The 144,179-nt window shown below is 45.1% G+C and overlaps 2 protein-coding genes across 3 annotated transcripts; one reads left to right on the forward strand and one right to left on the reverse strand.

Moving 5' to 3' along the window:
* Window positions 1-26,411: 26,411 nt before the first annotated feature.
* PDHX (pyruvate dehydrogenase complex component X) lies at window positions 26,412-102,341 on the reverse strand. Of its 2 annotated transcripts, none has more exons than XM_069965161.1 (11): window positions 102,180-102,341; window positions 90,759-90,842; window positions 87,464-87,564; window positions 67,800-67,999; window positions 63,252-63,350; window positions 51,275-51,455; window positions 50,869-51,016; window positions 44,819-44,877; window positions 38,203-38,361; window positions 27,476-27,540; window positions 26,412-26,807 (listed from the first exon to the last, which is right to left on the reverse strand). In XM_069965161.1, the coding sequence occupies exons 1-11, from the start codon at window positions 102,295-102,297 to the stop codon at window positions 26,543-26,545; spliced, it is 1,479 nt and encodes a 492-aa protein (XP_069821262.1). In that variant the 5' UTR covers window positions 102,298-102,341; the 3' UTR covers window positions 26,412-26,542. The 2 variants fall into 2 exon arrangements, with proteins under 2 accessions (XP_069821262.1, XP_069821263.1); XM_069965162.1 differs by lacking the exon at window positions 102,180-102,341 and adding an exon at window positions 101,814-101,861.
* Window positions 102,124-117,124, forward strand: APIP (APAF1 interacting protein). The gene is made up of 7 exons (XM_069965163.1): window positions 102,124-102,986; window positions 104,273-104,373; window positions 104,610-104,658; window positions 108,638-108,755; window positions 115,165-115,300; window positions 115,375-115,542; window positions 116,785-117,124. Exons 1-7 carry the CDS (start codon window positions 102,939-102,941, stop codon window positions 116,882-116,884), a joined length of 720 nt encoding a protein of 239 aa, XP_069821264.1. The 5' UTR covers window positions 102,124-102,938; the 3' UTR covers window positions 116,885-117,124.
* Window positions 117,125-144,179: the final 27,055 nt, after the last annotated feature.

A 144,179-nucleotide genomic window follows, 5' to 3' on the forward strand; every position in this document is an offset into this window, starting at 1 on the left:
TGTTGCAGGTTGGTTCTGTAGTAGATGTAATGTTGCAGGCTGGTTCTGTATTAGATGTAATGTTGCAGGCTGGTTCTGTATTAGATACAATGTTGCAGGCTGGTTCTGTAGTAGATGCAATATTGCAGGCTGGTTCTGTTGTAGATGCAATGTTGTATGCTGGTTCTGTAGTAGATGTAATGTTGCAGGCTGGTTCTGTAGTAGATGCAATGTTGCAGGCTGGTTCTGTAGTAGATGTAATGTTGCAGGCTGGTTCTGTATAAGATGCAATGTTGCAGGCTGGTTCTGTAGTAGATGTAATGTTGCAGGCTGGTTCTGTAGTAGATGTAATGTTGCAGGCTGGTTTTGTATTAGATGCAATGATGCAGGCTGGTTCTGTAGTAAATCTAATGTTGCAGGCTGGTTCTGTAGTAAATCTAATGTTACAGGCCGGTTCTGTAGTGGATGCAATGTTGCAGGTTGGTTCTGTACTAGATGCTATGTTGCAGGCCGGTTCTGTTGTAGATGCAATATTGCAGGCTGGTTCTCTTGTAGATGCTATGTTGCAGGTTGGTTCTGTAGTAGATGCAATATTGCAGTGCGGTTCTGTAGTAGATGCAATATTGCAGGCCGGTTCTGTAGTAGATGCAATATTACATAGATTCAGGGCAACTATGCTTTCGCAGTGAACGCTTCAATGTGAGCCCTTGTACTAATGTTAAGTCTTAGACCCAGGACCCTCCTTCTCCTCCCAGGACCCTCCTTCTCCTCCCAGGACCCTTCTTCTCCCTCCAAAGTCCCTCCTCTCTCCAGGACCCTTCTGCTCCCCAGGACCCTTCTGCTCCCCCCAAGGACCCTCCTTCTCCTCCCAGGACCCTTCTTCTCCCTCCAAGGTCCCTCCTCTCTCAAGGACCCTCTGCTTCCCCAGGACCCTTCTTCTCCCTCCAAGGTCCCTCCTCTCTCAAGGACCCTTCTGCTTCCCCAGGACCCTTCTTCTCCCTCCAAGGTCTCTCCTCTCTCAAGGACCCTTCTGCTTCCCCAGGACCCTCCTGTTCCCCCAGGACCCTTCTTCTCCCTAAAGGACCCTCCTGTTCCCCCAGGACCCTTCTTCTCCCTCCAAGGTCCCTCCTCTCTCCAGGACCCTTCTGCTCCCCCAGGACCCTCCTGTTCCCCCAGGACCCTTCTGCTCCCCCCAAGGCCCTCCCCCCAAGGACCCTCCTCTCTCCAGGACCCTTCTGCTACCCTCAGGACCCTCTTTTTCCCCCCAGAATCCTTCTGTTCTCCCCTCCCAGGACCCTGCTCCTCCCCAGCACCCTCTTGCTCCCCCCAGGACCCTCCTTTTCCCCCATTCAGTGATTGCCATGGATTTTATTGGATGATAAATTCCTTTATATATCTGCACTGACGTTTGTGAAATCCCTTTAAGATGATGCAATATACGGACCAGGCGAGAGCTCCTCGCAGAGAACAGACTGGATACAGCGCGCTCCTTCTGTCGTTATTTGTTCCGTCGCCCGTTCGGTGATGTTGGGTTTTATTTCCTATCTGATGTGATGTCTGCGGAGAATCTATAATTATGTAGTATGTAATAATATCGGTGGAGATGTGGACGGCGCTCGCTGTACGGTGGGAGGGTCCGCTCCATCACGGGGATGGCTGCGTAATTACATGTGCTGCAGGAACGCGGCATTGTAATTGCTGGGTAAGAGCAGAGGGCTCACCAACTCTTCAGAGAGCTACAAGCGATTGCCTTCTCAGGTGCTATACCATGTGGTCGCCATTCAGCCCTTAAAGGGATTCTCCAGAGAAAAGTTTTTAAATAAATAGGGTCAGAAAGTTATACAGATTTGTAAATGACTTCTGTTTAAAAATCTCCAGTCTTCCAGTACTTATCATCTGCTGTATGTCCTGCAGGAAGTGGTGTATTTCCAGTACTCTCTGCTGCCACCTCTGTCCAGAGCAGGAGGGGATTTGCTGCTCCTCTGGACAGTTCCTGACATGGACAGAGGTGGCAGCAGAGAGCACTGTGTCAGACTGGAAAGAATATACCTGTAGGACATACAGCAGCTGATAAGTACTGGAAGATACTTGTGTATTTTTATATGGAAGTAAATGACAAATAATGTGTAATGTTATGTGTAGTGTACCAGCTCTAGTGATATGTAACTGGGTCGGGACCAGGGCTTGAGCAGCCCTGCAGTTCCCCACACAGCCATTGGTGGCAGTAGAGAGGCCATGTTACCCCTTACTGTAAAAATAGAAACAAAAACTTTCACTTTAATGTTATATTACATAGTTATTGTAATCCCCCCCACCCCACCAACCCATTGGAATACCCCTTTAAGGCTATGAATATTTGATATGAACTCTTGGAACCCCTTTACTATATACACAGCAACAGTGACATATAGGCAGTTGTGGCCATGTCTGGTATTGCGGCTTAGTCCCATATAAGTGTATAGGTGTTATTGTTACACATCATAGAGGGACCCTGGAGTCGGACCCCCATCAATCACCTATCGGCCTCTCCTCAGCACATTATGAACTGTCTTTTTGCATTTGCAGGTCCAAGTAGGTGTTAAAACATCATAAACTATTCTTAGTGTTTCCTCTGTATGTTTGGTGGTTTCCATGGTGTGTCAACATGTTTTCTGATAACTGAGGACGCAAAACTTACACAATCTACTGTGAGGTACGACAATGGAGTCCCCTAACAGCTGTCCTGTACGTTGGCGACACTTTTGACACCTTTAAGTCCTGCAACCTTAAAGGAGTTCCACTCAAACATAACTCTTCAAATGTTGCTGCCTATGGCGAGACTAACAATTCCTTCCATACTTGTTATTATCTATTCAGTCTCCTTCCCCCAGTTCTCAGCTGCTGCTTTCTGCAGCGTGTGAGAGCTTCTCTCTCTGTCTACTTCTCCTCCCCCCTCCCTTCTGAGATGGCTGATGTAAACTGTCCCTGGCAGGCTTTATCTGCAACATTGTAGCTACTTTGCAATGCTGAAACGATTAATCACATTAAGTTCATTAGCAATTTGACTTCAGAATAACACTTTCAGCATTACAAAGAAGCAACAATGTTGCAGATAAAGCCTGTCAGGGACTTGTTTACATCAGCCGTCTCAGAAGGGAGGGGGAAGACAAAGAGAACAGCTCACACACAGATTTTTATGTCTTCAGCAGAAAGCAGCAGCTCAGAACTGGGGGAAGGAGACTGAATAGATAATAACAAGTATGAAATGAATTGTTAGTCTCACCATGAGCAGCTACATATCGAAAGTTATTTTTGAGTGGAATACCCCTTTAACATATACATTTAGAAAATAGACCACACATTGTTATTAGTTGACTACGTTTGGTCCATTACCCTCAGTGGGTCTACTGTCAGTACGCCACAGTATAGGTCGGCATCCTTTCATCCCAACATATCCATTGGAAAACATTATACGGATCTACAGACTTTGTACTGGGGCCCAATAGATTCGATGTACACCCCTGATGGTGGACGGCCGTGTAACTCTGCAGATCATTCTATCTCATTGAACCTCGGCCCCCACCGCGATGCTCTGCATATACACATGAGATCAGTATTTGTTCTCTGTTCCCCGCTGAACGTCTCCGCAGATCTGTGGTTTCACACATCCTCCTCTCTACATCATTTCTCTACAGTTTCTTAAAAACACTTTGTATCAGACGGGAAAATAACACGTCGGAATTAACACCGCAAAAACATCTGTCCCCGTGTTGTGCTGCATCGGAATCAGCTCGCCGTTCCTCTGTTATACTTCCTGGAAATATACGAAACGGTTGGAATTACCATTGTACTGGTCACCTGTCCGATCGGTGGTGTAGAATGGGAACGGATAGTTGTTATTTTATTGGTACATTTCCAGGAGGAATAATGGAGGGACAGCACAACGCTAACAAACCAATGGTATCCAGTGCACCCCATTGATGTTAATGGGGTCTGTGATGGAGTTATCAAGGGTCTTCAGTACAAAAATCTTCTTTTCAGTCTTTCTTTCTATCTTCCTATATGTTCCCATCCCCCCCCACACACACACACACACCAATAACAGGTCAAGCGTATTCCTATGTGTTTCCTTTATACGGTATATAGACGATGTATTCTGAAGCTGAGAGATGGTGTTACTGTATTAGGCCTGTATGGATGAATCTTTAATGTGTGACCTAAATCTGGAGTGTATGGCTGGTGATAGGTGGAATCATTAGAGGAAAGAATCCAGAATATTGTAAAATATACATTAGTCCAGTGATTTCAGGTCTGCGGTGAACCTCAGTCTGACCGTACATAGATGCATGAGTAAACCAGGCACGGAAGAGGGGAACCTATAAGGTTAAAAAATTCCTGTGCCTTGGGAATTGCGAGGACAGGAGTACTGACCTCTGCATTCTGTAAACATTCTGTAAACTTTCTGTAAACATTCTATAAACAATCTTTAAACGTTCTGTAAACTTTCTATAAACATTCTGTAAACTTTCTGTAAACAGCAAACACAGCAAGAGCAAACCCAATAGGTTTAATCAACTCAGCCCCTATTCTCATCATTAGTGAGGGTCCCAGTGGTTGGATTTATATTGTCATGCTTGGTGATGACCCTGTCGGTTAGACCAAATTCTTATGATTGATGACATCCCCAGTGGTTGGACTCCCATTATCATCATCATTGAGGAGTTTGACCCAGTTCCTATTGATGTGGGTCTTATTGGTTTAACTTTGAGTTGTATTAGTGGTGGTTATATCTCCATTTTTGTGATCTGAGGAGGTCCCAGTAGTTGGACTCTAATTCTTGTTCTCCTTAAAGGTACTGGTGACCCACATTCCATGACTATTGAGAATCCCAGTAGAAGGACCCCCATTCTCATGTTCAGTGAGGACACAAATGATTTGACCCCATTCTCATTATTGGTGGCGGTTCTTTTGGTTAAACTTTAATTACTATGATCCTTGATAACAAGTAATAACTTACCTCTTCCTGTGCCCACGGTAAGCGGCAGGACCAGCCTCAGGACCCCCACGTAAGGCATTTTCCGCCAAGTTGTGATAACGTCATGACTCGGGGGGAAAGGCCTGTCCCGGCTGATAGACAGGCTACTCGGCCAATCAATGAATGGAGAGGCATTTTGCCCCAGTCACTGACTGGCTGAGCATCCAGTCCAACAGATGGGTCGTGATGTGTCAGCTGTGGAGCCCAGCGGGGGTCCCGAGGCTGCTCCTGCCGCTCATCGCGGGCACAGGGGGAGGTTACTTATTCTCATTATTGGTGGGGGTCCCAATGTTTAAAGTTGTAGATCTCTTCACTGGTAGAAGTCTTATTTTTGTGATTGGTGGGGGGTGCAAATGGTTAAACTCCAATTCTATGCTCTCAATAGAGGTACCAGTGATTGAACCCCCATTCTCATGATCGTTGTGAATCACAGTGGTTGGTTCCACATTGTCCTCTTTGGTTGAACCCTAAGGGGCGTATTCCATGAAGCGATTCGTCCGATTATCGCTCCGTGGAATAGAGAGAATGATCAGCCGATGTCATGGGCTGATCGTTCATTTAGGTTCAGACCTAAAATCATCGGTCGGCACACCAGCGCATCGCTACGTGGAATAGCAAGCGCGGCGGGTGACCGACGATTTCAGCAGCACCATACATTACCTGTCCAGGCTGCAGGTCTTCTCCTTCTTCCTCCCGATCCCGCGCCGCAGCAGCTTCCGAGCGGCCTGTCTGAACTGACAGACTGCTCAGCCAATCACTGGCCAAAACCGCCGCGGCCAGTGATTGGCTGAGCGGTCTGTCAGTTCAAACAGGCCGCTCGGAAGCTGCTGCGGCGCGAGACCGGGAGGAAGAAGGAGAAGACCTGCAGCCTGGACAGGTAATGTATGAAACAAGAACTGCAAGGACATCAGTAACGCTGTCCTTGCCGCCCTCGCTAAACGATTGTCGGGCCGTGGAATAGGCCAAGTAAACGAGCACCGATCTAGCAGATCGGCGCTTGTTTACATCGTTGATCGGGCCCTCCTCAACCCGTGGAATAGGACCCTAATTCTTGTGATGGATAATGTCTTTAGAAGTTGGATACAAGGAAAACAATGATCCAGCACTTACGAAGAACGTTGCCTTTATTTTTCATTGCAAATCAAGCATGTGATACACCATAGTGCAGGGACCCCACAGGATTCAGACGCGTTTCGAGCGCATGCGCACTCTTGTTCACTGATAATCCCACCCCACTACATTCCTTCCTTAAATCCCTTACAACCAGGTGAATTGAATAACAGTGGGAGTGAATAAATGAACATAGGGTGTGCTGTTGGTGTAGCCACCACACTCAGCACTTCCATTTACAAAATATATATGCACAAAAGTAAACAGTAAAAACACTTTCGGATAAACAGACAGACGAGTAAAAGATGGACATAATAGTAATGAATAATAGATCCACATATTCTTAGGATACCAATAGATATATACATGGGAACATGGATGTGAAAACATCCATACAGCTTAAGTTGCAATAATATTTATTTATATTTATATAAGTGTATATGCAAACTGTATATCCCTGTATAAATCCTAGACAATTCCAAAACATACCTGTTATGTACTAGTAAGTGAATGTTACAATAGGTATGTGTGGGCAGTGGAAAATACATGCCAACTGACTATAAAGTCACCATATAGAAAAAACGCTCTTCATTGCATGAGTGTGAACAAGGGGCATGTTCATAAACATAAACACAAACATAACATGAGTGGGATTACACAAGGAGACACATAACTAATAAAAATGATATATGTATATGTGTATGTGTGAGGGAAACTAAAAGGCAGCAACTAATAATATAGATAAAAATAAAAATAAAATTAATAATGGAATAATAATTCCCGGCGTATGTTCATGCCCTCAGGGGCACGTGTGCCCAACATAAATTGCCAAAAAGCTTCCCGATCTCGCAATCGTTTATGTATATCACCCCCTCTTGCCAAAGGCATAATTTTTTCAATGCCATAAATTACAAAAGATTTATAGTTAGAATGGTGACAGTTGATAAAATGTAATGATGCACCCGATTTATTTCTTATTGGATTCCCAGTAATGTCATTGAGATGTTCTAGAGCACGAACCTTTAATTTTCTGCTGGTACAACCAACATATTTGATTTTGCACAATGTACACTCAATGACATATACCACATGTGTGGAATTACAATCCATATGTTGTTTGATGGGGAAATGTCTGGTGTTGGAACTGTTGCAGAATGTACTGCAAACTTTAGCAAACGTACAAGTGCGGCACGGATAAGTGCCACACTTAAAAAAGCCAAGTCGTTGCAACCATGTCGGAGACCTCTTATCGGATAGAACCAAACTAGGAGACAGTATGTCCCTTGGGGACACACTGTCTCCTAGTTTGGTTCTATCCGATAAGAGGTCTCCGACATGGTTGCAACGACTTGGCTTTTTTAAGTGTGGCACTTATCCGTGCCGCACTTGTACGTTTGCTAAAGTTTGCAGTACATTCTGCAACAGTTCCAACACCAGACATTTCCCCATCAAACAACATATGGATTGTAATTCCACACATGTGGTATATGTCATTGAGTGTACATTGTGCAAAATCAAATATGTTGGTTGTACCAGCAGAAAATTAAAGGTTCGTGCTCTAGAACATCTCAATGACATTACTGGGAATCCAATAAGAAATAAATCGGGTGCATCATTACATTTTATCAACTGTCACCATTCTAACTATAAATCTTTTGTAATTTATGGCATTGAAAAAATTATGCCTTTGGCAAGAGGGGGTGATATACATAAACGATTGCGAGATCGGGAAGCTTTTTGGCAATTTATGTTGGGCACACGTGCCCCTGAGGGCATGAACATACGCCGGGAATTATTATTCCATTATTAATTTTATTTTTATTTTTATCTATATTATTAGTTGCTGCCTTTTAGTTTCCCTCACACATACACATATACATATATCATTTTTATTAGTTATGTGTCTCCTTGTGTAATCCCACTCATGTTATGTTTGTGTTTATGTTTATGAACATGCCCCTTGTTCACACTCATGCAATGAAGAGCGTTTTTTCTATATGGTGACTTTATAGTCAGTTGGCATGTATTTTCCACTGCCCACACATACCTATTGTAACATTCACTTACTAGTACATAACAGGTATGTTTTGGAATTGTCTAGGATTTATACAGGGATATACAGTTTGCATATACACTTATATAAATATAAATAAATATTATTGCAACTTAAGCTGTATGGATGTTTTCACATCCATGTTCCCATGTATATATCTATTGGTATCCTAAGAATATGTGGATCTATTATTCATTACTATTATGTCCATCTTTTACTCGTCTGTCTGTTTATCCGAAAGTGTTTTTACTGTTTACTTTTGTGCATATATATTTTGTAAATGGAAGTGCTGAGTGTGGTGGCTACACCAACAGCACACCCTATGTTCATTTATTCACTCCCACTGTTATTTAATTCACCTGGTTGTAAGGGATTTAAGGAAGGAATGTAGTGGGGTGGGATTATCAGTGAACAAGAGTGCGCATGCGCTCGAAACGCGTCTGAATCCTGTGGGGTCCCTGCACTATGGTGTATCACATGCTTGATTTGCAATGAAAAATAAAGGCAACGTTCTTCGTAAGTGCTGGATCATTGTTTTCCTTGTATACATTGGCACACACCAGCCAGGTGTGGATCCGGAGCACTGAAGAGTGCCAACAATCGGTGAGCTGATTATCTTTCTTTCACTTTAGAAGTTGGACCCTTACTGATTAACTAATAAAGGTGTGGTCCAGGTTGTATGATCCCTTATCTTTTATTGTATAGATGGTGGAACGCCACCAGTTTAGCCGGAGTGAAGAGGGGGCGACAAAGGATCTACGTCATCCTTGTATTATATGGACACACTATTGATTTCAATAGATGCCATGTAATGCGGTCTCAGAATTCCTATTACTCTATCATAGAAACAGAGTCAATAGTCTCCAGCGGAGAACGAATAAAATGTGACTAATTAATCACGCCGTGCGGGCGCCGTATTTACTAATAACGGATCGTTCTCATATCTGTCCTGATTAGTTTTTACCTTGGCGACCTTACCGGGGTGATCAATGACTCCGGTCGATGGCGGGAAATGTCAGACGGATAATTAAGGTAAACGTGTAGGGATACGCTCTGTAACTCCAAATGAGGGGCTTGTAAGACGCACAATGAACGGCCTCTCTTCCTATTAGAACAAGAGCTGTCGTCTCTCCTGACGTCTGTATTAGATGCTGTATAGTGCAATTCCTGCTCATATTAATGCTCCTCCGGGAAAATTTCTGAATACATGAATACCAGTTTGGGGGGTATCCCAAGAAACTGACGCTGTCCTATCGGTGCTGCTAGTGTTGACTATTTAGGAAATATTCATATGTGATCCCTAACATATTGGTTGATCACTTCATGTACAAAAAAAAAATCCTTACCAAAGAAAATAAAGGTCTTGGCCACTAGGTGTCTCAATTTCCTGCAAACTGCTGTTCACTGCCCGTTGGTAGGGGAATTCTGTCTCTAGCAGCAGAGCGATCAAGACAGAATAAAGTGGGGCAGGGCTTAGATGGTGTTATGCACTGGGAAAAGCTTCAACTGTGTGCATGTATTCTGTTTGCCTCCTCCAGAGAGTCCATGCTGTGCCTGAAATGTAAAGTCAAGCCTTCCCTTTTATCTATTCCACCTATATGGTTCTAGGAATCTGTCCCAACTTTAAACATTTGTGTTTTTACTATGCACACAGCACTAACTCCTGAATGTAATCCCCCCCCCCCCCTTCAATTATTATCATTATCCGTCTATTCACTGCTTAGACCAGGGCCGCTTTTGTTATGTCATCCCTTCTTGCTGTTGCCCACTCTGCGGCTGTTTAATGAGGAGTCCTCCAAGGAGGCGCTCATTGCTCTGGATAACTGATAGCAGTGAGAGACTTCAGTCTATTAACTCACAATTCGCTAATAAGGTACATGACAATGGATATTCTAAACCAAAGAGCCCCTTTAAACTAGAATATTAAGAAATTGCATTCTAGGCCTAGTCCTTATATGTTTTTATTAGAATTAGTGATGAGCAAATAGTGAAATATTCGAAAATTTGATATTCGTATGAATATCTCCTGAATATTCGATCGAATATTCGATCCCATTAAAGTCTATGGGAACAAGATAGATAGATAGATAGATCGAATACCTTACTATTCGATCGAATATCTAATCGATCGAACAGTATTCGCTCATAACTAATTAGAATCCCTTCCATTACAAGCGGGTAATTCTGTAAAGCAGAAGGTAAATCACATTTCCCATCACTATTCAGTCTTAATAGTGATTAGCAGAATAGTGAATGCAGCTCTGGAGTATAATGCCCTGATTTACCCTGTGTAACCTGAACACTGATCTCCCTTTAGGAGGGAAACTTCAGTCTGGGTGTAATTGACTTTTTATTCTGGGAGACGTGATCACTTATTACAGTCATTCATTATGACTTATGTTATTAATTACAGGACAAAACTAATTGGTCTAATTAGGAAGCATGAGAATGCCTGGATGGCGTCCACCTTACAAATACTGTAAAAATGATATATTATATGTGTATCTCAGAGTATTCCTTTACTATACAAAAGTCTTGATGGGAGGATGCACTGTGTGGCTGGCATTCTGTGTGGCTGGTATTGTTATGGGGGCACTGTCTGGCTGGCATTGTTATGGGGGCACTGTGTGGTTGGCATTGTTATGGGGGCACTGTGTGGCTGGAATTGTTATGGGGGCACTGTGTGGCTGGTATTGTTATGGGGTACTGTGTGGCTGGCATTGTTATGGTGGCACTGTGTGGATGGCATTGTTATGGTGGCACTGTGTGGTTGGCATTGTTATGGGGGCACTGTGTGGCTGGAATTGTTATGGGGGCACTGTGTGGCTGGTATTGTTATGGGGTACTGTGTGGCTGGCATTGTTATGGTGGCACTGTGTGGATGGCATTGTTATGGTGGCACTGTGTGGATGGCATTGTTATGGTGGCACTGTGTGGCTGGCATTGTTATGGTGGCACTGTGTGGATGGCATTGTTATGGTGGCACTGTGTGGCTGGCATTAGGTAAGTATTGTATTATTAGATGAAGTGGTTGGATAAGCAGCATATAATAGAGCTGGGCTGTGTGTCAGGGCTGTGGACGCCTGCAGACTATCACCCCGGGATGGCTGCCATATTATAATGCTGATGGAATGCAGAGATGGCTTAGTAACAGAAGGATGACGGGTCCGGATTGTCCCTCCCAGAGGCTCTTACTGTATACAGTGCATCCTGCAGCTCTATGATGTAAAACCGCACAACAAAGCAATGTTTCTAAACTGAAGAACCGTATCTAAGGAAGAGGAACTCCGCAGCCATAAGATGAGTCGTCTCTGAGCTGGAATATGTGCAAGAGGAGGCTCAGGGGGGGTTTCCTCCTCTGACCACAGATGTCTGCTCCACACTGCCAGATACAGGATTACTATAGAATAAAGGGGAAGGAGAGTGGCTGGTTATGGGGTGTTGCTTAAAGGGGCACTCTAGACTAATGTATAAGGCAGAGGATTTGGAACACAAAATGTAAAAGAAAATTATCTATCTATAATCTATCATCTATCCATCTATCTATCTCCTATCCATCTTGTATCTCCTATCTATCTATCTATCTATCTATCTATCTATCTATCTATCTATCTATCTATCTATCTCCTATCTATCTATCTATCTATCTATCTATCTATCTATCTCCTATCTATCTATCTATCTATCTATCTCCTATTCATCTTGTATCTATCTATCTATCTATCTATCTATCTATCTATCTATCTATCTATCTCCTATCTATCTATCTCCTATCTATCTATCTATCTATCTATCTATCTATCTATCTATCTATCTATCTATCTATCTCCTATCTATCTATCTATCTATCTATCTATCTATCTATCTATCTCCTATCTATCTATCTCCTATCTATCTATCTATCTATCTATCTATCTATCTATCTATCTATCTCCTATCTATCTATCTATCTATCTATCTATCTATCTATCTCCTATCTATCTATCTATCTATCTATCTATCTATCTATCTATCTATTTATCTATCTATCTCCTATCTATCTATCTATCTATCTCCTATCTATCTATCTATCTATCTCCTATCTATCTATCTATCTATCTATCTATCTATCTTCTATCTATCTATCTATCTATCTATCTCCTATCTATCTATCTATCTATCTATCTATCTATCTATCTATCTTCTATCTATCTATCTATCTATCTATCTATCTCCTATCTATCTATCTATCTATCTCCTATCTATCTATCTATCTATCTATCTATCTATCTATCTATCTATCTCCTATCTATCTATCTATCTATCTATCTATCTATCTATCTATCTCCTATCTATCTATCTATCTATCTATCTATCTATCTATCTCCTATCTATCTATCTATCTATCTCCTATCTATCTATCTATCTATCTATCTATCTATCTATCTATCTATCTATCTATCTCCTATCTATCTATCTATCTATCTTCTATCTATCTATCTATCTATCTATCTATCTATCTATCTCCTATCTATCTATCTCCTATCTATCTATCTATCTCCTATCTATCTATCTATCTATCTATCTATCTATCTCCTATCTATCTATCTATCTATCTATCTATCTATCTATCTATCTCCTATTCATCTTGTATCTATCTATCTATCTATCTATCTATCTATCTCCTATCTATCTATCTATCTATCTATCTATCTATCTATCTATCTATCTCCTATCTATCTATCTATCTATCTATCTATCTATCTATCTATCTATCTATCTCCTATCTATCTATCTATCTATCTCCTGTCTATCTATCTCCTATCTATCTATCTATCTATCTATCTATCTATCTATCTATCTATCTATCTCCTATCTATCTATCTCCTATCTATCTATCTATCTATCTATCTATCTATCTATCTATCTATCGTTTTTTTTTGTATCTTTCTTATGCTGCGTTTACACGGATCGATAATTGGCCCTATCGTAGGATTAACGATTTCGAAATAACGATTTTTATTTTTTTTTTTGCAACAATCAGCGTTTAGACGGAACGATATATCGTACGGAAAAATCGTTTTGCGATCGATTTGCGGCCGTTTTGCAATCGCTTGAGCCTATCTCGCACATAGGTTAAATCGGTGAACGACTGTTTACGCGGAACGATCTGCGAATTTTTTGCGAACGACAAACGACGATTTAAGAACATGCCGTAAGATCAAAATGAACGATTTCTCGCTCGCCGTTTGATCGTTCGCTGCGTTTACACGTTCGATTATTCGCAAGATAATCGTTCCATGTAAACGCAGCATTAGAATATCCTTTATATTACAAATTGGTTATAATAATATTCTTAGTATGAACTAATGTGCATACAAGTGTCCATCAGACGTTCCTCCGCTCCTGTAACTATCTTAGGTATTGTTTAGTGGTAGGAGGAATGCTCCATATATCCCTGATTATTGCCTGCATACAGGGGCGTAGCTAATGTCTCCTGGGCCCTGGTGCGAGAGGCCAACTTGGGCCCCCCCCCTCCTTTCACGACCAAGTGATGCTATTGTTGTGTGTGTTTGTGTATATATATATATATATATATATATATATATATATATATATATATACACACACACAGTGGTGCCTTGGATTATGAGCATAATTCGTTCCAGGACCGTGCTTGTAATCCAAATCCACTCTTAAACCAAAGCAAATTTTCCTATAAGAAATCATGTAAATGCAGACAATTGGTTCCGCACCCCAAATATATTTATTATTCTGTACTGTACAGTAATGGAGAGGATGGGAAACACAAGGGCGGACAGAGACTGCAGGGAGCATGACGGAATGAGCAGGGCAGATGTGGGCACATACATGCAGCACTCTCTGTCCGGGGAGAGAGGGGTTACAGCTATGGAGAGATCTGCTATGATTTGGAAGGTGTTTAGAGTACAGTGCTGTAGACCCCGCTATGCAGGCCATGCCCCTTCTCCACTCGCGCTCCCACCCGATACAGGAAGTTCTTAAACCAAAGCAATGTTCTTAAACCAAGTCACAATTTTGAAAAACTGTGAGCTCTTAAACCAAAACGCTCTTAAACGAAGTTACTCTTAAACCAAGGTACCACTGTATGTATATATATATATATATATATATATATATATATATATACACACACACACACCAAGACAGATATTACCTATTACCTCCATACTGTTACCGACCAAATCCTGTATACTGAGACCAATATTACCAGTAATACCAGTATATAGGGAGGAAACATTACCGCCACACCACAACCACTACCATCACCACCATATTGTTACTGACCAAATCCAGTATACTAAATCACCTCATCCAGTCATATACAGGTGGCCCCAGCTCTACACAGGCTCTATACACCATATACATTACTGTGCAGTTATATCAGGTGACTCACAGGAGATGTCTTTTCTGATCGGAGTTCTTTCCTTTTCATCATCTTCTCCATCCGTCCTAGGCCGTTATGAGAACTTCTCCGAGCCACGAATCCACAGAATCTGCCAGACAGACATATTAGGCTCCACACTCTGACACCATCTCCATCTCTCTACACACTGCACATCTGTACTGTCCCCTTTACACCCTCATTTAGTGGGTAGCCCTGACTCTATGTGACCTCCTAATAATATATGCCCCCCTCTGTGTATTCCCTCTCCCCCTATGTTGCCCCCCTCCCTTATAGATGGCCCCCTCTACCCCCTCCCTTATAGATGGCCCCCTCTACCCCCTGCCTTATAGATGGCCCCCTATACCCCCTCCCTTATAGATGGCCCCCTCTCTCCTCACCCTCCCTTATGGATGGTCCCCTCTCCCCCCACCCTCCCTTATAGATGGCCCCCTCTCCCCCCACCCTCCCTTATAGATGGTCCCCTTCCCCCCCCCCCTCCCTTATAGATGGTCCCCTTCCCCCCCCCCCCTCCCTTATAGATGGTCCCCTTCCCCCCCCCCCCCTCCCTTATAGATGGTCCCCTTCCCCCCCCTCCCTTATAGATGGTCCCCTTCCCCCCCCCTCCCTTATAGATGGTCCCCTTCCCCCCCCTCCCTTATAGATGGTCCCCTTCCCCCCCTCCCTTATAGATGGTCCCCTTCCCCCCCTCCCTTATAGATGGTCCCCTTTCCCCCCCTTTATAGATGGTCCCCTTCCTCCCTCCCTTATAGATGGTCCCCTTCCCCCCCCACCCTCATAGATGCCCCCCTCTTTCCCCCCACCCTCATAGATGGCCCCTCTTTCCCCCCACCCTCATAGATGGCCCCTCCTTCCCCCCACCCTCATAGATGGCCCCCTCCTTCCCCCCACCCTCATAGATGGCCCCCTCCTTCCCCCCACCCTCATAGATGGCCCCCTCCTTCCCCCCACCCTCATAGATGGCCCCCCTCTTTCCCCCCACCCTCATAAATTGCCCCCTCTTCCCCCCACCCTCATAGATGCCCCCCTCCTTCTCCCCCACCCTCATAGATGCCCCCCTCCTTCCCCCCCACCCTCATAGATGCCCCCCTCCTTCCCCCCCACCCTCATAGATGGCCCCCTCTTTCCCCCCACCCTCATAGATGGCCCCCTCTTTCCCCCCACCCTCATAGATGGCCCCCTCTTTCTCCCCACCCTCATAGATGGCCCCCTCCTTTCCCCCCACCCTCATAGATGGCCCCCTCCTTTCCCCCCACCCTCATAGATGGCCCCCTCCTTTCCCCCCACCCTCATAGATGGCCCCCTCCTTTCCCCCCACCCTCATAGATGTCCCCCTCTTTCCCCCCACCCGTACAGGCTGATAAAAAAAAAAAAACTTAACTCACCTGACATCGCGCTCCCACGTTGATTCTCACTCCTCCTGGTCTGTCCCCGACTGCTGCGCGGCTGCCGGGGGTGTCGCGTCTTATCCCCGGCAGCGCGCGCATCCCAGAACTCCCTGCGCGCCGGAACCGGAAGTCAGGGCCCAAGGCGCGCAGGGAGTTCTGGGATGCGCGCGCTGCCGGGGGTAAGACGCGACACCCCCGGCAGCCGCGCAGCAGCCGGGGGAAGACGGAGCCCGACTCTTGTGACCGCAAGCAAAACAATGCTTGCGGTCACAAGAGTGATTGATCGGGGGGCCCCGCGGGCCCCCCTTGTGGCGGGCCCGGTCGCGGCGGCGACCCTTGCGACCACGGTGGCTACGCCACTGCCTGCATACACACGGAAAGATTATCGCTTAAATTCAACGATATTACGATTTTCCGCACAATAATTTTTCCGTACAATGGGGTCCTAGATGTCCCATCACACGGAGTGATTATAGTTTTAAAATTAGCTACAAGACCGAAAATTTGTGATTATCTGCACCCAACAATCAAATGGCGAACGAAAAGTCGAGAAATCATCGTTTGCTTATCTGTTCTTCGTTCGCAGATAAAACATTCTGGGTGGGTTGTCTTGAGGAACAATTAGTGACCATATAATGATCAAAATGATTGTTCGGTGAATGCACTAGTGATTGATGGTCATAGCGAACCTTTATACGATAATCGTGACATGTAATAGGGCCTAAAGGCCAGCCTTCATGGTCAAGAGAATGTCCTGGTACTTAAAGGGGTACTCGGCAAAAATCTTTTTCTTTCAAATCAACTGGTTTCGGAAAGTTATATTGGTTTGTAAATTACTTTTATTTAAAAATCTCAAGTCTTCCAGTACTTATCAGTCGCTGTATGTTCTGCAGGAAGTGGTGTATTTTTTCCAGTCTGACACAGCGCTCTCTGCTGCCACCTGTGTCCATGTCAGGAACTGTCCAGAGCAGGAGAAGTTTTCTATGGGGATTTGCTGCTGATCTGGACAGTTCCTGACATGGACAGAGGTGGCAGCAGAGAGCACTGTGTCAGACTGAAAAGAATACACCACTTCCTGCAGAACATACAACAGCTGATTAGTATGGGAAGACTTGTGAGCATGTAGCTAGCATGCAGACGACGCCGACCCCGTGTTTCCGTAGTAGGTCAAGATAGGGCATGACTGCAAAAAACAATTGGTGTGTACCTTGCCAGCCCTCCCGGCCAGTCCAGTGTTTGATGGACTTGCACAGACTCAAGGCATGGGCTACTCAATGATCGAGGGGGCTTTGGATCATGAATTCTTCTGATCATAGAATTTGGGAAGTCATGTAGTAGGTCCACAAACCGTGGTTATGTGGCTTTTGCCCTGTATTGTCCACTAGAGATGAGTGCTCGAGTCCGATCAATCGGGATTGGATTACCGGTAGCTGAAGAAGATGGATGCAAGGAGTCGTGGAAAACATGGATACAGCCTACGGTGACTCCCTAGAGCTGCATCTAACTTCTTCAGCCGCCGGTATTCAAATAATAGTACGAGAGCATGCTCAAAGTTGCGCTCATCTCTAGTGACCACCACTTCTTGGGTATATTGTGGCAGTCATGGCTGCATTGATGTGAACCTTGTGGCAGTCATGGCTGCATTGATGTGAACCTTGTGGCAGTCATGGCTGCATTGATGTGAACCTTGTGGCAAGCATGGCTGCATTGATGTGAACCTTGTGGCAGTCATGGCTGCATTGATGTGAACCAACGTAGTCCTCTCCAGCCTCGATAAAGGTGGCACCTACGTACCCAGCACAAACCTCACCCTGAGTCGTCAGGTTACTCCAGTTTATCTCATTTACCATCCATTTCTTTCTTTATAAAGTCCTCTCCATTGATCTTATCAGGAGACATGACACAACCTGCGAATTACTTAGGCGCAATTAGCGGGGAGGATACGAGTCGGGTGGTAGAACCGGTTCATTGGCTTTTTGTGTTGATGAGTATTATCCAGCTATTGTCTATTAATTACCGCGACACAATGTAAATACCATAAAAGGGCTGAAAACAGTGTAACCCACCAGGCAGAAAAGGCCCGGGATACGCAAAGTGTGGAGGCGGCCATATTGTGAGCCTATGCATAGGAATTGGCTCGCTAATGGGCAAGAAATCTTCCTGCTTGTCTGTATAGATTATACTTTGCTGTCATGCATTGTGGAAAATGTAGTGTTCACACAGGTCCTGTTCAATGCATTATATACAGTAAGCTAAACTGTTCTCTTCATTGATTGGTTTCTAGAGAAGAGCGAACCTTAAGCACATTCGAGTTTATCGGAACCTTTGTGTTTAGCCAGTGCCTGAAGAAGTTGGATGTAGCCCTAGGGAGTCCGGGAATACATGGGTACAGCCTACAGCCTATGGGCGTATCCATGTTTTCCAGACTCCCTAGGGCTGCATCCAACTTCTTCAGCCACCGCTATTCAAATGCCGAACACTCAAGTTTAGATAGTCCCGAGAAGCTCGAGGTTCACTCATCTCTACAAATTCCAAGTAGCAGCCATTAGTATTTCTAGGGCCTGATCATTTTAGTAAACGTTTAGTGGAGCTTTTGGGCAGTAAGGGCTGCATGGACATCATTAGCGATGTCCATGCAGCCCTTGCCCAAACACCTGAAACCTTACCTCTCCCAGCTCTCTTCTCGCCTGTGCTCCGCAGCATCCTGGCTGCTGCCGCCGTGACCGGGGAGCTGCCGAGCACCGGAGAGAAGACCTGGAGCTGGGAGAGGTAAGGTTTCAGGTGTTTGGGGAACTGTCAGCCATGTATCGCTATTACACGTAGCGATGCGTGGTCGGCGCCCGAAGATTTTAGGTCTAAACCTAAACAAACAATCAGCCGATGATCTTTGTCTCTATTACATGGAGCAATAATCATCCCGATTTGGTCGATTATCGATCTGTGTCATAGGGCCCTATGATAAAAGGTAATGGCACTCATTTGGTTAATGCAGTGAAATTCCTTCAATCCCCCATCAGGTAATCGGGAATATTTCTCCGGTGCCATATCCAGCAGTCTTACTCACGTGTGGGCAGCGGAGCTGAATCATCGGCTTTACTAAGAGCAATTGTCAGAGGATATAATTGTGGTCGATGGAAAAATGTCTCCGTCCCGCACTGGAAAAGATAAACAGGCAGAGAGAAGGAGGACGGAATTTCCATTAGGCTCTGAATGAGATTCCGAAAATCCCTTGAATGACTCCACATTGTTTATCTCTGTTATAATGTATCTAGGTCGTAATGCTGCGTTTCGGAGGAAACTAACATGGGCGGGGCTTAAGGTGAACGATTATAGGATCCGAATACTGACTCACTGTAAGGCTATGTTCACAAACAACGACCGTTACACTGTAAACGGCCGTTATTTAACACTACCTCTGGCTGGAATTCATGATCATGAAATAGCGACCAATCAGAGTTCAGCTTCTTAATCTGCTCCGGAATAATGAAAGTTGCAATGTGATTGGTTGCTAGGGGCAACACTGTCTCATAAAGCGCTAAGAGGGAAGCTGCTCTTGTGGCTCATAGCAACCAATCAGAGCTCAGCTTTCTTTTCTTAGGGCCGTATTCCACCGGACGATTATCGTTTGCATAATCGTTAACGATTAACGTAGTCAAACGACCGCTATTGCAAAAGACCTGAAAACGTTCACTCATTTCCATGGAACGATAATCGTTACTTATGATCGTAATTGCGATAGTTTTTCTTCGCTATTTATTCGCTATTGCGTTCGTATCTATTGCGAACGACCGAACGATGTCTTATTCAATGCGAACGATTTGCGAACGTTTTGCTAACGAACAACAATAAAAATAGGTCCAGGTCTTATAAAGCGATCAACGATTTCTCGTTCGGTCGTTAATCGTTAACTGCATTTCAACCAAACAATTATCGTTTAGATTCGAACGATTTAACGATAATCTGAACGATAATCGTCCGGTGGAATAGGGCCCTTATGCCCCTATTACACGGGTCGTCTAGAGGAGCAAACGAGCGCTCTCAGCGCTCGTTTGCTCCTCGTTCCCCGCTCGCTGCCGCCGCTATTCAACGCGGCGGCAGTGAGCGGGTGAGTGCGGGAGGGGGCAGCTGGGAGCTGCGGGGGGGCTGCCCGGGGGATCGCTAATCGTCCGGGCAGCCCATAGGATATTGCAGCGTCTGCTGCCGATGCTCCTATTCAACGGAGCGACGGCAGCAGATCGCTGCTATATCAGTCGCTTGTTTTTCAACATATTGAAAAACAAGCGACTGCAATGATCAGCCGACATGAACGATGTCGGCTGATCGTTGCACTTTATTTCACCGGACGATTATCGTCCGTAGCGGCCGAATACGAACGATAATCGTTCCGTGGAATAGGGCCTTAAATTAGCTCTAGGAATATGAAAGCTGAGTTGTCATTGGTTACTGAGGAAGCAGAAAAATTGAAGCTGCACTGTGATTGGTTGCTATGGGCAACACTAATGGTACTTTTACACCGTGCGATAATTCGCCCGATCGCACGATTTTGAATGAACGATGGTTTTTTTTATAACGATCAGCGTTTAGACAGAACGATACATCGTACGGAAAATTCGCTATGGGATCGTTTAAGCCTATCCCACACATAGGGGAAATCGTTGAAAGACTGTTTACACTGAACAATCTGCGAATTTTTTGCGAACGATCAACGATGATTTGTGAACATGTTGAAAGATCAAAATGAACGATTTTTTGCTCGTCGTTTGATCGTTCGCTGCGTTTACACGTACGATTATCGTTCGAATTTGACCGTTATCGTGCAAAAACGAACGATCAATCGTCCCGGGTAAAAGGACCATAACAGTAAAACTAGCCTTTAGTCTCATAGCAACCAATCAGAGCTCAGCCTTTATTTCTTAATTAGTTTTGGGAAAATGAAAGCTGCCCTGTGATTGGTTGCTATGGGCAACAAGAGTAGTGTTGGGTAATAAAGCCAATAGGGAACATTAATACAGAAAATTGCACCATGATTTTGCTGTGTCACCACATGCAACATTTTTGGAGCATATTTAAAGGGGACCTCTATAGCTAAGAACTCCTGTCCATTCTTCAGATCAACTTGTAGAGACATTGGTCCATATTGGTTGCTTGGGTTGCCTAGGAAACCATACAATACCCAGCGGGTTCTGTGTCTTGAAGTGCACGGTACACACTGAGCGTCCCATGGTCTGTAACGCGACCACCCGTCTCTGTCACTATGATCGGTCCATTGAAGGGGTTATCCAAGTTTAGAACAGCATAGGTGCTTTCCTTAAGAAACAGCACCACTCTTGTCCTAAGGTTGTCTGGTGTATTGCAGCTCAGTAACATTGAAGTGAACGTATGTGGTGCTGTTTTTGGTTTGTGTAGTTTTAAATAATCCCTTTAAATTTGGTCAGTACTGTTACTGCACTGGGGCACTTGGATCAAATCGGACCACCGTCCCCCCCATAACATACTAATAGACTTCCCATAAGACTATCCACAGTGGTGCAACAGGGACCAGTGAAAATAGCGATGATCTTTGTACTGCGCCGCACAATATAGCGGTGTCATACATGGAAATTAGTTATTTTTTTACGCCTTTTCTTTTATGTAGATGTGATTATAACATCTCCTATCAAATCACAAGACATGAAAGGAGCTCATTGTCCAGGCGGGCTGGCAGCACGACAATGGCGCCTGAGGTGGATTCGAAGCTTTTAATGCTAATGGATTCAGCTGACAAAAATTAGTGACTTCTAAGATGCAGAGATCTACACAATGAATTATAAAAAGCGCCATGTATTATATTCCAGCCTAGAGGGGAAATAGTCAGTAACTCCAGTACTCTTATAAAAGCCTTATAAATAGTAGGCCGCGGCTAATTCTAGACTGGTGTTGTGGCTACAGGGTATATAGATGGTGGTGGGGGGCACAATCACCATTCACGTGATCTGTTACCCATAAAGGGTGCCCAGTAGAGATTAGGGCATTTAAATACCAGTGGCTGAAGAAGATGGATGCAGCCTTAAGGAGTCCAGGAAAACATGGATACCGCCATAGGCTTGAGTTGTGCTCATCTCTAGTGCTTTGAGTTTGGGGGCCTATTCCACGGAGCGATAACACTGGTCAACGGCCAAAAAGGTTCCGTCATGAAAACAGTTGATCTCAACTAATTTTGGGGTGCTGAAATCGAAAATGATGTTCAAATTTTGAAATTGGCTCTAATTTTCAAGATATGGACATACTTTCTATATTTCTCACAGCCTGTGATACAATACTGGGAAAAGTTTGCATCATCAGTATTGCATCATCAACTGGTATATTGCATCATCTTAGAATGACCAATATGGAAAAAAGGTATCAGGGTAAGGCTACGTTCACACTGCGTTTTTGAAATCCGTTTTTTTCCCCCAAAAAAACGGATGAAAAAAAACGTATGCATTTGTGTGCATCCGTTCTTCCATTGACTTCCATTATAAAAAAAAAAAACGGATCACAACGGATCAGTTTTTTTGACGGACACAAAAGTAGCGTCCGGTACGTTTTTGTGTCCGTTAAAAAAAATGGATGCTTTTTTTTCTTTTACAATGGAAGTCAATGGAAAAATGGATCAAAACAGATGCACACAAATGCATCCATTTTTTCATCAGTTTTTTTTTTTTGCAAAAAACGAATGAAAAAAATGGATTGCAAAAACACAGTGTGGACCTAGCCTCAATGGAACCCATGAATGCTTGCAGATTACTGTTGGACAGTTATCAGAGACAATCCCATGTATGAATACTAAAGACATGTGTAAATGCACTAAGAAGCCATTGAATAAGGACCTAGGTTCCAGAGTTCAAAAAACATCATTGATTTGTAAAAATTATTACATCTGCCTGTAAATTGTAGGTGATTTCAGATAGAACTACGTTTCCTATGAATATATTTCAAAAGTTTATGAACAGTAAACTCGCTTCCTTATGATTGCAGAAGTAATAAATCTGTCGGCTATTATACTGTATCCTATACAATCCACAAAACAGTAACATGAGAACTCTTCCATATCATAGAAACTAGAGACAATTCACATTTTCCTTATGATATTTGAATTCAGCACATAAAAGCCATTAAGAAATGGCTAATTTTATTTCGGAACCAAACAACTTTTGAAAATTTGTTGGCCAGTGTAATCGGCCCGATTCGGCCGATTATCGCTCTGTGGAATAGAGACAACGATCAGCCGATCATAGTGTCACCGGCTGATCGTTTATTTAGGTTGAAACCTAAAATCATCGGGCATCGACCCTACAGCCCTCGCTAAACGATTATCGGGCCGTGTAATAGGCCCAGTAAAGGAGCGCTGATCTAGCAGATGGGCACTTGTTTACATTATTGATCGGGGCCCCATCGGCCCCTGGAATAGGACCCTTAGAGTGGGCACGACCTATCCTGTGTCTGGGTAACCCATCGATCATGAAATCAAGGATGCTCCCACTTGAAACAATAATCACTGGGCACTGTCTGGGCACTAAGACCCCCACCAGTCACTAAAATGAGTAGGGAGAAGAGCTCAGATAAGAACTTCAATCCTGGTCTTGTTTCAGGAGCCTATGTTTTAGTCTCGTGCAGTGAGTAGCAAGACGGTAGTGTTGTCCAATAAAAAGGAAGTCCTCTATACCAAGAACATGCCAAGGCATTACCATGTCCACCGGGCAATGCCATGATTTACTGCTAGGGTCATGTGACATCATTACTAGAGATGAGCGAACCTCAACCACAATCTGGTTAGTCCAAACCCAAGGGAGCAGCATTTGATTACCGATGGCTGAAGTTGGATGCAGCTCTAGGGAGTCCTGGAAAACATGGATGGCCTAGGGCTGCATCCAACTTCTTCAGCCATCGGTAATCAAATTCTGCTTGCTTGGGTTTGGACTAACCAGATTGTGCTTGAGGTTCCCTCATCTCTAACCATTACCTACCGGATCGGCAGTGGATGCCTAAAATAAAGACCCACTTTGAGCAACTGTGCCGGTAAGCTTCTTATATTAATGTGAACTACATCAAAGAGGTTGTCCCTTATTAGAACAAGGGTCTAAATTTTGTTCCCCCCCAAAAACAGCACCACATCTGGGCACAGGATGTTTCAGGTATTGCAGCTTAGTCAAGTTTATGGACAGGTATGCTGGAACAATCTCTGTAATGTATAACCAGATCCATCCTACCGATAGAGGCTCCGATGACCCCACGCATCGGCAGAAGGAGCAAAAGTCATCTAAGTGGAGAAGGGAACAACACTTAGTGAAATCACTGAATGGATATAGCAAACAATGACTTAAAGTGAAGGCACCGATCCAAAGAGCTAATTTATTCTGAACAGGATGTCATCCGATGATAAAAATAGCAGATGAGGAGAGTACAGCATCTGTATTAAGTCAAACAGTAAAAATGCATTCCACATGGATGGAGCCATTCACTGACGGCTCAGGGTGTGTTCTCGGCAGCTCGCACCCCCATGAGATAGAGGACAGCTCATGCCATTCAATATGAAACTAGCACCCCCCCCCCAATCTATATATATCTTACCAGACAACGAAGCTATCACCAAGCGTGGCCGTTATACGTGAAACATTTACATCATAAGATATTGGGTTCCATGCACCAACAGGATTTCCTCTTTCCTGGTCCCCAAACTAGCAAGAGGACCAAAGTCCATACCCACCATAGACGCATGCCGTGGGACTCTGTTCACAATAATGGGGAGGTGTGCGGATTCTTGGTGATATCTTAGTAGTCGGTGACCATCAACTCAAGCAGGTACGTTAATACGGAAGAGGACATCCGCTGCAGTATTAGTTGTGTGACTGATATCTAGCAGCACAGAGTATTTCAGTAGAGATACAGCACACTAGAAACCAAAAAATTCTCGAAAAGTCAAGTTACACGTTCCAAGTGCTCCGGACTCCTTGGAAAAGTCTTGCGGGACTTCAAGGGAATCTGAGCATTTGGAAAGAGGATCAACTTTACCTAGAATCCACCGCGCCAGCTTTCGATTAGTCAATTTGTACAGTAAATGTGCTGGCAGCAATGAGTTACATGGGATGGACATAGTCATGATGTGAAGAAGACGATGAAGATGCTTAGAAAGTGGGAGACAAGGGGCTAAATCACAGCCGCCATTTATAGCAACTATAAAGCTGACGTGTAGTCATCCAAGCTTTATAGGAATTCATAGCTCCCGCTCTTTCCACTATCTCTCTATGGATCCTTCTCTTTAGATCTATGGCAGCCCAAAGGTTAAAATTTTTTTTTAAATAAAAAAAATAAATAAATAAATTGTAAAATCATAAAAGCTAAATATTTTAACTAAACATTAACTGGCACTGTGTCCACAGGAAGTGGTCTGACATACAGGGGGGGATATAGTAGAGTGTAATCTGGTTATTACGGGTTTCTCTGTACACTATTTGTATACCGTAAATGTCCCCTGACATACTAAACATAACCAATTATCTTATGCATTAGTCTACACGCTCGCATTATTCATGCTTAATTTCTTGCATCCTTTCCGCACTGTAACCAACACTGTATGACTCTGTAAACACTTATGCAATAGCCCTAATGAGAAGCGACCCATGGCAGCCAATCGGAGAGGAGCTTGATTGGATGTGTTGAGATTAAACTAATTAACGGAAACCTGAAGTGGGATACAAAGTATCATTAAACCTTAAAAATCGACCACGGACATTTGACATTTTCCTTAAATATTATTATAAAAATGGACACTATTGCAACTCATTTCTGGTATTGATTTGATGCTTTGCTAGATGTCTTGACTTCTGTTTTCTGTATACAGCTCCTATGCAGACCTATATGTTTCCAAACTCTGTGTAGTCTCACTCTGCAGTGATGTTCTACTTCTTCTATCTATAGATCAGCACATAGAAGAGTAGGGGAAGTGACTACAGAATCAGACTACAGATTGGGTTTGGTTGTAGTCTGTTACCATAGTAACACAAGTCTAAATAGGAGATGTATATTTCTTATTCCACATGGCTGATGATAGCAGGAGTTTTTAGAGGCTGCACTACTAAGAGATGCAATTGGGATCTGTCACTTTGATTTTTCACGTTCTATATTGTAACAGACATTGTGAGGATCTACAACTCTCTAGCTTTGGCTGTCCAGGCATAATGGGAGTTGTAGTATAAGTTGCAACAGCTGGAGAGCCAAGGTTCCCTACCCCTGATGTAAACCATCAAATATGTGGATGTATAGGTAGTCGAAAAAGAATGAAATATAATAATTACTCTGTGACAACACTGTATTAGAATCTCAGTAGTGCAGCCTCAGGATTTGGGCCTGTAAGTTATTACATCACTTTAGACATGTCTTCCGGTAAGTCGTAGAGAAATGTATAATATAGAGCCACGCACTGGGTTTTAATAAGTTAATCTGCTTTATTAGTCCAATCTATACAAGTTTTGTTCGCGCTTGGGGGAGGGGTCACCAGAATATATGGCGGTTCTGGAACCCCCTGCCATCAGAAACAACATGTAAAGTGCATTGCCTCACAGTAGGGCACAGTTAATCGGGTTTTCCAGGTTGGCTCGGAAACGTTCAAGGAACATGGAAGCCAGTTCATCGTTGACCAGGCGTCCGTCGCTGGATAATGTAACATTCAGCAGCTCCTTCTTGGAGATCTCTGGGTTTCCTTCTTCATCTTCTGTTATAGCCAGCTCAGTCCTGGAGCGTCCCACCGCCAGAATACAGGACTGCGGGGGATTTATTACAGCACTGAAGCCGGTGATGCCGAACATGCCAAGGTTAGAGATGCTGCCCAGTATTAGGTGTTAAAAGGAAAAAAGAAAATATATTAACACAAGAGACGCAAAATCTGTAAAATATGACGTGAGAGATCATCACTTAAAGGTGATGTCCATTTTATGTTCTACTCTAGTGTCTAAAATAAAATTAGCAAATAGGTTACATACAAAAAAAATATATATATATATTCCACTATTCTGTGTAAACAACTGCTATACTGTTGCCGTAGTTACAGACTACAAACAAACCTTGTGTGTAGTCTGACTCTGAGTTCATGTGTTACTTTATTACCCTTCATCCTATATTTTCCCATAACCAGTGCCAAATCTGTCCATTGGCTGTAGCTTGTATTGTAGCTCAACCCCAAGTGCATAATAACCCAAACTGTAATGACAGCATTGTAATAAAACCACTAGAGATGAGCGCAATTCCGATTGTTCGGCATTTGATTACTGGTGGCTGTAGACGTAGGATACAGCTCTAGGGAGTCCAGAACACATATATACAGGTCAGTGCTCAACATCGATATAGCCCTATTGCAGCATCCATGTTTTTCCAGACTCTCTAGGGCTGCATCCAACTTCTTCAGCCAAAGGTATTCAAATGCCGAACGATAGGTCTTGAGCATGCTCCAGGTTCTCTCATCTCTAAAAACCACTTTAGTCCTATGAATATACCTGAAAGATCCTCCCTGATATTCCTCTGGTAACAATTTTCCACTTCTTGCCTTCTGGGCCAAAGCCTATAGAAAGACGTATAAAAATAGCATTAGAAAGACGTAAAAAAGACACATTAAAATAGCAAAAAAAAAATATTGAATTGTGCAACCGCTCAGCAAACCAATCTTCCCAGTTATAGATAGGATTACTTTCAAAGCAAACCTCAATGTTGAGCATAGGTGCGAATATACTCCACTTAATCTGAATCATAGCACAACACCTACTCCTTGCTGCTATGTCATAGCAAAGTGCTTACAAATGTGCACTGGACTGAAGAGGCTGGCACTGTGCTGGGAATGACTGGCAGTACACCAATATAGATGGCATGTGGAGGGAGAAGAGGGAGCAATGTGATATGTGAGAAGAAATGACACAAAACGGAGGAAGGGGTTACACTAAGTACTGAGCTGTTGCTGTTCACGATGACTAAAGGGAGAGGGAGATTCTATTCAGGAGGCAGCACTATGTACATATAGTGGTAAGAACACAAGGGACAATTGCCCAGAACATTATGAGAGGGAAGCCTTGATTTACCTTTCAGGTACAGTGTGGATCCTCTGGAGGAGGCTTTGCTTGTATTCACACAGATGAGACTTTCTCTCCTGCACATACCACTAGCTAAGCCCCACCTACCCCACTTTCTGTGTTCACTTTTAGACTCTCTTGTTACTAGAGACAGACTAAGCCTAACAACCGACAGTGGACAGCAGACTGCAGAGAAGAGAGACATCTAATGGCAGTATTTTTTGGGCAAAGCAAGTTGTTGTGATGACAGTAACCATTCATAACATTCACTTTATTGTATATAGAATCAGGCACAGCAAATCCAAGTGACCAGATTTCATCTGTCCCATCTCTAACCACATATATATATATATATATATATATATATATATATATATATATATATATATATAGAGCGAGAGAGAGAGAGCTGTCTGTGATAACAATAGATTATACGCTGTAATGGACAATTATACAATACACACACACTATAATGCACAAAAATCTGCTCAAAAAGCGATAAACGAGGACGTAATTGTCTGTAGCCAGGACCACGCTATAAGTGCCTGGATTTACACATCTGTCACAATGACGCACCAGTAATCAGCTAGGTGACATCTGTGTCACTATTTATAGTCCAAAATGTCTCGACTCTGCAAATGTCTCATACTGACAATATATAAAACGGGGAAGGTTTGGCAGCTGCTGGCGCTTGTCGCAGACTAAGCTCTGTTGCTCTGGGACTCATTCAAGCTGCTACATCTGTTAAACATGGTGCCTCGGCTGCCGCTAACATGGGAGCGTGAAGTGTGGAGCGCTAACAGCTCCCCTGCTGCCGAGGTCCACACCTCCGTGCAGCGACCCCGATCAGAAGGGGAGGACATGGGAAGTGAGATGCCAGATGACATAGTCCATTGAAGAGAACAATCGTATCATTCTTCTAGTCCCAATACCAATCTGTTATACCTCTGCAGCATTTCTCCTTTAAGGGATCTTCCATTGTCGTGTCCGCCACCACAAAGCCTCCTCACCCATTCTTTGCCCTTAAATCACTGCCAATGCTGCCTAAGCTAGGAGTGGGTGGTTGCTACCTTAAAACCCCATTGAAGTGTGTCAAGCAACAAGTCTGTCCTAAAGGAGTAAAATGTTCGACACTCAGGCTCCAATAGAGGGTAAAACTGTTTAGCACTCACTCTTTTTCATCATCATAAAACTGCTTAGTACTCACTCTTCTTCATTGGAAAAACTGCTTAGCACTCACTCTTCATCATAAAACTGCTTAGCACTCACTCTTCTTCAGCATAAAACTGCTTAGCACTCACTCTTCTTCAGCATAAAACTGCTTAGTACTCACTCTTCTTCATCTTAAAACTGCTTAGCACTCACTCTTCTTCATCATAAAACTGCTTAGTACTCACTCTTCTTCATTGGGAAAAACTGCCTAGTACTCACTCTTCATCATAAAACTGCTTAGCACTCACTCTTCTTCATCATAAAACTGCTTAGTACTCACTCTTCTTCATTGGGAAAAACTGCCTAGTACTCACTCTTCATCATAAAACTGCTTAGCACTCACTCTTCTTCAGCATAAAACTGCTTAGCACTCACTCTTCTTCAGCATAAAACTGCTTAGTACTCACTCTTCTTCAGCATAAAACTGCTTAGTACTCACTCTTCTTCAGCATAAAACTGCTTAGTACTCACTCTTCTTCAGCATAAAACTGCTTAGTACTCACTCTTCTTCATCTTAAAACTGCTTAGCACTCACTCTTCATCATCTTCAAACTGCTTAGCACTCTTCTTCATCATAAAACTGCTTAGTACTCACTCTTTCATGATAAAACTGCTTAGTACTCACTCTTCTTTATCATAAAACTGCTTAGTACTCAATCTTCTTCCTTTACTCCTGTTATTTTTGTAGCAATAGACTAAGATGGAGGCCTCTTTTAAGTGAGAGATCACCCTGACTCAGCTGATCGCTGCTGCTTTAAAAGATTCATCCAAACACACAGCAGCCCCTACAGAGGAAATAAAGTATTACATGTGATCCAGTCCAATTAATAGCCAGGCATGTAATACATGGCCAAGCAGAGTCCTACAGAGTAGGAGCGGCTCTTCCTTGGTGGTTCTCCGCTAGAAGAGATGGGAATCCTGAGCAGTGGACCCGATCTTTGCTGTCTATGTGTCTTAAGTTATAGAGGCAAGGTTAGTCTATGTTACAACAGGCATCATGTATATGAATGAAAATTGGTGTCATGGTGCCCATTTCATGTCCGACTATTGACAGTCAGCCTTTGTTTGCAATGATATTGTGAATCAGAAACCTGGATGATTTTTAGTGATGAATCCAGGTTCTGAATGAAGTTGTTCTGATATGCTGGCAACTTCCATCCTGCCTTTGCTGTGGAGGGACACACTGCCCCCTGCTGGTATAATGATGTGGGGAAGACACACTGCCCCCTGCTGGTGTGATGATGTGGTAAGGAAAAACTGCCCCTGCTGGAGTGATGTGAGGGCACCGCTGCCCTCTGCTGTTGTGATGAAGTGGGAAGGACAAACTGCCCCCTGGTGGTGTGTTGATGTGGAAGAGGACAAACTGCCCTCTACTGGTGTGATGATGTGGGGAGGACACGCTGCTCCCTGCTGGTGTGATGATGTGAAACAGGACAAACTGCCCTCTACTGGTGTGATGATGTGAGGAGGACGCACTATTCCCTGCTGGTGTGATGATGTGGGAAGGAAAAATGGCCCCCCTGCTGGTGTGATGATGTGGGAAGGAGTAACTGCCCCTAGCAATTGTGGGGATGCGGATGATACACTGCCCCCTGCTGGTATGATGATGTGGAGGACACCACTGCCCCCTACTGGTGTGATGTGGGGGACACAATTCCTTGCCCCCGTTCACCAGCTTTATCAACAGTCAGCAGTTATGACCCGGTGTGCAGGATCTACAGGCCGAACCGTAAAATCTGAGGGCAAATGTGCTGCAGGACACCATACAGAACCTGTATCCTCCAAGTACCACCATCTTGTATTCTCCATATCCAATCGTATCTCATTTCGTATCCTACATGTCCAACCTGTTTTCATTTTGTATCCAGCCAAGAGGCACCCACCAGGGTAGAGCCTCCACTCCTTCTGCTCTAATATTGTAATCCCTTCCATAGATGATCATTCCATCACACACAGATCATCACTACATTTCCCATAGAAAGTTCCTTCTTGGTGCATTATTTTTATTTTTTTTCTCAATGAGCGTATGATCCCAAAGGTCCTTACCCCATAGGCCAGGGAGCCGCTCCTTAGGCCCCATCTGATAATTTTATGTGAGGACCACATTCCTGAGAAGGACAGAGGTCTCCATTGATCTGGTTTTACAGGGAATTCCTTGCATCTCTCCCACAGTAGTAACACACGGTATCAGTAGATCAGGATTCTCCACAGTCGGACACAGAAGATTCCTCTGCTCCTTCTAATACAGAGGTGTATTCATTTCTTTCTCTTGGCTGAAGAGCAAAGTGGACGCTTATTGAATTTATCACCCAAGACGTTCTGTGGCCGTACAATGGAGCGGTTATTTTACTTGGGTCTTGGAGCGGAAACATGAGGAATCACGAGACGTTTCCATAAGGATTGCAATGGTTTTTATTTTCTTATAACTTCTGCAAAGTTCTACCGGGAGACTTAACCGTCCCTAATGTCTGCACAGTAAACATGAAACTGCGTGTATCGTATGGAATGATCGTGACCCATGACGAAAGTCTTTAGGGTCTCACCATTACTGAGTGGGTAAACACAGTTCTCTGCAGTCTCATGAAAGGAGCGTTAGAGTACGGCCACTTCCCAAAATGCACTGCTTCTTATATGATGGTGGGGGTCCATGAACTTTCACCATTTCACAGCTATTGGTCACCCATACCCACTAGAGTAACTCAAACACTTCTCGAACCCCTTAAGTTGGGACCAGTTGCAAAAACTCGAAAGGAAGGAGACCATGGTGCCTGGTAAATGTTTAGGCCCTGTGCTATTATATAAATCTATAACAATGGGGGCCACACGTTGGGGCCATGGCTTTTAGCCAATCGGAGTTGGCGTGCAACAGTAGTTGAGACTAGTGTTGAGTGGACCTGTCAAACTTTTGGGGTCCGGCAACGTTCTCTGAACCCAAACACTCGGCATTTGATTCTCCGCAGCTGGAGAAGTTGGATGCCGCCCTAGAACTGCCAGGAAAACCTGGATACATCTTATGGCCGTATCCATATTTTCCAGGACTCCCTAGGGAGGCATCCAACTTTTCCAGCCAGGGGGAATCAAATGCAGAGTGTTTGGGTTCGGAGAACGTTGCCGGACCCCAACAGTTTGACAGGTCCGCTCAACACTAGTTAAGACCCATTGGTTACCAATGCCTCATGTCTTATCTCAGGTTGGGGTCCATGAGTATGAACCCTGGTATGTCAGAACAATAGATGGAATTCTTCACCAGTATTGGACATAATTGAGATATAGATCTTGGCATGTCAGATACTAACAATAGTTGAGGCCTCGGATATGGAATCCTTCACTACTGCTTGGAATGAAGAGGCCAAAAAGACAGGTCTCTACTTCAGTCTACAACAATGGTGACCACCAATGTGTTGGGACTCTTGTCGATACTTGAAAGATAGGCAAGGTTTGGTAGATGTCTAGTGTGGGATTGAGTAATATGGGACTATTCACCGATGTTTGCAATGAAGAGGCCATGGGGTTTGTTCAGTAGCCAGGCCACTAGTACTTCATCCATACCACTGGCTAACACCCTTGGGCTGTGACCCCTTTTCAATGCTTAGAAGAGGAGCGTGGCATTTGGCAAATATCTAGACTTTCGGGGTTTGCCCCTTGCTTTAGTTGTATGTACAAATTTATCTCTGATGGAACACTGTTCACACTGCCTTATTTTAAGGGAACTTGTCCTGGTGCCGCATTCCCTTCGCTTTAGTTGTGTCCTTCACTGTGGGTGGTCAATAAGGTCAGTAATGGTCAAGCTATGAGGCCAACTCCAAAAGGTCACTGCACCATGTAAAGAATGACTGGAATTTGCATTGAACTTTATTCTGCATTGCATATGCCGAAGGGGTCAGGATTAGCAGCATATCCCATGATGCACTGCATCTCTATACATGCCCTTGACTAGTGTTTCTCCATCTGATGCCCTGACCGCCTTCTGCATTGTGGGGAGGTCTGGCTGCATATCCTGTATATACATATCCCCAACCTGTAGCATTCCAGCTGTTGCAAAACTACAACTCTCAGCATGCCCTGACAGCCTTCTGCACTGTATGTGTCTTAAAGGGGAGGTCTAGCCATGATGCACATCATCCCTATACATGTCCTTCAGCTGTTGACAAACTCCCAGCATGCATTGCAACCCAGCTCTCTAGTCCTCCAGAATGTCAGGTCTCCTTAATGCTGTAATATATATCCCTCATCCTAGATGCCTAGCTGAAACCATCTGCTGAGCTGGGTGACATCATCTGTTTCCTGGGTGGTATAGTTATTGGCAGCCATTGTTCCCAGTAACAATGTGAAGAAGAGGACGTCGTCTTAGGAGGAGCAGTCACGGCTTAAAAGAAAATCACAAAATCTAAACTAAACTGACTGTGAATAGAGGAGCTGAGTGTGCGGGGGGGGGGGAGAGGCACACCACGCTGCGCACGCCGTCTGAACATGTCCCAGCATGGCAGATATTGAGGCATCGGGGCGGACGCCCTTTTCGGAGAGGCAGCGATTGCATCCTTTGAAAATGGTCGTAAGGCCTAGACGCACCCAGCTCCGGGTAAAGGTGCGGCTCTGCGCTTACACAAGCGTCTCCACTGGACTGTAAGCTCACAGGGTTTTTTTTTATGATCCTTATTATGTACATCACATGGTACCATTATTAGCATAACCAGCAATTCCCTAATATACACTGATGACTGGTTATAAGAGCTCTGCTTGCTGTCAGTGAATAGGAACATTTCTGTTTCTATCCAGAGGCTGAAAACCTACACAGACCTAACGGGCCCTATTACACGGAGTGATAATCGGTCGAATCGGCCGATTATCGCTTCGTGTAATAGAGATGATGATCAGCCGATGAAACGGTTTGGATCTAATATCGTCACGCGCCGACCGTGTATTACTATGTGTAATTGCAATGCGTGGCTGAGGGCTGACAATTGCCCAAACACCTTTATACCTTACCTCTCTCCGTTCCCAGTCTTCTCTCCTGTGTTGCTCAGCTTCCCGGTCCCGGCGGCAGCAGCGTCCGAGTGGCTTGTCAGCTGGCAGGCCGCTCAGACGATGCTGCCTCCAGGACGGGGAAGCTGTGGAGCACAGGAGAGAAGACCGGGAACGGAGAGAGGTAAGGTATAAAGGTGTTTGGGCAAGAGCTGTATGGACATCATTAACGATGTCCATGCAGTCTTTGCTGCCCGATCAGGTCATCTAATAGGTCCAGTAAACAAGCGCCGATCTACACACTATAAGCACCAGACACAGTCCTAAACCTATAGATAATCATATTGAACTATTCCAGGGAATCGTGGCACTGTGAATGCAGAACTACACTGGGGAGTGGTATTATTATGACCAGAGCATGGCATGTGCAGCTAGACAGTCCTTGTAGGCATCTCAGATATCTGGAGCCATGCTGTCCGCCATCCCACAGCTGCTGGCGGCACTGGTGTAGTTATAGTGGTCGCAGCTGTGACTGAACTAATAAATCAGAGCCCCCCCAGCACGTTAAACCTACCAACTCTGGTTGGAGGGTGCATGGGGAGGATCGGAGTGGTCCCACAGATGCTTTGGGTTCAAGTGTGGGGAATAAGGGGGTGAGGCGAGTACTTGGAAGTCCTGGTCATGCTCTTCCAACCAATGTCAGACTTTTCTAGCCATGTGTCGGAATGTTTTGCTGGAAGATCCCATCCACCCTATCAAGGACAATCAGTATGTATGGATGGATGTGATCTGTAAGGATGGATTTATACCCAGATCGGTTGAGAGCTCCTCCACATGGAAGAGTGGCCCAGAGAACACCCCCCAACCATAACACTGCCACCACCAGCTCGTGTTCTTCTTGCAATGGTTGCAAGGCATATGTTCTCTGTTTCTTCCTTGACACAGCAGTGTCCAGCTTTACCAACCATGGGAGAAGACAACCCTTTACCAACCATGGGAGAAGACAACCCTTTACTAACCATCAGAGAAGACAACCTTTTAGAAACCGTCGGAGAATACAATCCTTTACAAAAGAGCAGAGAAGACAACCCTTTACCTACCATCGGAGAAGACAACCCTTTACCAACCAGCAGAGAAGACAACTCTTTATTAACAAGCAGAGAAGACAACTCTTTACCAAGCATTGCAGAAGACAACCCTTTACCAGGCATCGGAGAAGACAACCTTTTAGAAAGCATCGGAGGAGACAATTCTTTACCAACCATCGGAAAGACAACCCTTTTACCAACCATCGGAGAAGACAACCCTTTACCAACCATCGGAGAAGACAACCCTTTACCAACCATCGGAGAAGACAATCCTTTACCAACCAGCAGAGAAGACAACTCTTTATTAACAAGCAGAGAAGACAACTCTTTACCAAGCATTGCAGAAGACAACCCTTTACCAGGCATCGGAGAAGACAACCTTTTAGAAAGCATCGGAGGAGACAATTCTTTACCAACCATCGGAAAGACAACCCTTTTACCAACCATCGGAGAAGACAACCCTTTACCAACCATCGGAGAAGACAATCCTTTACCAACCATCAGAGAAGACAACCCTTTACCAACCATCAAAGAAGACAACCCTTTACCAACCATCAGAGAAGACAACCCTTTACCAACCATCGGAGAAGACAACCCTTTACCAACCATCAGAGAAGACAACCCTTTACTGATCAGCTGAGGTCCAATTCCGATACTGCTGTGGAAATTGAAGCCTTTTCATTATCTGAAGTGTTCGTGTTATCTAAGCTGTTGTGTAAGACACATCCGGCAGCCACCTGGTTTTTACTGGTGATGAGCTCCTCCACTGTGTCACTGTGTCAGCTTACCCTCTTGCACCTTTGCCGACGTTCATCTCTCACATTGTGGTGCACCAGATTTCCCACATTGCTTATTAGCAATGGTGATAAGGTGGGGGGTCACAGAGGTCACAACCAATCAGGTATTGCATGTCTCTGCTTAGGCCATAAACAAGTCAGATGGGAGAACCCCGCTAGTTTAGCATTAACAGGATCAGATGTTGACTGAGCCATCAATCAGTCTGGATTACCAGACAGTAAAAGTCCCCATACACCTTCTACTTTTGTTGGCCATACCCGCGTTCAGCCATCGGTATAAGGTGTATAGGGCTCTCCCAATTATCCATGGACAGATGATGTGTAGCTAGGGTCAGGCGTGATTAAAATCACTACCGACCCCTTTGTTCTGGGAGCGATAAGCTGCAGTGTGGGCTCTGTGTAACATTCCTGTATACAGGGAGGACAGAAGGCTGGACGGGAGAGATAAATGACAAAAGGATGCTCCTTCAGCCGTCAGTTATTGAAGGTGTACGGCCACCTTACGTGTATGTAAGATTTATGGACAGGGGGTAGTAACGTTCAAGGAAACTTGGGCTTCTGGTTTAGGATGTCGAAAAATGTAATGGAAACACATGCTGGATTATCTGATTACAAAATGCACAGTGTGAATCAGAGCCGTCACAGCGTCATTTTACAGGGGCCATATTACAACATCTATCAGAATCAGATCTCCTGTGACCATAGCGGAGGACAGGGAATGCTGGGAAATGCTGGAGGTGCTGCCCAGAGCTACGTCTTACCTTTACCATCTGCATCTATGTAGGCTGGACCACTTACAGGGCGAGGAGGGGAGAGGTGACAGTGATGACATCTATAGGTCCCCGCAGTAAAATATTAATATATTTATGGGTGCGGTGAGCAGCCTGGGCAGGGGTACATGCGGTGACATCATGGAGGGGCTTATAATGTATGGTGTAAGGAGGAGGGGGCGGCATACTTTACAGCTAATGCAGATGTTGGCAAATCCTATAGAATTCAGAGGATCAGATCTCCTCACATTACAGGGGATATTTATTACCTCTAATGGACGTCACCCCAGTGCCCTACATATCACCCGGGAACGAATGGCTGACCTTACTGTACATGATCTAGTCAGGGTGAAAAGCTCTGGAGTATAATACAGGATATAACTCAGAATCAGTACAGGATCAGTAATGTAATGTATGTACACAGTGACCTCACCAGCAGAATAGTGAGTGCAGCTCTGGAGTATAATACAGGATGTAACTCAGGATCAGTACAGGATCAGTAATGTAATGTATGTACACAGTGACCCCACCAGCAGAATAGTGAGTGCAGCTCTGGGGTATAATACAGGATGTAGTAATAAAATGTATGTATAAAGTATGTATTTTACTAACTGCTGTCAAGTGGAAATAGGAGATGAAAAACAACAAAGGAGAACAATGATAAGCAGACATGGTTGGGCTTGGTTATAGTGTCCTGTATGTAGGTTAATGTTACATCATGATAACCGCTAATGTGACAAGACGCGGCATGTGACTTCCCATTGGTAAAACGTTTCCATTGATTTGTTGATCTAATCTGGTTCTGAGCCACAATTGTGCACAGCCAGGTACAATGAGCCTCCCTGCTACCTGTACAGAGTCATACCTGCCCAGCAGACCATAGAGTAAAGGATTAAATAACCAGGGCCTTGCCTGCTGGGAGTTGCAGTCCCACAGTGTAAAAACCTTCATCTCTTCCTGACATTTAGTTTTTGGATCAATCCTGGATAGCATCATTGTGGTCTCCTAAAAATAATCCGGGAGGTGATGACATCACAGGGTGTGCATCAATGAGTGCGGCTGCTCCCAGGATGATACATAGGCTTAATATTGGGCTGCAAGTCCCTGCAAAATCCGTTCGGCTCTCCTGGTTTGAGGACGGTTATGCAGCAGATAACATATAAACAGTGTGATGGAAGCGTGCACAGCAGGGAGAAGTACCAAAGACCAGTGCTTCCTAACCAGCTGCTGCAAAACTACAACTCCCATCATGCCCTGCCTATAGAGTCACAGGTTGGGGAACACTGACGCTTGTGTATGTTGTATCCTCTATGCGCAGACGCTTAGCTTACCTTTGCAGTGTCTGCGATTTCTTGAATTCCCTTGGTGCCTGCTTGCTTTATGATAGGAGTGATCAGGCCTCGGTCGGTTGCCACGGCGACAGAAATGTCAATGGACTCCAACTGGCTCGGCCCCTCGCCGTTCCAAGTGACGTTGACCTCAGGCATTTGCTGGGGATGGAGGGAAAAGCATACGTTACGCGGAGGCCATGAAGGCTATATCGGTGACGACTACTGGAGACAGACATACTGCTTAAAGGTTAGGTACACGTATACATCACTAGGGAACCCCTCTATCTGAAATTAAAAAAAAACAAAAAACAACAACTTTGTAAATAGGCTTGATTAATATCCTATAGGTTGTATATACAGATCATATGCAGTGATAGGTGTCTCCATGGTAACAGACTACAAACAAACCCTATGTAGTCTGATAATGCAGGAGTATAAAAGAAAAAGTGATGGCATGTCGCTATGATTGGTGTGATCTGATCTCAGAGACCCCCACCATCCTGAGAATAAAGAGGCCACAGCACTGATTTGACGGCTATTATGCAGTTCCCTGCACGGTCAGGTGGCTGAGTACAGCAATACATGAAAGACTTTTAGGAACTGCAGTGTCGATTCAGTCTTGCGGTCCATTTATTCTGTGGTTGGACCGCACCGCCAATAATAAATAAGAGCATAATAGCCTGAAATGTGTCGTCCATAAAACGCATCACGTCCACTGTATTTTTATGTGTAATCTGATTTTATTGAGTCCATTGTATTTTTAAAGAGGTAGTGCACCAATTTTTTTTTCTTTCAAATCAACTTGTCCCAGGAAGTGCCAGAGATTAGTAATTTACCATTTTCTTTCCAGTCTGACTCTCTGCCGCCACCTCTGTCCATGTCAGGAATTGTCCAGAGCAGCAGCAAATCCCCATAGAAAACCTCTACTGCTCTGGACAGTTCCAGACATGGACAGAGGTGGCAGCAGAGAGCACTGTGTCAGACTGAAGAGAGTACACCACTTCCTGCAGGGCATACAGCAGCTGATAAGTACAGGACAACTTGAGATTTGTAACAAGAAGTGAATCACAAATCTATATAATTTTATGAAATCAATCTATTTGAAAGAAAAAGATTGTCGCCGGAGTACCCCTTTAAGTATTGGAATCGTTTCTGAGAACTTTGCGCCTATAAAATCCATAATAATTGTGTTTTGTAGCCGCGATTCATATAATACAAAAAAAGCAGCATATGGGCAAATCCCCTGTCCGCCGCAGCGTCTGTGATACAGGAACAGCAGAGGGATACGGGGCGGCTCGCGCTGAGCAAGCGAGACGAACAAAGGAGCAAGCCAACTGGAACTCCCCGAAGATTACGGTTTAGAAATTAAAATAATGGCAGAAGGAATACATTTGTTTTCTCTAGCCCCGTGTCGGGAAAATACATTTTCCTAGTCAGTACACACGGTCGTGGAGCCCCGCCGTACTGGCGGACAATGAGGGGTAAGGGGGCCGAGAGCTACTACAAGGAAACGCTCAATATCCGGGACTATCCCGAGGGAGCTGCCACCTGTGCTCATACTACAACTCCCATAATCCACCCTCCGCACCAGAGGTCATAAAGAAGGCAAATGGAGTCCAACGTGCAAGGTGGGGGAGCTAAATATAACAGTATCTATATATATCCGCATATAATAGAGTATATAAAGTAATAGTAATTACATATACACATAAAGGAACAGTATATTTATCCAGTGGAAGCACATAGTTTATTAAGCTCACACACACCCAGCCAACGTCTTCATGCCAGAACTATGCACGGACGGAAAATACCAAGTCACACGAGAAGCGATCTGTAGGCACGGTGCCATCTGTATCAGTAGTCAGGAATATGGGGAAACTGAGAACGATGCAAACATCATCCTAAATGTTAAGAACTTGCCTTGTTAGATTAACCCTTTATAGCGGAGACAAGGTGATGTTAGTCTGGGCCCCTGAGAGTCCCCTTCACTGCTCCTTCTCACTGTCTACATTTCAGACAGGACCAGAGTTGGGCTGTTTCTCAGCAGTAAACACACAGGACTTCCTTACCCTTACTTGTCTGGTTAAAGGGAAACTATCAGCAGGTTAGAGCAGGGGTAGGGAACCTTGGCTCTCCAGCTGTGTCCAGCAGTACACACACAGGACTTTCTTTCCCTAACTTCTCTAGTTAAACGGAAACTGTTAGCAGGTTAGAACAGGGGTAGAGAACCTTGGCTGTCCATCTGTGTTCCAGCAGTACACACACAGGACTTCCTTACCCTTACTTGTCTGGTTAAAGAGAAACTATCAGCAGGTTAGAGCAAGGGTAGGGAACCTTGGCTCCCCAGCTGTTGGAAAACTACAACTCCCATCATGCCTGGACAGCCAAAGCTAAAGCTTTGGCTGTCCAGGCATGATGGGAGTTGTAGTTTTGCAACAGCTGGAGAGCCAAGGTTCCTACCTCCAGCTTAGAAAAACCTCCCAATTACGCAAGGGTGCTGAGGGTGAATACGTTTCTTACCTTCATCCCCGGCGCCGTTTCTGTACACCAATCCTTCCTTGGCCCGCCTGCTCTGCTGATAACCATTAGAAGTGGCGGGCTGGCCAGGGGCAGATCATTAGCCCCATCCTCAGTGCAACAAAACACCTAATTAGCATATGACACTGGAAACTTACCTTCACCCTCAGCACCCTGTGCGCTTTAGGGAGGTATCAGCAGATTAGCTGCTTCTAACTTGCTGATAGTTTCCCTTTAATCAAAGCGTGTCACCTACTCCTCTCTGCTATTCCACAACACAGTGTAGATAAAAGTGTACTGGAAAGAATGGGCAACAGTTTGTTAGGAGAGGAGTTACAGTACTCTACTATAGATGGTATGTGGTGGTAGAAGGGGTTACTGATGCATCAGGTGCTTTAAGCAGGAAAGAATTTGCATTAATAGGGTTACACTATGCACTGAACTGAGATGAGTGGAGGTGACCTTCAAGATACAGCACTGTGTAGGGAAAACGTTACAGAGAACAAAAAAAGAAAAAGAAAGAGAAGCCTTGATTTACCTTTCAGGCAAAGTGTGGTTCCTCTGAAGGAAGGAGAGTGGCTCACAGATCACATGGTACATGGTACCATGATCACATGGTATGTGGCTCACAGATCACATGGTACATGGCTCTATGCAGAAACTCAGCTACATTTCTGCTAATAGTGACCCAGCCCTTCCTCTTTGTCATGAACAGAGGAGGCAGGTGTTATCTGCGCCACTGCATCAATACTCTAATAAAATCACAAAGCTGTGACTGTACCGAGTAGTTTTGAAACCTAAACCCAGGTATCTGAAATATGTAAGCGTAATGCATGCTGGAAGTCATTGCCAGATTATCAGTCTGGACCATCAGATTCCAGATTAAAGGAATTGCAATGGTTCATTTATTTGGCCGGCTTTCTCAGGTGACAGCTCCTGGTTGCATAAGGACACGGTATAGATGGTGACAGGTGCGCGGTATATCTACCAGATGTCCACGTGATAATTAGGGAGTGAAACCTTCTGCAAGGAGCCTGATGTAATACGCTGCAACATGACACAACACATTACTCCAGCTCCATCTCTGCCCTGTTCACACAGTGCAGATGTGGCCCGGCTGCCCGCCCTGCCCATGCACCGCAGATGCTGCAATCCCCTCCGGCATAGGGCGCTCCTCCCTGTTATATGTGCGACACACCGCACTTCCCACAGGAAGGCAATGAGAAAGAGGACAAGTTTTATAAGTTTGGGCTCATGTGGCCAATGACATTGTGAATTAGCAGATTTTCCATATTATCGGATGTTATACATGGAATCTTTAAAAGGGTACTCCAGCAAAAAAAAAATGTTTTGGTGTCAGAAAGTTATGCAGATTTGTAAATTACTTTTATTTAAAAAAAATATATCTCAAGATTTCCAGTACTTATCAGCTGCTGTATGTGCTAAAGTAGTATAATAATTCCAGTCTTACACAGTGCTCTCTGCTGCCACCTCTGTACAAGTCAGTAACTGTCCAGGTTTTCTACGGGGATTTGTTACTGCTCTGGACAGTTCCTGACATGGACAGAGGTGGCAGGAGAGAGCAGTGTCAGACTGCACCACTTCCTGCAGGACATACAGCAGCTGATAAGTACTGGGAGACTTAAGATTTTAAAATAGAAGTAAAATAACTTTCTATAAATATCGGAGTACACCTTTAAATCAGACCAATAATTCATAAAATCGACTCTATAAAGTAAAGCTTTGGTTTAAAGTCACTTCATCATTCAGGATCTCCATCAAAAACCAGGAGCCAAAAACATATACAAAGAGCGTTTTCTCTCTCTGGAGGACTCAATGTGTCCATGCACTAAAGGGGTATTCCACTCAAACATAACTTTTGATATGTTGCTGCCCATGGTGAGACTAACAATTCCTTTCATACTTGTTATTATCTTTTCAGTTTCCTTCCCCCAGTTCTCAGCGGCGGCTTTCTGCTAAAAACACAAAAATCTGTGTGTGAGCTTTTTTCTCCGTCTCCCCCTCCCTTCTGAGACAGATGATGTAAACAAGTCCCTGGCAGGCTTTATCTGTAACTTTGTAGATTCTTTGTAATGCTGGCAGAGTTAATCCGAGGTCAAGTTGTTGTGATTATCTCTCCCGGCATTACAAAGAAGCTACAATGTTGCAGATAAAGCCAGTCAGGGACTTGTTTACATCAGCTGTCTTAAAAGGGAGGGGGGAGGAGGGAGAGACAGAGAGAAAAGCTTACACACAGATTTTTGCGTCTTCAGCAGAAAGCAGCAGCTGAGGACTGGGGAAAGGAGACTGAATAGCTAATAAGTATGGAAGGAATTGTTAGTCTTACTAAGGGCAGCAACATATCAAAAGTTATGTATGAGTGGAATACCCCCTTAAACAGGTACCACATTGGTCTTTATATGCAAAATATAATCACCACTATTCCTGCAGTTTCATCTGTTTCATCCCAGCTCAGTTACATGCATAGATTTCACCAGTGTAACAAGGTCAAATGACTTCAGATCAGCCACCATCCTGACACTTTGATTTCAAAATGCATTCCCTCCCTTTTAAGTCTGCTACCAATCCCATGATGCATCAGCACGGCATCACATGGGCAGCTAAAGCCAGTGCCATTTCTGCCTGCTAGGAGGACAGTGTAATAATCCTCACCTCTATAAACCTAAAATAAGTTAGAAGTCTGTGGGGAAGATTTATCAAACATGGTGTAAAGTGAAACTGGCTCAGTTGCCCCTAGCAACCAATCAGATTCCACTTTTCATTCCTCACAGACTCTTTGGAAAATGAAAGATGGAATCTGATTGGTTGCTAGGGGCCACTGAGCCAGTTTCACTTTACACCATGGTTGATAAATCTCCCCCTATAAGTATACAGACAGGGAGTCTGACCTGTCACACATCAGCAACTGGAGAGCTTAGATGGAACGGTCCAATGAGTTTCATCATACAGGAGGTGCTGCTGGCACAAAAACACATGTCATTTCCAGGGGGGTCACTGTGAGATCACATGACCCTAACTCAGATTTGCTAGTGGTGGGACAGGAGACTCTTCTAATAATAAGTCAGTCCCACAACTGTTTATAGGTAGTTGCTAAAAATGGGCACAATCTCGATGTAAGGTCAGAATCTGCTGTAGCTGAAGTCCTATATACAGTGAATGGATTGTATTCAGAGGCTGTCAGGATGTGTTGACAGGCAATGGTGTGTGGTCTAGGCTGCTGTTAACTGTGACAGTAGTGTGCGCCCCTAGTGTCTGTAGGCCAGTGGTGCACTCTTACTATCCTGACGACTTTATTGGAATCACTACTTTAAAGGGGTTATCCAGCGCTACAGGAACATGGCCACTTTCTTCCAGAGACAGCACCACTCTTGTCTCCAGGCTGGGTGCAGGTTTTGCAATTTAGTTCTATTAAAGTGAATGGAACTTAATTGCAAACCGCACCTGAACTGGAGACAATAGTGGTGCTGGAAGAAAGTGGCCATGCTTTTGTAGCGCTGGATAACCCCTTTAAAGAGACTCTGTCAGAAGGTTTATGGTGTAGCATAAACTAGTGACAGAGAAGCTGAACAGAATGATGTATCACTTACATTGTTCTGTGCAGCTGATCCAGAGATATCCTCCTGAATAACATGGACAATAAGTAGTCCTCTCCATTATGTGCATGAGCTCAGTAGCCCTGGATATTCATGAGAAGCAGAAAACTCCGCCCACTAGCTGCTGATTGGCAGTTATCTATCCATACTGTGTATAGGCAGTCAACTGTCAATCAGCAGCTGGAGGGCGGTGACAGGGGTGCGGCAAGAATCCTATTCTCCTGCATATTAGGAGAACGTCTGAACAGAATGATGTCAGTAATATGCCGATTTGTTCAGCATTTCTGTCACTAGTTTATGCTGCCCTCATTTAAGGCGGATCAAACCTAGTGATGGATTTCCTTTAAGGTTCAGATAATTATTACAGTAGGGAAATTTAGATTGACACTTACATACACACACACACACACATATATTGCCCTATGCATAGGACTACAACTCCCAGCATGTCCTGCCAATCACAGATCTAGGATACATGGACTTACTTTGAGAGTGATGGCCGTGGCTTTGATGATGAAATCATTCACAGAGACCTTGATATTATCTGAATTATTAAAGAAGATAGAAACGTGTTAGTGACATCATCGGGCGCTGCCCGACCCCTGTGATATAACAGCTGGCCCATAGCGGGCACGCCTCCGCCCGTAACATAAGCAGCTGTCAATCACTGGCCATGCGTTTATTAGGTATTAATCGTGCTGAGGCTTTTATTATCCCCATGTTTAAAGCGTCATCGTCTACGTGTGGTGCAGGCGGCCATTATGGAAGCTGAACTCCAGGCATGATGGGAATTGTAGTTTTACAACAGCTGGAGAGCTGCAGATTCCCCACCCACAGCAGAGGGGCCTCAGTAACTATATATCAAGCTGAACATCCCCTTTAAGTCTGATTCACCATTGATCCAATAAAATCCCTTTAAGGATGATGAAGAATCCCCTTGCGTTATTGCTTTGGAAACGTTACAGGCCGTGATGTAAGAAGCTGGGGATGGAGGCAGAAGGGTTAACTCTGTAATCTCTAATCTCGGCAGAAAAGAACATTGGTTTGCTGGGTCCAGTTACACAATCCGGATTTAATAATCTGCCGTCCCCTCGCTCTCTCTCTCAACCCGTTCGGCTCTGCTGTGCACATCCTGCCGGCTGCCATCCTTACCCAGGAAACGCGGCTGCCAGTCCCCGCTGTGTGGGAAACCCCGTTTATGTAGTGACTGTCACCCTGAGCCAGTGACCTGTTCATGAACACTGATAGATGACTGCAGGGGCCGGGGGACTGTGTGCAGGCGCTGCCAGACGCTCTATTCAATCACCGTCTAAGGAGCAGGTACTAAATGGGAGGCTTTGTTCTATTCAGCTGGGTGACACCCAATAGGGAAACAATACTGGTAGACACCCAGCTTTCCCAACACCCTGAATGGTAAAGCCGCTTATTTTATATGGTGTCAACATATACTTCAGTGATGTACATGTATGACAATGTACTAACACCACAAAGAAATTTTATTAATACCAGTTCTCTGGAAAAAAAATTATATATAATTTCTTAAAATTTTAAAATAAAAAGTGGGAGGGGCTTATCAGAAAAGGCTCAACCCTCTTGATCCATCTTTGCGCATGGAATGCTGGTCTTAAAGGGGTCACCTAGGATTAGAAAAAACAGCTACTTGAAATTGAATTCCTTAAAAGTGGAGTTGTAATACCTCACACAACCTGAGGACAAGGGGTGGGGCTGTTTTGAAAGAAAGCTGCTGTGTTTTGTTAATCCTAGATAATCCCTTTAATATATCCTCAATGTTGATCAATGTATTACTGTATATCTATCAAATCCTAAAGAATCTGGGAAAGCTGGGTGGAGGGCTGTACGGAAATGGTGGCCATACTGATTGTCAGACTTCAGAAAGTGAATTTGGTTTTATGCATAACTAGGCAGAACTCACATCCAGGACTTTAGGAAATGATGGGAAACAAGCAAAATAGGTGCTTAAAGGGGTTATCCAGGATTAGAGAAAGCAAAACTACTTTCTTTAACAAACAGCGCCACCCCTGTCCTCAGGTTGTGTGTGGTATTACAACTAAGCTCCCTTTACTTCAAGGGGACTGAGCTGCAAAACCACATTGAAACAGATGACAGGAGTGGTGCTGTTTCTGGAAGAAAGCAGCCATGTTTTTCCAAGCCTGGACAACCCCTTTGATGGAGTTATCCGGGTTTAGTAGAAAAACATGTCTGCTTTCTTCTAAAAAAAAAACACAAAAAAACAACAAACAGCGTCACTTTAGTCCTCAGGTTGTGTGTGGTGTAACAACTCGGCTCCATTCCTTTCAATGGGTTCAAAAACTCACAACAAACTGATGCGAAAACTGATGCTACAGGAATCCGGGAAAGCTCATCGCTTTGGACAGCAAAGAGTTACAATAAGATTCTGATTTGGCTGCAGAAAGATTCCGAGCTAAACAGATACATTGTGTTCTGCCAAAAAGGGGGTGGAGCATTAAGATTTAAATATTACCATATATAGAAGTCACGCTCCGCCCCCAGTACAAATTTTCTAGAGTAGTCTTTAAAAGGGTACTCTTTTTCTTTGAAATTAACTGTTACATAGATTTGTAATTTACATTAAAAATCTCCAGTCTTCCAGTACTTATCGGCTGCTGTATGTCCTGTAGGAAATGGTGTATTCTTTCCAGTCTGACACAGTGCTCTCTGCTGCCTCCTCTGTCCATGTCAGGAACTGTCCAGAGCAGGAGAGGTTTTCTTTGGGGATTCGCTACTGCTCTGGACAGTTCCTGACATGGACAGAGGTGGCAGCAGAGAGCACTGTGTCAGGGTATGTGCACACTGAGCAATTCTCCAGGAATTGAAGCAGAAAGTTTTCTGCTCGAAATTCCTCGCCTTTTCAGCTCTGCCAAATTTGAGTGGAATACAAGCAGAATTTAAGCCCCCATTGACTTCTATAGGATTCCTCTAGCAGAATCCACCCAAAGAATTGACGTGACAATTCTTTGGCCCAGTTCACACTGAGCAAAACAGGCAGAATTAAAGAAGAAATTTTACTGACTGAAATTCTGGTGTACTAATTTCGCGCGTAATTCTGCTCAATTACGCGCAAATTACGTATGTCAGAATTTCAGTCAGTAAACTTTCCTCTTCAATTCTGCCTGTTTTGCTCAGCGTGAAATCCTTTTTAAATTCAGCGCTAAATTCTATTTCCGCTTCATTTCCGCGTGGAAATGGCGCTGAATATTTATAAAAGCGTAAAATTAAATCTTAATTGATTTTCAATCGGATCCGCCTAGCGGGATCAGCCCAAAGAATTGACATGTTAATTCTTTTGGACGGAAAGCGCATCCGCGGCGGAATTTTCCGTGCAATTCTGCAGTGTGAACAGTACAGCGGAAATCCCATTGAAATCAATGGAAAATCAATCTGCAGCTACTTTTTAGGCGGAATTTTGAGCGGAATGGGCTGAAGATTGACGCGGATTACGCTCGAAATTCTGCCTGTTTTGCTCAGTGTGAACTGGGCCTTTGGGCGAGAAGCGGATCTGCAGCAGAAAATTCTGCAGTGTGAACAACAGAGCGGAAATCCCATTGAACACAATAGGAGATTGCCCTGTACACATTTTACGGGAGGAATTTCAAGCTGAATTAAGAGCGGATTCCTCTTCAATTCCTCGCCTATTCCTCAGTGTGCTCATACCCTCAGACTGGAAAGAATACACCACTTCCTGCAGGACATACAGCAGCTGATAAGTACTGGAAGAGTTGCTATTTTTAAAAAGAAGTAAATTAAAAATCTATATAATGTTCTGAAACCAGTTAATGTCAAAAGAAAAAGATTTTCGCTGGAGTACCCCTTTTACTCAGGGATGGAAACCTTTGGCCCTCTAGCTTGGACAGCTGAAGGTTCCCCACCCCTTTAAAGTTTCTGTATTCTCAACCTCTGCTTTCTTATTGGACGCTGCACCTTTAAGGAACGTGTTTTGCCCACCATCCCCAGGAATGATGATTGTTATACGGCACAGGATTCCATCCCTCATTACCGGCGGCTCTAGGAACCTTGGCTCCGGCCCATTCTCGCTGACCATAAATGTCACTATTGCGTCTCTAGGAAAAAAGCCGAAGCCAGGTCGGCTAAAGCTTCCATTAGCGGCGGGGGCGCCCCCGGATTACACCACAACATTACACTGACCGATTATTATTAATCTGATGGGATTTTTTTTTCCTCTTTTGCAGAATAATCTACACTGTATATACAGGAAAAGCTGCATTAGCTTTAACCCCTTCCACAGTCTCGTCCTATTAAAGGGGAAGAAGGTTTTATTATAATTATTATGGTGACATCATTCAAGGTCTTCATTGCTTGATTTGATTAGGCCCTTGTAATCTTAAAGGGGAAGTTCAGCCATAAATGACATCACAATCTAGAGTAGGGTCTACGGGGGAGACTTATCAAACATGGTGTAAAGTGAAACTGGCTCAGTTGCCCCTAGCAACCAATCAGATTCCACCTTTCATTTTCCAAAGAGTCTGTGAGGAATGAAAGGTGGAATCTGATTGGTTGCTAGGGGCAACTGAGCCAGTTTCACTTTACACCATGTTTGATAAATCTCCCCCTATGAATGTAAACCTTAAAGGGGTATTCCAACTTTAATCACTTATCCCCCCTACTGTAGGGAGTCCAACTGCTAAAAACACCCCCTAGTCACCACCTTGCTCTATTCAAGATGATGGGGGTTTAATCACTGACACTCATCAGTGACTCAGTATGGAACACCCCTTTAAAATCTGACATTCTCTGACTATATGCCCAGTCCTCTAATTTCAACAGGGATCTAATGCACAGGGGTGCAACCAGTAGTTGCAACACTACAATTCCCATCATGCCTGGATTCCAAGCTAAACTGATACATTGTGTTCCACCTCAATGGGATGGAACATTAAAGGGGTACTCCGGCGAAAATGATTTTCTTTCAAATCAACTGGTTTCAGAAAGTTATATAAATTTGTAATTTACTTCTATTTAAAAATCTTCAGTCTTCCAGTACTTATTAGGTGCTGTATGTCCTGCAAGATGTGATGTATTATTTCCAGTCTGACACAGTGCCTTCTGCTGCCACCTCTGTCCATGTCAGGAACTGCGGAACAGGGACAGCTGTGGAGTAAATGATGTACGACCAGCTTTACAGTGAACGTATAGTAATATATACTGCTCATCTCAGGACCAGTGGACGGGGGAGGAGCTCCTGCTGCTCACTGAGGGTAGCATAAACTAGTGACAGAGAAGCCGAACAGAATGATGTATCACTTACATTGTTCTGTGCAGCTGATCCAGAGATAAGCATGTGCTCAATAGTCCTGGATATTCATGAGAAGCAGAAAACCCTGCCCACCAGCTGCTGATTGGCAGTTATCTATCCATGCTCTGTATCGTCAGCAACCGTCAATCAGCAGCTGGAAGGCGGGGGGAGGGGCGTGGCAACAATCCTATTCTCCTGCATATTAGGAGAATGGCTGAACAGAATTATATAAGTAATACACCGATCTGTTTAGTATTTCTGCCACTAGTTTATGTTGCCTTCCTTTAAGGCGGAATAGACCCAAGTGACAGATTTCCTTTAAGCAGTGTAGTTTATACTATAGCCCCTTCATTTTAAGGGTTTGTTTGATCACAGTTGCTCTATTCATTGTCTATGGGGGCTGGATGAGATAGCTAAGCATTTCACTCAGTCCCATAGATATTGGGGCAATGACCTATAGCTGCCCGATGTTACCGGGGTAGCTATTGGACATTGAGTGTGGGCGTGGTATTGCCTGCACGGAATGCCCGCAACGCCTGCTCCCCTCTCGTCAGCAGACGTTATCAGCACTGACGGGCAGAGGGGGTAAGTGGAGTGCTGGTGAACAGAAGGGGTAGGACCTTTTCTGCTCTCTGGATAACCCCTTTAAGAATTTAAAGAGAAACGTTAAAGCATCTAACCTGTTGATATGTCCCAATAGTGCGCTGAGGATAAAGGTATGTATCTTAGGTTGATGCTTTGCGCCGTTTTGGAAAACTACGTAAATTAGGCCATTTGGTGCACTCGAGGCGGGTCTACCGACCTCTGCCCACTGATCTACTCCCGGCCCGCCTCTTCTAATGAATATACATCCGCCACTCTGCAGTGATGAGCATCGGAGTGACATCACAGCAGAGGGCCGGATGAATAAATATTCACTAGAAGGGGCGGATCAGTGTAGTGAGGATGGTAGTCCCGCCCCCAATGCACTAAACTGCCTAATTTACATATTTAATAAACTACAGGGTTCCCGCAAAACGTCATTAAAAATCAAGGTAAAAAAATGACGGTGTGCGTTATAGGGACCTATCAGCAGGTTACAAGCTTCTCACCTGTTGAGAGTTCCCCTTTAAGGATCTTTATGGAAATTGCCCATATACGTATACCGCCATGACGAATCCCTCATGTTTGGGCACCCACAGATGCCAGAATAATTTTCACGACCTCCCTCCGGGGCGATCTCTTTAGATCCCGCTCACTGACCTTTGGCCAGCTCCTTCCTCAGTCGGAGAACCGCTCCGAGGTCGCAGTCCGTGCTGGCGTAGGCGTGAGGGATGGTGGATTTGGATTCCGTTAGCCTTTTAGCGATAACCTTTCGGATGTTGCTGGTTGGTATTTCAGTAAACGTCCCCTGGAAGCAAAGACGAAGACGTAAGGGATAATATATTCACTGTAGTAGACGTCACCCGCCTCAGTCAGCTGACACCTCTGGCGATGCTACATTTATAGGAAAGAAGCTGTGAACATCGCTGTGGTGCGCTAAACACACAGGAAAACACAGGCTGGGGGGGGGGGGTTCAAGGAACTTTGATAGCGATTGATGAAAAAATATGCGTCGTCATGCAACTTGCACACACATACATATATAGACTGGATATAATGTATATACCGGGGCTGCAGGCTTTCCAGGTACGGAGATTGGAGGTTCTGATGGGCGCTGGAGGCCGGCTGCTGGGGAGACAGGCTGTGCTGGGGCTACTGAGGCCACCTTCTCTGGTTGTATGGCCGCTGCTGGCCGCACCATTCGCTCCGCTGTTTCACTCTTCTGTGATATCACTCGTAGGGCGTCTCTGTATAAGAGACAACACTGGTTAACTGGTATACTGCAATAGGAGAACATAGTTAAAGGGATATTCCACTCAGACATAGCTTTTTATATGTTGCTGCCCATGGTGAGACTCACAATTCCTTCCTATACTTGTTATAATCTTCAGAGATCCTGAACACTGGGAAGAGTTTATACAGATCATGTGGGACTTTTCATTATAGAACAAGTGTGTTTCATCTAGTGAAGCTGTGAGGAGACCGGCATCTCCATCTCCATTCCCCACAGCACACTGGCCGCATCTGGAGAGCTCACCCTGTAACTGTGTATATATGTCTGTGTATATGAAACTGTGTATATGTTTGTGTATATGTATATGTATGTATGTCTGTGTATATGTATGTGTGCATTTATATGTCTGTGTATATGTATATTTGTGTGTGTGTGTGTGTGTGTGTGTGTGTGTGTGTGTGTGTGTGTGTGTGTGTATATATATATATATATATATATATACACATACATACATACATACATATATATATATATATATATATATATATATATATTATATGTCTGTGTATATGTAACTGTGTATATATGTCTGTGTATGTATATATAAATATGTATGTGTATATGTATTTGTGTATTTATATGTCTGTTTATATGTATGCCTGTGCATATGTATATGTGTATGTTTATATGTCTGTGTATATCTATATTTGTTTGTGTGTGTATATATTTATATATGTCTGTGTATGTATATATGTCTGTGCATATGTATACATGAATATGTCTGTGTATGTATATATGCCTGTGTATATGTATATATGTCCGCGTTTGTGTGTGTGAGTATATGAGTTTATATATATGTCTGTGTATATGTATAAATGAATATGTCTGTGTATGTATATATGTTTGTGTATATATGTCCGTGTTTGTGTATATATGTCTGTGTATATGTATATTTCTGTGTATGTATATATGTTTGTGTGTGTGTATGTATATATATATATATATATATATATATATGTATGTTTTTGTATGTACATATCTGTATATGTGTGTATATATGTCTGCGTCTGTAAAATTATATATCTGTGTATGTATACGTCTGTGTATTTATGTATGAATGTATAAGTATATCCTATACTCTGTATATATATCCTGTATATATATATATATATATATATATATATATATATATATATATATATACAAACACACACGTCTGTGTCTGTTTTAAAATATATCTCTCTGTATGCATATGTCCATATGTATACATCTGTATGTATGTATGTTTGTGTATGTATGTACCAGTATATGTATACATCTGTATATGTTTGCATCTGTACATGTATACATCTGTATGTGTATATACTGTATGTATATGTTTGTGTATGTTCATATGTATACAAATGTATGTATATGTCTGTAGGTGTATGTATACGTCTGTAGGTGTATGTATACATCTGTATGTATGCATAAATCTGTATATATATATATATATATATATATATATATATATATATATATGTCAGTAGGTGTATGTATACATCTGTATATGTGTATGTAAGTTATTGTTTACCGCTTTATTTCTCAGATGTGAAACAGTGAAAAGGCGACTAATTAGTCAGAAAGTAAAAGAGTCAGTGCTGCATCTTTGGAAAAATCACACTGCCATCTGCAGGTGATGGGGGGGAACTGCGGCGTCCAATTTCTTGCATTTACAGGTAGACAGTCCAGAAAAGGAATCAATGGACGGCTCATTTACTGACTGTATAGATCTAGTACATACAGATCAGCCTGCTAGATCTACTGGAAGACAGAGCTGGAAGATCTACAGCGTATATTACAGATAGGTATAGGAACCATCACTTACTGGTTTTATCTGAGCATTACCCCCCCCCCCCCCCCCGCCCTTACAACTATAGAATTTTTAGAGATTGGCATAATCTAGCAGCACCATACAGCGCCTATCTAGCAGCACCATACAGCGTCTATCTAGAAGTACCATACAGTGTCTATCTAGCAGCACCATACAGCGCCTATCTAGCGGCACCATACAGCGCCTATCTAGCGGGACCATACAGCGCCTATCTAGCAGCACCATACAGCGCCTATCTAGCAGCACCATACAGCGCCTATCTAGAAGTACCATACAGTGCCTATCTAGCAGCACCATACAGCGCCTATCTAGCAGCACCATACAGCGCCTATCTAGCAGCACCATACAGCGCCTATCTAGCAGCACCATACAGCGCCTATCTAGCAGCACCATACAGCGCCTATCTAGCAGCACCATACAGCGCCTATCTAGTAGCACCATACAGCGCCTATCTAGCAGTACCATACAGCGCCTATCTAGCAGTACCATACAGTGTCTATCTAGAAGTACCATACAGTGTCTATCTAGCAGTACCATACAGTGTCTATCTAGAAGTACCATACAGTGTCTATCTAGCAGCACCATACAGCGCCTATCTAGCAGCACCATACAGCGCCTATCTAGCGGGACCATACAGCGCCTATCTAGCAGCACCATACAGCGCCTATCTAGCGGGACCATACAGCGACTATCTAGCAGCACCATACAGCGCCTATCTAGTGGGACCATACAGCGCCTATCTAGTGGGACCATACAGCGCCTATCTAGCAGCACCATACAGCGCCTATCTAGCAGCACCATACAGCGCCTATCTAGCAGCACCATACAGCGCCTATCTAGCAGCACCATACAGCGCCTATCTAGCAGCACCATACAGCGCCTATCTAGCAGCACCATACAGCGCCTATCTAGCAGCACCATACAGCGCCTATCTAGCAGCACCATACAGCGACTATCTAGCAGTACCATACAGCGCCTATCTAGCAGCACCATACAGCGCCTATCTAGCAGCACCATACAGCGCCTATCTAGCAGCAGCATACAGCGCCTATCTAGCAGTACCATACAGCGCCTATCGAGCAGTACCATACAGCACTTATTGAGCAGTACCAGACCGCGCCTATCTAGCAGCACCATACAGTGCCTATTTAGCAGCACCATACAGCCCCTATCTAGCAGTGCCATACAGTGTCTATCTAGCAGTGCCATACAGTGTCTATCTAGCAGTGCCATACAGCACCTATTTAGCAGTACCATACAGTGTGTACCTAGCAGTACCATGCAGCGCTTATCTAGCAGTGCCATACAGTGTCTATCTAGCAGCACCATACTGCGCCTATCTAGTGGGACCATACAGCGCCTATCTAGCAGTGCCATAAAGCAAAACACTAGTAGTACCATACAGTACTACACAGCAAGAAACAAGCACAGCCATAAACAGCTAACTAGCAGCATCAAAGAGCAGCCACCTAGCAATGCCATAAAGCAGCCACCTAGCAGCACCACCCAGCAATCAACTAGGCACATCTCACAGCAGCCAACTAATACAGTGCCCTAATATATTCTCTCTGTATTTGCTATAGATAAATAAGCTGGTAGACTATCAGGCTGTATTGCTAGCCATGTCCTCCCCCGCTCCCTGCTGTACTCTCGGCACCTCCACCACTGACACTCTCTGCATTATTAATGCCCGTCCTCCATGGTGATCCAGAAGATTCTGTAATTACAGGAATCCTCTCTCATCAGGACCAGCTCGGCCCCCGTGTCACTTCAATGATGTCACGTGCGGGATGACTCCCCTGGGCAGGTGCTCGGGAGCAGGCATGTATCCCATCCCCTCACCCACCAAGGCCTCCAGGTCATATTAACTTAACCAGAGCAAAGACGCCGGGGTCAGACCCTGTCAGCTCTGCGCAGCGTACGAGTCCTACATACCAGGCTGGAAAGGTTATTTATCCGAGATGGTGGCAGCAACATGATATTGTTACAGTAAGTGCTGGTTATGGTGTATATATTACTACTGATGATTTACTATGTAAAAACCTAATTCTTTTAGTTTTTTTCTTTTGTGAAATTACAAGAGATCGCCCATTGTTCCCTTCTCCTTCACAAGCCTAAGATCTGCCTGACTGTAAGGCGTCTGGCTGCAGCAGGAGCCCTGCCAAATGGATCTGTCCACACTTTAAGGGCAAATCCCTATACTAGGAAGCGGAGGTGGAAAAGGAATGGATCAGGAGGAAACTATCCCTTCAAGTATTTAAAGGGATTGTGTAGTTTAGAAAATTCTGTATTAAGAGAAGGCGGTCCTCTGTTTTGGGCTCTTCATCTGATGGAGAGCAATAATAAAGAGCGTCCTTACTGGAGGACCTACAGATATGGGCAAGTGTAATTCTTAGTTTCCCCTGTGGGGGCGCTGCTGTGAAACCTAACACTTCCACATTAACTCTTAGGGTGCCTTCACACGTAACCATATTGCTGCGTTTTTATCGCTCCGTTTTTGGTGCGATTTTTACATGCGAGTTTTGATTTTTTACATGAAAATCATGTGAAAATCAAAACGCGCATGTAAAAAACGCAGCGATAAAAACGCAGCGATACGGTACATGTGAAGGCACCCTTAGGGTGCCATTACACCAAGCGATTTTTTGACGACTAACTATAAACGATCTTAAACGACCGCTATAGCAAACGATCCAAAATCGTTCACCCACTTACACAGAACGATGATCGTTACTTATGATCGTTCTTGCAGTTGTTCTGTCGTCGCTATTGCGTACGTTTCAACTATGACTTCTTATTACACTGAACGATGTGTGAACGATCAAACGATAAAATTAGGTCCAGATCTTATTAAAACGATCAACGATTTCTCATTGGTCATTTACTCGTTGTCTGCTATTACACAAAACGACTATCATTCAAATCCAATCTAACGTTTTTTTTTTTAAAGATAATCGTCCTGTGGAATAGGGCCCTTAGGGTACTATTACACCAAGCGATTTTTTGACGACTAACGATTAACGATAAACGATCTTAAACGACCGCTACAGCAAACGACCCGAAATCGTTCACCCAATTACACGGAACGATGAACGTAATTTATGATCGTTTTTGCGGTCGATTAGTCGTCGCTAATGCGTACGTTTCAGCTATGACTTCTTATTACACCAAACGATCAAACGATAAAAATAGGTCTGTATTCTATAAAAACGACCAACGATTTCTCGTTGGTCGTTTAATCGTTTTCTGCTATTACACTAAACGATTATCGTTTAAATCCGAACGATCTAACGATTTTTCGAATGATAATCAGCCTGTGTGATACAGCCCTTAGGGAACACAATGTGATCATCTTATATTCAAGAGACCCTTTTAACAAAGTCCAAAGTGGATCTTCCCTTTAAGAATATTAATATATATATTCATATATATATATATATATATATATATATATATATATATATATATATATCTATATATCTATATCTAGGTTTACTGTTTGGCTAAAGGGGATTTCTTCTTTGACAACAAACAGATCGGCAAGTTCTCCCTGCCGGGGCTCCTAGTGTTCTGCTCTGTGGAGAAACATGGTAGTAAGAGTTCAATTTCCCTGCAGCGCCACCACAGGGGAAGTTGAGCATTACACAGTGTCCATTCAAATCAATGGGTTGTCTGCGTAATGTAGGACAGGGCAGTTCCTCTAGAGAAGGAGACTCTCTTTTATTTTAAGGGCCCTATTACACAGGATGATTATCGTGCAAAAAATCGTTATATAATTCGAATTTAAACCATAATCGTTGTGTGTAATTGCAACGATCGAAAAATCGTTCGCGTGTCATTGATCGTTGATTTAGATCTGAGCCTATAATTATCGTTAATCGTTCGCTGTAATTCCACATTCTTTCGCTCAAGTTCCGCATCAATCGTTCAGTGTAATTGCACATTGTTCATTGTTTTGCTGGGATCAGATGGAATAAACGATCATAGTAACGATGGCAATAACGACCATCGCTCTGTGTAATATGGTGAACGATTTCAGGTTAACGATTTAACAATCTTGTTTGCGATCGTTTATTGTTAGTCGTTAATCGTTAAAAGTCGCTCCCTGTAATAGGACCCTAAGGTGTATGGGAGCTCCTGCCAAAAAATAATTATTTTTTTCAAATCAACTGGTGTCAGAAATTTATACAGATTTGTAAATTACTTCTATTCTATTACGAATAATCTGGTCCCCCTGTACACATGAATGGCAAAACGTTTATGGGTTCTATGGTGAGAGGTAAGCTGTAGTCAGATAATTTGTAATTTACTTCTATTTAAAAAAAGATCTCCACTCTTCCAGTACTTATCAGCTGCTGTATGTCCTGCAGGAAGTGGTGTATTCTTTCCAGTCTGACACAGTGCTCTCTTCTGCCCCCTCTGTCCATGTCAGGAACTGTCTAGAGCAGGAGAGGTTTTCTATGGGGATTTGCTACTGCTCAGGACAGTTCCTGACATGGTAGAGAGCACTGTGTCAGACTGGAGAGAATACACCACTTCCTGCGGGACATCCAGTACCTATCAGCAGCTGTATGTCCTGCAGGAAGTGTTGTATTCTTTCCAGTCCGACACAGTGCTCTCTGCTGCCACCTGAGATTTTTTATATAGAAGTAAATGACTAATTATCTGACTACGGCTTACCCCTCACCATAGCACCCATGAAAGTTTGGCTGTTCATGTGTATGGGGAGACCAGATTATTGAAGGTGTATGGGCACCTATATAAGTCTACATGTCTGATCCTCTATTCCCCTTAGGCTGGGTTCACACTACATTTTTACAATCTGTTTTTTTCATCAGTTTTTTTTGCAAAGATGGAAGGAGCAGATGCATGTGCGTTTTTGTGTACGTTGAAAAAAAAAACGTATCCGTTTTGATCCGTTTTTTTTTTTATAATGGAAAAATGGATCAAAATGGATGCAAACACATGCATCCGTTTTTTCCATCCGTTTTTTTTTGCCTTAGATATAAGCAGCCCCGTGTAATGTTTATAGGGGAGGGGGTTATATAGGGTCAGTGCTGCACACCTCTGCCTTAAATGTGGGAGCCGGTGCTCAGTGGTAACTGGGTTCTTCACCCATAAAACTTGTATAGGAGAAAACCACGGCACTCGATATTGCAAGAATAAGTGAAAAGTTTATTTTTTAGCAAAATGATATACGGTATTTTACTCCGACCATACATAGAAAATATAAGAGCCGAGACCAGGTGCAACGTTTCGGTCCGCTATCGAGTGCCGTGGTTTTCTTCTATACATGTTTATGGGGGAGTCACAAGTCGTTCATACATAAATCTTATTTTCTATTCCATTGAGGCCAAAGGGAAAAAAAAAATAAAAAAATGTTAATTTTGTTTGCGACAAAGCTCCCCCCCCTTCCCTTCCCCCGCATAACCTGAAAGTAAATAATGACGAGCCCCCAGAATGACAGAAATAGAGAAAAAATAAAAAATTACCGGATTCTAAAAATACATTTCCAGGCTGATTAGGAATTCATCTGGAAGTAACATCAGACCCCCGAGGCTCTCAATTTAGAAAGCTTTTTACTCTACGAGAACCTAGCACCCATCTGCACAGCAAATGCTGCACGATTCATGGCGGACGGGCGGCCTTAACCCCTTCACTGACGGAGACGTGGGGGAGGGCGCATTCCCGGATAACTGCGCTCTGGCAGGGAAGGGGTTACACCGGGTGGCTGCGCGGAATGAAAAGTGACAGCTACAAGGAGACGGAGGTGATGACTAATGCGAGAGTGCTGCTGCTGCCGCCGACGCTAAAAATAAGAGAACGCCTCGCAAAAGCGATTTTTTTTCTCTCTCTCTCTCTATTTCGAGGGATCAAACGAGCTCATTTCCGACAAGGCGAGAAACATGAAAAGGGGAAATAATGTAAGGCGCTGGCTGTGGTCACAAGGCTCCGCTTTCCAATTAAAGTGTTGCCACGTCGCTATGGCAACAGGGACACGTTTGCTGGCGTCTTTTAAGCCCTGGGCCTGGCGGGGGGAGGGGCTTAGATACTTGAAGGTAATTAGGTGACGTCTATTGATGGTAGCAACCTACGGACGAGGGGTCTTGAAGCGACATCAATACTCCCCCTCCTGCCCGGGCCGCACCTATTGGCGGCATTTAATGTAAAATCTATAGGGTCTGAGTCTAGAGATGAGCGAACCTGGAGCACGCTCGAGTCGATCCGAACCCGAACTTTCGGCATTTGATTAGTGGTGGCTGCTGAACTTGGATAAAGCCCTAAGGCGATGTGGAAAACATGGATATAGTCATTGGCTGTATCCATGTTTTCCAGACAACGTTAGAGCTTTATCCAACTTCAGCAGCCACCGCTAATCAAATACCGAACAATCGGGTTCTGATGAACTCAAGCATGCTCGCGGTTCGTTCATCTCTAGTGACAACTCATCGCTTTAACTTGTTACTTGGCCTAGGAGTATATACATTCTGTGTATACAGTATACAGCGCAAGGTTCTATGGTGCTGGGAAGTTGGATTGTGGCGCCATTCCTAGTGACATCACTGATCCTATAGATGGATATAGGAGGCCAGAATACGGAGTGCGTTCACTAAGTTGGGGCGGGGCCCAGAAGAGCCAATCAGATGGCAACAACCTTTCTATCTGCCCCCAATTTATTTTTTTATAGAGCCCTGTATAAAAGAGACCTCCAAAGAGCCCTGTATAAAAGAGACCGCCAAGGAGCCCTGTATAAAAGAGACCGCCAAGGAGCCCTCTATAAAAGAGACCGCCAAGGAGCCCTCTATAAAAGAGACCGCCAAGGAGCCCTCTATAAAAGAGACCGCCAAGGAGCCCTCTATAAAAGAGACCGCCAAGGAGCCCTGTATAAAAGAGACCATCATAGAGCCCTGTATATAGGACACCACCATAGAGCCCCTCCATAAAGGAGACCGTTATAGAGCCCTGAATAAAAGAGACCACCATAGAGCCCAGTATAAAAGAGACCACCATAGAGCCCTGTATAAATGAGTTAGTCATAGAGCCCGGTATAAACGAGATAGTCATAGAGCCCGGTATAGAAGACACCACCATAGAGCCCCTCATAAGAGATTACTATACAGACCTGCATACGAGAGATCACCGAAGAGTCCCGTATGACAGAGAACACTATAGAGCCCTGTATAGAAGACATCGCCATAGAAGTGGTTAGATGTGGGGGTGGGGGGGATTAACTAAATCAGGAAAGAAAGTATTAACCCAACGATGAAACAAGGCAGTACCCCAGTTACAGGGGAAATAATATAAACCCCATAACCATGCAGAAGGGGGAAATAATCCTTTACCAGGGAAGAAAATATTAGCCCCTCTCCTAGGCCACCAGGACCATAATACAAACAACTCTTTAAGTGGCTAGACCACCAGGGAAGGATGCATTACCCTAGACCATACGTGTATACAATAGGGGGGGGGGGGGCTACACCTACACCAAGGAGTAAATATGAATCCTTTTTCTACACCAGACCACCAGGGAGTAAAGTAGTAACATCTCTTCTAGTATAGACCACCAGATATTATTTGGGGACGGGGTGAAGCACGGCATAAAATAACAACTCCTGTTCTATCAGAGACCACTCTGGAATAGGGCTCTACACTAGACCACCAGGGGATATCCTAGAAACTGCTCTTTTATATACTATAAACCGCTCTTTCACATCACCCAGGGGAGGATGGGAATTATCCCAAACAAGGCAGTAACAATAACCCCTCTTTTATCCCTGGCCTCCATGGAGGGGTGCATTGCCCCAGATCACCAGGGAATGTAATACAAAACCCTATTCTAGTGTAGACCGACCAGAATGAGGGAAAAACCTTACTTCAGGCCTCTTCTACCCTGCATCACCAAGGAAGAGGCATTACCCCCTACACCACCAGGGACATTTCTTAAACTGCTTAATGCCCTAGGCCACCAAATAGTAAACCATAGAGACATGCATGAAAGATAGCGTGGAGTAGGTGCGGAAGATGCAAGTCACAAAGTGAACGCCGCCTTGGGAAGGCTCATCCGTCGCGTGGCCTTCAGCTTCTAGCAAAACATGGGAAAGTGTCATGTAGATTCCAGTCGCTCTAATTAAGAGATATTTAGGGCCGTGTTTCATAATGTACGACGTCCATCATTGCTTTCCTGCAGGCCAGTCATTAGCACCACAATAAGATTCAGACAAATCTAAAAATATAGACAAATCCGTCAGCGGCTGGGAGAAGCGTCCGTGTCCTCCCGCACTGGTGAACACCTAATATGTACCAGGAAAGATTTATTCCGGAACTTCTGCCTATCTCCGGTTCCTGTAGAGACGCCCTTTAACCTTTCAAGAATGCCATACTCTACACCCAATGTCCTGGGTGGGGTCACAAACATATCCCCTAGTGTCTGTGTCATTGGAGCTTGGGTGGACCAAAGGTTATCCATCACCACACCTGCTAAGTAGATACATGTTCTGAAACCACCAATAATCTACTTGTTTTGGGGTCTAAGACCGCAGTCACACGTTCAATGTTCCGGAACACGGAACGCATGAATGCGGCCTTAGTTGTGTACTTCCCGGTTGTGCAGTTACTCAACAATTCCCAGAATGCATTGCTTTCCCTCAGCTCTCCAGGGGGAAAATCCCCCGAAAGTAAGACATAGTGCCTCTTTGGGAGGAAAAATTATTTTCGGGAAAACACGGTATATATGTATATGAGGGGTAGATGGTGATGTAGGCTGGAGGGACTGGCCAGAGTTAATGACATCATTTAGAGGGCGGGGCTAGAGCTCAGAGACAAGACCCAATCAAGCCTCTTATGGGGGATGATGCGCTGTCTATGGAGAGAGGAATGAGTCGGGAGAGCTGGAGACAATACACACTGTGCAGTTCTTCTAGTTTTCCGTCAGAGGTTACGTACACTTAAGCCAGTACTCTCAGTGATAACACTATGCTAGTAAGTTATATATCTGGGTCAATAGTTATATTTTCTAATACAGGAATACCTCCTCAATGATCAAAATCGTTCTGCTTAAAGCTCCTTACATACAGGCATATACAGGTAGATGAAAGGCATACGTACACATCTGTACGCAGTGCACCCCCTAGTGGTGGCTCTAGGCATACAGAATTTCATCATTTACATTATAGGGGGTAATTGGAGGACTGTATTAGAGAAAAATGGAGCACCAAACATTATAAAGATGTTTAATGAAGTAATTCGAAACAGAATTTTGGAGGGAAAAAAAAGTTACAGCAGCTGTAAGAAAACTCGGCTATCATTGCAAGTGACATATGGACTTACCACTCAGCTTTTCCTGGAGCCTTGAAGGGGTAACAGCAGTATATAACATAGTAGAAGCACACAAAGTTCAGTTCGGCACGCGGTGGTGCAAGTAGATAGCAACAAGTCCCGTTCGGACAATAAAAATTAATTTCTCGGCACTCACCAAGCAACTGTATTTGTAGTATTTATTGGATCTTCAAAGATGAGAACAAAATTGGTACAGGACGCATTTCAGCGCCCGTTGGCAGTTGAAAAAGGCAATACGCCGAAACGCGTCCTGGACCGATTTTGTTCTCATCTTTAAAGATGTAATAAATACTACAAATACAGTTGATTGGTGAGTGCCGAGAAATTCATTTTTATAACATAGTAGAGATATTATACACTAATACAGGGGTTATCCAGGATTAGAATAAACACAGCTACTTTCTTGCAAAAAAAGCGCCAGCCCTGCCTTCAGGTTGTGTGTGGTATTACAACTCAGCTCCAATTACTTCAATGGAACTGAGCTACAAAACCCCACAGCAACCTGAGGACAGGGGCGGTGCTGTTTCTGGAAGAGCGCGGCCACGTGTTTCTATACCTATAAGACCCAATATATATATATGTGTAATGATCAGCACTTACTCTTTCGTGATTATCCCTCGAGGGCCGGAGGCGACCACAATTTTCGGGTCGACGCCGTGCGTGTCCAAGATGTGTCGAGCAGCCGGACTTATGCGGACCCTGAAATGACAGATACACCATTGAAATGTAACCATTGGACACGTGGACCTGTTTATGCAACGTCTTCTCAGTTTTTGACGAGTTAAAGGGGAATTACACTTTCATTCAGGCTGATCCCCTAAACAGATTAGAGTACGATAGAATGGTGGTTGAACATGTGCCCCCCCCCCCAGGGATAAGAGACCCCTGTTCTCATGATCTGTGAGAGTCGAGGTAGTAGGACCCCCATCAATCAGATACTTCGGTGATAAGTTATAACTCTCGGATAACCCTTTTATAGGATATGTCAAGCCTTGCAACCAGGATTAGAAAAACATGGTCGCTCTCTGGGAGCACCGACTTGTCAGGTCAGCAAACGCTTGCTCGTTTCTCGCTCGCTGCCGGCGACACTCACCAACAGCGAGCGTGTAAGAGCCAAGGAGGCCACAGGAAGCTGCGATATGGCCGATAATTATGGCAGATAATCGCTTTGTGTGATAGGGCCTTAAAGGGGTTATCCAGCGCTACAAAAACATGGCCACTTTCTTCCAGAGACAGCACCGCTCTTGTTTCCAGTTTGGGATGGGTTTGCCATTTAGTTCCATTGAAGTGATTGGATACATAGAGGAGACAGAGTCTGGCTATAGAGTCCCTTACAAGGACTCAATGGCCTGTGACGAATAGCAATTATTACCGTCCAGACGCGTCCAAGTCAATACATGTCTACACGGAGGAATGAGGAGATATGAAGACGGATTAGGCGGCGGAGTAGTCAATAATGGCATGTACACAGCTAATGGTACACAGGCTGGGGGTGGAGAGCAGACCCACCACCACAGGTGCAGAATGGGCGGCAGCCACTGGCGCTAGCACCGGGATGACCTTTCCAGCGTGATTTTTGCATCGGCTCGTCTTTTGGAGTCTTGCCGGGTGGCCCGGGGGCTAGTACGGTCCTGTGCTCTTGCATAGAGCGTAATGAACTACAAGACAGCTGGATGCACGTCATTAGAGACGCACGCTCCAGCTCCGCCGCTTGGCTCAGGGCCGCAATTAAAGGAAGCGCTTGTGATTCTCACACGTCTGAGCCTAACACCACGGAATGGACATGTGTGTATGTGTGTGTGTGTGTGTGGGGGGGGGGGGTTCGAAAACATGGCAGAGAATAAAAAAAAAATTAATTCTTTACTTTGGACAATCCCATTGACAATAAGCTGAGAACAGAAACCCCAGTGATCAGCTATAATCTGCAGCGACACCACAGGGAAAGCTGGATATTAAAGGGGTATTCTGGTGAAAGTGTTTTTTTTTACTTCAAATATACTGGTGTCAAAGATTTGCAATTTGAAATTTTAAGTCTTCTAGTACTTATCAGCTGCTGTATGCCCTGCAGGAAGTGGTGTATTCTTTCCAGTCTTACACAATGCTCTCTGCTGCCACCTCTGTCCATGTCAGGAACTGTCCAGAGCAGCAGTAAATCCCCATAGAAAACCTCTCCTGCCCTAGACAGTTCCTGACATGGACAGAGGTGGCAGCAGAGAGCACTGTGTCAGACTTAAAAAGAATACACCATTTCCTGCAGGACATACAGCAGCTGATAAGTACTTGGAAGACTTGAAAATTTTAAAATAGAAGTAAATTAAAAACTTATATAACGTTCTGATGAGAAAAATTGTATTTTTATGCTATAAAGGATTGAGGATTACAAATAAAAAGGACTTTGGACTTTTAGTATGAACATTATTCATGGGTTTGAGGGACTATACTGTCAGCTGCCAGAGGGGTAAGGATACAGATTTTGTCTACAGTTGCCCTTAAGAAAAACCATGGGGGAGTGAAAGCAATTATGTAGAAAAAAAAACTACTATTTTTATCCTAGAAATATTTCATGAAACATGCAGGATTCACGGGGTTAAGAGACTATATTGCTGGCTGCCAGAAGGGGAAGGAGATTGATTTTCTTCAGAGTTGCCCCCTAAATAGCCCCATAGGGGAAACATAAGAAAATGTTTATTAAAGTATTGTATTGTCCCCCAAACGTTATACAAATCACCAATATGCACTTATTACGGGAAATGCTTATAAAGTGCTTTATTCCCTGCACTTACTACTGCATCAAGGCTTCACTTCCTGGATAACATGGTGATGTCACTTCCTGGATAACATGGTGATGTCACTTCCTGGATAACATGGTGATGTCACTTCCTGGATAACATGGTGATGTCACTTCCTGGATAACATGGTGATGTCACTTCATGGATAACATGGTGATGTCACTTCCTGGATAACATGGTGATGTCACTTCCTGGATAACATGGTGATGTCACTTCCTGGATAACATGGTGATGTCACTTCCTGGATAACATGGTGATGTCACGACCCGACTCCCAGAGCTGTGCGGGCTGTGGCTGCTGGAGAGGATGAAGGAAGAGGGATGCTCAGTGTCCCTCCAGTGCCCTGTGTCCCTCAATGTCCCCTGCCATCATCCTCTCCAGCAGCCACAGCCTGCACAGCTCTGGGAGTCGGGTCGTGACATCACCATGTTATCCAGGAAGTGACATCACCATGTTATCCGGGAAGTGACATCACCATGTTATCCAGGAAGTGACATCACCATGTTATCCAGGAAGTGACATCACCATGTTATCCAGGAAGTGACATCACCATGTTATCCAGGAAGTGACATCACCATGTTATCCTGGAAGTGAAGCCTTGATGCAGTAGTAAGTGCAGGGAATAAAGCACTTTATAAGCATTTCCCGTAATAAGTGTATATTGGTGATTTGTATAACTTTTGGGGGACAATACAATACCTTAATAAAAAATTTTGGCCAGACTTCTCCTTTAATGTAGTTAAAACAGTCTTTTTATAATATACTATAACATAAGCTTCTTTTTTTAGGACTTTTGATATGAAAATCATAGTGACTATATGGTCGGCTACCAGAAGAAGAAACAGACAGATTTTCTTCAAAGCTTGTCCTCGAAGAAACACAAAGGGGGACACATGGAAGGAACAAAAAAAAACTTTATTTTTATGCTAGAAACATTACAAATTACAAGTATAAACTATAAAAGGACTCATGGGATAACCCTTTAAGGATTAAATCTTGACCTCAAATAACCCATCCACCGTAGACAGCTGTCGGCAGAACGAGCGTCTGAATAGTCATCACATTTGGCTGACGGCTATCTTACTTAGTTTGTACATCTGAAATCACTGACCTTGTTTCAAGGTAATTAAAGTGAATAAGAGATAAGAACGAATTCACTAGAGAATCTTTGGGTCATGTGATGTCTGCTGATGATGTCACGGTCACAGGTGAGTAAGAGTGTGTCAACCCCGCCCCTTAGTTGGCGCTGTGAAAGTACATGGCTCTCCGTGACCCGCCCTGATCGCTATCAGGGTGGAAATTTAAAAAAATAAAAAATAAAAAAAGAGGAACGGGCGTTCCTTGTCTGGAATCTTAGGCTGAAGCCAGTGACTAAAGGTCGCTCTGTCTCACCAGAGAGGTCACATTGTATTTCTGCAATTTTTAATTTGCAATATCAACCGCATATATTCCGTTCTGTATTGTCCTGATGGGTTCCTGTCGCATACAGATACAGTAGCTACGCAATGCCCTCATGATGTATTTCCTCTCATCCATGCTGTAGCGTGAGCGATCAATGCCAATCTGCTGCCGCTACAGCTAGCAATAAATTATTGTGGTCCAGCCTTCTGAATTTGGCCTAAAGGTAAACTGGAATACATTGTTTATAATGATGTTTTTTTATGTCTTTGTTTCAGATGGGGGGAGGTGGACAACGAAAGACCTGTCAGCTACATCACTAATCCAGCCGGAGAAGCCTCACTACACATTCTATTCTGGCAAAACACAGGGAAATCCTACAATTCCTCAGTTATAATATGAAAAATTTTCTCAAATGACCAAGAAACAAAAACAAAAAAAAAAAGTCAAGGTCGTAGGGCTCTATTACACGGAGCGATAATCAGCCCAATCAGGCCGATCCGTAATAGAGACGATAAGCCGATGACACCGATCATCGGCTGATCGTGTCTTTTGGTCCTGACCTTCAGTCATTGCCTGCTGACCATGCATCGCAACGTGTATTAGCGATGCACGTCCGACGATTGTGAGAACTGTACACATTACCTCTCCACGCTCCTGTTGTTCTTCTGCCCTCTGCTTGCTTCCCGGAGCTGCCCCTGTAGCTTCAGAGCAGTCACAGCGGTCCCGGACAGTGATTGGCTGACTGCCCTGTCAATTCAGAGACTGCTCTGAAGCTACAGTGGCGGCTCTGGGAAGCGAGCAGAGGGCAGAACAACACCGGGAGCGTGAAGAAGTAATGTATAACAGTTTAGGGCAAGGGCTGCACGGACATCGCTAACAATGTCTGTGCAGCCCTAGCTAAATGATTATCCAGCTGTGTAATAGGCTCTTATACATTATTCATCAAAAGGACCCTTACCCAAGTTTTCCAGGCTGGGCTGGGGCCTTCTGTGGTGGTATTGTGGCATCGGTTGTGGCTACGGTGGTGGTAGTAGTGGTGGTACCTGGTGGAGGGGAGCTCTGAACACTTGGTATCTCTGCCTGTGTCCAGTCCTGTCCTTCCTCCACCATAAGGGCGATCAAGGATCCAAGCCGGATGTTCCTGCTGCCTTCTTGAATCTGTCAGAAAACAACATTGATGACATGAGGAGCTACTGAGGAACTGCTAAACTTCCCCATCCCCTCTGAAACATGGTTTAGGGCTACCAAGAAAGACTCCAACCTACTCTAGTTGGAAGCTACTGAAGCTCTTTACCCACTGTCTGGGGCAACGAGTAACAATTTAGGAGCAACATCTGGAGATCCTAAAATATCTATTGGGCGGCTCTTCTCAACGCCCATCAAATATGGTGACGAGTATGAAAAACCATCAACTTTACTTACTGCCTACCTTACCAGTACATGTTACGACTAGTGTTGTGTGGATGTGAGGAAACTGTGTAGGGTCAGCAACCTCTCAGAACTTGAATGCTTGGCATTTGATTCCCAGCGTTAGGAGAAGTTGGAGGCCGCCATAGGAATGTCAGAAAACATGGATACAGCCATAGGTTGTACCCATGTTTTCAAGAACTCCCTATGGCGGCATCCAACTTCTCAAAGGAGTCAAGCGCTCAGGTTCAGAGAAGTTGCCGAACCCGGATAGTTTCCCCAAGTCCGCTCAACACTAATTATGACCATTGAGTACAGATGTTCTTCATGTTGTGTTGAAACCCAACATGCCCGACCATTCTCTTTTCCAACATCTTATCATCCAAGCATTAGATGGTTGGCCGATCCCATTCAATTTGGTGGGTTAGGTCAAATTTAAAGGGATTATCCCAAGATGCAAAGTTATTGCCTATTCACATAAAATAAATAAGGGCTCTTTTACACTGATCGGCCATCGCTAATCCACACTCATTTCCAAAGTCCTTACAAGGCTCAATTGTGCGACCTTTTAAGTGAATCTGTAAAGCTCGGACAGCCCCCCCCCCCCCCCAAACCCCCAATACAGTTTTAATGTCCTTATCATGGCATGTCCAGTCTTGGAGTCTGGGAAAAACAACTCTTATTCTGGTGGTGCGGTGGTGTGTCAATAAGGCGTGGCCTAGAGATTCCATGCCCTAGGCCTGCAGCACCTCTCTCCCCGCCTTCATCCAGCGCGGGTGTGCCAAAAAAGGAGAAAGACGTGGTGAGAGGCACTGCAGGCCTAGACTCTACCTTGCTGCCGGAATAAGAGACAAGAGACAGACAGACAGACCCCGGACCGTGCATGCCCTGAAGAGGACATCAAAACGGTACCGACAGTTTGGGGGGCAGTTTGTCCGGGCAATACAGATTAACCTTAAATTCATTGATATCGGCTGCACAACTACCGCAACATGCGACCAAAACATTTTTTTTATTTGAACCCAAGATCCAACTGGCTGATCACCAAAAAGTTCCCGGTAAAGTCGCCTATATGATGGCGAAAAGTTTTTCCCGAGCTGTGATGTTTTCCATCTTCATTGATCTGCACCCGTAAACAAAATTATTCTTTTCATTCTATGACTTCCTTCCCTGACGCCGCGCCCCCCGGTTCTATGAATCTCGTCCTCTTATCTGATGCATTAGAAGCCGCGTATTCATCATCCGAACAAAAAACAATCCCCAACATCTCAGCTTTTCTACAGAAGGGAGGCTTGGTGCAATTTTCTAACATTGTCATACGAAAATAGCTTTTTATTATTATTTTTTTTCTCTGAATTTGAATGGAAGCGATTTATCCAAATATTGTGAAACAAAAACGATAAAGGAGAAAGAAGAAAAAGGCGGCGCAGGCCGCATGACAGCCCACGCAGCTATTTTTGGGGCCCTTTAATTCCTGAGATGCAAAGCTTGTCAAAATGAAATTATAGGTTTTTCTGGTTAAAATCTCTGGCGTGACGCAAATCGCACAGGGTAATCACAGATGTTATTGCTGAATGTATAATTGTAGATTTCACATGAAAAACTGCTAAACATTCAGATGCCATTATCAGGTCTTCAACTCCCCACCCATAAAAAAATAATAATAATAAGAAGATACTGTGTTCTGGCTGACCTGGTCTGTCCATGCCTCACATCAGTGATCCCCAACCTGTGGCTCTTCAGCTATTGCAAAATTCCAAATCCCATTATTCCCTGTACAGTAAATTGCTGTAGATTTACGTTTAAGAATGAGCACTGCAAATCCATAGCAAATAGACCACATCGGAACAGGGCCTAATACTGCCGCGCACCTTTCAGAGATTGTGTAAACTTTGGCTGTGTTGACACAATTTTGGAAAAACTATGATGTTTTGGCAATGCTTTTACAAAAATCATAGAGGGGAAAAAAAACATTTCAGAACAGCCTATGAGGAGGAGGAGAGCGCGGCCTCTGAGGAGGAGGAGCGTGGCCTATTAGGAGGCGGAGAATACAGCCTATGAGGAGGAGGAGAGCGCGGCCTCTGAGGAGGAGGAGCGTGGCCTATTAGGAGGCGGACAATACAGCCTATGAGGAGGAGGAGAGCGCGGCCTATGAGGGGGAGGAGAGCATGGCCTATGAGGAGGAGGAGAATACAGCCTATGAGGAGGAGGAGAGCGCGGCCTATGAGGAGGAGGAGAATACGGCCTATGAGGAGGAAGAGAGCGCGGCCTATGAGGGGGAGGAGAGCATGGCCTATGAGGAGGAGGAGAGCACAACATATGAAGGGGAGGAGAGCATGGCCTATGAGGAGGAGGAGGAGGAGGAGAGCGCGGCCTATGAGGAGGAGGAGAGCGCAGCCTATGAGGAGGAGGAGGAAGAGAGCACGGCCTATGAGGAGGAGGAGGAAGAGAGCACAGCCTATGAGGAGGAGGAGAGCACAGCCTATGAGAAGGAGGAGAGCACAGCCTATAAGGAGGAGGAGGAGAGCACAGCCTATGAGGAGGAGGAGGAGAGCACAGCCTATGAGGAGGAGGAGGAGAGCACAGCCTATGGAGGAGGAAGAGCGTGGTCTACGAGGAGGAGGAGAGCACAGCCTATGAGAAGGAAGAGAATAAAGCATATGAGGAGGAAGAGTGCGGCCTATGAGGAGGAGGAGAGAACAGCCTATGAGGAGGAAGAGAGCACAGCCTACGAGGAGGAGGAAAGCACGGCCTACGAGGAAGGGGAGCAGGAGAGCAGCCAATGAGGAGGTGGAGAACATAGCCTATGAGGAGGAGAAAAGCAGCCTATGAAGAGGAGGAGGGCACAGCCCATGAGGAGGAGGAGGAGGGCAGCCTAAGAGGAGGAGAAGCATGGCATATGACGAGGAGCACAGCCTATGAGGAGGAGGTGGGCAAGGCCTATGAGGAGGAGGCGGGCAAGGCTTATGAGAAGGAGGTGGGAAAGGGCTATGAGGAGCAGAAGAAAATGGTCTATGAGGAGGTGGACATGGCTTATAAGGAGGAGAAGCAAAGCATATTAGGAGAAAATGGGCATGGCTAAGGAAGAGGAGGAAAGCACAGCCTATGAAGAGGAGGAAAGCACAGTATAAGAGGGTGAGGTGGGTATGGTCTGCGAGGAGGTGGTGAGATTACCCTATGAGTCGAAGGAGAGCAGCCTAAGGGGAACAAAACATATGAGAAGAAGGAGCACAGCCTATGTTTGGCCCCCTCTACATGTCGATACACCAACTCTGTTACTGTAGGTCTAGCTATGAAGTGAATACATTAAGTTCAATATATTTACATACCTTGTAATATATGAATGACCCAACTGTAGAATATTACTATGGTGTGGATTTATAAAAGCTATGTAGGACATCACTTAACATGACTATTTAGTCTACTCTACCCATATTTCCATTCAAACATATATGGCCGGCTAACCATCATTTATGAACCAACTAGATACATATAACAGATGGAGGGACGAGAAGAGGGAAGAGAAACCAACAACCCTTCCCCTCACCAGACCTTATACGTGTATATGCATTAAGCTGTGGACTCAAACAACTATGTGGACCTTTACATGGAAGGCTACAGAAGAGAGTGTAGTCGTACTTCAGGAGGGAGAGGATGAAGGTGTTGGCATTACGTCATCAAATGTTTTCAAGGTTGAGGCGGCAGGAGGTGGTAAGGGTTTCCATGAGTGGTTTGAAAGACAGTGGAATGAAAGGTGACCCCAAGACAGAGGACTATGGTGAAGTCACTGACTGATAGTTCTTATGGGAGAAGACTGATGGAGAAGTACATTTGAGAATGGAAGCACTGATATGCCAGGGTTTGCATATTAGACCTTAATATTGACCAGGTGAAGCTGGCATGACCCCCCATTCCACCAGGTGAGGTGCAGCAGTCCTAGCAACAGAAACCCTATAGTAATAGTCCTGTGGCCATATTCAATGAGGCCGTAATGATCTCACGTTGTCCACCGGACAAAGCTGCTCTGTGCCGACCGCCGTGCAAAGGAAAATATTCACCCAATAGATTCGCTAACACAATTAGAGCCCACAGAGAAGTATCTTCCGCGCTCGGTGAGGGGGGGGGGGTCTGACCGTTGCCGCCGTCTTCACACAGGGAAAGAAGCAGAGTGCAGCGATTGTCTGCCGAGAGAAGATCAGCCGCCTGAATCTCACACACACTAAATGAGACTATCGATCGTCCTGCTGTTTGCCTGCGAGAAGAGATCTGATGAATAGCGGCTATTGACCCGCTGACACCAGCCGAGGATTCACACAAGTGATCAATAAGACAGAAAATCATAAAAAGCTGCAGTAAAAAAACGTATGAAGAAGAAGATGGCTGTAATGGCTTAAAGAGAATCCTTCCCGGGAGAGCGGCTTTTCTCTGTATAGCCGGATGTCTTCCTGTGATATGGAGAAGGGAGCTTCTGCATGTCATTGTGGGATCATATACCAAAAATCTATATCACTTATAGGGCTTCTGCATCCATAGAATGGAAATGTAGGGATTTCTATTCATCAGCCCCTCGGCTAGCCAGAGATGGGAAAAGGCATTTCTCCTGGACCCCTATGCATGTGCATGCTTCATTCAGTTGGGTGTGCATGTGTTCTCAATGCTATGTACCAGACCCAACATACTTGATCCTTCATTCCCTGACACGGCCTGTTTTAGTTCTTCATATACATAAGGTAGGCCACATACATTAGATAACCACTGGCCAACTATCAGGATCGGTCAACCATCTCATGTGTATACAGTAAGCTTACCACTCAAGACACGGAGCTGCTCAAATGTTTTGTCCAAAGGTGTCTGGCAGCAACTTCCCTCCTTTTCCCATTGGCTGAGCCGTGGATGCATTTGTAAGGGGGAAATGGAAGAGATAGCTGAACAAGAGTTTGCTTGAACACTATCTTGCCACTTTGGTTAACCATTCTCATGTGTATGGGCACCTTGAAGCAAATCGGTCATGTCTAAATCATGGAGGTGGTGCATGGCATGAACGTCTTCCTTCCTTTAAGGCAGGGGTCTCAAACTTGCGGCCCTCGGGACACTTGTTTGCGGCTCCCACCTCAATGGTAGCTTTCCTGTAAGTGCGGCCCTCATCAGCTGCTCAGCCACGATTGGCTGAGCTTAACTTTATGATGACGCGGCAGAGGGGGGCCGACATCAGGGACGGCTGCAGCTGTTCGGTCGGCCTCCCGAAGACGACGGAGAGGTGGGCGGCGGTGGTGGTGGTGGGAGGGGAGGTGTGCGGCAGCGGTGCGGGGCAGGTGAGCGGTGCAGGGGCCTACAGCCGCCTAGCAGAGCAGCCGCCCCCTAGCGTCCCTGCCGCACATGCAGCTCCCCGGTCTCTGGAGGAGGCCGCGGGGACTGTAAGGATGCAGTGCAGACCCCCGATCCTGCTTTACAGCCCCAGGACTTGCAGTGATGCGATCACTTCACCCTGCAGTCCCTGCGGCCTCCTCCTCCAGAGATCGAGGAGCTGCATGTGCGGCTGAGAGGAGAGCGCCGGTGGCGGGGGTGAGAGGAGGAGGAGGAGGAGGAGGGGTGTGTGCTCAGCTCCCCCCAGTCCCCTCTGTGACCCCCAGTCCCCTGTGTCACCCCCAGTCCCCTGTGTCACCCTCCAGCTCCCCTCTGTCACCCCCGGCTCCCCCCAGCTCCCCTCTGTCACCCCTGCTCCCCCCAGTCCCCTGTGTCACCCCCAGTCCCCTCTCGGAGACCCCCAGTCTCCTCTCGGAGACCCCCAGTCCCCTCTCGGAGACCCCCAGTCCCCTCTCGGAGACCCCCAGTCCCCTGTGTCACCCTCTCCTCCCCCCAGTCCCCTGTGTCACCTCCCAGCTCCCCCCAGTCCCCTTCTTGTGGAAAACCTGATGCGGCCCAGCCTCACCCAGACTCTACCTCCAGCGGCCCCCGGGTAAATTGAGTTTGAGACCCATGCTTTAAGGGAATCCGTCACTAGGTTTAAGCTGTCTTAAATGTGGGCAGAATAAACTAGTGACAGAAATGCTGAACAGATTGGTGTATTACTTACATCATTCTTTTCAGCCGTTCTCCTAATATGCAGGAGAATAGGATTCTTGCCACACCTCTGCCCCCGCCCTCCAGCAGCTGATTGACAGCTGACTGCCTATACACAGCATGGACAGATAACTGCCAATCAGCAGCCAGTGGGCAGAGTTTTCTGCTTCTCATGAATATCCAGGGCTACTAAGCTCATGCACATAATTGTCCATGTTATTCAGGAGGAGATCTCTTGATAAGCTACACAGAACAATATAAGTGATACATCATTCTGTTCAGCTTCATTGTCACTAGTTTATGCTACCCTGAGATAGGACACCATAAACCTGCTGACAGACGCTCTTTAAAGGGAACCTGTCACCCCCCGTGTCGGGGCAGAGCCCGGCCGACCTCCCGGTGGAGCCCCTTTTACTTACCCTGTGCACGAAGTCCAGCTCCTGGACGCGCTCCCATTGCCGAGATATCGGCGTCGGAAACCCAGCCCACACTCATCAGAGATGAGTCCGACGTTCATAGAGAATGGCGGCTCTGACAGCAATATCTCGGCAACGGGAACGGGTCCAGGAGCAGGACTTTGTGCACGGGGTAAGTATAAGGTTCTCCACCGGGGGGCCGGCCAGGCTCTGCCCCGGCACAGGGAGTGACGTGTCCTCTTTAAGTGATTGACATACAGTGCTCAAACAGTCAAAGCAGGGGAGGCATACATGCTGCAGTTCAGCACCGCCTACTTGACACCTGAGCTCTGATCAGGATGTAGAACTGGCAGATTCCCTATAAATGGATTATCCTAAAGTTAAAAAATCTACTGTGTATTGGATAGGTGATAAGTATCTGACCAATGGGACCCTCACTGATCACCTGACCCTTTTCCCATGTTAAGGCAATGAATGAATGGCATGTTCTTATGATCAATGGGACCATCACTTATTAACAATCCAGAGTATGGGGGGAGATTTATCAGACATGGTGTAAAGTAGAACTGGCTCAGTTGCCCCTAGCAACCAATCAGATTCCACCTTTCATTCCCCACAAACTCTTCGAAAAATGAAAGGTTGAATCTGATTGGTTGCTAGGGGCAACTGAGCCAGTTTCACTTTACACCATGTTTGATAAATCTCCCCCTATATGTTTTAATCCTGGGATTATCCCTTTAAGAATGACTGGTAGATTTCTATTATTAGTAGAAGTAGTATGCTACATATTGGCCTTCCCCCCAGCTTTAAGGTCAGGGATCTGAAGCCAACCCCCCGTGTTACATTATTCACAATGCAAAATAGAAGTCTATATTTTACCCAGAACTATATGGAGCTGCGGAGGAGGAGAAGGATCACATCTCTCTTAAGGGCTTTGTATACATATGTATAGATGTAAATGTGAATGGAAGACAAGCTGGATTCATGTCATGCAAAAAACAGATGACGCATATGATGTTAACCGGTTATTTACTGTGGAATAGCGAGTTCTGCAAACCCCATTCAGATGAACGGGACAGTCACACAACAATATATCCTAAGAGAAAGCTTTCCTATGACAGGTGTACAGATTAGGCTGATCCTATAGGAGGGATGCACAACCTACAGCCCTCCAGCTGTTGCTAAACTACAATTCCCATCATGCCTAGACAGCCAAAGCGAAGCTTTGGCTGTCCAGGCATGATGGGAATTGTAGTTTGGCAACAGCTGGAGGGCTGAAGGTTGTCCATCCCTATCCTATAGTTGGATGGGGAACCTGTGACCCTCCAAAACTACAATTCTCACCACTTGACGGCTTTCTTCCAGAAACAGCGCCTCTCTCATCCTCAGTCTGGGTGCGGTATTGTTGCTCGGTTCCACTGAAGTGAACGGAGCTGAATTTTAATACCACACAAAACTTGAGGAAAGGGGTGGTGCTGTTTCTGCAAGAAAGTAGCTGGGTTTTTTTTCTAACACCCTGCCCCCCCCCAACACACACACATACACACACACACAAACTCTTGTATCACCTACGAAATTACAAAAAAAAGTAACTAGTCGTTTTTAGTACTCTGTACTCTGCGTGTTTCTATGGTAACAGACTACAAACAAACCTCGTGTAGTCAGATCCTGTATTCATAGTCCCATTCATCTATCCTGTATTTCAGGCATCCACATCAAGGTCTATGCAGCATTCAGTTACCATGTATACGTTGTAAAATGGACTCCATGTAGACAGACCCCGCCAAGCGTAGGAGTCTTGGCTGACTAATGTGTATGGTCTTTACCCACAGTGCATCCTTTCTAGCGGAGGAGACATCCTGAGGCCCCATTCACACGTCCGTGTCAGTTTTTACTGTCAGGAAATCCTGATCAGGAGACCTCAAATGTCATCAGGAAAGTATCAGGATTTCCTGACAGTAATCCGTTTTTACCATCAGGAAAAACCTTCAGGATTTCCTGATGAGATGGTCTAGTATGCCAACATAAATCACAGGTACCCACACAGCCCCTAGTGTACCTGGATGGCCACAGGCTGCAGAACTACAACTCCCATCATGGCCTGTCAGCAAGGCATGATGGGAGTTGTACTTCTGCAACCTGGATGGCCGCAGGCTGCAGAACTACAACTCCCATCATGGCCTGTCAGCAAGGCATGATGGGAGTTGTACTTCTGCAACCTGGATGGCCACAGGCTGCAGAACTACAACTCCCATCATGGCCTGTCAGCAAGGCATGATGGGAGTTGTACCTCTGCAACCTGGATGGCCACAGGCTGCAGAACTACAACTCCCATCATGGCCTGCGTGATTGGAGTTTTCGTTCTGGCGGGGGGGATGTTTAACTCTGCTGCTTTGCGGTGGGGAGGGAGGGGGGGGGGAGGGAGGCTGCCCGTGCTGATGTCCATGCGGGGGGCGGGGGGAGGGGCAGGGGTGCCAGTAGTTGCGGGGGCCGGCGGGCTCTCACCTATCCGGAATCACGGGCACTTTCCTCATGTACATCAGGAAAGTGCCCGAGATTCCGGCGCTCCCATAGACTTCTATGGGGGCGTCCGGGCCGGAATTCCGGATAAAATTAGGACATGTCCTATTTTTTCCGGATCTATTTTCCGGAACGGACACCATTCCAGAAAAATCTGGAAGGGTGTCCGTGACTAATTAAAGTGTATGGGTCCGGAAATCCTATCAGGAAATCCGGACGTTTTTTCCGGACGTGTGAAGGGGGCCTGAAGCTAATGTATATGCTCTGCATGTGTCAGACCAGTCAGGATTGTTCTCAGCAAAATGATGCGTCAGGTCTATTCACACAATTAGATTTTCCTGATAACTTTCGCACATTGTATGATATCAAACAATAATACAGAGTAGCTTAATAACGGGAACGCTGCACGAAAGAGAATGAGAATAGCTGTTGCCACTTTGTGGAGGTGTCGGAAATAAGACGGCGTGCTTTCTTCTGCTGACAAAGACTCTGTAACTCCTTGTTCTCCAAGTACTTATGTTCATCCACTTGTCTGTATAAGATCTACATCTGCAGAGCTGCACTCACTATTCTGCTGGTGTTGTCACTGTGTACATACATTACATTACTTATCCTGTACTGATCCTGAGTTACATCCTGTATTATACTCCAGAGCTGCACTCACTATTCTGCTGGTGGGGTCACTGTGTACATACATTACATTACTTATCCTGTAGTGATCCTTAGTTACATACTATATTATACTTCAGATCTGCACTCACTATTCTGCTGGTGGGGTCACTGTGTACATACATTACATTACTGATCCCTAGTTACATCCTGTATTATACTCCAGAGCTGCACTCACTATTCTGCTGGTGAGGTCACTGTGTACATACATTACATTACTGATCCTGCACTGATCCTGAGTTACACCCTGTATTATACTCCAGAGCTGCACTCACTATTCTGCTGGTGGGGTCACTGTGTACATACATTACATTACTGATCCCGCACTGATCCTGAGTTACACCCTGTATTATACTCCAGAGCTGCACTTGCTATTCTGCTGGTGGGGTCACTGTGTACATACGTTACATTACTGATCCTGAGTTACATCCTGTATTATACCCTAGAGCTGCACTCACTATTCTGCTGGTGGGGTCACTGTGTACATACATTACATTACTGATCCTGAGTTACATCCAAATTTTGATGAATCTCCCTAAAGGTCCTTAGTATACATACTGATCACAGGGATCAGCTAGCAAATATGGAAGAAAAAAATCTTTCTAACTATGGCAGACTCCTGTGTCTGTCTATAAAATAGGACACAACCCCCCCACCCCCGCCTGCGACTTATCCAATGGTAAATAACAGTGAGACCCCCTCTCCTCCTGATCCGGCGCTGTACGATTCCCATCCACATAGGAGAGATGAAAATAAAGCATGAAGCGCTGGCAGCATCTCACATAATAGAGATACATCTGCAAATAGCAACAAAAGGCACAAAACATTTCAGTATCGCTCTGCCAGGTTTATGGCAGCTCTGAGTCATAAATGTGCAAAGCGTAGAAACACGTCGGGTTATTACTAACCCTTTGAGATCTGATTCAGAACAGCTGAAGCATCTCTTCTAATACTAATGTCCATTTAAAGGGATTGTACTCCTATAGGATAGAGCAGGGGTAGGGAACCTTGGCTCTCCGTCTGTTGCAAAACTACAACTCCCATCATGCCTTGACAGCCAAAGCTAAAGCTTTGGCTGTCCAGGCATGATGGGAGTTGTAGTTTTGACATGTGTAAGGTGGAATCGGGATGACTGGTCCCATGAATTCCTATAAGGGGAATGTAAAGAAGCAGTAGGTAGCTCAGAGGCAAACATTTGGGTATATATATACATATATATATATATATATATATATATATATATATATATATATAACAAGGGTGTCTGGATAGTGAGACACTGACTGCTGGGGTCCCCAGTGATCAGAATTCTGAGGACTTGATATAAAAGACTATCTCAGGGTAATATAAACTAGTGACAGAGAAGCTAAACAGAATGATGTATCACTTACATTGTTCTGTACAGCTGATCCAGAGATCTCCTCCTGAATAACATGGACAGTAAGTAGTCCTTTCCATTATGTGCATGAGCTCAGTAGCCCTGGATATTCATGAGAAGCAGAAAACTCCGCCCACCAGCTGCTGATTGGCAGTTATCTATCCATGCTGTATATATGCAGTCACCTGTCAATCAGCAGCTGGAGGGCGGGGAGAGGGGTGTGGCAAGAATCCTATTCTCCTGCATATTAGGAGAACGGATGAACAGAATGATGTAAGAAATACACCGATCTGTTCAGCATTTCTGTCACTAGTTTGTGCTGCCCTCATTTAAGGTGGAATAGACCTAGTGACAGATTCCCTTTAAGTGTTGTAGGTTATGAAATGGATTGGCCATAGATGTTAATAGGATCCTCCAGGACCATTTCTGGCCAGACACATAATACAACCATCTCCCCTGAGTCCCTATACATATGCATGCAATGTTGAGCTGAGCGTGCATGAGAAAAAAAAGCGCCTTCCAGATGACACGAATAAAAGGTTGGGGCAGGTGTAATGCAGCACAGCCGATCACGGCTGCAGTACCAGGTTCAGCCACTAGGACAAAAGAAAAGGGATGTCTAAGAGTGCTATGGCACCTTCACTGTGTCCAGGGGGTAAGACTCCCCACTGTTCAATAATGGATGCCCTATCCTAGGGATAGACCATCGGTCACAGAAAACTCACATGATGTATGCATGACTGTGGATGTGTACAAAAGCAGAGGAGGAGAGTGCAGAGAACTTCCCCTCCCTATGAAGAGCAACTCTGGAGAACAAACTGCTGCACTAACCACCATTTTTTTTTTCTTTAAACTTAAAGGTGTTGTTCATAAAAAAAAAAAATTCTTTCATATCAATTGGTACCAGAAAGTGCCAGAGATTTATAATTTACTTCTATTAAAAAATCTCCAGTCTTCCAGTACTTATCAGCTGCTGTACGTCCTGCAGGAAGTGGTGTATTCTTTCCAGCCTAACACAGTGCTCTCTGCTGCCACCACTGTCCATGTCAGGAACTGTCCAGAGCAGGAGAGATTTTCTGGTTCAATGTTTTTATTAGGTAATTCTACCATGCAGGAGAGATTTTCTATGGGGATTTGATACTACTCTGGACAGTTCCTGACATGGACAGAGGTGGCAGCAGAGAGCACTGTGTCAGACTGGAAAGAATACACCACTTCATGCAGGACATACAGCAGCTGATAAGTACTGGAAGACTTGAAATTGTTTTAATAGAAGTAAATAACAAATCTCAGGTACGTTTCTTTAATGAAGAATCCTGGATTGCATTTCACAGCAGGAAATCATGGGATGTGACGGGCCCATTTAATGCGCCGCGCGGCTGCACAGGGCTGAATTATTTAAGAAAGCGCATGCATTTTTAAAGGGTTTATATGGGAGAGGGATGGCGGGATCTGCGGCGCAATATGAATAAATGTCACTGGGAAGCGAATAAGATCTGTAGCTTTCATTACAGGCCATGAATTATATAATACGGAGGAGAGAGGAGGTCAGGATACATCTGGAGCCCTGTATATTCTCATATATTGTAGATACAGGCAGAGGGGTCACACCCTGTACCCCAGAATCATACAGCCTGCCCACTAGGGGGCACACCAACCCACCACCCCTTCCTAACCTCCTGTAAGTGTCACAAATAAAGCGGTGCCTGAAATTGCTCTCTCCATAATATGCCTTATATCCAGAACAGCAAGGACCTGCATCTGCTTATACAGAGTCAGGGCTCCACAGTCACCCCCTCAGCTATCAGAGTAGAGAGCGGCTGTAGAGAGCATCCCTCCCTCTAGAGGGCCAGGGTAATAAACCAAGAGCCCATTGCCTCACATGGGAAGTGTGTGATGTTTCACATCTACAGTGGTGGAAAGGGAGGGAAGAAAGAGAGATGAGGGAGAGAGAGGCAGGGGGAGGGAGAGAGAGAGAGAGGGGGAGGGAGAGACAGAGAGGGGGTGGGAGGGAGAGACAGAGAGAGGGGGGGGGAGAGACAGAGAGGGGGGGAGGGAGGGAGGGAGAGACAGAGGGGGAGGGAGAGACAGAGAGGGGGAGGGAGAGACAGAGAGATGGGGGGAGGGAGAGAGAGAGAGAGAGAGAGAGAGAGGGGGGTGGGAGGGAGAGACAGAGAGGGGGAGGGAGGGAGAGACAGGGAGGGGGGGAGGGAGAGGCAGAGAGGGGGGGAGGGAGAGACAGAGAGGGGGGGAGGGAGAGACAGAGAGGGGGGAGGGAGGGAGAGACAGAGAGGGGGGGGGAGGGAGGGAGAGACAGAGAGGGGGGAGGGAGGGAGAGACAGAGAGGGGGGGGGGGAGGGAGGGAGAGACAGAGAGGGGGGGGAGGGAGGGGGGGAGGGAGAGAGAGACAGGGAGGGGGGGAGGGAGGGAGGGAGAGACAGAGAGGGGGGGGGGAGGGAGGGAGAGACAGAGAGGGGGGGGGGAGGGAGGGAGAGACAGGGAGGGGGGGGGAGGGAGGGAGAGACAGGGAGGGGGGGGGGAGGGAGGGAGAGACAGGGGGGGGAGGGAGGGAGAGACAGGGAGGGGGGGGAGGGAGGGAGAGACAGAGAGGGGGAGGGAGGGAGAGACAGAGAGGGAGAGGGAGGGAGGGAGAGACAGGGAGGGGGGGGAGAGAGAGAGGGGGAGGGAGGGAGAGACAGAGAGGGGGAGGGAGGGAGAGACAGAGAGGGGGAGGGAGGGAGAGACAGAGAGGGAGAGGGAGGGAGGGAGAGACAGGGAGGGGGGGAGGGAGGGGGGAGAGACAGAGAGGGGGAGGGAGGGAGAGACAGAGAGGGGGAGGGAGGGAGAGACAGAGAGGGAGAGGGAGTGAGAGACAGAGAGGGAGAGGGAGTGAGAGACAGAGAGGGGGAGGGAGGGAGGGAGTGAGAGACAGAGAGGGGGAGGGAGGGAGAGACAGAGAGGGGGAGGGAGGGAGAGACAGAGAGGGGGAGGGAGGGAGAGACAGAGAGGGGGAGGGAGGGAGAGACAGAGAGGGGGAGGGAGAGACAGAGAGGGAGAGGGAGTGAGAGACAGAGAGGGGGAGGGAGGGAGAGACAGAGAGGGGGAGGGAGGGAGAGACAGAGAGGGGGGGAGGGATGGAGAGACAGAAAGAGGGAGAGACAGAGAGAGGGGGGAGGGAGGAAGGAAGAGACAGAGAGAGAGGGGGAGGGAGGGAGTGAGAGACCGAGAGAGAGGGGGGAGGGAGAGAGAGAGAGGGGAAGGGAGGGAGAGAGAGAGGGGGGGATGGAGAGACAGAGAGAGGGAGGGGGGAGGGAGAGACAGAGAGAGGGGGGAGGGAGGAAGGAAGGAAGAGACAGAGAGAGAGGGGGAGGGAGTGAGAGGCCGAGAGAGAGGGGGGAGGGAGAAACAGAGAGGGGGAGGGAGAAACAGAGAGGGGGGAGGGAGGAAGGAAGAGACAGAGAGAGAGGGGGAGGGAGTGAGAGACAGAGAGAGAGGGGGGAGGGAGAGACAGAGAGAGAGAGGGGGGGGAGGAAGGAAGAGACAGAGAGAGAGGGGAGAAGGAGTGAGTGAGAGACAGAGAGAGAGGGGGAAGGGAGGGAGAGACATAGAGGGAGGGAGGGAGAGACATAGAGGGAGGGAGGGAGAGAGGGAAAGACATAGAGAGAGGGTGGTGGGAGGGAGAGACATAGAGGGAGGGTGGTGGGAGGGAGAGACAGAGAGAGAGGGGAAGGGAGGGAGGGAGAGGGAGGGAGAGAGAGCGAGGGGAGGACTAAGGGCCCTATTCCACCGGACTATTATCGTTCAGATTATCGCTAAATCGTTCGAATCTAAACGATAATCGTTCGGTTGAAATACAGTTAACGATTAACGACCGAACGAGAAATCGTTGATCGCTTTATAAGACCTGGACCTATTTTTATCGTTGCTCGTTCGCAAATCGTTCGCATTGAATAAGACGTCGTTCGGTCTTTCGCAGTAGATACGAACGCAATAGCGAAGAACAAACGATCGCAAATACGATCATAAGTAATGATTATCGTTCCATGGAAATGAGTGAACGTTTTCAGGTCTTTCGCAATAGCGGTCGTTTGAGATCGTTAATCGTTAACGATTATGCGAACGATAATCGTCCGGTGGAATAGGGCCCTAAACACTGCTTCTGGGGAAAGAGGGAGGGAGGGAGAAAGAAAAGAGAGAGAGAGGGATGAAAAGTAAGAGAGAGAAAGGGGGAAAGAAAAAGAAGAGAGAGTTACTAAACATTTCTGCTGGGGAGAGAGAGAGAAAGAGAGGAACATAGGGAGAGAGAGAAAAAAAAGAGATAAAGAGACAGAAGAAGAGAAAGAGAGAGAAGAGAAAGGCAGAGAGGGTAACAGAAATGAAGAGTGAGAAGAAGGGGGGAGAGGGGGAGGGAGAGAGAGAAAAGAGAGAGGATAAGAGAGAGGGAGTAAAGAAGAAGAGACCGATAAAGAGAGCAGTACAGTCAGTAGGAGTCCCCGTTGCCACAGTCACTGCCCGCCCAATGTACAAAGAGATACTGCTGTGGCTGACACTGCCAGTGCTGGGCATCAGCGCCTCTGATGGTGGACGGAGGTATTACAGAAAAATAGCACAATAAAAATAAATGAAAATGAAAAGACTGTAGAAACATAAATAGATCCTTTCCTAGATTCCATTTACAGCTCAGCTTACACCCTGGACGACACGCACACCGCAGCCGCCGTAATGTGATGACTTCTACTAAATATTTCATCAAGTGTCAAACAACAGGACGTGAGGACGAGTGCCTCCCATCCCGGGGGACATCAGGATTGCCGATGCCAATGCCGGGCAAAGACAGGGCGGTCACATGGTGTGAGCGAGGATTCCTCCTACTATCCCGCCACTGACAGCCGGCGTGTTTACTAACAGTGCAATGTGCCCGGCTAAGTCCTCATGAATAATGGAGGCCGCGGCTCTCCCGCATGAGGTTTCCATCCAGGAAATCTACACAATCAGCCAGAAGGGTAACACGGCTGACAGGTGAATAACAGATCAGCACAATGGCGGCTGTCAGCAGCGGAATATACCTGGGAGCACGCGAGCGGTCAGGGCTTGGAGATTATGCTGGAAGCAGACAAAATGGCCAAGTGTAAGGATACGAGCGACTGTGATGTCTACAGGACTGGGTCCGAGCATCAACAGGGCGGCCGGGCTTGTGGTAAGCTTCCTGTATGTGAAAAGCATCATGGGGGCCCAAAGTTCATGGATACCTGTCTGGTCACACAGAAGAGCTGCTGTAAAGCAAACTCCTGAAAAACGTTCCGCTGGCTATAACAGAAAGGAGTCTAGACATGGACATATGGGGTTGAGTAGTCAGAGTGTCCATGATGGCCAATGTTCACCATCACAAGTGTCTACGATGAGCGTCCGAACTGGAGTACGGAGAAATGGGAGAAGGCGCCTGGTCTGATGGGTCACATTACATTACATGGACGGCCGGGTGCAGGTGCCTCACTTACCTGGAGAAGAGATGTCTACAGGATAGGAAGAAGACAATATGGAGGGAGGGGGGCAGTGTGATGGGCGATGTTCTGCTGGAGACCCTGTGTCCTGGCATCATGTGGATGTTACTGTGACACACCGACCACCTACCTAACCATTATACACACCAAGTCCCCCCCTTCACAGCAGCAGGACCCCCTAATGTATGTAATAGATAATACCCAAAGGGGCTACACTGCAGACACTGACCAGGGCAAGAGGATCAACATAGTGACTCGGCCTCCAGATTCCCCAGATCTCAACCCGATCAATCATCTGGACTGGAGGAACATGCTGTCCACACCTCATGGCCCTTTTACACAGGCTGATGAACGTCCATCTAAAAGTGTCAGCGATCAGTATCTATCAGTCTCCTATCTATCAGTCTCCTATCTATCAGTCTCCTATCTATCAGTCTCCTATCTATCAGTCTCCTATCTATCAGTCTCCTATCTATCTATCTATCTATCAGTCTCCTATCTATCTATCAGTCTCCTATCTATCTATCAGTCTCCTATCTATCTATCAGTCTCCTATCTATCTATCAGTCTCCTATCTATCTATCAGTCTCCTATCTATCTATCAGTCTCCTATCTATCTATCAGTCTCCTATCTATCTATCTCCTATCTATCTGTCTCCTATCTATCAGTCTCCTATCTATCAGTCTCCTATCTATCAGTCTCCTATCTATCAGTCTCCTATCTATCAGTCTCCTATCTATCAGTCTCCTATCTATCAGTCTCCTATCTATCAGTCTCCTATCTATCAGTCTCCTATCTATCAGTCTCCTATCTATCAGTCTCCTATCTATCAGTCTCCTATCTATCAGTCTCCTATCTATCAGTCTCCTATCTATCAGTCTCCTATCTATCAGTCTCCTATCTATCAGTCTCCTATCTATCAGTCTCCTATCTATCAGTCTCCTATCTATCAGTCTCCTATCTATCAGTCTCCTATCTATCAGTCTCCTATCTATCAGTCTCCTATCTATCAGTCTCCTATCTATCAGTCTCCTATCTATCAGTCTCCTATCTATCAGTCTCCTATCTATCAGTCTCCTATCTATCAGTCTCCTATCTATCAGTCTCCTATCTATCAGTCTCCTATCTATCAGTCTCCTATCTATCTATCTATCTATCAGTCTCCTATCTATCAGTCTCCTATCTATCAGTCTCCTATCTATCAGTCTCCTATCTATCAGTCTCCTATCTATCAGTCTCCTATCTATCAGTCTCCTATCTATCAGTCTCCTATCTATCAGTCTCCTATCTATCAGTCTCCTATCTATCAGTCTCCTATCTATCAGTCTCCTATCTATCAGTCTCCTATCTATCAGTCTCCTATCTATCTATCTATCTATCTGTCTCCTATCTATCTATCTATCTATCTATCTATCTATCTGTCTCCTATCTATCTATCTGTCTCCTATCTATCTATCTGTCTCCTATCTATCTATCTGTCTCCTATCTATCTATCTGTCTCCTATCTATCTATCTGTCTCCTATCTATCTATCTGTCTCCTATCTATCTATCTGTCTCCTATCTATCTATCTATCTATCTGTCTCCTATCTATCTATCAGTCTCCTATCTATCTATCAGTCTCCTATCTATCTATCAGTCTCCTATCTATCTATCAGTCTCCTATCTATCTATCAGTCTCCTATCTATCTATCAATCATACAGCCCCCATCCATCTCTCTCTATACCAGACTCCATAATGGACAGGTATGTTTCTCCATGCTTTCCTCCTCCTATACAATACACACAAACCATCAGCCCCTTTGCAGCCTGGGTAATGGCCGCCCCTCTCATTATAAGGTAGATTATAAAGCCTAGTTGTCTATGGCAGCGCACACAGCCCTCCCCGCACATTCATCCCTGCGGCTCTCTTTGGGTATCCAGGACAATATATCACTATATTCCCGACGCCTTGAAGGCAGTCAGTAAGGGGCTTTAGGCCGGCCTCGACAGTATTGAGCTGGCGCTGGCTGGAATGGGATTTGTATGGTTCTATATCCTACAGATTGGGGCATTATGTGGATAAGAGGACACTACATGTAAGCGGGGAGCTGTATACACCGGTGACAGGGCTTAGATGTGTGACTATGCCGATAGCAGCAGCCACATAATCCGCATCCCGGCACGGTGAGACAGTCTTCATGCGCTGCCGATCACAATAGCAATGGGATTGTGCTGCTTTCCAATGACGGAGCGATGCGGAGCGGCATCACAGCAAACAAAGGGGACAAAGCCTGGGAAGCAGTCACTAGAAAGCAAAGGCTAGCAGGCCCATTCTGACAGGAGCCTTTGTGGTTCTGATATATGGGGGTAAAATATGGCAGCAATCCCACTCAGGACCCTCCTCTTATTACCCCCAGCGGCTACCTAGTCTTTATTCTGAAGGTGGAATCTGATTGGTTGCTAGGGACAACTGAGCCTGTGTCACTTTACACCATGTTTGATAAATCTCCCCCATTGAGTTGAACAGCGTAATGTGTATTGTCACCAGTGGTGGCGCTGCAGGGAAACTGGGTTCCTCTTCAGGTGAGAGACGATCACTGGGGGTTTCCTGCTTATCAGCATATGTAGAGGGACTTGTCTAGCAAAAATGGACAAGCCCTTTAGGAATAGGAGGGAGGGGGAGGCTTACCATAATTTTAGCTAGGATTCCATCCTCATTAGATTCCATAGTAACCACCGCCTTATCGGTCTCGATTTCGCACAGGGCATCTCCAGCGTTCACCACCTCACCTGCCGGAGAACAAGTAGGTACATGTGGATGTTAACATGACTGTGTTATATCATATACATCAGGCAGGGTAACTCTATGAAGGGTCCGCGGCTGGAAAAATATGATAAAATGATGGCATATCCAAATAATGATGAGATGGGAATAGCTCTTTAAAGGGGTGACCCAGAAATAGAAAAAACTGCAACTTTCATACAAAAACAGCACCACCCCTATCCTGAGGTTGTGTGTGGTATTACAATTCAGCTCAATTTAGTTAATGGGGTACTCCTGCGGAAATGTTTTTGTTTCGTTTTTCTCCAAATCAACTGGTTTTAGAAAGTTATTTAGATTTGTAATTTACTTCTATTTAAATATCTACAGTCTTCCAGTACTTATCAGCTGCAGTATGTCCTGCAGGAAGTGGTATATTCTTTCCAGTCTGACACAGTGCTCTTTGCTGCCACCTCTGTCCATGTCAGGAACTGTCCAGAGCAGCAGCAAATCCCCATAGAAAACCTCTTCTGCTCTGGACAGTTTCTGACATGGACAGAGGTGGCAGCAGAAAGCACTTTGTCAGACTGGAGAGAATACACCACTTCCTGCAGGACACACAGCAGCTGATACATATGGGAAGACTTGAGATTTTTAAATAAAGGTAAATTACAGATCTATATAACTTCCTGAAACCAGTTGATCTGAAAGAAAAAGATTTTCGCTGGATAACCCCTTTAAATAAAACTGAGCTGCAGAACTGCATGCAAACTGAGGACATGGGTGGCGCTGTTTCAGGAAAAAAGCATCTATATTTTACTAACCCCTTTAACAAAATAATATTGGAGGCAAACAGCGCACCTACAAGGGTCATCACCCAGACATATCTACAAACCATGGGGGAGATTTATCAAACATGGTGTAAAGTGAAACTGGCCCAGTTGCCCCTAGCAACCAATCAGATTCCACCTTTCATTCCTTACAGATTCTTTGGGAAATGAAAGGTGGAATCTGATTGGTTGCTAGAGGCAACTGAGCCAGTTTCACTTTACACCACGTTTGATAAATTTCCCCCCATAGGTGTGTTTTCCATTCAGACACTATAGAAAGCTGGGTGACAACCCTTCCGGGTGCAGTAATGGGGGCCATTAGTCATATACTGTAGAGGAGAGAGGAGGTAGTATTATTATTAATGGGAACCCATTGATCCTTATGGAAAGCTATTGTTCTGGAAACAGACTTCTTCATCATTTCTGCATCTCCATCTGTGGCGAAAAAAATCGGAGCGAAAGGGGTTAAAAATGTAATTAGAAAAAAAAAATCTAGCAAAACAAGAGTCTCCTGATTGTTTTGTGTTACACTGCCCCCTGCTGGCTGTTCACAGATCCATCCACACTAAATCCACTGAAGAGCAATCGGCTATTGCAGTGGGATCCTGGTGGTTTTACATAGGACTGCAGGTAATATTACTACCAAAATTGTTACCAAATGGCAACTGGGGGGGAAAAGTTGTATTTCTAATAAGAACTGATGCATCTAACAATCCTCTTTGAGCCCATATACCTGCACTAATATACTAAGTGTGTTCATCATCTCTCATAGTGTTGTATAGACTGGATGCAATTGTAGCAAAGCCTCAGCTGGGACAAATGCGATGCCTGTATACTGCTCCAATTTATTGACAGCAAGCAGAGATGTAGAGAAATGTTAGTGTTTGCAACCTGTCAGACCTTTCCATTTACTGCCACCTACAGGTAGTTACCCTGTAAGTCAACGTTATATCTATACAAGAGCCTTGAAGTAGGACCTGACGTGTCGCCCCAATCCCACCCCCACCTGTAGGTAGCTATGTGGGGGGTCCCTGCCCCTCATCAGAGCAGGATGCTGGTCGCTTATACAGTACTGTTTCTCCCTGAAGAGACCCAGCTGGTGTTCGGAGTCTTACTGGCAATGCTACATGGGAAAAGGTATGCAAATTAGCTCTCTTATCTGACTGATATCTGGTCTTGATTTAAAGGGGTTGTTCAGACTTAAAGGGGTACTCCAGTGAAAATCTTTTCTTTCAAATCAACTGGTTTCAGAAAGTTATACAGACTTGTAATTTACTTCTATGTAAACATCTCCAGTATTCCAGTACTTATCAGCTGCTGTATGTCCTGTAAGAGGTTGGTGTATTATTAAAGGGGTTATCCAGCGCTACAAAAACATGGTCACTTTTCCCCCTACTGTTGTCTCCAGTTTAGGTGCGGTTTGCAATTAAAGGGGTAGTGCGGCGGTAAACAATTATTCACAGAATAACACACATTACAAAGTTATACAACTTTGTAATGTATGTTATGTCTGTGAATGGCCCCCTTCCCCGTGTCCCACCACCCCCGCCCGTGTACCCGGAAGTGTGGTGCGCTATACATACCTGTCACGTGCCGACTCGTCTCCGATCTTCAGTCAGTGATGTCGTCTTCGGACGGCCGGGCCGAATCCCTCTGAGCGTACTGAGTGCCGGACGCCCTCTTTAGCGTCATCAGATGCTCAGCCACCATTGGCTGAGCACAGGGCGGCCGGCACTCAGGACGGACGGAGGGATTCGAAGACGACATCGCTGACTGAAGATCGGAGACGAGTCGGCACGTGACAGGTATGTATAGCGCACCACACTTCCGGGTACACGGGCGGGGGTGGGGGGACACGGGGAAGGGGGCCATTCACAGACATAACATACATTACAGAGTTGTATAACTTTGTAATGTGTGTTATTCTGTGAATAATTGTTTACCACCGCACTACCCCTTTAAGCTCTATTTACTTCAATGGAACTGAGTTTCAAGTAGTAGTATTACAGCTCAGTTCCACTGAAGTGAATGGAGCTGAATTGTAAAACCTCCCACAACCTGAGGGACAAGAGAGGCGCTGTCTTTTTGCCTTTTTCTAATTCTGGATAATCCCTCTTTTAGAGGCTGGACTTTGATTAGTGATCTATAGGTGGCACTAGAGAGATAGGGGGAGATTGATCAAACGGTGTAAAGTGAAACTGGCTCAGTTGCCCCTAGCAACCAATCAGATTCCACCTTTCATTCCTCACAGACTCTTTGGAAAATGAAAGGTGGAATCTGATTGGTTGCTAGGGGCAACTGAGCCAGTTTCACTTTACACCATGTTTGATAAATCTCCCCCATTACCTGTATATATCGTCATCATCACATATAATCTCCGTCTCTCCTCTCACCTTCCTTCTTCAGCCATTTCACAATGTTTCCTTCCTCCATGGTGGGAGACAGCGCTGGCATACAGACCTGAACAGATGGCACCCCTGAAAGACAGATGGACGGCATCAGAGGAGGAGGAGAAGTACAACAACGGATACCTATATACTCACATCTATATATATATATTCACCGATCAGCCATAACAATAAAACCACTGACAGGTGAAGTGAACAACATGGTGACAATGGCGCCCCCTGGTGGGATATATCAGGTAGTGATCAGGGGAGACATCACCTCCCATCGGACCCAGATAACAGGATTGTTTCTTTCCAGGACGGAGTGTGTAATTGTGGTACAATCCCTAGCACGGCTGCCGCCCCCCCCCCCCCCCCCCCCCCCACGGCCATGTGGACCGTCCAGCCCTCAGCGAAGCGAGCCAAGTGTTATACCTGCTCAGAGAACGACAACTATGTAATGGGATTAGGGGGATTATATGTAACCAGTCTTAGCAGGTCAAAAGCCCAGGATCTCCTGTGATGGGCACATGCCGGGGAAGGAGAGTGTGCCGGATGACCTCTCACGTCCTGTCAAGTCACTGACCTCTCTGACTAATAGTAGCCGGCACGTGTCCTCCGACCCCTGCCAGTCACAACATGAGGGGTGACCTTCCCCGGACAAGTTCCCAAGAACTATTCTAGCCGAATTTTAGAAGCAATATCTGAGGAGTTTGCAACATGCAGTAAATTGCAGCTTAACCATAAAGAAATAATTTGCCCCATGTTCCCCCCCCCGACCCTGCAGGGAACTACACAAGAACCCTGTTCAGTGCAATTGAGCTGTGAGAATACATCCCATGCATGGAGCATGCTCACTGCTTCATCATGTAGGGGCGACACTAAAGGGCTTTTGGCTTCATTGTATATGAGTGACACTAGAGGGCATGCTCATTGCTTCATTGTATAGGGGAGACACTTGAGGGCATGCTCATTGCTTCACTGTATAGGGGTGACACTAGAGGGCATGCTCATTGCTTCATTGTAAAGGGGTGACACTAGAGAGCATGCTCATTGCTTCACTGTATAGGGGTGACACTAGAGGGAATGCTCATTGCTTCACTGTATAGGGGTTACACTAGAGGGCATGCTCATTACTTCTCTATATACAAATGACACTAGAAGGCATGTTCATTTCATGATCATATAGTGGTGACTTAAAAAAGCATGCTCATTGCTTCATTGTATACAGGTGACACTAGAGAGCATGTTCATTGCTTCATCATGTAGGGGTGACACTAGAGGGCATGCTCATTGTTTAATTCTATAGGGGGACACTAGAGGGCATGCTCATTGCTACATTGTATACAGGTGACAGTAGAGATCATGCTCATTGCTTCATCATGTAGGGGTGACACTAGAGAGCATGCTCATTGCTACATTGTATACAGGTGACACTAGAGAGCATGCTAATTGTTTCATTGTATACAGGTGACACTAGAGAGTATGCCACTTTGTATTCTTACTTCCCAGGAAGCACTGCACGGCCTATAATGGTGTGTTTACACAGACAGATTTATCTGACAGATCTTTGAAGCCAAAGCCAGGAACAGACTATAAACAGGGAACAGGTCATAAAAGAAAGACTGAGATTTCTCCTCTTTTCAAATCCATTCCTGGCTTTGGCTTCCAAAATCTGTCAGATAAATCTCTCTGTGTAAACGCACCCTAAGACTCTGCAAGGAGACGCATCACCCTATTCGCCCCTTGTATAGGGGGAATCCAGTATAAATCCGCCGCCCATATCACCTGCAGTGGAACTGCCATCCATCTACGTGTGGAGCTGTCCAGTGCTAAAGCGACAGAAGCAACAACACTATGCCGAGTGTGGACAGCCACAACCCTAATTTACCTCTCACTCCCCATCCTCCTATCCACAACAATGCTCGGTTTGCAGTGGAGAGAGAGGAGGTGATCAGACTCCCCTGGTGGTGGCTTATCTCTCCAAGAACAAAAGGATCGGGCAATGGAAAACCAACCTGCCTGATCCTTCTCTCCTCCGACATCATCTGATCACTAGATCGTCTTTCAGGCCCGTTCCTCACACCTGTAGAGTCCCCCATCCCCTTTTTACTTGTGTCACATACGGGGGTCGACAAATCACCATTAAACTCAAGGAAAGTCATGTGACCACGAGTTTTGTTATTTTCTAGCACCGTTGGGGAGTGGACAGCCCCTTTAAGCGGCGCTGTGCCTTTAAGAGTAGAAGCGTCAGCCATCATTGAGCGGGATAAGTTTAGCTCGCTGCTGGCAGGTCCATGTGAATGAATGACTGAACACGTCAGGTGGATAGAGGAGACGCCGGTGATGCTTCCGGTGACGGTCTCATACTCTGTCAGTGCGAGTTTTTGCTGCCTGTGAATGAAGAGACAACAGCGCGGCCTTATAAATAGAGAACCTGTGTGCGCTGGTCCTCGCTGAGCTATTTATGGGTGAAAGAAATCAGCCGAAACTAGAGAGAGAGAACGCTGCGCTTCATGCGGCTAGCTGTCAGCGCCCCCCCGACCCCCGCTCCCCCCCAGTACTGGCACCTACTGAGGGCTGACCTCATTAAATCACATCCCCTGCAGGCACAAGGTAAGACGGACGCGGGAGAGGCTCACAGGCAAAAAAAAACTGGTCAGCTCTGACATCTAGTGGTCACACAGCGATACTGCAGGGAAATCAATTAATACAGGAGAAGAAAAAAATATAGATCATTTCTATCAAAAACAGCGCCCCACCTGCCCACTGGTTGTGTGTAGTATTACAGCTTGGCACCGTTCAATTTAGTTTTGTCAAGCTGCAATAATAAATGCAACCTTTGTTTTTGATTGGTCGGTCACTGATCATTCGAACAAGGAAAAGTGATCAGCTGACATAGGAGATGGATTCTCTATAAAGTCTAGGGCAGGGGTAGCGGACCTTGGCTCTACGGCTGATGCAAAACTACAACTCCCATCATGCATGGACAGCCAAAGCTAAAGCTTTGGCTGTCCAGGCATGATGGGAGTTGTAGTTTTGCAACAGCTGGAGAGCCAATGGTTCCCTACCCCTGATCTAGGGGGTAATTTATCAAGGGCTTTGGGCCTAATTTTAGGTAAATAATTGGATTTTTTTTAAAAAAAAGTTCTATTTATGAACCAGCATCTGAAGGGCGCATATTTTTAAGATACCACAATTTTTTGTTTTGAGCATTCTTGTATTATGCACATTTTTTGGGTGATTTGCGCCCAATTTATCATTTTTAACTGGTGCAGGCCTACGTCTGGTCAGCACCAGGTGAATATGCTCAGGGTCTTTTGGTCCCCCACCGAACGATCTGAGACTGACAGTAACAGCCCACTCAGCCAATCACTGGCCGCGGTAATGTAACGTCTCAGTCAGTGATTGGCTGAGTGGGCTGTTACTGTTACAGTCTCCGAAGTGACGCCAGGATCGTTCAGTGAGGGACTGGAAAACACTGCAAAAGGACACTGGGGGAGCAGGGAGAGGAAAGAATATTATGTTTATTATTGATAAAAAAAAAATATATTTTATATATATATATATATATATATATATATATATAAAGGCCAGAGCACCCCTTTAACCCAGATAACAATCTCTACAGTCTTGGCCACTAGGTGTCTCTCTTCCCTGTAATCTGCTGTCCACTGCCTGTTGGTAGAGCAATTCTGTCTTTAGTAACAGTTAAATCAGGACAAAACACTGGAAGTGGAGGGGGGGCTTAGACAGGGCTATGCACAGGATAGAGGGAGACAGCATGGCCTGTGTGCCTGTAATTTGTGAGCCTCACTGCCCCCAACAGAAAGTGCTGTGCTCCAGATTTAAAGCGACTCTGTACCCACCATCTGACCCCACAAACCGCTTGTACCTTCGGATAGCTGCTTTTAATCCAAGATCTGTCCTGCGGTCCGTTCAGCAGTTATTGTCCTAACGTTTGTGCCAAACGGGAGTATCTGTGCCCTAACTTTGCACCACCCCTCCGTCCCTCCTCCCCACCCTCTTCATCATTAGGAATGCCACTGAAACATTTTCTTCATGCTGAACACTGCACAGGTGCCTTAACAATCCATCCCATGTGCAGGGCTGACACAGGTGAGGAATAGGAGACAATCTGCCTGGAGCATTCCTAATGATGAAGAGGGTGGGGAGGAGGGACGGAGAGGTGGTGCAAACTTAGGGCATAGATACTCCCGTTGGACACAGGGCTGCAAGTTGAAAAGTTGTTTTTTAGGACAATAACGGCATCACCTGCCGAACAGACCCCAGGACAGATCTTGGATTAAAAGCAGCTATCCGAAGGTACAAGTGGTTTGGGAGGTCAGATTGTGGGTACAGAGTCACTTTAAAGCAGCCACATTGTTCCTAAAAGGTAAATCAAGGCTTCCTCTTTTGTTTTAAAACCCATAAAGTAGTCATCCACATTGTCATCAGTAGTAGTTCAGCGCTTAGACCAGGACTGCTTAGTGGCCGGCTTAGTTTCCTAACTGCTTATTCCACAGGCTTCTCTAGTGTGACTAACTGATTCACACAGCATTTACTGTACAGGCTAGAAGTCACTGGAGTTGCACAGAGAAAGTAACTACTAGTTATTACTGGTCACTTATGGCACCCAATGCCCCGACCCCCCTCCCCCCCCCCCACACACACACACACTTATAGGCCGCATATACGTTCACAGGGACGTGTTCAGAGCGATAAAATGACAGTACACAGGGAGGTTGTGCAAGTGACTGCACATAGAAGTCCCCTAGGAAGGGCTAAAAAAAAAGCAGGAATAAAAATAAAAAAAAAAGGTATAAAAAAAAAAAAATCCCAATTCCACCAAAATACAGTTTATTTTTTAACCTGGCATTTTATGATAAAAGGTATACTAAAATAAAATGCTTAAATCTGACCTTATAAACACAATGCGGCCCCACCTTCCACCTTTATCTGTTACCAATAGGGGGGGGGGAGCAAAATCAAACAGTTCCCTACAGCAGCCACTACAGGAGAAACGCGGTATTACATGCTGACCATTCAAATGAATGGATGACCATGGACGAGACTGGTGCTCCAGCGCAAAAAAAAAATGGGGACCCCAAACTGAAATGAACATATATAAAAAAAAAAAAAAAAATAATAATAATAATGATAAATGATACAGGGAAATATCCTGTCATGAAAAACAACCCCATAAATATCAGAACTGTCAGATGTCGCGGCAGAAGAACAAATTGTTATTTTTCAGAAGCACGAGACACAGAGTGACATTTACTTTCTGTGACCGGCGGGGAAATATTTCATCAGCTGCAAAGCAGGAAATGTCATGGGGGGGGGACACGCGGAGCTGATAAGACTGGTTCCGCTGCCCATCACACGCAGGTAGGGACAGGAGCCAATGGCTGACAGGCTGCTATGAGTGGCAGCTGGTGGGCAGCACGCCTCAGGAGGAAACCATTCTATAGCCCTATGGCCAATATACAGCTCATGTGTCACCTATAGCTGATCCAGCATCCTATGTACTCATGGCGGGTACCAGGATATCAGGGGGGGAGCTTAAAGGGCATGTATCACCGAGATCAGTTTCGACTGATTACATCCAGATACTTAAACATCTTCTTTTCTACAAAAAAATTTTCTGATTGTAATTTTTTTTTTTTTTGTATATTATTATGGTGGCAGCCATCTTGCCTGAGCTGTTTTAAACAGAATTTAGTGACATGCAGGGGCACCCTCAGCACCCCGAAGCAAGCCGGAGCAGGGAGCAGGTGAAGTATACGCTCCGTCGGCCGGGGGTTAACTGGGCGGGCTGCGGACATACTCACAACAGGATGTCCATCTGCCCATAGGGTGTACAGGGCAGGGATCCGCAGCGGGTCTCGCTGTGAATGGCCCCGTTCACACTGAGCAAGAATGTTGGAATCCCACCGAGTGAATGAGAGGTCGCATGCTCCTCCGCAGCCGCCGCTCTCCGCTCAAAGAAATGACATGTCACTTCTTTGAGCAGAGGAGCGTGCGCCCTCTCATTCACTCAAAGCAGCACGGTGGGTTTCCGCCATTCTTGCTCAGTGTGAGCGGGGCCAATGCGCAGCGAGAAACCCGCTGCGGATCCGTTACGTGTGAACCCACCCTAAGGCCTACTGGCCAAAATGATACTGCGAGATTACATAATGGCAGAGATTGTAAAATAGTAAATTAGAAAAAAATAATAATGAAAACTTCTTGCGTGAATTTGATCTATTATGCGCAAAAATCGGTGCAAATTTTGTAGAATTTTTGTCTACACAATTTTCCACAAAAAATTTTACACCTGGTCAGGAGATGACAAACTCTTCTATAAAAATGTGCAGACAAATTAGTCTAATAGAGCAGAGCAGGAGAAAAATTAGGCACAGAATACAAAATATATATATAAAAAAAGGAGATTGCATGTATACTACTCTTTGCATACACATTTTACTTAAAGGGGTACTATATATGCATAATTACATATATATATATATATATATATATATATATATATATATATATATATATATATATATACACACATATATATACTTATCTATTTATTTATTTATTTATTTTTACTAACTGGTGTCAGGAAGCTATACAGATTTTAAATGTACTTCTAGTTAAAAAAATTCCAGTCTTCCCGTACTTATCAGCTGCTGTATGCCCTGCAGGAACTGGTGTATTCTCTCCAGCCTGACAAAGTGCTCTCTGCTGCCACCTCTGTCCATGTCAGGAACTGTCCAGAGCAGCAGCAAATCCCCATAAAAAACCTCTCCTGCTCTGGACAGTTCCTGACATGGACAGGGGTGGCAGCAGAGAGCGCTGTGTCAGACTGGAGAGAATACACCACTTCCTGTAGGACATACAGCAGCTGATTAGTACTGAAAAAAATTGAGATTTTTAAATAGACATAATTTACAAATCTGTATAATTTTTTGAGACTAGCTGAAACAAAGAAATGTTTTCTTCACTTGAGTACCCCTTTAATTAGGGAAACTATAAGCATGTTAGATACATGTAACTGCTGATATGTCTCTATAGCACACGGGGCGCTGAGGATGAAGGTTAGTTTCTTACCTTGGTCCTCAGCACTATTTTGTTATTTAGTTTGTGAATATCCCATATGTTAATGAGGCGGTTTGATGCACTGGTGCAGGACTACCACTCTCAGCACTGATCCGGCCCTTCTCTTCTAATAAATACTGGAGCGGCTGGATGTATATTTATTAGTAGGGGCTGTCCCAGTCTCTCCCCCAGTGCACCACAGCCGCTCATTAGCATATGGATGAAACTACAAACTACATGAAAGCAGCGCAGAGGATTAAGGTAAGAAAACTACCTCCATCCTCATCACTCCACGTGTTATAGGACATATCAGCAGGTAGGATGGGTCTAACCTTATGATAGTTTCCCTTTAATACTGTGGAACAAGAAAAACAAGCACAACAGAGATTATTAGTGGAAAAAAAATGCACAAAAGCAGTGGGCCGTGTAACAGGCCCCTAAGGCTGCTTTCATATATTTGTGTGTCCGACACTCAACAATTCAGCCCATCTGACCCGTGACTGGGCTAGCGTCCACAATTAGTGATGCGTGAACTTGCTGAGTTTTGTGTTTAGTAAGTTCACTCATCACTATCCTTAAAAAAAAAAATTCTCAAACACTGGTGTACATTTACGGCTATACCATAGAATGGAGGCTATGGCACAAGCGGAGATCCACGCGGGCGTACCACAGACTCAATTCTATGGTCAGGCGGATTCTGCCATCTTTGGACGGACAGCGAAATGCGCCTGACCATAAAATGGCTGACAGGCCGCTCTGAAGCTAGAGCGCGCGGGACCTGTGGAGAAGCCCTGGAGCGTGGATAGGTAATGTAGATCGTCAGTCGCCGGCCGCGCACCGCTATTAGACGTAGTGATGCGCGGTCGGCGCCCGACAAATATAGGTTCTAACCTATATCAATGATCAGCCGATGATTGTTGTATTTATTACACGGAGCGATAAGTGGTCGAATAGGGACGATTCGTCCAATTATCATTCCGTGTAATAGTACTCTTAGGATGCGTTCACACTGAGGAATAGGCAAGGAATTAAAGAGGAATCTGCTCCTAATTTCCGCTTGAAATGTCCCATAGTATTCAATGGAATTTCCGTTGTTGTTTACACTGCAGAGTTTCTGAGCAGAATTGTCTGTCAGGTATCCGCTTTCTGCCCAAAGAACTGACATGTCAATTCTTTGGACGGATTCTGCTAGAGGAATCCTATTGAAGTCAATGGGGGCTTAAAGCGTAACTGTCATTTCAGGGCCATTTTTCTGAAAACATTAAATATCAACAGTACAAGCGATTTTAAGAAACTCTGTAATAGGTTTTATGTACTAAAAGAGTTTCCTTCTGTAGTGAAAAAGCAATCTCCCAGCCTCCCCCCTCACATCAAATGAAGCAGGATTTCTGTCTCCATTATGTGGCTATGGAGAGGGGAGGGGCTGTTAGGAGTGACTGAGCACGGAGCAGTCCTGCACAGCACAACACCCTGCAATCTTCTCTCAGTAAGTTCATAGATAAGCACTGACCTTTCTGACCCCAGAATCCTGCGTTTTAGGTGCCCAGAGAGTCTACAAACAGCTGACCTTCATGTCACCTCTTCCTGCTCCCTCAGCCCCTCCCTCCTCCATAGGCTTACAATGGAGAGAGCAGAACCCGTCTTCACTGGCTTCTCTGTAATGAAGACGTGTTTGCCTGATAATGCACAGATAAGAAGTCAGGGGGGAGGCTGGGAAATTGCTTCTTGAGTACAGAAGGAGGCTTTTTTGGCTGATGAAACCTATTACAGAGTTTCTTAAAATCGCTTATACTACTGATTTCTGCAATAAAAAAAAAAACATGACAGTTACGCTTTAAATTCCGCTTTAATTCTGCTAGAATTCCGTTCAAAGGCCGGGTTCACACTACGGAATGCACGCGGATCCTCTCAGCCCGTGCCATAGACACCATTCTATAGGCGGCCTATTCCGCTATCCGCCGAAAGAATTGACATGTCAATTCTTTGGCCCCGTTCACACTGAGCAACAACGTCAGCATTCCATGGCGGAGCGCTCCGCCGCGGAATCCTGCCTTGCTCAGTGTCTCACTGTGAGTGAATGAGAGGGCGCGCGCTCCTCCGCAGCCGCTGCTCTCTGCTCAAAGAAATGACATGTCACTTCTTTGAGCAGAGAGTGGCGGCTGCAGAGAAGCATGCCCCTCTCATTCACTCACAGTGAGACACTAAGCAAGGCAAGATTTCATGGCGGAGCGCTCAGTCGCGGAATTCCGACGTTCTTGCTCAGTGTGAACGGGGGCTTTCGTCGGAATTCGGAATCTTCCCATGCATAAAATAGTGTCTATGGCAAGGGCGGAGAGGCGCGCGGACGTGAGCATGTACTAGCGACAGAACCAAACCAGAATTTATCCGCGTAGATTTCGTAGTACGAACCCGGCCTAGTTCTGACAGTTGGATAGGTGAGGAATTTCAGGCGGAAAACTTTCCTCTTCAATTCCTCGCCTATTCCTTAGGGCTCATGCACACTGAGAAAAGGCGAGGAATTGAAGAGGAATACCCTCTTAAAGTGACTGTACCACCAGGCCCAGGCTGAAGTACTGGAGGCGGGCTGACCCACCCTTAGTGGGAGGAAACCCTAGCCCCTCTGATAGGGTTCCATTGATTCTAATGGAGTCACGTCATGGAGGGGCTGGGGTTTCTTCCCACTGGGGGTGGGTCAGCCCGCCTCCAGTACTTCAGCCTGGGCCTGGTGGTACAGTCACTTTAAAGGGGTTATCCAGCGCTACAAAAACATGGCCACTTTCTTCCAGAGACAGCACCACTCTTGTCTCCAGCTTGGGCAGGGTTTTGCTGTTTCGTTCCATTGAAGTGAATGGAGCTTAAAGGGGTAATCCGGGGCTACAAAAACATGGCCACTTTCTTTCAGAGACAACACAACTCTTGTCTCCAGTTTAGGTGCGGTTTGCAATTAAAGGGGTACTCCAGTGGGGGGATTTTTTTCCTGGGATCGGGGAGGAGGTGGCTGAGAGAAACGACGTCCACTCACCTCCCCGGTTCCAGCGGCGGGACCTGCATCGCGACGCTCCGGTCCCCGGCCGCTTCCTGGTGTCTGACGCAGGCCCGAGACGTGACGTCTCAGGTCCACTCAGCCAGTCAGTGACGGAGGCGGGATCTGTTTCAAGTCCACTCAGATCCCGCCTCCGTCACTGACTGGCTGAGCGGACCTGAGACATATCGTCTCGGGCCCGCGTCAGACACCGGGAAGCGGCCGGGGACCGGAGCGCCGCGTTGCGGGACTCGCTGTTGGAACCGGGGAGGTGAGTGGATGTTTTTGTAGCGCTGGATAACCCCTTTAATTGAAAACCACACCTGAACTGGAGACAAGAGTCGTGTTGTCTCTGAAAGAAAGTGGCCGTGTTTTTGTAGCAGTGGATAACCCCTTTAAATTCTGCTTAAAATTCCTCCCCTAAAATATGGACAGAGCAATGTCACATTGTGTTTAATGGGATTTCCGCTCTGTTGTTCACATTGAGGGCGTGAGCGGGTTCACATTGAGGGCGTGAGCGGGTTCACATTGAGGGCGTGAGCGGGTTCACATTGAGGGCGTGAGCGGGTTCACATTGAGGGCGTGAGCGGGTTCACATTGAGGGCGTGAGCGGGTTCACATTGAGGGCGTGAGCGGGTTCACACTGAGGGCGTGAGCGGGTTCACACTGAAGGCGTGAGCGGGTTCACATTGAGGGCCAGACTCAATTCTACAGTCGGGCGGACACAGAATTGAGAACAGCACAGATGACAGGAACGTGGCGCGGCTACAAAAATGGCCGTCGATACCATGATGTACACGCCGATGCTGACCTGGGCATAGAAAATATGTGTTCAGGAAAGTGGTATATATATATATATATATATATATATATATATATATATATATATATATATATATATATTAAACGCAATTGTTGGTATATGTTAAACAAGTGCTGCAATAACCTACAAAGCACCAAACGCCCACATGTGAGAGCTGTCAAAAACTACAGGGAAGAATAGGGGGAGCAGTTGCCCATAGCAACCAATGAGAAAATGAAAGCAGTCTTCTGATTGGACGATGGAGCAGTAGAACTCTGCAACCAATCAGGTCGCAGCTTTAATTTTCCAGGGGTCCTTTGAAACATGAAAGCTGGAACCTGATTGGTTGCTATGGGCAGCTGCCACACACACACACACCTTGACGACGGTTGTGATCCCGATAATATGCCTATAGTTGTACAACCTTCCAATACCAATCATGTCACAACCTACAAGTCCCTGCCAGCCACTGCTTGCTATGCCCGTGACAGCTCAAAGGGTGGCGCCATCTTACCCCATTGCCTCTCAGTCGCGTGAAGAAGCCTGAAACCACCTCCACGTCCCCGGCTACTGAGACCCGAAACGAATGACCTGACGATCCCTTGGCAGCCAAGTCTCAAGGAGGCCGCCATCTTCCTGCACCACCACCCGCAGGTCCCTGACAGGAGCTGCCCGCCGCCGCGCCTGATAGAATATAAACAACCAAAAAAAATGGCGGCCTTTCACAAAATAAACGCCTTCTGCCCACAAACATGTGTTCACGACAATTACATTAAAACCCTATGCGTTTTGCGTTATTATTTTCTCTGAGAAAGCTATTGTATAAAAACAAATCCAACTTCAAACACTAGGGGGAGAAGTGTGTATAACATTGTCTATACAAATATGTCTCCCGCTGTGTCCATAGCAGCCTATGACTTGCCGCCATTTTGTTGGAGATCAAATGTAAGACATATACGTTACAAAGCGCAGGAGCGGCTGCGGAGACAAAGCTGTAGGATAGCATTGGGAGCTCTATCGTGGTTTTCTTTAAGATTAGGTCATCAATGTGCAGCTCCCAGGTGCTGAGCTTGTATACTTTGCTTTTCTTCAGGAATTGCAGCCTGACAGGCGCCCTGGTGCAGCTCAGCACCACATAGCACAGGTTAGAGGCAGCACAGACAGCCCTGGCATGTGATATACACTGCACAGCTCACCCACACCCAGCAAGCACAATACTACAAGCAGTGCACATAGCAATATCAGGGCTCAGCATAGCACAATAGTGGGAGACATGTATTACTGCAATGGGGATAACTGCAACCAAACCGACAATGCCAAGGTACAGTATGGCAGTGTGTGTTGTGTATGTGTGACTTTTATTACATTGGTGTATATGGCGACTCCTATAAAGTGTTGCTATGCAACAGAAGATAGAGCCATAAAGTGAGAAGCTGTAGCTGCAGCACCACCCCCTTAGTGCCTGCCTTTTTATAATGGTCACTAAAATCGTACATGCGACGGGGGCAGGAATAGCTCGGCACGGGTCTCCCATGTTATGCCAGGAACAGAGAAATGTAGAGTACTGGTTATTTAACCCCTTAGATGCCACCGGTGAATCAAGACTGTGGCATCTAAGTGGTTCCTGGCATCGGCATGGAGATGTGGGCTGTCACCCTGCTGAATGTCTCTGGAGTGGACAGGGATCCAGAAGTGGATGAACACCGTATTAGAAAAATGCACAACGTGTTTCACATGAGTTCTGGCGTCTTCATCAGGGGATTTTTGGAAAATCTGTCACCACCATCAGCATCTGTATACCACATGCTGGACAGCCCTCAGGTGATTGGTCTTAGTGCTCATGGCTAGTTCAAGAATTCAACCTGCACTTCTCTCTGCTTGTTCTGGCTGAACACCTGGGGGGACATTTATGACGACCAGTGTACGGGTTTAAAGTGAATGTACCATCAGGCCCGGGCTGAAGCACTGGAGGCGGGCTGACCCACCCTCAGTGGGAGAAAAACCCCGTCCCTCTATGATGTGGCTACGTTAGACTCAATGGAGCCGTATCTTAGAGAGGCAGGGGTTTCCTCCCACTAGGGTGGGTCGGCCCTCCTCCAGTGCTTCAGCCCGGGCCTGATGATACGTTCACTTTAAATTAGGCCCCCAATTACCTCGCTGGATTCTCTAAGTGGGGCACACCTCTTAGTGTATCCGGCCTGACCGTCAGGCACAGGACTCTACACCTGCTCCTGAGCAGGTTTAGATTTCTGCAATGATTTAAATCATGTTAAATCAGACGCAGGAGGAGGCCACACCTCCTTTCCGCTTTGTCGTGCCCCCTGCCCTCCCATCGGGCAAGCGGGGGATACGGCAGGCGTACCACAGAGAGAAGGAGCGAATCTGCGCCTTCTCCCTGCCGTATGCCAAGCACACAGCCTATATAAATGTCCCCCAAAGACCCCAGCTGATGTGAACTACGTCTCTGCAACATGTCAAAAATTATTCAAAGTGACAGCTTCTATTTTAGGCTTTTTGGAAGATGGTTCTAAGGACTCTCCGTTGCCTGCCATACAGTACCTGTCTAATAACACGTGATGACGTTGTGTCTCCAATCCTCGTTTTTAGGAGAAAGGACATCCAAGAAACTTAATCCCGGAGCTGTGCAGACAGTTCTATAATCTGGGATGGGTCACAGGGACCGGAGGAGGCGTCAGCATCAAATACGAGTAAGTTCTCCCCGGCGTATGAAATTATGTGCAGAATCCAATGTAGTGTAAAGATGGCTCAGCCCCCCATAACAACCAATCACATACGTTATAAGTACTGGATGGTTATTGGTTGCTACAGGAAATGCCTCCCGGTATTGTACCTGTACTTTCCGTTTTGTGTATGCAGCTCCTTTGTGCTTAAGTCTCTGCTTATTTGTTCATTTTACGCATATTTTTATTTTTCCTGCCACCAGGGATGAAATTTACATTGCACCATCCGGAGTCCAAAAGGAAAGGATTCAGGTACGATGCTTGTATTACATGTTCTGTCATTCACTAGCTGCACGAGAAGTGTACAACCAACTCTATCGCTCCCTCATCTACTGGGTGACTTTTTAGAGGAAGGGTGTAAATTTACTAGGGCAGGTGTAGAGAACCTTGGCTCTTCAGCTGGTGCAAAACTACAACTCCTATCATGCCTTGCATGATGGGAGTTGTAGTTTTGCAACAGCTGGAGAGCCAAGGTTCCCTACCCTTGTACTAGGGGTAGCTGACTGTATATGTATATTTATTGCTCAAATTAAACAAAATAAGAAATCTGTCTTTAGTAGTCTCTGGGGCTCCCTCCAGTGGTGGCTGCTGGCAGTAACATTTTGTTTGATTAAAAGGGCCGCCTGGGTTAGAAAATCTATTGCTGTACATCCTGTTAGATAATTTTGCATTAATCCTTTGTTTAGGATTCTCCCAGACAGTGGAGAGCATCTATGGAGGACTCGTCCTGTCCTGTATTAAACAGACAACACATTGATGTGATCACCACACTATGTAATGCCTCACTTAAGGCCCTATTCCACGGAACGATTATCGGCCGTTAATCATCCTGTGGAATAGAAGGCAACGATCAACTGACATCGTTCATGTGGGTTGATCGTTGTAGTCGTTTGTCTTTCAAACATATTGAAAAACAAACGACAGTGATAGCAGCGATCTCAGCGGAACAGGAGCGGCGGCAGCAGACCGCCACTATCCTCTATGGGCGATCGCCCGGGCAGCCTCCCCCGTGCCCCCTCCGGCACTCACCTGCTCGCTGCCACCACGTGTAATAGCGGTGGCAGTGAGCAGGGAACGAGGAGCAAACGAGTGCTGACAGCGCTCGTTTAATCCTCTCAGTCGGCCCGTGGAGTAGGGGCTTTACTCACTGGTGGCGCTACAGGAAAATATCTGATCACTGGAGGTTTCCGCAGGATATCTTGTGATTGTCAGGGTTCCCTTCTAGCAAGTAACAAAGCGGAGAACTCCTTTAAAGCCTCCAATTTCAGAAACGTATATCCTGATGAGTTAGTCTAGGGAGTCAGTCTCCTGTAGGAAGATGAGTGTAAACACCCAGACTCCGACCAGTCAATAATTTTGCCATGTGCTTGTGACATAGAACAGTAAAGGAGTCCAACAACATCCAGTGGTGGCCAAAAAGTCCCAAGCTTTTATTGCAGATCTGAAAACAATACCCTATTATGCAGTAGAGGATTGGGACTTTTTGCACACCACCGGATACTCTTGGACTCCATTGTTTTTCAATGTTGACAGGCTGACATTTGGAATTGTTGGAAAATTCCTATTCCTACTAGCCTATTGGAAAACTACCTTTTATGCTGCTGTTCATGAGAGATAGAAGATAGAAAAACTTCTGCGCTGCTTCTCTATACCACGGGAGTGCAGTAGTTAGCCAGATCCTGCTCGGATAAGCGGACACTGATACAGATGGTGCTCCGCCATATAGATAGTAAGAAGTCCAGAAGAAAATGAAGCTGCGGCTACTCACCATGAGAGTGCAATTTATTAGTTTCCACCCTGCTGGGTCTCTGGCATACAGCTCAGATCAATACCTAGCAGGTGCCCCCCCACTGAGGCTACAGCTGTTTCATGCTTGGTGGGGGATCTCAGCACCGGGACCACCACCTAGCTAAACTTTTAGAATGTCTCTGTCATGTCAAGTTTAGGAAAAGAAAAATAAATGTATGGCAGTGTGTAGGAAAGCTGAGGATTAGCTTGGTAGAAAGAAAATATTAGAGGTACACATCACAAAGTTGACAAAAACCAACAGGACTTGGGTTATAAAGGTAAAATAAGCAGCTAGTTTGTTATTGTTTTGTTACTTTTTTATGTTCTTAATCCTTAAAGGGGTATTCTGTTCAAACACAACTTTTGATATGTTGCTGCCCATGGTTTCCCATACAGTCTCCTTTCCCCAGTTCTGAGCTGCTGCTGTCTACTGAAAACACAAAAATCTATGTGTGAGCCTTTCTCTCCTTCTCCCCCTTCTTCTCCCACCCTTCCGAGACAGCTGATGTCAACAAGTCTCTGACTGGCTTCATCTGCAATATTGTAGCTTCTTTGTAATGCTGGGAGGGTTATTCTGAGGTCAAGTTGATATTTAAAGGACAACTCCGGCCAAAACATATTTTTTTCATGTTATTACATAAGGAAAAATTAAACAAATTCCTAATGTATATTAATTGTGGGAAATGCACATAAAGTGCTATTTCCCTTAATTTAGTAGATCAGGCAGGCTTCAGTTTCTCTAAAAAACCATGACGTCACGAATCGGGTGTAATTCATATGGAGTGTCCAGCAGGAGGCACACTATATGTAGAAGTCTATGGAACTCTATGTAATGTAGTGTATTGTCTATGGAACTCTATGTAATGTATTGTTAGTGAGTTGTTACAGTACATTATCCTTTATTGATGGAATACTTTTAGGGAGCAAAGGACACCGAGCAGGGAGGGAGAGAGGTGTCCATGCATCAAACTACCTCCCCCCTCCCTTGGTGCCGTGGGACAGATAAACACTGTACTACTCCTCCAATCATCTGCTCATAGTATGAGCGCTCAGCCCGCACAGGTCAGGGCAGCACGCGGAGGGAGCCCCCTGCTGGACATATAGTGCGCCCCCTGCTGGACACCACATATGAATTAAACCTGATTTGTGACGTCACGGTTTTTTAGAGGATCTAAACCCTGCCTGATCTACATCTAAATTAAGGGAAATAGCAGTATATGTGCATTTCCCATAATTAATGTAAATTAGGAATTTGTCTAACTTTCCTTATGTAATAACCATAGTAAAAAATATGTTTTGGTTGAGTAGTCCGTTAACTCCTTCCCAGCATTACAAAGAATCTACAATGTTGCAGATGAAGCCTGCCAGGGACTTGATTACATCAGCCATCTCAGAAGGGAGGGGGGAGAGAGAGGCTCACACACAGATTTTTGCGTCCTCAGTAGAAAGCTGCAGCTCAGAACTGGGGGAAGGAGACTGAATAGATAACAGCAAGCATGGAATGAATTGTTAGTCTCGCCATGGGCAGCAACATATCAAAAGTTATTTTTGAGTTAAATACCCCTTTAAAACGTACCTGTCACAACGGGCGCTTCCGGATTAGTGGTGAAATCCACTGCTAATCTGTAAATTCGTGTCTCCGTTAATACAGAGACGCGGTTAGTCGATAACGCACGTGACCCCCATTGGATTTGAAGGGGGTCGCACGCGTTATCGTCTGATTGCGTTTGTATCCACGAAGACCCGAACTTCCGGATTAACAGTGGATTTCACCACTAATCCAGAAGCGCCCATCGTGACAGGTACACTTTAAATCACCATCTGGTCGCAACTTTGTTCTCATTAGCATGTGATGCCGGCGGCACATCCAGTAGAGGACGGTTATAAATATAGCCGGCACGATACAAGAGGGTGACAGCATTAATACATGGTGACAGGATCAGTTGGATGGCGCTGCCTCCAGCCAGACGATTTACATAGACTCTTCTTCTGTTCGCTTTATCAGCGTGGCAATGGCGTCATCTCAGCGGGAGTGACTTAGACTCCTGGCAGCGGGTGACGTTTCCAGCGCTGTCCTTTTCCCCTCTAAAATCATATCCCGGTGTAAACAATACATTAGATCAGGGATGGGGAACCTTTGGCCCTCCAGCTGGTGCAAAACTACAACTCCCATCATGCCTGGACAGCCGAAGGCTGTCCAGGCATGATGGGAGTTGTAGTTTTGCACCAGCTGGAGGCCTAAAGGTTCCCCATCCCTACCTTAGATCAATGGTGCAGCCCTCCAGCTGTTGGAAAAATTACAGTTCCCATCATTCCTGTTTAGCCAAATGGGAATTGTAGTATTGCAACAGCTGGAGTGATGCAAGTTGTGCCACCCCTGCCCTAGATTAGACAATAAAGTCTATATTAACACTAACATGCGATGTGCATCCCTCTCCTGCAGCCCGATGACCTCTTTATCTGCGATATCGATGAGCGTGACATCAGCTGCCCCCCACCTTACAAGAACCTGAAGAAAAGCCAGTGCACCCCTCTGTTCATGAACGCCTATACCATGAGAGGTACGTAGCACTAATAGCTTCTATCTTACAGATTTCACCTAAAGAACCAAGAATGCAAACTTATTGTAGCTGTGCACTTCACGCTAAAACATGCAAAGCATTTAGATTTCTTTCATCCCTGCGGCTTAGCTTGAAGGGGTATTCCATAAGCACAAAATATAGCATATCCATAGATGTGAGTTCTCCCTTGATCTTGAGATTTTGACTGCTGGGGAGAACTCTCATTGGGCTGCACTGATTGACCTACATTTATGGCCTATCCTAAGGGTCAGCATGGACACTCCAACCAGTCAGTGGCTACTTAAGGCCCTATTACACGGGATTATCGTTCGAAAAATCGTTATAAAAATCGTTCTGTGTAATTGCAGGCAACGATCAATAAATCGTTTGTATGCCGTTGATGGTTGATTTAGATCTGAACCTAAAATTATCGTTAATCGTTCGCTGTAATTCCACATTCGTTCGCTCATGTTACGCATTTTTTCACTAATCGTTCAGTGTAATTGCACATTGTTCATTGTTTTCCTGGGATCAGATGGAATAAACGATCATAGTAAGGATCGCAATAATGATTGTAGTAACAATCATAACTAACGCCCATCGTTCGGTGTAATATGGTGAACGATTTCAGGTTTACACTAAACAATCTCGTTTGCGATTGTTTATTGTTATGCTGCGCTCACACGAAGCAATAATTCGCCACTTTGATCATTTAACGATTTTGAAGCAACGATTTGGTTTTTATAACGATCAGCATTTAGATGAATAAGTTGTTAGAAAATTCGTAAGAAAAGTCGTTATTGCGATAATTTTTAAGACCACTTAAGCCTATCTCACACATGGAGTGAATCTTTGAAAGACCGTTTACACAAAGCGATCTGCGAATTTTTAACGAACGACGATTTGAGAACATGTTGAAAGATCAAAATGAACAATTTCTCGTTTGACCCTTGATCGTTTGCTGTGTTTACACGGAAGGATTATCGCTCAGATGGGATCGTTATTGCAAAAATTCTAACGATAATCGTAAACGCAGCACTAGTCGTTAATCGTTAAAAATCGCTCCGTCTAATAGGACGCTTAGTCTATACAGAGCTAGTGATGCCCTGTATGATCTGACTTCTTTTTATTGTAGCCAGCAAGATTTTTTTTTTTTTTTTTTTTTTTTTCAGCTTTTTGCTTTAGGGTGCCTTCACACCTACGGACTCGCAGTGTAAATCTCGCTGCGAGTCTGGCAGGTCCTGGCAGTTCACTGTCACTACATATACGCAGTGGTCTGAACGGCCCCTTAACCTCTTCTGCTGCCGCCCGGCTCCCCCGCTGTGTCTGTATACATTACCTCTCTTCGCTGCACGGGGTCCCGGCGTACTGCTCTGCGGCTGCGGCAGGGCTACACACTGGGTGGGAGAGCAGTACGCCGGGACCCCGTGCAGCGAGAGACAGGTAATGTATACAGAGCGGGAGCGGAACAGGAGCCGGGCGGCAGCAGAGGGGGTTAAGGGGCCGGCAGAATTACATTCACGCAACGGTCGTTCAGACCGCTGCGTGTGTGTAGTGACCGTGAACTGCCAGGACCTGCCAGACTCGCGGCGAGATATACGCTGTGAGTCGGTAGGTGTGAAGGCACCCTTATAGTAGAATCAGACCAGATGGACCAGTTTTTAAGGGCCCTATTCCAAGGGACGATTATCGTTCGGATAATTGTTAACGATAAACTATCTCAAACGACCGCTATTGCGAACAACCTGAAATCGTTCACCCAATTACACGGAACGATGATTGTTACTTATGATCTTTCTTGCGGTCATCTTGTCGTCGCTACTGCGAATGCCCGAACAACGTCTTATTCCATGCGAACGAGCAACAATAAAAATAGGTCCAGGTCCTATTAAGCGATCAACGATTTCGTGTTCGGCGTTTAATTGTTTACTGCTATTCAACCGAACGATTATCGCTTAGTTCCAAATGATTTAACTATTATCTGAACGATAATCGTCCCATAGAATAGGGCCCTAAGACTCAGTATATGTTTAAGTAGTCCGCAGTTTTCTGTCGGCAATTTGCACAGATTTGTGAGTAATGCGCCTTTTAGTATCATCCGTATTGTCCGTTATTTGCGGATTTGTAATAGTGGAAAGTACAAAAGGAGGTATGGTCAAAATGATGACACTAGCTAGAAATTACGTCAGCAAAAGGTACAGATCCCACAGACATCTGGGTGTGTCCGCACTAGGACATGTAATTTTTGTCACTGCACGAACCCGCAAACTTTGCGGATGTGCGAATAGTCTAATAAAAATCAATGGGTGTACATGTATCCGTAATTGCCGATCCGCTTAAGACCTCATTCACACATTGAGTAGTTGTATATTATGTCCCCAGTCCTTATCAGCAATCCGCAAGGCTTTTGTCCGTAGTGCATCTACAATCCGTATTTTTTTAATGAATCCGCAAAAATTGGGAAGGTTATAGTTAAAGGGGTAGTTCACCCAAAAAATATTTCCTTTTAAATCAACAGGTGCCAGAGATGTGTATTTAGACTTGTAATTTACTTCTATTAAAAAATCTTAAGTCTTACAGTATTTTTCAGCTGCTGTATGTCCTGCAGGAAGTGGTGTATTCTTTCCAGTCTGACACAGTGCTCTCTGCTGCCACCCTGAGATCAGCGATTGCTGTGTTTTGTTGGTCTATTTTTCATTGCCCCTGTTAGCCAGAATCCTACTCCACACTGACGAGGGGCAACTACCCCGAAACAGCTGTCTGTGGATGGATGCCTGCCTTGGCAAGCCCTTGTCATGTCGCTATACTCGCCACAGAGTTAGACTTTGACGTAAAAGGGGCCACCCTGGTATTTCCCTATTTATGTTCCAATACTCACAACCGAGTGGGACTTAAGGGAATTTGTCACTTTTTTTTTTTTTCTTTTTTTATTATTTTTGTTTCATTTAAGTAATATCTTTAAAAATAGTTAGACTTTGATTCCTGTTTTTATATTTTGTAAAATTAACAATAATGTGCTGCCCTGGGGGCTGCCATTTGCAATAGCATCTGTGTATGTCTCCTTGCACGACACATACACAGTTGCTTTATGGCAGCCCTCAGTACATTGGAGTCAATGGATGGCTCCCGTCCCGTCTGCTACAATGTAGCTGAGAGCTGACATGCGCAGCTCACACACACAGGGAGCTGCAGAGGGAGCCAGACGCCATAGTTGTGGAGCCCCCAGAGAAGGTACACAGTGCCCAGCACTATCCTCAGCAGCTGGCCGCTCTCCCCCTCCTCCTGCTCGGTCTGTGAGACTGATCTGATAATGAGCGACTCCGCTCCATGCTGGAGGACGGGGGGAGGGGACGCACAGAGACTACAGTGCTACATGCTGGGACAGGGGAGCTTGGTCTCAGGAGATAGTGGATGGAGGAGGCAGAAAAGTGTCACACTGACCAGAGTAATAAAGAGAAAAGCTGCGTTAACCCCTTCCTTCCCAATGTCAGGACACTGTCTGTAGCTACTACACTGCATCTGCATATGTAATGCAAGGCTAACATGGTATAGATGGGATATATACACTCACCGGCCACTTTATTAGGTACACCATGCTAGTAACGGGTTGGACCCCCTTTTGCCTTCAGAACTGCCTCAATTCTTGGTGGCATAGATACAACAAGGTGCTGGAAGCTTCCTCAGAGATTTTGGTCCATATTGACATGATGACATCACACAGTTGCCGCAGAATTGTCGGCTGCACATCCATGATGTGAATCTCCCGTTCCACCACATCCCAAAGATGCTCTATTGGATTGAGATCTGGTGACTGTGGAGGCCATTGGAGTACAGTGACCTCATTGTCATGTTCAAGAAACCAGTCTGAGATGATTCTAGCTTTTATGACATGGCGCATTATCCTGCTGAAAGTAGCCATCAGATGTTGGGTACATTGTGGTCATAAAGGGATGGACATGGTCAGCAACAATGCTCAGGTAGGCTCTGGCGTTGCAACGATGCTCAATTGGTACCAAGGGGCCCAAAGAGTGCCAAGAAAATATTCCCCACACCATGACACCACCACCACCAGCCTGAACCGTTCATACAAGGCAGGATGGATCCATGCTTTCATGTTGTTGACGCCAAATTCTGACCCTACCATCCGAATGTCGCAGCAGAAATCGAGACTCATCAGACCAGGCAACGTTTTTCCAATCTTCTACTGTCCAATTTCGATGAGCTTGTGCAAATTGTAGCCTCAGTTTCCTGTTCTTAGCTGAAAGGAGTGGCACCCGGTGTGGTCTTCTGCTGCTGTAGCCCATCTGCCTCAAAGTTGGAGGTACTGTGCGTTCAGAGATGCTCTTCTGCCTACCTTGGTTGTAACGGTTGGCTATTTGAGTCACTGTTGCCTTTCTATCAGCTGGAACCAGTCTGCCTATTCTCCTCTGACCTCTGGCATCAACAAGGCATTTCCGCCCACAGAACTGCCGCTCACTGGATGGTTTTTCTTTTTCGCACCATTCTCTGTAAACCCTAGAGATGGTTGTGCGTGAAAATCCCAGTAGATCAGCAGTTTCTGAAATACTCAGACCAGTCCTTCTGGCACCAACAACCATGCCACGTTCAAAGGCCCCAAACACCTTTCTTCCCCATACTGATGCTCGGTTTGAACTGCAGGAGATTGTCTTGTCCATGTCTACATGCCTAAATGCACTGAGTTGCCGCAATGTGATTGGCTGATTAGAAATTAAGTGGTAACGTGCAGTTGGACAGGTGTACCTAATAAAGTGGCCGGTGAGTGTATGTGACCTGGCAAAGAATTTCATTTTAGCTCCCAAAAAATTAGCAGCAGCTGAGGTCTAGTAAGGGGTTCTGCAGCAGCTGAGGTATGAGGTTCTGCAGCAGCTGAGGTGTATATGAGGTTCTGCAGCAGCTGAGGTGTATGAGGGTCTGCAGCAGCTAAGGTCTAGTATGAGGTTCTGCAGCAGCTGAGGTGTATATGAGGTTCTGCAGCAGCTGAGGTCTAGTAAGGGGTTCTGCAGCAGCTGAGGTATGAGGTTCTGCAGCAGCTGAGGTCTAGTAAGGGGTTCTGCAGCAGCTGAGGTATGTGGTATGAGGTTCTGCAGCAGCTGAGGTATGTGGTATGAGGTTCTGCAGCAGCTAAGGTGCAGTATGGGGTTCTGTCGCAGCTGAGATGTAGTATGGAGGTTCTACAGCAGCTGAGGTGCGTGGTATGGTCAGAGGCTACTGGAGCTTAAGCGGGGAGCTGCATGTGGACGGAGATCCGAGGGTAGCTTTGGAGCACCAGGAGCAGCTGTCATGAGACCTGCCTGTCTGTATGGGTGTGCGTGTATGATCTCCCTGTATGGGTGTGCGTGTATGATCTCCCTGTATGGGTGTGCGTGTATGATCTCCCTGTATGGGTGTGCGTGTATGATTTCCCTGTATGGGTGTGCGTGTATGATCTCCCTGTATGGGTGTGCGTGTATGATCTCCCTGTATGGGTGTGCGTGTATGATCTCCCTGTATGGGTGTGCGTGTATGATCTCCCTGTATGGGTGTGCGTGTATGATCTCCCTGTATGGGTGTGCGTGTATGATCTCCCTGTATGGGTGTGCGTGTATGATCTCCCTGTATGGGTGTGCGTGTATGATCTCCCTGTATGGGTGTGCGTGTATGATCTCCCTGTATGGGTGTGCGTGTATGATCTGTCTGTCTGAGTGTACAAATTAATGGTAGTAGTGAAGTGCTTCACTTCGCACGGCCGTCGGCTTGTCAGCTGGCTGCATTTGAGTTCTGCTCTGCATGTCTGTGTAAGTGGGATACAGTCCTGGGTGAAGTTTTGCAGGACTGTATTTAGATTTTCGAGTCATCTGGAGCAGAGCTGAGGTGTATTATGAAGTTGGCTGGGGACACACTTCTATCAGTATCTGTACTGCTGTGCAGACAACAACAACATGGCACTGCTCCTTTCCCCTCTTTGTTCTGTGAAAAGAGGGGGGAGGTGATGTCACAGCAGTAAAGCAGAGACTGCCTCTTTTCAGCAGCTGTATTTCAGGTTACTTTTTACCTGCTGGAGCTCCCCTAGGGGCCATCAGTGGGAAATATGAAAAATTAGATAATTAATTTTTCATATTTCCTTACATGTAAAAAATATAAATAACACATATAAATTAACCAAAAACAACAACAAATGTAACAACAAATGTAATTTTAACACTTTCCAATTTTTTTTTTCTTTGTGACACATTCCCTTTAAGGGGCTACGTATCAGGGTGGTTTGGTGATCTCCCCACTGGGAGTCACCCCCTTGGCAAGAGGCTTTTCTCCCCTGGAGGGATATCTGGCTATTCCTGTGTTTTGAGACTTAACTGAGGCTCCACAGACCCCTCTTTTCCATACTAAAATGATCACTTTGTCCATTTAGGTGCCGGAGCTGTGATCCACACTCACTCTAAGGCCGCCGTCCTGGCCACACTGCTGTTTCCAGGGAAGGAATTCCGGATCACGCACCAGGAGATGATCAAAGGCATAAAGAAGTGCAGCGGCGGGGGATATTACAGGTAATGACTGCTATATCCATAGGTGGCAGATGGTAAAGTTTCCTCTATTATAAGTATCCTGCACCTTCTCCTAGATATGATGACCTGCTGGTGGTGCCCATCGTAGAGAACACGCCTGAAGAAAAAGACCTGAAGGAACGAATGGCAAGAGCCATGGAAGAGTATCCAGATTCCTGCGCCGTGCTGGTCCGGCGTCATGGAGTCTACGTCTGGGGAGACACCTGGGAGAAAGCAAAGACTATGTATGTAATATATACGATTCCTTAAAGCAGGGATGGGGACTCTTAAGCCCTCCAGTTGTTGCAAAGCTACAATTCCCATCATACCTGGACAGCCAAAGATAAAGCTTTGGCTGTCCAGGCATGATGGGAATTGTAGTTTTCCCCACAGTAAAGAGACAATGGTTTTCCCATGTCTACCTTAAAAAACAAACTTTTTACATATTGCAGAGACATGTCAAAAGTTTTGATCGGTCGGGGTCTGACCCCAATCTATCTTTACATATAGTTGGGAGAAGGGCCTGGCTGAGCACTTCATTCCCCAGCTCTTTGTGACCTTTGACAAGCTCCACAGATTTAAAGTGTCAGTCATTTTTTGTTTTGTTTTGTTCTGTTTTGCAGAAATCAATAGTCCAGGCGATTTTAGGAAACTTTGTAATTGGGTTTATTAGGCAAATATGCATTTATCTGCATTCAAGAAGACTTTCCCCAGGTCCCCCCCCCTCCCTCTCTCTCAGTCACTGCTCATTATCAGGAAATCTCGACTCTTTTACATCAGTCGGGACCTGTGTAACTTATGGAGAGAGGAGGGGGAGGAGGGAGATTAGTTGCCAGCAGAGAACAAAGGATTACACAGTGGGAGCTGTGTAAAAGCCGCTATTCCGAGGTCAGAGAGGTCAGTGCTGACTTCAGAGGAGATGTAGCTGTAAATTAACTCTTTGTTGTCCTGTTTTGGTGCCTCATCTCCCTTAATCCCTAGAGAACAATGAAGACAGGGGGGAGAGTTTCAAACTGCTTTTTCATGATAAAAATTCATTTTTCGGCTAATAAATTTAATGACAAAGTTTCTTAAAATCGCCTGGTCTATTGATTTCTGCCAAAAAATAAATTAAATTACAGTGACACTTTAAATTGCAGTGAGACAAAAAGGCAGCGAGCCTGGGAGTGAAGTGCTCAGCTGCCCTCTTCTCCTGACTGTACCCCAACACAGACCTTAACCAGTTCAAACTTTTCACACTCTTGTCCTCGGGTTGTGTGCGGTATTGCAGCTCAGTTGGATTGAAAGGACATTGTAATACCACACAACCTGAGGATGGGAAGAAAGAAAGCAGCGGCTGTGTTTTTCTAATCCTGGTTAGCCCCTTTAAGTAGTGGTTCACTATTTAGAAATGAACTGCCCCAATAGAATAAGAATTAAAACGACAATAGTAGAAAATAAATGCTGGTGGAGACCATAAGCGGTAATCATCAATCTTGTCTTCCCAGGTGTGAGTGTTACGATTACTTATTCGACATGGCAGTGCAGATGAAACAGCTCGGCCTGGACCCCGCCGCTCTTCCTGTAGAAGAAAATGGGATTGTGTAAAGCCCCTTGAAGGACGACCCCCCGACACCTCAGCCCCAGGAAACCAGAGAACTCTGACAACAATAATCCCCATGACGTCCCTTACTCCGTTCACACCTCACTGTGCTCCATCACTGTGGTTTTATTTGTAGTTTCTCGATGTCCAGAATCTGGCCTTGCTTGTCTTAATCCATCTTTTAGACTCAATGTTGTGTCCTGAGATACGGGCAGTGACATTTTTAATAAACTGTAAAAGAGAAATGTCTGGAGGTGCCATCTTTCATAGTGCGTATAGCTGAGTTTTCTAAAAGTATACAACTTATTTACTCTATAGACTATAATGGAGCAAACGTTGGATCAGGCAGCCGGATGGGGAAGAGAACCATCACAATCCAAACTTTTGTCACGTCAGGACGACACGCAAGTACTCCCTCTGCTGTACACAAGATAAAAACCTGTTCTAAAGATTTTTTTTTTTATTTTTTATTTATGCGGTTCTTGGGCTGGATTCACACTACGTACTATAAAAACCTGTTATAAAGATTATTATTTGTTTAATTTTAATTTTATAAGATTCTTAGGCTGGGTGTTTTAAATCCATTTTTTTTATTTGTGTGCATTTATTTTAATCCCCTTTTCCATTAACTTCCTTTAAAAAAAAAAAAAAATCAAAAAAATCTGTTTGTTATCTAACGTACTCAAAAACATGGTCAACCACAAAAAAAAAAAAACCACACACACACACACACACACAAATATGTCCATTTTTGTAATAACTGATGAAAAAAAACGTATGGGTGTGAACCCAGCCTTAGCAAATTATTTGATCAAATGGAATGTACCAACTCACTATGTTAAAGTGACTGTACCACCAGGCCCAGGCTGAAGCACTGGAGGCGGGCCGACCCACCCTTAGTGGGAGGAAACTCTAGCCCCTCTATGATAGGGTTCCATTGATTTTTTTTCCCACTAAGGGTGGGTCGGCCCGCCTCCACTGCTTCAGCCTGGGCCTGGTGGTACAGTCCGTTTAAAGTGAACCCCAAAAAGATGGTTCTATACTAGCAATGGCCTCTCTCGAACTTAAGGTCTACAAAACTGGGCATACAGGATCAACTAAATGCTGTTTAAAAAACCCCACATGAGATGGGTGCAGTGCAAGCTAAAAGGAGATAGCCACACCCTCAGATGTAACACAGAGTTCAGTTGATCCTATATGCCCAGTTTTGTAGACTTATAGGGGGAGATTTATCAAACATGGCGTAAAGTGAACCTGGCTCAGTTGCCCCTAGCAACCAATCAGATTCCACCTCTCATTTTCCAAAGAGTCTGTGAGGAATGAAAGATGGAATCTGATTGGTTGCTAGAGGCAACTGAGCCAGTTTAACTTCACACCATGTTTGATAAATACCCCCATAGTCCAAGAGAGGCTCTTACTAGTATATGGACCATCTCTCTGGGGTCACCTTAACATGGTGAGATAGTACATTCTATTTGATCATATGGTTTGCTAATAACCTAATTAAAAAAATATTTTTATCTTGTGTACTATGGAGGGAGTATATGCAGTGAGTCCTGACACTTGCAGGTTGCTACAGCATTTTTTCTGTTTTTATCTGTATGTTAACCTCGGCAGTGTGCAAACTGCATAGTGTGAACAAGTGTTAGTGTAGTGCTGGCTATTTCTTTGGACAACATGTCAAAAATGTAAATAAATGCCAGTAACACAAGTAAAACATGTCTGCTTTCTTCCAAAAACAGCGCCACTCCTGTCCTCAGGTTGTGTGTGGTATTACAGCTCAGCTCCATTCACTTCAATGGAGTTGTAATATCACATACAACCTGAGGACAAGGAAGAAAGCAGCTATGTTTTTCTAATCTTGGATAGCCCCTTCTTAAAAAAACCTGTCACTTCCCAAAGATATGGATAAGGATATATTTTTATAAACCGGCTAGTGATGTTAGTTGTAATGACGCCAGTGCTAGTCCATCACACAGATGTGACGTTGATACCTACTTGTTTGTGTGGCTGGCTGTGCTCCCCAAAGGTCGGTAACCTGCCAGGATGTGATGGGTCCCTTGGGTTCTTGTCACAGCAACCCTGAGTGGCAACTGACCCACCTGAACTGTCGGTACCACCACCCACAGAAAAGGGGAAAAATAACCCAAGCTGTGCAGTGCTGTGTGTATAGGTGTCGGTGCAGATTGAAGGTGACAGAGTCCCGGTAGTATAAAAAACATAACAGCTTTACTGTCAGACTTTGCAATAGAACAGTACACGTTTTCACAAGTAGATAAATCTTTACACACTGGAGTGCTTGACCTTTGTGCTGAAGGAGATGCTTGAGAGTAGTAAGAGAGAGAGAGGTAGTTGTAGCAGTGCTTGTGTACAGTGGAGTGGAGTAGAGGAGTTGGTCAGAGGAGCCCCAACCCAGTGTAGCAATGTACTCTGACAGAACCTGGAGAGCTCTTCAATAGTGAAGTGTAACTTGTGTATAGACTTTGGTCTGATCCACCTTCTGCCCCCCTGATAACGTCTAACCTGTCCCAGTGGGGTAGTACAAGCCCCAGCTGTGGTTATATGGGTGTAGCTAGGTGTCCCCGGTGTACCAGTTACTTGCACTGCACGATAGGATACGTAGGCCTTCTGTACTGGCTGCTTTGTCCTATCAAGGCTAGTTCCTCTGTAGTCAGGATACTGCCCTGCTCTTTATAGATGTGTTCCTGGCGGGGGTCAGGACGTTTCTTAGTTACCTCTCCCTTTAGTGTGCTTAGCACTGCATACTAGGTATAGTAGTCGTAGTGAAAGAACTGTTGGTCTGTAACTGCATCTGTACACCAAGGTGACTAGACTCAATTGACCTACATGCTAACGCCTCCTACAGGCGGTGAGTGTGTGAGAGTGAGAACATCCTATTGGTCAGCACAGAACACATGGTATAACAAAAACATTAACCCATTACTACCTTCAGCTGTGCATATAAGAACATACTAGTATAAGAAGCACTGACACCTAGTGGTGAACCTTCAGAATACCTCATCACTACTTTAACCTGAAAGAAAAAGGCTTTTTTAACAGGTGCACAGGAGAGACAAAAAATTGCTTCTTGTAAACAACAGGTTAATGGAGTTATCCAGGCTTATTAAAAAACAAAATGCCAGTTTTTTTTCCACAACCAGCACCACTCTTGTCTTCAGTTTGGATGTGGTATTGCAGATCGGTTCCATTGAAGTAAATAGACCTTATTTGCAATCTAAACACCCAAACTGGAGACAAGAGTCACGCTGTTTCTGGAAGAATGTGTTATTGACTCTGTATAATCCCTAAAACACAAAGGCTGTAGTCTGATACCATCTGCGTATTTTCTGTATACAAACAACTAAAAAAATTAAATAAAGGGGTAGTTCAGCAAAAACCTCTTTCTTTCAAATCAACAGGTGCCAGAGATTTGTAATATACTTGTATTAAAAAAAAAAACCCTGAAGTCTCCTAGTACTTCTCAGCTGCTGTAAGTCAGTAGGAAATTGTATTCTTTCCAGTCTGGACTGCAGGAGAGGTTTTCTCTGGGGATTTGCTGCTGCTCTGGACAGTTTCTGGCATGGTCAGAGGTGGCAGCAGAGAGCACTGTGTCAGACTGGAAAAAATATACCACTTCCTGCAGGACATACAGCAGCTGATAAGCATTGGAAGACTGTAGATTTTTTTTTTCTAGTAGAGGTAATTTGCAAATCTTTGGCACTTTCTGGCAGCATTTGAAAGAAATTTTTTTTCGTTTTTTGCTGAACTACTCTTTAACCCCTTAGCGACCCATGACGTATCTGATATGTCATGGTGCCGCGGGGGGTGTTCAGAGCGGGGTCCCGCCGGGACCCCGCTCTGAACGGCGCTGATCCCGGCTGACGTGCAGCCGGGCAGTGCCTCTATTAGCCGGCGCGGGTCCCGTTGCCGCATCGGCTAATTAAGCCTCTTAAGTGCAGCTGTCAAGCCTGACAGCTGCACTTAGAGGCTTTGATCCGTGCATCCCTGGTGTCTAGTGGGATGGATCTCCCCCCTGCGATGCAATCGCGGGGGGGAGATCCGTTCTTCTGCCCGTGCCAGGCCTCAGCGTCGGAATGACGCTGATCCCAGCTCGGCAATAGATTGCTATGGCCTGCAGCAGGCCATAGCAATCTATCACCGATCTGATGGATCTTTGCTGTGTATATACTCAGCATTGATCTCTATGAGAGATAAGTGCTGTCTATATACAAGTCCCCCAGGGGGGCTTCTAGTTAAAGTAAAAATAAATTAATTAATAAAAAATCCCCTCCCCTATTAAAAGTCCAAATCACCCCCCTTTTCCCATTTTATAAATAAAAATAAATAAAACATGTTTGGTATCGCCGCGTGCGTAATCGCCCGAACTATTAATTAATCACATTCCTGATCTCACACGGTAAATGGTGTAAGCGCAAAAAAATTCCAAAGTGCAAAATTGCGCATTTTTGGTCGCATCAAATCCAGAAAAAATGTAATAAAAGTGATCAAAAAGTTGTATATGCGCAATCAAGGTATCGATAGAAAGAACACATCATGGCGCAAAAAATGACACCTGACACAGCCCCATAGACCAAAGGATAAAAGCGCTATAAGCCTGGGAATGGAGCGATTTTAAGGAACATATATTTGTTAACAATGGTTTGAATTTTTTACAAGCCATCAAATAAAATAAAAGTTATACATGTTATATATCTTTGTAATCGTAACAACTTAAGGAACATGCATAACAAGTCAGTTTTACCATAGGGCGAACGGCGTAAATGCAAAACTCCCCGAAATCAAAACAAATTCCTTTTTTTTTTTTTTTTCAATTTGACAGCGCAAATGATTTTTTTCCTCTTTCTCAGCATATGTTATGGAAAAATAATGCCTGTCATTGCAAAGTACAATTGGTTTTGCAAAAAATAAGGGCTCATGTGGGTCTCTAGGTGAAAAAATGCAAGCGCTATGGACTTTTAAACATAAAGTGGAAAAAAACTAAAGTGCAAAAACGAAAATTGGCTTTGACCTTAAGGGGTTAAGAAATAACATCAGCATTTTTTTTTTATTAGATGCATTGGAGGAACAAAATCATGTATGTGCACATAGTCTGGACAGAGCCTACATCTATTACATAAGCGATCTACTGCAGATATAATTGTACCCAGAATATTATTATACTGAATATCCTGTTAATAGTAATAAATCAGGGTGTAACCGTTTCAGGTTTATATAGAATGCGGGTATACCCTCCAGGTATAAATCTCTATAACACGTGAGCCTTTGCTGTATCGCATATCCATCAGTGATCAGCACTGCCGGTGGCGTTGTCACTCCTTCATGATACCCAACCCAATCCTGTAATATATTGATCTCGTGCCGTCCTGTCTTCACTTACTGGTGTGCTATGCAGAAATAAATTCCATACATTGCTCTTATTATAGTCCTATGCGGAACCTGCTGCACCTGATGAATATGTACTGATATACATGCACAGCCAACTTCCTTGTGGAACCAGACATTGCACAGAAATAAAGCTTTCATACGCTATCAGGGCCGGACTGACCGTCTGGTAGTTAGGGCATAAGCCAGATGGGCCGTTGTGCTAAATGAGCCAGTCCATGAACACTTTGCCTGCTGGCTTTTCCCTTAGCACAGCACCCTCCTTGCACTTCATAACATAGTAAGTCATTGGTTGAAGAAAGCTGTATAGTTCAGACAGCACCATGCAGGAGAGGAGCCAGCCATCAGATTCCTTTCCTGAATCCAGCCTGCCCCATACCCTTTATCTACAACAGGGGTGTCAAACTCAGGCCCTCCATCTTGCCTGGACAGTCAAAGCTTTAGCCCCCTAACACGGACCCTCCTGGTGCCCTTCCCAGCTCAGGCCCTCAGCAGCCCCCTAACGCTCACCCTCCAGCTGCCTTTTCTAACCTAGGCCCACAGCAGTCCCCTTACGCGGACCCTCCATTTGCCTTTCCCAGCTAAGGCCCAACCCCCTAACACTGACGCTCCAGACGCCCTTCCTAGCCCAAGCCCACAGCAGCCTTCTAATGCAAATCCTCCTTGTGCCCTTCCCACACCAGGCCCGCCCCAGCCCCCTAACACGGACCCTCCCGTCTCCCTTCTCAGCCCAGGCCCACCCCAGCCCCCTAACGTGGACCCTTCCTGTGCCCTTCCCAACCCAGGCCCGCCCCAGCTTCCTAACATGGACCCTCCCATGTCCCTTCCCAGCTCAGGCCCACCCTAGCCCCTTAAGGCGGACCCTCCCTTTGCACTTCCCAGTTTTTGCAGTCCGTTTAACAGATCAGTTTTTTAAATGGTTACTTTTAACTTACACGAAAACATGGTCAGCCACGCTTTTGTGTAAGCTATAAAAAAAGGGGGGGGGGACGCATCCGTTTTGTTGTGTTTTTTTTTTTTTTTTTAATAGCCAAAGTCAATGGAAAGACAGATCCAAATGGATTACACTCAATTGCATAAATTTTTGCAGCAGTTTTTTCATCGTTTACATTAAACGGACTGCAGTGTGAACCCCCCCATCTTGGAATTTCACCCCATCTATTCCAGGATATATTGGAAAATACGGCTCCTATAATTAATATCCTGTCGCCTCTATTTACACAGCGCCCAAATGTTGTGCAATCACGGATTGTTTAGTTATGTGGCCGCTCGTATTGTCTTAGTGTCTCATTGTGTGTTTAGCAGTTTATATGACACTACGCCTGGAGTTTGCATATTATATGTTAGCTCAAGCGTTTTGTTGCTTTATTATATACAAAAAGGAAAAAAAAGTTTTTACTTGAGATTTTATACTTATTTTATACACAGGGTGGTCCAAAAGTAGGTGGACAGTGTGTGTAATAGGGTTATGAAGAAGGGGGAGATTTTTCAGACATGGTGTAAAGTGAAACTGGCTCAGTTGCCCCTAGCAACCAATCAGATTCCACCTTTCATTTTCCAAAGAGTCTGTGAGGAATGAAAGGTGGAATCTGATTGGTTGCTAGGGGCAACTGAGCCAGTTTCACTTTACACTATGCTTGATAAATCTCCCCCATGGTGTAAAGTAAAAATGGCTCAGTTGCCCCTGGCAACCAATCAGATTCCACTTCTCTTTCCTCACAGACTCTTCGGAAAATAAAAGGTGGAATCTGGTTGCTAGAAGCAACTGAGCCAGTTTCACAGATCCACCTACTTTTGCACCACCCTGTATATTATATATATTTGTTCTTTTAGAATTGTATTACTACACAAATACAGTGGACGCATGTTTGTTCCTTATTTTTACTTTTCTGACATTTCTGATCTGTTTGTTGCTTAGATATAGACGGGTGAGTAACCTTAAAGGGGTTATCCAGCGCTACAAAAACATGGCCACTTTTTCTTTCAAATAAACTTGTTAAATAAATTTGTTAATGACTTCTGCTTAAAAAATTCCAGTCTTCCAATACCTATCAGCTGCTGTATGTCCTGCAGGAAGTGGTGCATTCTTTCCAGTCTGACACAGCGCTCTCTGCTGCCACCTCTGTCCATGTCAGGAACTGTTCAGAGCAGGAGAGATTTTCTAGGTGGATTTGCTACAATTTTTACTCCCTGGAGTATCCCTTTAAAGTGTCCTTATCATGAAAAAAAACAAATACTTTTGACAAGCTAAGCGTGCTTGTTTAGGGGGTTCTCGCCCCATCTCAATTGTCACTGCACAAGATTGATTCTAGGAAAGTGTATAAAGCTAGATCTGAGTGAGAGAGGAAGAGAAGCGCCTGACTGAGAGCTTCTCCCAGTGTGTGTGTGTGTGGGGGGGAGGGGGGGTCCGAACACTCAAAGGAACAGTTTTTGATGAGTCTCAAAAGTTTTTTTTCAAATGACAGATAGACTTTTTGAGTTCATAATAAAGATGAGAAGCAGAGACAGGTGTTACAGAAGGAGACGGCTATGATGGTGATGTCTTCCTTCTTCTCTTTTAGGATACTTTAAGTTTTCCTTCAACCCCGTTGGATAGGCCCGGTGTTGGAGTCACATCTGACTGTGACAGTCTTCTGGAAGAGTCCCATAGGAAATAGTTTTTTTTTGTTTTTTTTCGGAGGCTGCTTGGCCCTCAGTCAAGTATATGGTGGCCCAAAGTTTTACAAGTTTTGGCACAGACTGTGCTCATCTATAAATTACTCCCAGCCTGTCACCTCCACCCAACAAGACAAACTGGAGCTCAGCTGAGGCTGTAATCGCTCTCACTATGTCAACAAGGCAGGGAACACTGACAGGTGGGTAGGGAGATGGCTGGCACCTCCTGACACAATGTCATTCCAAAGACACTCAGGATAGCTTATTTAAAGGGACCCCGGCCCAAACTGATCGAGGGCGTCGACGTCCAGATGCACAATATGAATGGGACCCCATCTGCCCTGAGCTATGTATAATACTGACCTCTAAAGGGATCCAGAGGCAAGGTACTACTAGTACCTGTGCATCTACTATAGCTAGGTCTTAAAATGGTTATTGAGCACTACAACAAAATGGTCACTTTGTTCCAGAGACAGCCCCACTCTTGTCTCCAGCTTAGACGGGGTTTTGCTGCTCAGTTCCATTAAAGTGAATGGAGCTTAAAGGGGTTATGCAGCGCTACAAAAACATGGCCACTTTTCCCCCTAATTTTGTCTCCAGTTCAGGTGCAGTCTGCTTTACTTCAATGGAACTAAGTTTCAAAACCCCACCCAAACTGGAGACAACAGTAGGTGGAAAGCAGCCATGTTTTTGTAGCGCTGGATAACCCCCTTTAATTGTAAACTGCACCTGAACTGGAGATAAGAGTCGTGTTGTGTCTAAAAGAAAGTGGCCATGTTTTTGTAGCACTGGATAACCCCTTTAAATGGGTTGTCTGACAATGAAAAGTATTTGTAAAATATTGGTAAATACGATGATATTACAACCTTTCTGTGGTCTTTCGTGCTTTTCTTTTGCTTTTAGTGTAAACTCTAGGCACTATTGTCTTCAACCTGTAATAGTCTTCCTTTACTCTTTGTACAGGACACTTTAACCCTTTAAGGACGCGGCCAATTTAGTTTTTCCTCGTGTTTGAAAGGCCATAGCGTTTGCATTTTTTCACCACATGAGCCCTTATATTTTGCTTCGCTATTTGGTCCTTTCAATTTTAGACTTCACTTTTCCATACAATTTGCTGTGAAACCGGGAAAAACTTTTTTGGCCTGGTAAAATTGAACAGAAACAGGAAAAATGCAACTTTTTAAATTTTTTTTGTGGGGCTTCGTGTTTACCCCGTTCGCCCTATGGTAAAACTGACATGTTATCTCTATTCCTCAAGTCAGTATGATTATAACAATAGGCAACTTATATAAATTTTATTTTATTTGATGGCTTTTAAAAAATAAAAGCCTTTAGAAAAAAAATGTTCCTTAAATTGCTCTATAACTATCCTTATAACGCTTTTATCCTTTTGTTATGGGGCTATGTGAGATGTCATTTTTTGTGCCATGATCTGTACTTTCTATCCGTATTTTGCTTGCGTATATGCGACTTTTTGATCACTTTTTATTACAATTTTTCTGGATTTGATGTGACAAAAAAATCTGCCATTTTGCATTTTGGAATTTTTATGCATTTACGCTGTTTACCGTGTAAGATCAGGAATGTGATACTATAATAGTTTGGGCGATTTTGAATGCGGCGATACCAAATATGTTTCTTTTTTTATTTATTTATTTTTATCTACACAATGGGAAAAGGGGCCTGATTTACTCTTTTACTATGGCATACGATATTTTTTATTAATGAAAAAACATGTATTTTTTTACACACACTGTAATTTAAAGTCCCTGTAGGAAACTTCTACAATCACAGCACTGATCTCTCATCTGGATTAATACAGTACATATGTACTGCATTGATCCATGAGACCAGTGCTCGATTACAACCGGCTCCACTGTAATCGAGTGCCGAGCCGGGATCAGCACCATTGCGGTGCTGACTGCAGCCCCGGACAGAAACATGGATAGCCCCTCTGTGATTGCCCCTCTGTGATAAGTGGGGGCAATCCATCCAATAGATCATCCACATGGATCAGGTTTTATAGGCATTTAAATGCAGCTGTCAGTTTTGACAGCTGCATTAAAGCGTTTAATTAACTGGGCATGGTGATAGGCCAGCGCCTGCATATAGCCACAGTCCCCGTCCACTAATAGCAGCCGGGATTGCAGTGGTTCACATCGGGTCTTAGCGTGACCCCTCTCTAAACCCCTCTAAGGGCATGATGACGTACGAGTATGTCATCAGTTCTTAAAGAGTTAAAGGGGTACTCCAGTGAAAAATGAAAGTTCCAGCAAAAATCTTTTTCTTTTAAATAAACTGGTTTTAGAAAGTTATATAGATTTGTAAATTACTTCTATTTAAAAAGTTAAATCTTTCAGTACTTACCAGCTGCTGTATGTCCTGCAGGAAGTGGTGTATTTTTGCCAGTCTGACACAGTGCTCTCTGCTGCCACCTCTGTCCATCTCAGGAACTGTCCAGAGCATGAAAGGTTTTCCATGGGGATTTGCTACTGCTCTGGACAGTTCCTGATAGGACTGTGTCAGATTGGAAAGAATACACATACGCTGATAAGTACTGTAAGACTTAACATTTTTAAATAGAAGTCATTTACAAATTTATATTTGCCAGAAATTATATAAGTCAGGAAATCAGCCATCTCTATCTTCCCACCATGTGGAAAGGGAGTCTAATCAAGATAGTATAGGTGGAGTGAGAAAGAGTCAGCTAAATTCCCGACTAGAGTGTCTAGCAGAAACAGGAAGTCCATTAAAGAAAATACACAAAATGGGACAAAAAGAAGCAGATAATTTGCATCAAAAGAAAAAAAATAACTTTACTACAGTGGTGCCTTGGCTTACGAGCATAATGCGTTCCGGTACCGTGCTTGTAATCCAAATCACTCTTAAACTAAAGCAAATTTTCCCATAAGAAATCACTGATATGCAGATAATTGGTTCCACACCCCAAAAATAATGATTTTTTTTTATTCTGAATAACATGTAAAACAAATGAAACAAACATTTAGAAGGCTGGTTATGTGATATTAAAAGTTACTGTACAGTATAGCAATCAGCATGTAGAGTATAATGTATAGTAACTGTATAACCCTGATAACACAGCAGCAGTTTGTAGATACAGGATGGAACTGCAGATCCCCATAATGCAGTAGTGTAGTACAACAGGCTAGAATAGAGAAGTAGGGCTGTTGTCAAATGTCTGTGTGGTCACATGACCACAATGGGGAGGGGTGTGTTCAGCATGGACCAATCAGGAAGTAAGAACCACAGGAGCAGTACATATGTGGGCACAGTATAGCAGCACTCTCTGTCTGGGGAGAGAGGGGTTACAGCTATGAAGAGATTACCTCCACAGTCCTGTCCCCTGATGCAAGCCCCAGCCTGAAGTGGATCTGCTGGGATTTGAAAGATGAGGGAGACTTTCTGGGTCAGAGTACAGGGCTGTAGACCCCGTTATGCAGACTATACCCCTCCCCCACTCCCGCTCCCACCTAGTACTTGGAGCTTAAACCAAGTTACAATTTTGAAAAATTCTTGCAAAACGTTCTCAATCCAAATTAATCCGGTAATCAAATGCAGAACGATTGGACTCGAGCATGCTCCAGTTGTGCCCATCTCTAACATGCATTCCTGGCCTGGCTGAGTGTATCGTCTCCATTGTCCATTGGGCAGTGAGTCATTACCCGTTAGGAGATAAAGATGGGGAAATTTCCACCATGATCCTTCTTCGCCTAGAGGAGAGCCAGGACAACCAATTGCCGTGTCTTCCTGAAGATAAGACATCCTACAAAAAGAAGACATCCCAACTAGCCTAAAATAAGGCACAGTCCGAAAGTTAGGTCCCCCCTGAAGGTAATGAAGTTAAGGCTGCTAACCCCTCACCTCGCGACTCACCTAATCCCCTTGTGAACCTTGACAGCCGGCGCCGCAGGCATACTGGTCCCCACGTCATGCTGCACATCTCGATGTCTCACCGCTGCACGTCCCACCATCACACATACCGACATCCCACCGCATGTCCTGCCACATGCTCCTGGTCCCGCTGCTACTGCGCTCCTAGAGGACATTGGTGAGTATACTGGGGGGGTTCCGTGGGGAGAGCCGGGGGGAAGGCCAGGGGTAGAGAGGGAGGGAAAGGCAAGGGGGAGAGCTGGGGGAAGGCCAGGGGTAGAGAGGGACGGAAAGGCAAGGGGGATAGCTGGGGGAAGGCCAGGGGTAGAGAGGGAGGGAAAGGCAAGGGAGAGAGCTGGGGGAAGGACAGGGGTAGAGAGGGAGGGAAAGGCAAGGGAGAGAGCCGGGGGAAGGCCAGGGGTAGAGAGGGAGGGAAAGGCAAGGGAGAGAGACGGGGGAAGGCCAGGGGTAGAGAGGGAGGGAAAGGCAAGGGGGATAGCTGGGGGAAGGCCAGGGGTAGAGAGGGAGGGAAAGGCAAGGGGGAGAGCTAGGAGGGAGAGCTGGGGGGGAAGGACAAAAGAAGAGCGGGAGGGGGGGGAGAGCTGGGGGGAAGGACAGGGGTAGAGCCGGGGGAGGACGGGGGAAAGGACGGGGAGAGTGAAATAAGACATCTTCTGAAAATAAAACATAGAGCCTCTTTGGGAGCAAAAATGAATATAAACCACTGCCTTATTTTTGGGGAAATGGTAGGTGGCCACCAGTCCTACCAAAATACTCAGGTTCATCCAACTTTCATCTAATGTATATGGCCAACTGAACAATTCCAAAAACTTGGCACTCCCCTCATTCACACAACCCCTTTAAGTCCTTGACCTCAATTTGAACAACTTACCCGCACATTGCTATATGACAATATGTAAGATTACACAATATATGACACAATCATCATTGCTAAACCCTATCTCCCGGCATGTTCTCCCAGCCATGGCCAACACCAGATCTTGCACCTATTCGAGCCTGGCACCCTGACCCGATTGCAAAACCTGCAACCCCCGAGACACATGGGTGGTGTCCAGGACACAGCTAGCAGCCGGCTGCTCCAAACTTTGCACAACAGCCAAACATTTGCATAGGATAATGTCATCTGGCCCCGGAGAGACAGGAAACAAGCAACTCCAACAATTAACCTTCGTAAAATCGTGTTTATTATAGTAACAAACACTTCCTGATCCTTATGTCCCTCCGAGGCATCGAACATATCCTGCTGCAGAGGGCGAGATGCAAATGGTAAGTGCGAGCGCAGCTGCCAAGCACCGAAGAAGAGCAAAACTCAACGCAAGTAGTGATTTATGTAGAATTAGAAAGGGGAACCATGTAGAAGAGAGGGGAACCATTGCTGGGCTCCCATTATGGCACCAAAATTTGTCGTGATTTGGTTGGTATTGGTACCTGGTATCTGGTTGGTATTTATTTCCCTCTCTGCCCCCTTTTATCCAGGCCAATTCTTCATCTCTGTTGAGGGGAGTACTACATACTGCAACTTCTTCAGCATAATCTTTGGTAAAAAAAAAAAAAAAATCATACTCACCTGCCCTGACACACGGTGCCTGCCGCTTGTTCTTGCGATAAAGACTGCCACTGGCTGTGATTGGTCAGAGTATCGGGCAGTTTCTAAATGGATGAGACATGACACTAGACGCAACAAAAAGTATCGTTGAGTAGAAACCGTTGGAACAGCAGCGGTGGGGGATCAGGGCAGGTGAGTATGATTAACTTTTTTATTTTTGCTGCCCTTTGATGCAGTAATTTTTTTCATTTTTTTTTCCATTAACCACCAACAAATCCAATGCCAAAAACACATCTGTTTTTTAAATGGTTACTTTTAACATACACAAAATTAAGGTCAACGCTATCAATAGTTGATAATTGTACTTGTTGATGCACTAGCACTTTATATTACTATGATCAGTCCCAATAGCATGGCCTCTCGTCTTCCCAAGTCTTGTTTTTAAAGGAGTACTCCGGGGAAAATCTTTTTCTTTCAAATCAACTGTTTTTAGAAAGTTAAATAGATTTGTATATTACTTCTATTTAAAAATGTTAAGTCTTCCAGTACTTATAAGCTGCTGTATATCCTGCAGGAAGTGGTGTATTCTTTCCAGTCTGACATAGTGCTCTCTGCTGCCACCTCTGTCCATGTCAGGAACTCTCCAGAGCAACAGCAAATTCCTATAGAAAACCTCTCTAGCTCTGGACAGTTCCTGACATTGACAGAGGTGGCAGCAGAGAGTACTGTGTCAGACTGGAAAGAATACACTACCTCCTGCAGGACATACAGCAGCTGATAAGAACAGGAAGACTGGAGATTTTTAAATAGAAGTAAATACAAATCTGTATAACTTTCTGACACCAGTTGATTCGAAAGAGAAATTTTTTTGCCGGAGTTCCCCTTTAATGTTGTATTTTGTGACGTGTACAATAAAGTTTTTCATATTACTATCAAGTGGATGCTATTTCATTTACTTTGGGATACCTGATATTCTTTGTAGGTGTAGCTATTCATATTTGGCTATCATATATACCGAGTGTACAGGAGTTGTTTGATACAATAGTTCCTTGTGGAAGTGAAGATGCTCGGCTGCTATCACACGTTCTGCAAAATTGTCCGTGATTGCGGATCTGCGACCACGGACAATTTTAGTGGCCATTGAGTCTATTCAGAAATTCAAAAATAGGACATGTCATAACTAGGATGTGATTGCGGCACGGAATAGCCAATAGAAGCCTACAGGATCCATGTTTTTAACGGACATCATGGACGTGGATCAAATCAGAGTAAACTAGTAAAAAAAATATTTTTACCAATTAAACATTTTTTTGTGGATGCGGACGTGGATATGGATGCAATTACGGAGCACAGGGTATAGTGGACCTTTATGTAGGCTGGGAAAAAAGCTGAACGTGTGAATAAGGCCTAATACTATACGGAATACAAGCTGCACCACTGGGGATGTTAAATCTAAGTTATTGATTTTATTTTGTATGGAGGGAAAGTTGTGTATATCATTGTTATGTGACTGTTGGGACCTGTTACTGACGCACTATGGGTAAGGGGGAATCATTAGTTGGAATGAGACTATGTTGATGCCACTGCTCACTGCCACTTATTGGAGTTAGCATCCCTCCCCCTAGGTGGCAGTGAAGAGCAGTTTTTTTCTTTTGAGTCTCTTTTCTATTTTTTTTTCCTCTTAAGTCTTTCCTGATATGGTTTATGCCTGACATCCTCCACTATTTTTGTAGCCGTCTTTGGACCCATTCTATTTTATCAATATCCTTTTTTTAGGTGAGGTCTCCAGAACTGGACACAGTATTCCAGATGTGGTGTCACTAGAGCTCTATACAGCGGGATCACAATCTCCCTCTTCCTACTGGTTATACCTCTGGCTATACAGCCCAGCATTATATATATATATATATATATATATATATATATATATATAGCCCAGCATACCATTATATATGTATATATACAGCCCAGCATACCATTATATATATACAGCCCACCATACCATTATTTATACAGCCGAGCATGCCATTATATATATACAGCTCAGCATACCATTATATATATATACAGGCCAGCATACTATTATATATACAGGCCAATATACCATTATATATATACAGCCCAGCATATCATTATATATACAGCCGAACATACCATTATATATATATATATATATATATATATATATACAGACCACCATACCATTATATATACACAGCTCAGCTTACCATTACATATACAGCCCAATATACCATTATATATACAGCCCAGCATACCATTATATACTGTATATACAGCCCAGTACACCATTATATATATAGCCCAGCATACCATTATATATATACAGCCCAGCATACCAGCATACCATTATATATACATATATATACAGCCCAGCATACCATTATATATATATATATATATATATATATATATATATACAGCCCAGCATACCATTATATATACAGCCCAGCATACCATTATATACTGTATATACAGCCCAGTACACCATTATATATACAGCCCAGCATACCATTATATATATACAGCCCAGCATACCAGCATACCATTATATATACATATATATATACAGCCCAGCATACCATTATATATATATATATATATATATATATATATATATACAGCCCAGCATACCATTATATATACAGCCCAGCATACCATTATATATATACAGCTAAGCATACCATTGTATATACAGCCCAGCATACCATTATATATACAGCCCAGTTTACCATTATATATATACAGCTCAGCATCCATTGTACATACAGCCTAGCATACCATTATATATACAGCTCAGCATACCATTATATATATATATATATATATATATATATATATATACAGGCCAGCATACTATTATATATACAGGCCAATATACCATTATATATATACAGCCCAGCATATCATTATATGTACAGCCGAACATACCATTATATATATATATATATATATATATATATATATACACAGACCACCATAACATTATATATACACAGCTCAGCTTACCATTACATATACAGCCCAATATACCATTATATATACAGCCCAGCATACCATTATATATATACAGCCCAGTACACCATTATATATATAGGCCAGCATACCATTATATATTTACAGCCCAGCATACCATTATATATACAGCCCAGCATACCATTATATATACAGCCCAGCATACCATTATAAATATACAGCTAAGCATACCATTGTATATACAGCCCAGCATACCATTATATATACAGCCCAGTATACCATTATATATATACAGCTCAGCATCCATTGTATATACAGCCTAGCATACCATTATATATACAGCCCAGTACACCATTATATATATAGGCCAGCATACCATTATATATATACAGCCCAGCATACCATTATATATACAGCCCAGCATTCCATTATATATATACAGCTAAGCATACCATTGTATATACAGCCCAGCATACCATTATATATACAGCCCAGTTTACCATTATATATATACAGCTCAGCATCCATTGTATATACAGCCTAGCATACCATTATATATACAGCCCAGCATACCATTATATATACAGCCCAGCATACCATTATATATACAGCCCAGCATACGATTTGCTTTCCCCACCGCCTGGTTGCACTGGTTACTCATTGTGAGGCTGTCAGAAATCACTACCCCTAAATCCCTCTTTTCTGAAGTCTTTGCCAACACAAAACTGCTGATATGATACTCAGGGGATTCCTCCTCCCCAAGTGAATTATTTTACATTTTGAAACATTGATCTGCATTTTCCTTTGTTTGGACACCATATCTAGCATAGCAAAGCAAAATAATTTTCCATATTACTGACACCTCCAGGAATATCAACCCTATTGGTATGTTTGGTATGTACCAACCACAAGAGCCAGTGATATTGGTTAGGTGAGGGTAGCATGGCATGAAAATGCATCCACCAAGTGCCAGTTGGAGGTTGTAAATGGTTTCAGACTGCACTGAGAGCACTTTCTCAATGCAGTGTTCTCTGCTGCCACCTCTGTCCATCACAGGAACTGTTCAGGTTTTCTATGCTCTGCACAGTTCCTGACATGGACAGAGGTGGCAGCAGAGAGCGCTGTGTCAGACTGGAGAGAATACACCACTTCCTGCAGGACATACAGCAATAGAAGTAATTTATTAAATGGAAGTAATACAGTAAATAGAAGTAATTTACTTTCTGATATCGGTTGATTCAAAGTATTTTTTTTTCACTGGAGTTCCCCTTTAAGGTTATGGTTCCTGCAGAGCTGCCATCTAAGTTAGTTCTAGTAACTGGCAAGGGTGCAGATGTAGGAGATGTACCCCCACAAGCCCCTCTGTCTCATAAGAAGACTCCTGTATTATCAATGATACATGACAGGTGAGGCCCGGTTCTATGTTTTACATTGGGGCCCAGATACTTCATATTACACCTCTACCCATCTTGATTATTTTTTACTCTCAAAAATTGAGGAACCTGCAAACCTGCACCAGCAGGGGGCAGAATAGCACTGGGTTGGCCTCCGATCTAGGTTGTTTTCATCTCAAGGATTTATTTTGTCAGCCCTTTCCTGGAAGATGAGGAACACTAAGAGAAAGGACTTAGCATTTACAAACAGCAGCATTGTGCTCCGTGCAGATCCGATCTGGCTTATTTGTAATGATGCTCACTATAGATTTTTTTTTTTTTAGCAAATATGTACTTTGGGATTTGCATAAATGTGACTGTTGTAAAGTTCGGGGAAATAAAATTTATAGAGCTTCTGCTAATTAAGTCTGAAATCGCCTGCAAATGTCAATGGGGTTAAAGAGGGGGTCTGCTTTCTTATAGACAGTGGGGTCCTCTCCGCCATGAGCTGAGAGTAGGTTGTTCAATGGCTGAGATCTTTAATCATCAGCTGAAATCTGATTGCAAGTGTTCAGTTTCACTGCAGCGCCACCACAGGGAAAATAAAGCATTACACTTAAAGGGATACTGGTCCTGATCCTCCCCACTGTTCTGCTGCAGCTCAGCACTTGTGGCCTGATCCTGCTCTGCCCTGCTCTTCTCCTGCAGCTCACCACTCGTGGCCTGGTCCTGCTCTGCCCTGCTCTTCTCCTGCAGCTCACCACTCGTGGCCTGGCCCCGCCCTGCTCTTCTCCTGCAGCTCACCACTCGTGGCCTGGTCCTGCTCTGCCCGCTCTTCTCCTGCAGCTCACCACTCGTGGCCTGGTCCTGCTCTGCCCTGCTCTTCTCCTGCAGCTCACCACTCGTGGCCTGGTCCTGCTCTGCCCTGCTCTTCTCCTGCAGCTCACCACTCGTGGCCTGGTCCTGCTCTGCCCTGCTCTTCTCCTGCAGCTCACCACTCGTGGCCTGGCCCCGCCCTGCTCTTCTCCTGCAGCTCACCACTCGTGGCCTGGCCCCGCCCTGCTCTTCTCCTGTAGCTCACCACTCGTGACCTGGTCTCCCTTCCCCCCACTCTTCTGCTGCAGCTCAGCACTCGTGGCCTGGCCCCACCCTGCTCTTCTGCTGCAGCTCACCACTCGTAACCTGGTCTCACTTCCCCCCGCTCTTCTGCTGCAGGTAACCACTCATGACCTGGTCTCCCTTCCCCCTGCTCTTCTGCTGCAGCTCACCACTCGTGGCCTGGTTCTGCTCCTCCCGACTCTTCTGCTGCAGCTCACCACTCGTGGCCTGGTCCTGCTCTGTCCTGCTCTTCTCCTGCAGCTCACCACTCGTGGCCTGGTCCTGCTCTGCCATGCTCTTCTCCTGCAGCTCACCACTCGTGGCCTGGCCCCGCCCTGCTCTTCTCCTGCAGCTCACCACTCGTGGCCTGGCCCCGCCCTGCTCTTCTCCTGTAGCTCACCACTCGTGACCTGGTCTCCCTTCCCCCCGCTCTTCTGCTGCAGCTCAGCACTCGTGGCCTGGCCCCACCCTGCTCTTCTGCTGCAGCTCACCACTCGTAACCTGGTCTCACTTCCCCCCGCTCTTCTGCTGCAGGTAACCACTCATGACCTGGTCTCCCTTCCCCCTGCTCTTCTGCTGCAGCTCACCACTCGTGGCCTGGTTCTGCTCCTCCCGACTCTTCTGCTGCAGCTCACCACTCGTGGCCTGGTCCTGCTCTGTCCTGCTCTTCTCCTGCAGCTCACCACTCGTGGCCTGGTCCTGCTCTGTCCTGCTCTTCTCCTGCAGCTCACCACTCGTGGCCTGGTCCCCCTTCTGCCCGCTCTTCTCCTGCAGCTTACCACTCGTGGCCTGGTCCTGCTCTGCCCCGCTCTTCTCCTGCAGCTCACCACTCGTGGCCTGGTCCTGCTCTGTCCTGCTCTTCTCCTGCTCTTCTCCTGCAGCTCACCACTCGTGGCCTGGTCCCCCTCCTCCCCGCTCTTCTGCTGCAGCTTACCACTCGTGGCCTGGTCCTGCTCTGCCCCGCTCTTCTCCTGCAGCTCACCACTCGTGGCCTGGTCCTGCTCTGCCCCGCTCTTCTCCTGCAGCTCACCACTCGTGGCCTGGTCCTGCTCTGCCCGCTCTTCTCCTGCAGCTCACCACTCGTGGCCTGGTCCTGCTCTGCCCCGCTCTTCTCCTGCAGCTCACCACTCGTGGCCTGGTCCTGCTCTGCCCGCTCTTCTCCTGCAGCTCACCACTCGTGGCCTGGTCCTGCTCTGCCCCGCTCTTCTCCTGCAGCTCACCACTCGTGGCCTGGTCCTGCTCTGTCCTGCTCTTCTCCTGCAGCTCACCACTCGTGACCTGGTCCCCCTTCCTCCCTGCTCTTCTGCTGCAGCTCACCTAAAGGGGTTATCCAGCGCTACAAAAACATGGCCACTTTCCCCCTACTGTTGTCTCCAGTTTGGGTGGGGTTTTGAAACTCAGTTCCATTGAAGTAAATGGAGCTTAATTGCAAACCGCACCTGAACTGGAGACAACAGTAGGGGGAAAAGTGGCCATGTTTTTGTAGCGCTGGATAACCCCTTTAAGGTATGCCTGCCATACTCCTTTTTTTTACCATTAAGGGTATGTTCACACATACTGGATCCACAGCGGATCCGCAGCAGACTTCATTTAAATAACTGAACACAGCATCAAATCTGCACCATCAAATCTGCTGCGGATCCTGTACGTGTGAACCCACCTTAAAGGGGTACTCCAGTGAAAAAAAGATAGTTTTCACATCAACTGATTTTATAAAGTTACACAGATTTGTAAAAATCTCCAGTCTTCCAGTACTTATCAGCTGCTGTATGTCCTACAGGAAGTGGTATATTCTTTTCAGTCTGACTTTCCAGTGCTCTCTGCTGCCACCTCTGTCCATGTCAGGAACTGTCCAGAGCAGGAGAGGTTTTCTATAGGGATTTGCTGCTGCTCTGGACAGTTCCTCACATGGACAGAGGTGGCAGCAGAGATCACTGATCAAAAACAAAAAATTTTCGGGAGATCTACTTAAAAGAAATCCTTTTCATAAGAGTGGTACATCCGTAAGCGTGTCATACACCCTGATTGTAAATGTCAGGGTGTAAGGAGCCAACAGCTCTTCTATTGTATTTAAACTATTTCCTTAAAAATTTTGCATACAGCAAAACACTTAAAGTGAATTTCTCAGGGAACAATGGATTTGCTACTGTGCAAATGTTTCCATTAACAGGAGAATAAGACAAATTCTAAGAATCATTTGCAGGAAGGACCGATGGGACATTCTGATCTTTGCATTACCTGTGACATAACTATAGAGGGGTCACAGAGGCCAGGCCCCTAAACCAAGGAGTCTCTCAGGACCTCTCTCCACAGTCACTCTGCCTGATCATAAAGAGAGATATGTGAACATACAGTTACAGCTGCACAGTTCTCTCTATCCGCTCTCTGCACTTATCTCTATAATCATAGAGAGAATTGTGTAGCCATACATTTACAGCTGCACAGTCCTCTGTATCCCCTCCCTTCACCCATCTCTTTGTTTATAGAGAGAATTGTGTAGCCATACATTTACAGCTGCACAGTCCTCTGTATTCCCTCCCTTCACCCATCTCTTTGTTTATAGAGAGAATTGTGTGACGCTACAATTACAGCTGCACAGTCCTCTGTATCCCCTCCCTTCACCCATCTCTTTGTTTATAGAGAGAATTGTGTGACGCTACAATTACAGCTGCACAGTCCTCTCTATCCCCTCCCTGCACTCATCTCTATGATCATAAAGAGAACTATTTGACCATTTAGTTACAGCTGCACAGTCCTCTCTGTCCCCTTCCTGCACTCATCTCTATGATCATAAAGAGAACTGTTTGACCATTCAATTACAGCTGCACAGTCCTCTCTATCCACTCCCTTCAGTTGCCTCAATACACCAAGAAAAAAAGAAGTCATATCATGGGCTGCATTTGAGCCTAGTAGCTCTTTCAATACCCTCCATCACGTATTTTATAAAATAACCATTTGACTGCCCTAGATCATCAGGGATCCATAAAGGGATACGCTGTCTTTGTCAGAAACTGTCCAAAGCTGTACAGATTTTCTATAGGAATTTTCCACTGGTCTGGACATTTCCTGACATGGACAGAGGTGGCAGCAGAGAGCAGACTGGAAAAAATACACCACTTCCTGCAGGACATACAGCAGCTGATAGGTACTGAAAGACTTGAGTTTTTTTTTTAAATCTGTATAAATCTATAGAAATCTGTATAATTATATGACACCAGTTAATTTATTTATTTTTTTCTCCGGAGTACCCCTTTAGGTTACTTCCATACTAACCTAGACCACCATAGATATCAGAATTAGGTTTAGTGGTAACAATGCCCAACTGCCAAGCTGCCCTGTTTAATAGCTCGGAAGGCTTAAAGGGAACATTAATGAAAGCCAGTAGCTAAACTTTTCGCAATTGGACCTATGAAATTTTATCCCCAACCTTGTACACCTACATATTTAGTGTAACCCTGTAGTCATTCTCTGTGCTATCAGTCCTCTACACCTTGATAACCTTCTGAGTAACCAAAAAGTAGGTAAAAGATGAAAGAAAGACTATGGTTGTGGGTCAGACTACACATGGCTGGTTTGTAGTCTGTTGCCATAGAGACACATAGCTCTGTATCAGAACTGTAAACACAAAATAATAGATTTTAAATCAAGAACACCTGCTTCATCTGAGACAGCAGACACACCCAAGAAAACGCTGCAGGGAAGCATCACCCTTAGGTCCTGACATGATATCTTGATAACTAAGTTTTATGACTGATCTTAGATAGAAGCAGAAACAAATGCCTGATCTAGACATTTCCTTTGTTATCGACGATGGATATATATATATGTCTTTGAAACATGCAGAACCATGTGGTGCCCTCTCTGTGCCGCCATGTAATTGTAGGTTACACAATCACCGGTCATTATTTCAATGTGTTACGCGTTGTTGTGTGAATTGGTACCTGGCACTAAATAGACTGCACTGTGCCAATGATTTACACAGTAAATCCGTGTAAATACGCATCCGTGTGCGCCCGCATCAGAACTCTCCACTGCACGGTATGCTCCGGCCGCTCGCTCCATAGTGCACATTGACATGGTTTTGTGCGGCCGCTATTCACTGAATAGCGGGCACAGAAAACTGACATGTCAGTCGTTTGCGGCGCCACTAAGGATCCCGGCCGGAGCGTATACTATGTGTATGCTCCGGCCGGGATCCAATAGACAGCAATGTAACATTTTTTCCCGTAATAATCACGGCCGTTGTTGCACTGTGCAAAAAATTCATAGTGTGAAGATAGCCTGACACTGTGTTGGGGGGATTATACAGTAAACTACTATAGATGGCATGTGCAGAAGGAATGGGTTACTGATGCACTGGGTTTTAGAAAGGTGCCATGAAATAAATGATAGGACAGCACAGAATGTAAAGTAAACTAGTATATGGGGGAGAAAGGGGTTACTGATGTACTGGCTTTGTAAAGTGCTATGAGCAGAAGGGAAACAAACAGCAGCAAAGCAAGGAAGGGGTTATACTAAGCACTGCTGTTGCAGCTGAAATGAGAGGGAATACTTCACTTACTTTGCATGAACAGTACAGATCCGCTGGACTCTCACAGATGCAGGTACACCGTTTTTCTGTGTCTCCTCTTTCCAGCACAGACCACATGCTAAGCCCCACCCACACTTCCTGCAATCTGTCTTGTTGAGGCTGCTACTTAAGATGGATTTCTCCTAACAACAGGCAGTAAACGGCAGATTGCAGAAAAGGGAGACACCTAGTGGTTGTAGTGGTTGTTTGCCTGGATGACAATCACTACAAGTCCCAAATCTTCCCCATATGTACTTATATAGTAAAAAGCAAAGTATCAGTGCCTAACTAGGCATGTCATTCAGGAGACTGGGAAAGCAGGATGGAAAACCCTATTGGTGTTGTGCTAGCAGCCGTATTGTCGCCCATCTTCCCCGGAAGTCAATACATTGTAGGAAGCAGCGGCACATATTCCGTTGTATCAGTCCTATCATTGTGGGGTTTTCCATCTCTGATAACAATTGATTGGAGTGTGAGAACTCTCAGAACTTTCACTGCACTTTGTTATTTATCTCTTCTGTTTCCTTCTGTGCTTATCAGCTGGATTTTTAAAGAAGGTCCTGATGCTTTATAGTGCCGGCTCCTGTGTGCTGTGTGGTGCGCTCTACAGCTCTGCTACATTCATTATGTTCCACAACTCTGCTAAATTCACTGCACGTTACAGCTATGCGGCATATACTGTAAGCCAAAGCTGCATTCACTGCACTCTACATCCCCAGTATATTCCCTGCACTCTACATCCCCAGTATATTCCCTGCACTCTACATCTCCAGTATATTCCCTGCACTCTATATCCCCAGTATATTCCATGCACTCTACATCCCCAGTATATTCCCTGCACTCTATATCCCCAGTATATTCCCTGCACTCTACATCCCCAGTATATTCCCTGCACTCTACATCTCCAGTATATTCCCTGCACTCTACATCCCCAGTATATTCCCTGCACTCTACATCCCCAGTATATTCCCTGCACTCTATATCCCCAGTATATTCCCTGCACTCTACATCTCCAGTATATTCCCTGCACTCTATATCCCCAGTATATTCCATGCACTCTACATCCCCAGTATATTCCCTGCACTCTATATCCCCAGTATATTCCCTGCACTCTATATCCCCAGTATATTCCCTGCACTCTACATCCTCAGTATATTCCCTGCACTCTATATCCCCAGTATATTCCATGCACTCTACATCCTCAGTATATTCCCTGCACTCTATATCCCCAGTATATTCCCTGCACTCTACATCTCCAGTATATTCCCTGCACTCTATATCCCCAGTATATTCCATGCACTCTACATCCCCAGTATATTCCCTGCACTCTATATCCCCAGTATATTCCCTGCACTCTACATCTCCAGTATATTCCCTGCACTCTACATCCCCAGTATATTCCATGCACTCTACATCCCCAGTATATTCCCTGCACTCTATATCCCCAGTATATTCCCTGCACTCTACATCCCTAGAATACTTACTGCACTCTGCATCTCCAGTATATTCCCTGCACTCTATATCCCCAGTATATTCCCTGCACTCTACATCCCCAGTATATTCCCTGCACTCTATATCCCCAGTATATTCCCTGCACTCTACATCTCCAGTATATTCCCTGCACTCTACATCTCCAGTATATTCCCTGCACTCTACATCCCTAGAATACTTACTGCACTCTGCATCTCCAGTATATACCCTGCACTCTACATCTCCAGTATATTCCCTGCACTCTACATCCCCAGTATATTCCATGCACTCTACATCTCCAGTATATTCCATGCACTCTATATCCCCAGTATATTCCCTGCACTCTATATCCCCAGTATATTCCCTGCACTCTACATCCCCAGTATATTCCCTGCACTCTATATCCCCAGTATATTCCCTGCACTCTACATCTCCAGTATATTCCCTGCACTCTACATCTCCAGTATATTCCCTGCACTCTACATCCCTAGAATACTTACTGCACTCTGCATCTCCAGTATATACCCTGCACTCTACATCTCCAGTATATTCCCTGCACTCTACATCCCCAGTATATTCCATGCACTCTACATCTCCAGTATATTCCATGCACTCTATATCCCCAGTATATTCCCTGCACTCTATATCCCCAGTATATTCCCTGCACTCTACATCCCCAGTATATTCCCTGCACTCTATATCCCCAGTATATTCCCTGCACTCTACATCTCCAGTATATTCCCTGCACTCTACATCTCCAGTATATTCCCTGCACTCTACATCCCTAGAATACTTACTGCACTCTACATCCCCAGTATATTCCATGCACTCTGCATCTCCAGTATATTCCCTGCACTCTACATCCCCAGTATATTCCATGCACTCTACATCTCCAGTATATTCCATGCACTCTATATCCCCAGTATATTCCATGCACTCTACATCTCCAGTATATACCCTGCACTCTACATCTCCAGTATATTCCCTGCACTCTACATTTCCAGTATATTCCCTGCACTCTACATTCCCAGTATATTCCATGCACTCTACATCTCTAGAATACTTACTGCACTCTATATCCCCTGTATATTCCCTGCACTCTACATCTCCAGTATATTCCCTGCACTCTACATTTCCAGTATATTCCCTGCACTCTACATTCCCAGTATATTCCATGCACTCTACATCTCTAGAATACTTACTGCACTCTATATCCCCTGTATATTCCCTGCACTCTACATCTCCAGTATATTCCCTGCACTCTATATCCCCAGTATATTCCATGCACTCTACATCCCCAGTATATTCCCTGCACTCTATATCCCCAGTATATTCCCTGCACTCTACATCTCCAGTATATTCCCTGCACTCTACATCCCCAGTATATTCCATGCACTCTACATCCCCAGTATATTCCCTGCACTCTATATCCCCAGTATATTCCCTGCACTCTACATCCCCAGTATATTCCCTGCACTCTATATCCCCAGTATATTCCCTGCACTCTACATCTCCAGTATATTCCCTGCACTCTACATCTCCAGTATATTCCCTGCACTCTACATCCCTAGAATACTTACTGCACTCTGCATCTCCAGTATATACCCTGCACTCTACATCTCCAGTATATTCCATGCACTCTACATCCCTAGAATACTTACTGCACTCTGCATCTCCAGTATATACCCTGCACTCTACATCTCCAGTATATTCCCTGCACTCTACATCCCCAGTATATTCCATGCACTCTACATCTCCAGTATATTCCATGCACTCTATATCCCCAGTATATTCCCTGCACTCTATATCCCCAGTATATTCCCTGCACTCTACATCCCCAGTATATTCCCTGCACTCTATATCCCCAGTATATTCCCTGCACTCTACATCTCCAGTATATTCCCTGCACTCTACATCTCCAGTATATTCCCTGCACTCTACATCCCTAGAATACTTACTGCACTCTACATCCCCAGTATATTCCCTGCACTCTACATCCCCAGTATATTCCATGCACTCTACATCTCCAGTATATTCCATGCACTCTATATCCCCAGTATATTCCATGCACTCTACATCTCCAGTATATACCCTGCACTCTACATCTCCAGTATATTCCCTGCACTCTACATCTCCAGTATATTCCCTGCACTCTGCATCTCCAGTATATTCCCTGCACTCTGCATCTCCAGTATATTCCCTGCACTCTATATCCCCAGTATATTCCATGCACTCTACATCTCCAGTATATTCCCTGCACTCAACATCCCCAGTATATT

Source organism: Dendropsophus ebraccatus, chromosome 4 (genome assembly GCF_027789765.1).
Source record: "Dendropsophus ebraccatus isolate aDenEbr1 chromosome 4, aDenEbr1.pat, whole genome shotgun sequence".
Classification (NCBI taxonomy): domain Eukaryota; kingdom Metazoa; phylum Chordata; class Amphibia; order Anura; family Hylidae; genus Dendropsophus; species Dendropsophus ebraccatus.

Excerpts from the sequence above, each read along its gene's own strand:
- PDHX (XM_069965161.1), bottom strand. The coding sequence starts at position 102,297 with ATGGCGGCCTCCTTGAGACTTGGCTGCCAAGGGATCGTCAGGTCATTC. Across the intron at positions 90,843-102,179 it reads CGCGACTGAGAGGCAATGGG|GGGTGCCATCTGTTCAGGTC; the intron begins GTAAGATGGCGC and ends TCTGTCTTTCAG. Across the intron at positions 51,017-51,274 it reads CTGGAAAGCCTGCAGCCCCG|GGGACGTTTACTGAAATACC; the intron begins GTATATACATTA and ends CTTTGCTTCCAG.
- APIP (XM_069965163.1), top strand. The coding sequence starts at position 102,939 with ATGTATTACTGCAATGGGGATAACTGCAACCAAACCGACAATGCCAAG. Across the intron at positions 102,987-104,272 it reads ACCAAACCGACAATGCCAAG|GAGAAAGGACATCCAAGAAA; the intron begins GTACAGTATGGC and ends CCTCGTTTTTAG. Across the intron at positions 104,374-104,609 it reads GGCGTCAGCATCAAATACGA|GGATGAAATTTACATTGCAC; the intron begins GTAAGTTCTCCC and ends TCCTGCCACCAG.